The sequence below is a fragment of the Pelmatolapia mariae genome, linkage group LG12 (assembly GCF_036321145.2).
Source record: "Pelmatolapia mariae isolate MD_Pm_ZW linkage group LG12, Pm_UMD_F_2, whole genome shotgun sequence".
Classification (NCBI taxonomy): domain Eukaryota; kingdom Metazoa; phylum Chordata; class Actinopteri; order Cichliformes; family Cichlidae; genus Pelmatolapia; species Pelmatolapia mariae.
Window position 1 is genome coordinate 14,978,684 of NC_086237.1, and position 138,045 is coordinate 15,116,728.

General features: G+C 42.2%; 2 protein-coding genes across 5 annotated transcripts; one reads left to right on the forward strand and one right to left on the reverse strand.

Moving 5' to 3' along the window:
• The first annotated feature begins 7,174 nt into the window (after positions 1-7,174).
• rflna (refilin A) lies at positions 7,175-15,420 on the forward strand. The gene is made up of 4 exons (XM_063489604.1): positions 7,175-7,418; positions 7,531-7,876; positions 12,073-12,182; positions 12,313-15,420. The coding sequence occupies exons 2-4, from the start codon at positions 7,658-7,660 to the stop codon at positions 12,644-12,646; spliced, it is 663 nt and encodes a 220-aa protein (XP_063345674.1). The 5' UTR covers positions 7,175-7,418; positions 7,531-7,657; the 3' UTR covers positions 12,647-15,420.
• A 1,834-nt stretch (positions 15,421-17,254) lies between these two features.
• Positions 17,255-109,870, reverse strand: ncor2 (nuclear receptor corepressor 2). Of its 4 annotated transcripts, none has more exons than XM_063490280.1 (46): positions 109,638-109,870; positions 90,902-91,097; positions 90,083-90,198; positions 77,376-77,553; positions 73,168-73,350; positions 68,473-68,586; positions 62,543-62,599; positions 60,748-60,800; positions 56,889-56,955; positions 55,683-55,855; positions 55,390-55,483; positions 52,847-53,025; positions 52,123-52,177; positions 51,935-52,033; positions 50,160-50,293; positions 48,292-48,452; positions 47,008-47,070; positions 41,778-41,920; positions 41,506-41,644; positions 40,525-40,951; positions 38,405-38,525; positions 37,560-37,824; positions 36,339-36,503; positions 36,070-36,197; positions 35,839-35,938; positions 35,546-35,653; positions 34,998-35,101; positions 32,552-32,702; positions 32,263-32,412; positions 32,072-32,164; positions 31,332-31,537; positions 30,906-31,242; positions 30,534-30,725; positions 30,137-30,382; positions 29,332-29,466; positions 28,957-29,229; positions 28,689-28,866; positions 28,188-28,570; positions 26,154-26,272; positions 25,755-25,924; positions 25,474-25,608; positions 24,457-24,599; positions 24,301-24,354; positions 21,478-21,666; positions 20,379-20,558; positions 17,255-20,288 (listed from the first exon to the last, which is right to left on the reverse strand). In XM_063490280.1, exons 2-46 carry the CDS (start codon positions 91,004-91,006, stop codon positions 20,086-20,088), a joined length of 7,068 nt encoding a protein of 2,355 aa, XP_063346350.1. In that variant the 5' UTR covers positions 91,007-91,097; positions 109,638-109,870; the 3' UTR covers positions 17,255-20,085. The 4 variants fall into 4 exon arrangements, with proteins under 4 accessions (XP_063346350.1, XP_063346348.1, XP_063346349.1 ...); XM_063490278.1 differs by having other exon boundaries at positions 30,137-30,385; XM_063490279.1 differs by having other exon boundaries at positions 35,546-35,656.
• Between the last annotated feature and the right edge of the window lie 28,175 nt (positions 109,871-138,045).

The following is a 138,045-nucleotide window of genomic DNA, read 5'->3' on the forward strand; positions in this document are numbered from 1 at the left end:
AGATATCTGAATATAAGGAAAAGAAGTGCAATTTCAACAGTAAGTCTGTAGTACATGAGAGACATCTGTCAGCACGACTCTTTGTGCTTCAATAGTAAGAAAAGGGAGCTGATTGGCCACACTGTCCTGGAATTATACACAAGAAAGCTTTTGTTAGCTCACAAAAAGCCTACAGTGGAAAAACAAGCATTTTTATAGTAACTACTCTGGTGTCGTATGATTGACCATGGGGGAGGTCATTATCAATAGGGAAAATGGTAAAACCTATAAAACATACAGTAAAAAGTCCAAAATGTATGCACGTCTTTACATTTACCAAAGCCACCCAGTGGGCTGAACTGAAGTTTTTGCCAGGCCGATTCTGGCCCCACTGGCCTTATGTTTGACACCCATGCTTTAGCTCAGGGGTGAGCAACTCCAGGCCTCAAGGGCCGGTGAACTCCAGGTTTTAGATGTGTCCTTGATCTGACATGGCTAATTCAAATGGCTAAATTACCTCCTCAATATGTCTTGAAGTTGTCCAGAGACCTGGTAATGAACTAATCATTTGACCCAGGGTGAGATCTAAAACCTGGAGGACACCGGACTTTGAGGCCTGGAGTTCCCCACCTCTGCTCTAGCTGTTAATACAGTGACTCATAACTGCGGAACTGATAGGTTGCTTCTACATATTGAGCCATTGTGTTGAACTTTTGCTTCCTCCTTTGACAGGAATTTTACACTAAATGCTTTTTACTTTAGACTTGTTCTCCAAGTCTTCCTCGTTGTCCTTTTCACATTTGCTGTCTTCCTCATCTCTGGCACAAAATAATAAAATCGCTACATTCAAGTGTGAGGAAGAGGACTCCCTTACATTTATTTATATTATCTGTATAGCACTTTAGAGCACACCCTTCACTTTATCAAAAGCACCTTATCAAGCACTTTATTCAGCATTGCACTTTAAGCATGGATTTGCACAGTAAAACAGTTGCACACAAGAAGTTTTATTATTTATTGGGAATTTATTGGGAATTTTAAAATCATTTGGTAGCTTTGTTTCAGATCCTGCACAGCTGCTCCTCATCAAGGAATGTGGTGGTTGTCTGTGAGGAGAAAGGAATGGTGATTGAGATTGTGATTAAGGTTTACCAGTAAGGAAAACTAACGCAAGTGTGTGTGTGTGTGGGAAATCTAGGAATGAAAGAGGTGCAAATAAGTGTTTGTAAGATGTGATTACTCACCTTTCTTCCCTGTGTTCTCTCCAAGGTGTTTGGGCAAATGTTTCCCTGGGGGTCCAGACACCATTTAAAGGTTCCGGGAGAGACCATGGGTTAAGAGAGTGTGGTGAATCTTTTTGTGCTTGGGTTTTTGGGTTTTTATAATATTGGGTTTGGTGTAAAATTAAAGTGTGAAATATTTATTAAATGTGAAATGTATTTATGTATTTATTTATTCAAATTGGTATATTGTATACTGTGGTGGAAGGTTGGGATTTAAGAATTTACCTGAGAGTGGAATAATGGTTTAGTGTGTGACAGCTGAACATATTTAAGGCTGCAGGTTGTCATTAGAGAGGGTTGATTGTGCTGTGAAGAAGCTCGACGAGTGAATTGTTTGTAAGGAGAGCTGTATGGCAAATAAATGCTTTCTGTTCCACTACACTTGCCTTGGTCCATCTCACTGTGTTTCCAGCCACTAAGGGCCGCCCTGTTACATCAAGTCAACATGAAATTGTGGGGGAAAAATCCACACAGAGCTAGACTGACGCTCCAGATTTAAACCTCTTGTTTACATTTTTCTGTAGCTTTATGAGGTATCTTTGAGTTGACCTCTAGTTAAGAAATATTCCAATTTCAGACCGTCTATATAGAAAAAGAGTTTAGAAAGAATGGAAGGAGAAGAGATTTAGTGGAGATAGAGGAAGTCTCTGTACATTAATAAAACCAGATGCAGCCAGGCTCCTGAGAAGCGCATTTCACATTGAACTCTGTGGTTTGGATGGCACACTGAAAGTCAGCCAGGCTCATCAATCATCATGTCAAAAGCTGTTTCTTTTCAAACGGGCGGGGGTAAGGCTATCAGAGGAGAGGTGCAGCGGGGCCACATGAGTCTGCTGAACGAGCAGCCGCCGTTTACGTCTATACTGTGTGAAAGGCAAACTGGAGAAATGGTCACCTATCTGCAACATGGAGAAGATTCACAGCTGAGTCTGTGTGTGGAAACAACTCTGACGTCCCCGTCAGCTCAAAATAGACGTCCTGCTGGGAACGGCCCCTCTGTGCCTTGTTTACGTCGCCGAAGCAGGCACACACCCCGACACGAACAGTGAGCTGCACACCTTCGAGACAATATGCGTCTCAAAGGTGTCACAGTGAAAACATGAAAAATTGGTCACGGGGGCTAAATGCCTGTTGTTCTGTTGTTGCATGCAAACAAACTCGCACAGACACACCTGCACCAACCCCCCCTCCTCCTCCTGCTGTTACTCTGGTGCAGTTCGTACAGCTGGCTTGGCAGGGTTGTGTGACTGCGGAGAGAATGCCAGAGATTTCTGCAGATCAGGAATGTGTAAGAGAGCGAGCCTCTGAATCTATGCAAACATGTTTGTGTTCTCACATTTGTGTGTGTGTGTGTGTGTGTGTGTGTGTGTGTGTGTGTGTGTGTGTGTGTGTGTGTGTGTGTGTGTGTGTGTGTGTGTGTGTGTGTGTGTGTGTGGCAGGATGTGAGGAATGATTGCCCTGTGAGGGGGAAGGATGATGGAGTACTTAAAAAAATGAATCATCAGCCGACAGCTTGACTTTCCTCCCCCACTGTGTCTGTCTCAACGCCTCCTGGGATCTCCAAGCGCTCAGAAACTCAGGAAGAATATTGATTGCAGAACTCTTCAATCAGCTCCAACAGAATTGGGTCAAAATGGTAAAGGTGCCTGTTAAATAACAGTTACTGAATAAATGGAAAGGATAAAACAGGTATGCAAATGGCCGTCCCCAAACATAATAATGGAGTTAATCATCTCCCTGAACATGTGATGAAGGACATGGAAAATACATTCAGTTTGGTCATAAAGTAACCTCCTTCTTGTCAGCTGAACTGACTTCCTCTTTGCAAAACCTGTAAAACTAAACAATGGGCACTGAAATATGCCGGGGAAATGAGCTCTGATGTTGTGTTTGCGTGTTAGAAATGAAGCTAAACTGTGTCAAACTGTCTCAGATTTATTTGTAACCTAGATATACAAAACAACATTAATGTAATAGTCATAAAAGTCTATAAGAACCTAATCAATATGTTTCTAAAGAGGATGTTTAATAACTTTGCGATCAGTTCATCCAAATAACAATCAAGGTTTTCTGGTTGCTATTTAGTTATACTATTATTATCTCACAGTTTATGCCTTTGCAACGACTTACAAACTTGAATTTGAACAAACCACAAGACTTCTGTCTGACCATAAAACACCTTGCTATATTTATACCATGAACAGCAAATTAGCACAAACACTTTATATCAACTGTCAAGCACGGTGGAGGGATGATGATTTGGGCTTGTTTGCAGCCACAGAACCTGGACACCTTGTAGTTATTGACTTTACAATGAATTCCTCTGAATACAAAAGTATTATAATCAAAGATAAGGTCATCTGTCTGACAGCTAAGATTTGCTAAGACTGTCATGCAACCGGCACTGCAGCAAATCTACAGCATTGGCCCAAAGTCCATACCTCAACCTGAGAACCCAGTTCTCATGAAACCAATCGATTCCACATTTCTATATGTAAGATGGCTTCAGATATTCACTTGCAGACTAGAATTAGATAGGCTGATTGCAGGTTTGAACTGATCTATCAATGCATCCTCATGCAGCATGAAGAACCGACCCATGTGTAAAATACCAAGATAAAATTCCACCATGCTCACTCCTGTTATTTTCACAGCTCTCTGGATTATCCTTCGCTGAGGTTGCAATTGAGCAACTCCTCCTTTCGGCATGCTCACAGACATGCCTGCACCCACGAAAGTGCTCATCATCTGGGTCCCAGTGTCTTACGGCTAATCTGTACCAGATCTCCACACTAATCCTTGGAATGTCTGAGGATCAGCATCACTGGGCTCTTAAGGATGGACACGATGATACAAAAACACACCTGATGCGGGGAATGCTAGTAAAAACCTCTCTCCACGGTTTCCTGCTGCGGCTTCCAAACAGAATACATGGAGGAGGGAAAACAGTTCTCAGCAAACAAGATTACAGCTGTGCAGGCTTAACAGGCATACCATTAAATATATCTTCCAGACAACAAAGGCAAACACAGAGTTATCTCAGTTTTTATGAGAACTGAAAAAACAAACAAGGAGGAAAAAAAACCCATCATGCATGATTTCCTGGAAATCTGTGGTAATCACCATGAAGAGCTGCTGGACCATCAAAGATACAATCAGCCACTTAAGAGTCTGTGCAGTTCTGCACTGGCTGTTATTTATGCTCTGATTTCCCTTTTGGCAGAGCTGCTGTTTGTAAGAGTATGAACAGAGAGCGCAGACGTTATGCGAGGGAATGATCAACAAGGATTCAATTCAGTCTCCTCTGTCTGACACAGTGACTGCTGCCTGTTCACTCAGGTCTGCTTTGTTTGTGTCTGTGTGTGTGTGAGAGAGAGCAACTCATTTGGTTGCTGCTGGATGGAGAGTTACCACCCGTCTCCACCCAGTCCTGAAATATACCAGGCAGGATAGCTACAGACACGCAGACACACAGATCTCCTGAAAAATAATGAATCGCTCTTTTCCTCACTAAATGCTTTCCAAACAAAAGCAAACTGCTTAAACAAAGCAGCTGACTGAGCATTTCTTCACTTAACTAAACACGACTGGCACAAGGATGCTTCTTTACGGGACAGGATTATCTTTGAATATATCTGGGGAACTTTTGAATAGCTTTGTGTGAAAAGCTTTCCATATTTGGAGGTTTCAGGTCTTATCAGAGCATGTTTTCAAAACAGACTGTGTCAAAAACGATGGTAGATAACAGTTTTGTTTAGCTGTCGGACTTCTTTCTTCTTCCTTTTTGCAAATGCATGCCCACACATGTCTACATCCACAAAATGCTTTGTTAGATACACCGCTTGGACCCCCTGTTGATTTCAGAACTGCTGAAATTCTTCATGGCATAGATGTAGTAAAGTGCTGGAAACATACCTCAGAGATTTTGGTCCATAGTGACATGGTAAAGTCTCACAGTTGATGCAGATTTGTCAGCTGCACACCCACAACACAACTCTCGTATTCCACCTCGTCTCAAAGGTGCTCTATTGGCCGTTTGAGTACAGGGAGCTCATTTTTATGTTCAAGAAACCAGTTTGAGAGGATCTGAGTTTTGTGACATGGACTGTCATCCTGCAGTAAGCAGGTATCAGAAGATGGGTACACTATCCTCATAAAGAGATAGACACGGTCAGCAACAATACTCAGGTAGAGTGTGGCTTTTAAATGGTCCTCAGTTGTTAGTAAGGTTCCAAAGAGTTGCAAAAAAATATCCCCGAACTTTGTCCTGAATATCCTGAAGGCGGGATGGATCCATGCTTTTTGGTGTTTATGCCACATTCTGACCCCACCATCATTCCTCTCTCCAAGGTTGTCTTTAAGATTGCACTGATGTGTTTCACATGAAGAGGGTTTTATTCATCTTCACCCTTACTGGGACTTAAAATTCAGAGAGGTCTTTCTTTTCTAAAGCTATAAAGGATACTAAACATTACATGCAAGTCTCAAAGGCTAAAAGTCGGCGTTGTGGTTGGTTTAAAAAGTTTATAAAGCTTTAGCATGAAGGTATTTAGAAAGTTTCACAGTGAAAAAGAAGATTATGGGAAAAAAATATTGTAACAATACCGACATTGTGTGTTTGAAAAGGGTTGGGGTATAAAAAAAAAAGACTTTTGAAGTTATCTAAAATACACTTGGAAAAATATATTTTCATGTTGGTGAAACTGCAAGAAAATGTCAGCAATACAAGTTTCAACCTGATGAATCACAGTAGTAACACAAAAAATGGATAACACCCGCTATACTAACATTGCTAACAGCAAACTAAACTACAGTGCTGACTGCTCAGTGCACAGACAGGACTAACACCAGTTACTGTTTATGTATGAATGGCTACTGGGCCCTGCAGAGGCCTGTGACAAAATAAGCTGGCAATGGTGCAGATGATGAAGGAGAATTTCTAAACGCATTTTTATTTAACTTCAGTCATAAACCAATGAGGGATTTATTGATTTGCAAAATATGAGTAGCATGTATTAATTGTAAATGACCAATTCATAAGTACATGTTATGCAAATGCAACTTAATCTCCAAAAAATGATCTAAAATAGTGTGAAATTGTATATATTTATTCGTTTTTAATGACACTTTTGAACTTTTTTCATGACATGAAAGCCCAGAGACAGTAAGCGAGGCCTCGTGGGGAAATGAATGGGAAAGAATTTATTGTCAAAAATTCTTCCATTTTATTTTTATGCTTACATTTTTTTCACTCTCTCTTTGGTTAGGGTGAGGCAACAAAACTATTTGGGTGCAGTCTCCAAAAAATACAAACATGCTTCCAACCGAAACAGTCCTGCTGAATATCCATGCATCCGCACAGACGCACAAAATCGCATTTTGTGACTACTTCATGAATTGCCACGAAACGGTGCTAATAATTAATAAAAGGGTTGCTTTGCTGAAGTCGTATATCATTAACTTACAATTAATTATTAGCTATAACCAAGTGCAAACGCTGAACAAGTGCCAGAACAATTTGCTTATTATACTTATTTGTTTTTAATTTTTTCTTCTTCGCCAACATTATAAAACGACTCCATCACAGCATCTGTTCTCGTTACTAGCGGATGATTAATTACTTGTCCCTACCTGCTAATTATAATATATCTAAGCAGATCGGCGACTACAGCAGTCAGGAAATTAGATAATTTGCTTAAATGCGCGTCAGCAGGTTCGCAAAACACACCAGCCAAACTGTACGGGAGGAGCAGGGAGGATGTGCTCGCCCCTGTCGGTTGTACATGGAAGTGATCCAGATCATGAGGGCTGGACTAGCTCCAGGTACGGAGGGGGGGGGCGAAAAAAGCCTGGCAGGATCATTAAGAGGGAGCTCTCCAGTGAAGAGCGCGCACACACAGGGCGCACACATACTGGAACACACGGTCAGAGCAGAGGAGCTCTCATGCAGCTCGGTGCCAGACGCGCTGTCGACTCTTTGTTTTTTGCGCGAGTTTTACTACGTAGTTGTTTTTGTTTATTTGGTTGTTTTTTAAAATTATAAATCACATAATATTTCACTTTGGAGCTGAGTCCGTGGCTACCGTGTGTTTGTTTCTTCTTCGCGCATATTTGGAATATCTTTCCTGATTAAAGTGGATACTTGACACCGCGCAGGTACAGTAAAGTTTGAAGCTGAGCTGATATCAGTCTGAGGGTTTTGTCCAAAGCCTGTGGCCAGTGGTTAAATGTCATTCCCTGATTTTTTTTTTCTTTGCCTCACTTGCAGAAGTCTTCTTGAGAGAGTTCGCACAGGATTGTTTCTGCTCGACTCAGGAGCGCTTCAAGGAAAGAAAAAAGTATTGTGAGTGCGACTGGGCTTCCTTTTTTTTTTAAATAACTGAGCCGTCCCAGAAATGGTGGGGCACCTACATTTACAAGCGATGGATGACAGTCTCAAAGGAAAGAACCGGGAAGGTCTGCTCGACAGTCCAGATTCGGGTTTGCCCCCGAGTCCAAGTCCGCCCTTCTGCTCACTTTCTCCGGCTCTGATCGAGTCGCGCTCGGGCAGCTGCACGACGCCCGTCGAAAGCCATCATGGATATTATAAGAAGGAAAGCAGAGAAGGGAAACTGGTAAGAAACAAACTGTTGCACTTTATTGTTTTAATACCGCCGTGTGAGCGGAGAGCGGACACTTATTCCTGCTCTTTGTGCCCAATTTTGCACTCAGACGCTTCAGTGACACAATGAATTAAAGGACAAAGGAGTTCATCCTCAGTAATGACGCTGAAGGAAGAGAAACTGAAAACCTGAAAGTATTTTAGCTTTTGGCCAGAAACAGATTTCACATCAGTCCCCCTCACACAACATCTGGAAGCTCTCTCTCTCTCTCGCTTTCTCTATGAGTGTGTGTGTGTGTTTCTGGAATTCAGTTGCAAACTTATGAATTTGCACTCTTGCTACTGGGCCCTCCACAATACAGTAAAACGTTTTTATTTTTTCAGCCTCGTTCATCAGCTGGGCCCTGAGTCTAACCGTGTTACGAAATTAGGGCCCAGGGACTCCCAGGGGTCCTTTCCAGAATTCCCTCAGAACCATGACACTTATTAACACCGTTACTTCATCAGCATGAATGAAGGTGGCAGGCTGATCAGATCAGTAAATAGTCAAATGTGATAAAAATGATAATGGTATTTGAGGATTTGCATATGAAAAACCTTGGATCAGGCTTTTACTCAGAGTCTGCTGTTGCTACAGGATCGCGACTGTGAACTTGTAGACAGAAAACCAGACTTTTAATCCTGTAAATTAACCATCAGCAGCAGGTCTGTGCCCTCTTTTTGAAACCTGCTGGTTCAAATTAGTTGATTTTTAGGGCGGTACTTCAACCTGTTTTGCTTGTTATCCTAAAGCTATGTGCAGTATTAGCCTTCACAGTCTGTCATGTTGAATTCTCATGGGGGGTGGGGGATTTAGAAAAGTCAGTAGCACAAATATGTACAGACAGTCCCCTGCAGGTGCAAAACTGTCCATTTCAAACACTCAGTTATTTGGCTATTTTACTCTGACTTTGATCTCTCGCTTAATATTAATATTTTTGTCCATAGCTTGCTAGTCCTGCTCAATCTCTGAACACTCACAAGCCCAGCTCCTTTAAAAGAATAGAATTAGAAGCATCAAAATGAAGTTGCAGGGTATCCAAGAACCTCAAAAATCACCAAAAAGATCACTGAAGTCTAAAAAAAAACATCTGGACATCTGGAAGCCAGCATCTTTCTGCATTAAATGCTGTTCACAATGAGTTTAAATGTGGAAGTAATAAAAACTCTGTCTTTATATACCCTTTTTGATCTTTGCTGTTTCTTGTCTTATCTGAAAATCCTAAATGGCTTCCTGTATTAGCAGCAGTCTTCCTGCCTATATGGTAAACAAATGTGCAAAATGAGTCAGACAGTCCAGTGTAAGACAGTGTTGCTACTTTGTTTTTTGTTGGGGTTTTTTGCTGGGGAATCAACATAACATGAGGCATTGTCTCTTCTTTCAAGGCAAACGCTTTTCATTGGCACGTCCTGCAGTGAATCACATGACGAGGCTGATTTGATTGAAAATCATTTCCAGGTCACTCCCAGTTCCAAAAGTCTTAAGAACATGTCTGCACAGGCTGAGGTGGCTTTTAAAGTGTGTGAAAGAGGCCTCAGAAATGCAGCGCTGCATCCTGCGAGGTGCACGACACTGGTGTGTGCTGGGACGTGAAGCAAAAAAAACGATCATCTAATCCTCTGGAGGTTCGGATTAGAGTGACTCGTCCGCTTTGTGGTTTTTCCTCTTCTTTTTCTTTTTTTAAAGAAAGGAGCTGCTCCTGCTTCTGTCTGTGGGCCTGTTTGAATTAAAAGAGTCAAATATTTCTATCTAAAAACAGTTTCCCCAAGTTTACCGAGTATAAATCTGCTGGCAGAATGAAGGGAGGTGTACCTATGCGCCGATTTTTGTTTGTTTGTTGTCTTTTTACTCCTTCCAAATCTATTTCTGTGTTGTTTTTGTATGCTACCTAAGAATAATCCTCTGGTTCTATTTCGGAGGTGCAGGGGGGGCTCGTTAGAGCGACCTCAGGCCATTGCATAAGTGTTTGATGACCTCTCACTTCTCAAATTAAACACAGATAAATGCTCAGCCAGCTTCGTCCGTTTTCAAACGTGGTTCAAATTCATGCAGATGCAGGATAATTATTCTTATATCTGCATCTTTTTATGTGTGAAGAGATTTACAGGAGCAACAGGATGCATGAAAAGCACATGCGTGGTGGTGTAATCGTGTGTATTTCAGAGGCTGTGGACGTGTCCAGTTCAAGGAGGTGGCTCCAGCTGCTGGTGGATTAGACAGGAAGGACAGGAAGGAGACAGATGACTTTTTCTTACATTTGGCTTGCTGTGGGATACTGATGAGCCTGGCTCTGCTCTAATGCCTCTACTGCTGTGCAATTCAGCAAATTTTGGTATCGATCAGATAGCAAGTGAATAGAGGGTCAGTGTCGATACTAATACCAATACTTCAAATCTATAAAGGCAGCGTGTCATGATTTTAGGACAATGCAGTTATTTACTTTTCATAATAATTAGTTGAGACAACATGCATTTTGAAACTGGATGTTTTTGGAGACTACTCGGCTGTCAGCTCTCCAGCTGTCCGTGTCTGTGTCTGCAGCCAAGTAGAATCTGGGCTTCAGAAGGTAGAAACAAAGTATCGATCCTACCGGGCTAGAATCAATCCGATACCGATACCAGCACTGGTATCAATGCTATTGATATTTGGATAACATCCACACAAACACAGACTTTGCTGCAACAAACAGCCCCCAGTTGGAAGTCTGTGTTTGGGTTGGCGTTTCTCTCCGTAGCTCTGCATTGTGTGGGCTGCTCAGCTGCACACTATTTCTTCTTACGTGGAAATGTGCTTCCAGTGGGGTGGTGGGGGGGGGGGGGGGGGGGTGCTGTGCTGTGCTGTGCTGTGTGTACATGCTCGGGGATACGGCGCCTGGAGGAGGCCTCCCCTCCATTCACGACTGTTTGCTTTGCAGACATTGCCAGAGCGCACCGTCTGCGGCGAAATACCTGGAATGCTCTCCACGCGGGAGCAGCGGTGGAAAGACAATCAGACCCTCACACGCTGTTTCCAGGTCACAGAGCAGAAAAACGAACCAGGCTGAAATTCAGCTTTTTGTTCGCTGCTGCGTGGCAGCTGTTGAAGCGCGGCGCCGTCGTACAGATGGCCCCGCGTGGCGATGATGGTAGGCTGTAGGTAAGACGAGCTTCTCGCAGTGATCTGCAGCGCCCTTGGCCTTCTTTCGCTCGTCCCCTGTAGCGGCATGTGCAGTCCAAACCGCAGCATGTGACGGCTTCTCCTGTGTAATGTGAGAGGGAGCAGAGCTGCGGTTGTGGAGTGGTTTGATTCGGACGGGGTTAGAGTTTTAATTGCGTGTGTACAGAAAAGGGTCCGTTGCATTGTTGCTGTACCAGCTTTTGTGTCCACTGAAGGCTCCAGAGGGGGTCAGTCTTGTAGGTCAGAGGTCAAGTCACAATCAGAGCTTCAACAGACAGATTATACAACAAAACCAAATAATCCCCAAATTTTAGCCCTAGGGTGTGCTTAAAACAAACTATCACTTTAAATTTGTATTTATCATATTGCGTGATATTTGGAAGAGAAGTGTTGATAGAGCATCTGTAATCCAAATGTCATAACAACGTGAACAACCCTGTGTAGTAACATATAGCTAATAAACCAAGCTGTACAGGTATTGATTGGAGCGTTTTTGACTTCAGTAAGAAGTCAGCTTTAGCTTCAGGAGGATATGGGGACAAATTTGTTCATGGATTAAAAGAAAATGTCTTCAATCAACATAATTAATGCATGTGAGGTAGTGCAGCTAACCTTTTGTAATCTAAACTCATTTTTTAAAAAGCACATTGAGTAACACGCTGCATCTCTACCAGCAGTGGTGTGGGTGTGTCAACCTCCTTAGTGCTGGGATGTTGGAACATAAGGGCAGGGGTTCAGAATTGGTCTGGAAAAGGAGTGCTACGTTTTTGAACTTTTAAATGTATTTTAACAAGTTTTACAGCTTTTCCTGTTGATAAAGACAGGCTGGAGAGTTGTCTTTCTGGTCTAATTGTTGTAGTACTGGCTTGTACCCTCAAAAAGGTGAGTTGTTGCGAGGTTGAGAAGAAAGAGGGTGGGGACTCCAGTGATTTGAACTGGCTCTGTTGGGATTTCTTAACTGGGATGATTGTTTGCTTATATGTGAGATTGTAACCCGTGTTTTCTCTGCACAGCTGCCCTACCTGCTGCTGAACTCCACGGGAACCGACCCAAAGACTCGCATGCACCCCGTGTTCTTTGGAGAAAGCATCGAGGTCAACCCCAAACCAGAGAAGGAAATCAAGTAAGGGCGCATGTAAAGATGTGGCACTGTTTTTGCATCCTCTTCCATCTGAGCGCTGTTCTCTTGTCAGCACTCCCACCTATTGAATCACTTCACGTGAGTTTCTTAACAGCCACTTTGTCGTTTTCAGGTGTAACTCTGAGGTCAAGTACGACTCCGACAAGCACTACCGCGACCGGGTGTTTTGCACCCCCGTTCCCACGGCTACATCCTTCAGCGAGACGGTGGTGGCGGTGCGGAACTGCACCTGGAGGAGCTACAAAACCCAGGTGTATCTGGAGCCCCGGCAGAGGCCCGTCAGCTACCAGAGCACCACCATAATCTACCCGAAACATGCCAAGAACACTTACCGCACCACGCTCAACTACAACGCCACAGGCTCCCGCCGTTGGTATGTCTCCACAGTGAAACTGGAGTCAAGTGAGGATACTAGTCCCTGCATCATCTACACAGAGGACCTGTAGGGTCTGGACTGCATCAGCCTACACAGGAACAAAAGCTATTTGGTGATCGTCCTGGTTCTTTTCTCTTTTTTTCTTCTTTTTTTTTATTTCAAGGACAAAAAAAAACTCACAAAGACCCACACTGAGAGGGAAATACTTCAAGCAATATCTGGACTCCATGAAAACCCTGCTCTGCTCACCTTTACTGGCCATGGAAGAAACTGCAGTGGCATTTAATAACCTGATTATATTTAGATTTTCTACTGTTGCAGTCTCTAAAAAGAACGGCGCTGGTTTTCTGGCAGCTCAAAGCTGCGCTTCGGTGGTTAATGTCTTATTTAAATATAACGCTGACAAGTGGCCTTCGCACTACTTCGGGTTCCTTTGCAACCTCAGTGATGGCAATGATCAGAATGTAGATATCTGTGTATATAGAGAAAAATCAAGAATGACTCGTGTTTTGGAGCTTTTGAAAAATCAGTCACACACAATGTAAAGCTTTCTAAATAATGGCTTTATTGCACTTGTTTTCTATATATCACAGTTCTCTCCGAGGGCTTTTGGCACGGCACGGGGGAATTTCAGGACCGCGTATGAAAATTTGGACCAAAGAGCGTTTTGAGTGAGACTGCACACTGAGGTAGCGCGCTCGCTTATCATTGGACACTTTCAATTCAAGCTTGTGCAGTTTGATCGAGAGAGCTAAGGCTAGAGTCTTTTATCAAAACAACACAGTTAGAGAGAGTATATGAGGAGACATGGGATCTCCGTAAAAACTCTCTGTAGCATTATATTTAACTGTGTCGGACCATGACAGCTGTTCAGTTAAAACGAACACGTTGGTGAGCGCAGTCAACGATGCAGTTTTGGTAACTGGTCCTTGTTTGCTCTCTAGGAGGTGCTGAAGGGCTCCAAAACAAAAATGAATAAATAAATTAGCAATATATTAAGAGTTTAATGCTTAAAAAGTGAATTAAAGTGTGGGTAAAGGACCACATCACCTGTAGGTCCAGTATAACTGAGAACAGGACCTTCAACAGTGATTTCCTTTTTTTCCCTGTCTTTTTCAAACAGTTCACTTTTAACAATCAGAGGGAAGTATGTAACACTCCCCCGTCATAATTCTCGGTACAGAACAAACTGTACAGTGGCGCTCACTCGTCTGCTTCTCTGTTACGCCTACAAAACAAACACAAAACAAGAAGCTTTTCCAAATTCACTCTGTGCGGCGATCGTACATCTGTTTTAACTGTTCCTCGTGTTATTGCCAACACTGCTCCACATTCAGTGGCAGCGGACACTATGAAAGACAACTCCTTAAGTGATTTCATTTAAAGATTGAGGAATACGTTAGCGAGTAAAACCGTCCATACTTTTAAGTAATAACAAGAATAATAATCGATGTAATCTTTGATGTTGAATCACAACTTGTAGCATAACTTCCAAAACGCCAGTCTTACACAACAAGCTAAACTAGAGTCCTGCCAATACTGTCAGCTGATATTAGCAGACCTATCTGTGATAAACACATTTGAAAAGCAAGGAAGAAACGGGAGAAACACCCTTAAGTTTAACTCATGTTGTGGGTGTTGTTGCACAGTTTATCCACCAGAGGGCAAACTATGTCTGCAGCTTCCCTCCAGCCACTGGATCAAACTCCACAAGCAGCTGATGTGAGCAGTCAGCAGACAAGTAAATAAATAACTACACGGGAACAATGTGAAAAGTTGTTGGAAAAGGAAATCTGCAAATTTTCAGAAAGTTCTGTCTGACAAAAAAAATATTGGCCAATGTATCGGGATATCTGATATTTAAATCACCCGATTTTGGTATCAGTCTTAAAAATCCGGTATCAGTTGGGCTCTAAACTAAAGTAACATTTAATTAAGAAAACAGAGCACTGTTTCTGTTTATCAGATATTTAGTAAAAACTAGCCTATGTAATCCAACCTCTGTTAAGTCACCGATGTGCAGACTTTATTTATAAAATCTACTTAACTAGGCGAGTTTAGAATAAACTGAGTAGCACAGTAGCACAAAAACTCACAAAAGTGAAGCAGTGAACCCACGCCACATTTCTCCATTGAGGGTTTCATCTATTTCTTTATGTGTGTCTAATATAAATATATGTAAATGTTTTAATTATTGAACATGGCAAATATTGAAACTTCAGACTTTACCTCAAATTTTCTTAGGTATCAATTTTTAGTCATTGCCAGTGTGTGTTGTTGATTGTCAGTTGAGGTTTTCTTGTATTTTCACAGTTTGAAATAGCCTCCGGGTTAAGTGTCAAACGGAAAAGTAAGGCGTGCACGAAGCCGAGGCAGTGCATCAGTACTGTAAGATGGGGTTTTTTAGAGAGGAAGAAACAAATATAAAGAGCGAGAAGAGACGAGACAAGCAGATCTGCGCTTTTCAAAGAAAAATAGAGAGCGGCTGAGGAAATTGTTCAGGAGACGGTTTTTTTTCTACAAAACAAAGCTCCTCGGGAAGATGTTGCGAGTTTTGCAACGTGCAGATGGTGCGAGAAATGTCAGAGACGGCCTGTGAAATGTCAGAGGATGATGAGAGACAGTCGACCAGTGTCGAGTGTAATACTGTGGTGGCTTTATGTGAGATCCTTTGTGTGTTTTCTAACACTTGATTTTGTTACTGTAAAATATTTTCCTGTTGTATATGTGGTATCGAGGCACTTCGCAATTCTCTTTCTATTTTTGTACGCCAATCATTGTTGTTATTCTGATCGAAGAAAGTAATTTAAAACAAAAGATGATTATCCTGATGGAATAAAAGACAAGCAGTTCCCAAACCTTACTTCTGTTGTTTTTGTCGCTCATCTGTGATCACGGGAAACAGAAACAGGTGCTTCTATTTGACAGACTGTACCGCATTAAAATAGAGTCGAGGCCTGTCCATCAAGCAGAATGTAATGTTAATGTTTTTAAAGCGTTGTCCAAGAACAGAGGCTGTAAATCAAGGTGGCGATCGTTCCGCATGTTCATCCTCGGCTGGTTTTAAATATCAGACTGCAGCAAAAATAACATTAGCTGCTGCTGCCAGTGTTGGTGCGGGTTTTTGGATGGGAGTCTGCTGCAGCTCACATCATCATTCGGCGCCTCATCCGTCTCTCCCACGGCGAGGCAGCAAACGGGGCCTGACCGCACTTTCACATTTAGGACCTCATCTATAAAAAGCTTTTTCTTTTAGTGTGTTAATCCAAACTGTACATTTATTATTTTTAAACAAACCACCAAAAGGGAAGGCTCACCCCAAAATTAATGTTAGAATACAGCTTTTCCTCTATTTGTTTCTAGTGTGTGTTCTACTTTTGTAGACATCAATAGTTGTAGAAATGTCTGCTTCCTCTTGAATACAGTGTAATTATTATCAGCTCGCCTCATGGTGCTCAAAACGTCAGAGACGTGGAATAAAAGGCTTAGATAACCTTTTAGTGTCAGCTTCCTGTAGGAACTACTTTGTAGCTGCACCTCAGTAAAAGAAAAACTATCATTGTGACTAGAGGCTTGTTCTAGTGAGAGCATGACCATAGCATTGCCCCACCATATCTGAGCCATTTTGGACGGCTGACAAAATAGGAAAACCACAAGCAGGTAAATATACTCTCACTTTATTGTGAAACTTCAAACTTTACCTCAAATTTGATATGTTATCAATTTTAAGTCCCCCAACGAGGTGCTGGAAACATTCCTCAGAGATTTAGTTCATTTTGACGTGACGGCATCACACAGTTGTCGGCTGCACATCCACGATGAGAATCTCCTGCCCCACCCACATCCCAAAGGTGGATTGAAATCTGATTGGAGAGGCCATTTCAGTAAAGTGAGCTTGTTTTCACATTCAAGAAACCAGTTTGAGATGATGTGAGCTTTGACAAAAGAAGATGGGCACACTGTGGTCATAAAAGGATGGGAACGGTCAGCAATGTTCAGGATGGCTGTGCTGTGTGCTGTAAAAGAAGTGATTTACCGCATCCTAACAGCACCAGGAGCAGCACCAGCCTGAGCTGCAGATGCAAGGCAGAACGGATCCAGCCTTCAGAGATGCTCTTCTGCATACGCTGGGTCTAACAGTGGTTATCTGAGTTACCGGTGCCTTTCTATCAGCTCAAAGCAGCCTGCCAGTTCTAACCTCAGACACCAACGATGTATTTGTGACCACAGTCTCTTCTGTCAGTCCTAATAATTATATGGCAGATTGAACTGGAACTGTGCTGCTGATGCTTACCGACTCTCAAATCTTATATATCATATGATTACAAAGTGAAAATGCATTCTACTGATCGGTTGATTTTAGGTTTTATCGGGGTTTGTTGAATTCTGCAAAATCTCCGCAGAGCACATGAAGCAGCTTTACTTTGTAGCTGCAACATTAAAATAATTTAAAATGCAGCTCGACCTATTTTCTTCAATTCTTCTGTTTAAGAAAGAAGGAAAAAAAAATCTCTCTTCCACAACAACACATTCAACATGCCACTGAAATATTTGCTTGCACCGCCCCCTGCTGTAAATCAACCGCCATTACTTTAGGCTCCAATAATAAGAACAAATGGAAAACGGCAGCCCCTCAATCAAAGCCACTGCCAATAAATAACAAGACTGAGACCATGAATGGCAATAAGCTTTTTATTTAAACATTAAGGCAGTGTCTCTTTTGTTTTTCATTTTTACACTGCTATCCACAAAGCTTGCTGGTGGGCATGTAGAATTTAACCATGTGAATATTTCTTCTTTCTTTTTTTTGTAATACCAACCTCGAAGCAAGCCACATAAATATTTACATCTCTTCAGTTGTATATACAATCCTTGCTATTATACAGTGGGTTATAATAAAAAAAAATGCACAAAATGGTTGAACAATGTGTTGTTTGTCAATCCCCCACCCCTCCCTCTCCCACCCCCCCACCACTGGACAGTCCAGGGAACACCATCAGCAATCACCTTTGTCCTTTCAGGTTTGAATGATTAATCTGGTTTCAAATGAAACAGGCGTGCACTGAACAAACAGTGAGAACAAAAAACAAAATGGATACATGTTAAAATTCATTTTTAGTATACTTAAAAAAACCAAAATGTATTAGTCAGGGAACAGCTGGATATGGCTTAGTCTGTTTAGCGTCACATTCTTAAATTTCATCAGTGGATAAGTGATATACACGCAGAGACCAATGCACCAAGCCTGGCTGTGTTTCTGCCGTGCCTGATGAAATAAACCATCCATCAGTCTTGACAGAAAAAAAACTTTAAAATAAAAACTTAAAGAAAAGAAAGAGACCTCAAACACAGCTGAGATGAGCTTTTTGCAGGTAAGGCCAGCTAGATGCTTCACCGTCAACAGGTAGGATGAAGGAGGGAGAGGAGGTAGTCCTATAACAGTCATGTTTGTGTTGCGAGTATCACGAGCTTACTGCGGCTGCTTCCCAGTCCCAGGCAGGGAAGGAAAAACAGAAGCTTTTCACATCAATTTACAGAGTTAGGGTGACCTTTAAAACGCTGCACGAAAATGTGCTAAAATTGTGAGATATCGTCGTGCAAAAACTACCAGGATGCTTCTGAACGCCTCGCCCCTCCACCTCCTCTGACTCGTACAAACTCAGGAGCTGCAATGAAGTACACTTGAATTAATTTGTCATAGGTCTCTGTTGTTTAAGAAAACGTCTGATGGAGGCCCAGGTAAGCCGTCCTTTGACACAGTTTTGTCTTGTTTAGTGTATAAATCTAATGAGTGAAACATTTCAAAGCTAAGGCAGTGATGGATTGGGAAGGGAGGAAAAAAAGATGTTTCATTTGTTTATTTTTTTGTTTGTTTGTTTCTGGTTTTACATTTCCCTGTGTGGACAGTATAAATCCCGGCATGTGGGGGCTAAAAAGAAAAATTGTGCGTCACTTGATAACTTCAGTACTGTATATTGTAAAATAAATGGCACTTAACACTAAGAATATCTCATAACTGTACAAAATCTGCCTGGATGAGGAGTCGAGTCTCAGCGCCTCTTTTGGGCAGCAAAAGGTCAGAGGTCAGATCGTCACGACAGCTTCGAGACGGGATTCTAGCAGGCCAGATGAACCCGACGCTGCCACGGACCAAAAGTCGTAGAAGGATGGCTTCTTTTTTAATTCTTTAAAGTCACCTTTTTTAATGCAAGGAAACTCGAGTGATGCTGTGGAATTCGCCTTTAAGCAGCTTTAAGTTTGGTCTTCAAACTGGCTCGAAGCGGCTTAAGTCATCGATCACCGAAATGCGATTGTCGCTTTGAGTGCGGGGGAGCTACACAACAGAGGTGGCAAGACCAAAGAACAAAATGAGCAGATGTTGAAGGAGACCTCCACAGTGGGATTTTCTACGCAGTTCTTGGGTCCATTATTTTTTTCCCACCTGACACAGGAAACAATTTCTTAAATGCCATTGTGAACAGATTGACAACTAAGTGCTTAATATCCAAAAAACTGTTTCAACAAACACAGACATGGTTAATATATAAAAAAAAAAAAAACAGTGAGAGTGTCACTTGTCTCAGTGCCATCCATCTGGCAAATCATCTCTCCGCACATGGATTCCTGAAGTCAAACTAGGGCTTTGCCTTTTCTCCAGGGCCCTCCCCACTATGTGACGACATCAGCAATGAACAGCATGTTTACCCTGTAAACCAATGATATGACCCACCCACATAACAATCTCTGCCTGCCCCCCCGCAAAAAAGATACATCCTTACAACAAAATGACACCATCAAAAGTTCACCATCAAAATGTACTAAAGGTCTCAGCTCACCAAACACAGGACTGGACTGACAGAATTTAAAGTAAAAAAAAAACAAAACCAACAAAAAAGAAAAAAACCCAAGGAAAAAACAAACACGTCGATTCTCCTCCTGTCCACCCTCGCCTGTGTTCTTGTAGTGGTAGCAGTGCTCAAGCCACGTGCACCTGGAGTTCACCATGAAGAAATACAAGAGGGTCCTCCGTGTACATGCCGCTGCTCTCAGGGCAAATCATCTGTCACTAGAGCAGCAGTCATCGGCCTCCTGACCGGACCAACAACACAATCTCAGTCCCTTCCACACAAGTGTAAAAACATTAGACCAGGATACCCGCAAAGGGTGGAGGTCCATGTGTGTGTATATCGATAAGGCCAGTGAGGAAAAGTAGTAAATTAAGAAGAAAAAACAAAAAGTGATTTGTCCTTTGGAGCAGTCCTGGAGTGAATGCATAACATGTAAGCACAAACATACATACACGTGCCTGCACACATGCATGCACGGGGGGTGCAGCAGTGCTCCACTTCGTCGCTGTTTGGCGTATCAGGTGCATGAGAGGAGGACGCGATCCATTCTCGATGACCGATGGAGGAAATGCGTGTTGGAATGGTGTGGGAAGGTCTGCGGATGCCGTGTTTGTGGAGGTGAGTGACCGTACGCAGGTCCTGTTAAATCTGGCGTTTCCAGTCACTCGCTGTCGGACAGGGTCTCGTATTGAGACACAAGCAGAGGTTTGTGCTCCTCCTCCCCCCAGGAGGGGCGACCCTGTCCGGGTCCGGACCCTGGTCCCTGGCTCCCTTGTTGGCCAGAGGAGGGTGAATGAGCAGGCATCGGTCCGCTGGGGTAACGCATGATCAGCGGGTTGCATGGAAACGGAGTTGGTGTTGAACCTGCAGAGAGCAAAACCAAGGAGTTGTTATCAAGTGTTCACACTGCTCCTACAGGATCTCATATGAAATCAGTGTCACAAAGGTTTATACCTGCAGACAAAGGCCGGTCCTCCCAGACACGGTTGGTGAGCGGGGTTCGCCTGTTGCAGTCTCCCTCTGAGTGGACCGAGGACACAGAGGAAGGTCTCTCACCTCCTGAAAGCCCTGGTCCTGGAGACTTTGCCTTGCGCCCATTAGAGCGTCCACTACCCTTCGAGGACTTTGCGCCTCCTGCAAACAAAGGAGATCAAGCGCCGATGTGAGTCTACAGTATACTCCGTTTAAAGATGCTTATTCTGAGCCACCTTTGGCCACATAAACTATAGCTTCCAACATTAATGTTTACGTGTATGGTTCTGTTTGTCACAGCAACACATCAGTAACGCCTAACGTACTCAGGAGCAGGTTTAATCAATGTAAACAAGATTACAGACAGAGCTAAACTGTGTCATTTCAGGAAAATTAGGACAAGCACCGCTGCTCTATTCTTGGGTGAGGAACAGGTTGCAATCAGTGTACTGATAATGACAAGAGCATCGACATGTGTGAAGTGTATGCAGCCCACATTAGGAGACAAATGTGATTATACTTCCAGCCACTTTCCACCAAACAACTATGAATTGTGTTATTTTATCCTGTCCAATCTAGTCCAGTCCAATCTCATGCAATGAATTAGTATGAAGAACCAAACAAACCAGGTGAGCACACCGGCGATCAACTGATCCTGAATCAGCCAGTTGATTTTGTAACTTGTAGGCAACAAATAGAGAACAGGACTCCATAGTGCTTCCTTTATGACTTAAATCTTGCTTTAACCCCAAAATACACTTCGGCACAGTTGCACAACAGATCATATAATTCAGCTAACTGATAATATTTATTACTACAGATGAGAAGCACGTCAGACAAACTGTTAAAATGGAGACATCTGTTTAAGTAGAAACACCACTCCATAAATAGAAATGCTGGCCACAGAGATTTCCATATATATGCCAAACATTAGGTAACATGATACAAGGACAGTGCAAGGTGCCATTGATCAGATGGCACGGATGCAAATTCTATAAAAATATAGTGTAGGTGTAAAATTTGAACCTTTGGATTCAAATCCAAACCAGATTACGTATGAAGGTATCTTAAGTGTTGGCACCTTGTGACAAAGAGTCTTCCACCCGCCCCTCTGCAGACAAACCGGAGCTCAGCGGGGTAGCAGCGTTGGATGGAGAGCGCTCCTCAGACTGATCATAATTGCCCATCAAAGCCTTTCTTATAATGGCCTCCAGGCCTATTGAGTTTCCAGGCGTTTCTGGGGCTGGGTTATGGCGGATGTTTACAGGTCCTGTGAAAGAAGAGAACATTATAAAGGTTAATAGTTGGCCGAAAATCACAACAGTGAGATGCAAAATGGTCAGAAAAGTAAAAAATATGTAAAAACGCTGTTAGGGAGGACGAGGAGCATCAGCAGTGAATAGAGTCGGATATCAAAAAAAAATATACAGGATTTCTACTTGTTGGTTTACACCAGCCTGAGTGTTTCACACTTGTACTTAAATTCAGTTACAGATGTAACGTTGAATGAATACATTTTAAAAAATGGTTGAGCTGCAGCCTCTTCTCCACACACACACACACACACACACACACACACACACACAAAGAGACAGCACATCAGCAGCGGCAGTGAAACCAGGTTAAGTTAAAAATAAATGTTCTGGCAACAAGAACCTTCGTTACTGAAAGAGCAATCAAAGCCTTGGTGTAGGCCACTATGCAAAACACCTGTTAAATTTAAAACCACTGAGCAGCTTCAGTTCACACTTATTAGCACCTGCATTAGAGCGCAGAGGACTGTGGAGAAACCAGAAAACTCCACTCAGTGTTTACTAAAGCCAATTTCCAACTCTGTCCTGGCTTTAGATTTCTAATGGACTTACTAAAACTTGTTCTTTATCTTCAAGATTAAAAGACAAAAAAAAAACCCTTAAAAATGTATTTAGGAAATGGCAGGAGATACATTGTTTGGGGACCAAACTGACAAAGAGAACAAAATTAGTGCAAAAAATTACTCCAGAATCAAAGCATCATTTTAAATTTGTGATAGATTTGCAAAATCTAGAAGACTGGCTGAGAGAGCGAGGAATGCACACAGAGTATAAGCGCAGATTTCAAGCATGTGTTCCTCTTCAGTAACAGCACAGCAATTTAGATCAGAGATCGACAGCCAAAGAAATATTTGCTCTGATATAAAAGCGTGCTCTTCGTACTGTTTGGAGTTCAGGACAATCTGAATATGCTATGACTGATTCCTAGAGAGAAGTATATATACACATGAAGGTGTGCTGACTAAAAGTTTTCTTTATGCACTGAATTCTGTAGAAATATGACAAAACCTGAACTCTGTTACTGCTAAAAGTACCTTTGCTGCCTGTAATACATCTCTGTCATGTATACTTCTTGTATCAGGTAATGTTTTCCTCCTAACAGCTCACTTCGAGCTTGGCTCAGTTACATTAAGATACCAGCCTTTTTACACAGCAGAAATGTGTGAGGATCAGGTCTAAACGTTCTGCAGGACCGAGCCAAAGCAAAGGCAACACACTCTTGAACAATCCACCTGTGCCTACAACACTGCCAACATCTCCCACTTGCATCCCAAATAAATTAACACTCCTAGTGTCATATATCACAGCTATGTCAGGCACAAACTAAGACATGCTTTCCTCCCCTGGCATTAAAGATTGATGCAGTAAAGTGCTTTGTGTGGTTAGTTTAAATCACCTCCTTCCTAAATATTGTGCTCTGAAAGGGAAACTACCACAAATTCATATTCATTCAGTCCACTACTGTTTCAATTGCAAACTGCAGCTATGGCAAAAACAAGCAAACAAAAAAAAAACTCAGGATTTTTTTTGTTTGTTTTGTTAAACACTTTCAGAAACAGTAAACAGAGTCATAATTGTCAGCCCTGTTATATGCAAACTATGTGTTTAAATTCAAATTTAAGCAACAGAGGAATTCACAGGGTAGCATAAAACTGCAGAAGATGATCGTCTCACAGAGAAATGGAGCCCACCACCCACAATGCTCTCAGACATGTACCCATTCCAACCACACCCATCTTTGACTGATTCTAGCGGTGCATTAAACTGCACGTCTTCAAGCTTTCGTGGCTGCCTCTTGCACGGTTGTGATGTGCCAAAGTACACAAAACTGACTTTGCGTAACAGTACAAGTCTCCAAGAGCACAGTTTGCTGATACAGTCTTAAGTACTGTGGTTGGCAATTAGCCAAAGCGAGCCTTCAAATCAGAGCTTTGTGTCTGCACACAGAAATGGACTGTTAGCTAACGCTTCCTCACCGATGGTGAGACTGTAGGAGGAATTTAAACTGTAAAGGTAACATGTATAGATGCTCTCATGTATTTTCTCAAATCTAACAAGTAGGAGACCAAGTCAAGCCTACACTGCGCCTGCAGCACACTTGAGCAGAACTTGAAAACATGCAGCTAGCGCTGTTCCCCAGTGAGCAGCTGATAGATGTGATCCATAACAGATTAAAGTCTGCCAAGGTGGTGGACATCAATCATCTTAAACCTAAATCAAATGTGGTGTAGTTGCGTAAGTACAAAGGCCGTTTTTTTTAAACAAAACGGAGCAAAATGAAATTTCTGCACTTGGTCAACAATATCAACATGACTGATTTCTTTCTACATTTATTTTACTTCACACTCATGTAGCATCTGCCTCTTGCAGACCCTTTATTAACCACACAAAGGAAGATCAAGCGCAAGTTGCATTTTGAATGTTTGACTTTATGAAAATGCAAAGTTATTTTTGTTTGGAGATGATGCCAGTTATGCAATTCTTTGATAAAGCTGCCGATCCATTATTATCAAGAAGGCACGGGTATCTCGGCCTAAACGTTCGCTCATTGTTCTGCTGTTTATTAATAGCAATGTGGCTTAAATGATTACCTGCAGTTGTAGATGCTGGCATATTGAAGATTTCTGTTCCAGGCTGACCAGCATCTGAAAGTGTAAAAAGGGTTTCTTATTTATGCTCCATTTAAATTAAAATAACATTGTTTACTACGGAGCACTCGGTAAGACCAGTCCTGAGGTCAGACTTACTGAAATCAGTTTCACTTCCCACTACTGTCATCTTCTTGATGATTTCCTGTTTCTTTGATTTCACAATAGCCGAGTTGCTCTCAGTCAGTTTGCTGAAGAAGGCAGGAGGCTGGGAGGCATTTGGAGGAGAGTGGGAACCCATCCTGTAGAAGAGAAAGTACTATGATGTCAACATGCGCACAGACACAAACTAACCCGACTCCTGTGACAAGACAATTTAATAAGCACACATGTAAATGTAAGGGCTTCATCATTTTAAAATTGCAAAAAAACCCAAAACAACAACAACAAAAAAACAACCCACTCATTTATCCAACTATCTACTGGTGTGCACTGCTGTGACGACAAGGCAAGCCAACATTTTTTGTACTCAGCTGTGGTACCTGCCTTCTATACTGAGAATTTCCTAAACAGTTAAGGTGCTACATTCAAGGCATCAGGTCATGCCACCTTATCAAGGAGCGGATGCTCTTTATTGACGTTAAAGCTCCTCCTTTCTCCTACCTCAGAGATGAAACAGCACAATCAGTTGTTAATAAATGGTGAAACCTGGCAATCACAATTTATGGCCCAGAGGATTACGTGACAATCATGCCACCCACTTCGGTTGTAAAAACCTTTCCAGTGCAACAAGGCTACCAAACAGATACGCAATCATTAAAGTTTCCTATTTCTCTGACTGAAGAAAATAAAAAGTAGGTCTATTAACCCAGAAGCAACTCGGTTATCTGGAGCAGAAACTCCGGAAACCACAATCCAATGTCAGAGTCTGTCACTGTCCTTTAAACATGACTAAACTACACATACACATGTGACAGGTACAGTATATATGCAAGCATAAAACAGTGGGCTAGTATTTCATGACCAGGACCCAAATTTTGACATTGTGTTACAGAATTTGCTCAGTGAAATAATCTAATTAGTGGTGCTAAATGTAAATAAACTGTGCTCATAATGGACTTTTTGGAGCGGACTCTTGACTTTCATGCTGCTGCTCCAACCCAAGTCCAAACTTACCCTTGCTCTCCCTGCTCGCTGGGGTAGGAGGCTCCTCTCTGGATTTCAGGTTCAGAGTTGGCTCCAGCAGGAGACACCGGTTCGATGCCGTCAATAGAAACACTGACAGGTGATGTTTTAGGCTGAGGTGGAGATCTGGAAAACAGGATGAATATCATAACTCTGATTATCCATTACATATATTCTATGACATAAAAATCTTTTTATCACTTATTTAAGATATTTTTAACATGAGTGACAAAAGGTTAGATGCACTAATTGTACCCAACAGAGATTCCTACCGGTCTCTGTTGCGTTCTCCACCAGGTCCCTCAGCATAGCGGGTCCCCTGAGCAGACTCCTGTGAAGTGGGAGGGAGCTGGGAGGCACTGGGTGGACGGGTCAAGTCCAGGACAGGAGAACCGTGGTAGCTTTGCTGCTGGCTCTGCCTGTAGTCTTTAGTTATCACCTCCTGTTTGGGTGAAGATTATCAACATCAGACATTACACAACACTGTCTGAGATAAACTCTATCAGGAGACCTGTGTGTAAGGATTTTATTTTACTCTAAAGAAAACTAAACACATTCGACATGCATGCATTTGCTTTAATACAAACGCCAACTTCTTTTATAAAGCACTTCTAATTATTATCGTTTGATATTAGATTATTTTGCTGTTTGCAGTAGTTGAGAGGGCTTACGCTGATGTGCTGTGCCAGAGTGACCACCCTTTGGCTGCCTTTGACACAAGGGGACTGGGGCTGCTGGCCTGGAGACAGTCTCTCTTCAGATGGAGAACGGTAAAGACTGTGTGTCATAGCTAAGAGTTGAATCCAGAAAACAAGCAGGCACACACACACCCACCCACACACACACAGACAGGCAAAAAGCACACCCACACGTTTTAAAAATTAGTTTGGATTTTCAGGTTAAGGTGACATAATTCCAAACCTTTGGAATGTCCTAATGAAAACATGCATTTTTTTTCCCCGAAATGTCTCTACACTCATCCAGACTTCTGTAGGCTCAAGGTGCAAGCTTTGAAAAAAATAAAAGAAGAAGAAAAAGAAAATATATCTAAATATGAGTAAGTGTGAAGAGCTGCTCAAGATATTTTCAGTGCACACTTTGCATACACCCTTGGCAAACTCATCTTTGACCAGAAATGGTGCTAAAATTGACAGGTTTTGCATCAGTAACTGAAATGAAGAAGTTCAAAAAGACACTTTTACATCCTCCTTTATATCACTTATTGAGGGACTTAAAAAGTGTGTACTGCATGTTATGAATAGAAATAGGCTATTACTATCATACTAGAGTACAAAACGTAACTCCAGAAACTTCATTCAGTTGAGGGTCTAAAACATTCTTCCTGTAAGCTCTCGAGAGCACTACAGCACATGGATTTCAAGACTTTGTGTCCCTTGTGTGTCATATCTCGCTACGTGTTTTTCTTACACAACTCTTACACTACATTATTCATTTCAGAGGATGATGTAAGTTGAAAGAGGGGACCAGGATTGACTCTGTGAATCCCAGAGAGGGAACGAGTGATCCTGTGGGGACAGCAAGCTCTGCCTTTTGTTGTTAGCTAGAAAACACATGAGAGACTCTGGGTTCATTTCAGCAGCAGCTTTATAAGCACCTGTATTTCTCTCTGTGGATCCATCTACTGTTTTGTGAACAACATCATCTTGGTGTTGCCATCTAGCTCAACCATCTCATCAGCTTTGAGAAGCATGCTTCTCGAGTACATTAGCTCGCAACATCCAAAAAAAAAAAAAAACCTAAATAAATCAGCATAGATTACAGTGAGCAGTAAAACAGGAACATGCACAGATTTGGAAAGCCAGAAGCTGTAGTACCCCCTCCCCCTGATTCGCTGAAAGTGTCTCCGGTCTTTGCCGTGTTACTTCCCCTTCCCACCTGCCTTCTCTGCAACACTGGTGCACTCTGGGACCCCAGGGAGTGAGTTTGGTGGATGGTAATGCTTTTCCTGTTTAATGAAACTATCAGACCTATTTTCTATTTCAATGTTCTTTTTCATCTGAATTACATATGTTTGAATTACAGCAGTCTTACTGAACAGAGGGTATAAAAATACTACTCTGACGACCTAACTGTCTGTGGTGAAATATTTTCTTAATGTAAGCAGCCGAATGGCAGGGAGGAGGGTGCCACATGTTAAATTCAAGTCACATCCTCTTAGGAAATAAAAATGAACATAAGCAGCAAAGGATGCTCAACCTAAATGTCCCACCAGCTTTAGCTACCTTAAAGGACACCTAGGATCTTCTTGGAAAAATCAAGTTTTCACAAAAACACTATCAAAACTCATTCAAGCTCGCCAAATTCTTTTTAAAATTTAATCTAAACAAGTAATGTCCAATTTGGAAAAGCTAGAAGTAAGGCTTTCCAGAGGGCACCCTTGGAGGACTTTAAGTCTATAAAAGGGAGAAACTGGGAAAAAAGGCAAAAAAACTACAGCATTGAAACAAAAAATGTAAATGAATTGGGCTGATCTGATAATGCCAACCACCACAGCGTGCAATAGGCCACAGACTGACGGGGGAGTGGGTCTGGGTGATGAGGGGGGACCCCTGGGATCCAGAGCGTCTTACCATCAGTGGCGCTGCTGGCAACAAGCGAGCCCATCTCTGGCATCCCCGTTTCACAAGAAATTTGACGCATAATAATCGCGTTTATGAAGTTGGCCGCAGTCATGGTGGTCTTACCGAGTGATCGGAGATCTTGTTCCTGAATGGACATCGGTTTGTTTTGAGTCTTTTCCCTACTAGGTGTACCGCTTTCTCCACGGCCAGGAGGGTTGTCTGACTGCAGAGGCAGTAGGTGCTGGGGACGGCCTGAAGCAGAGGTATAAGACCCGGGGTATATTCCACCTGGGCTGGGGCTGGACAGTTTGGGGTCAGATTTACTGGATGGGCCATGCTGGTCCTGAAAATGTTTGGGTAGCCCTCCCCTGTTTTTGCCTGCATCGCGACTCTGCTCTTTGGGTGCATTTAAATCCATGGCAGTTGGGTAGGCCTCAGAAAGCACACCTGTCCTTTGGAGATGGCTAGGGTAACCTTGGTAGTGGGATGACCCTGAGGGCATGGACCTAACAAAGCAAACACACATTTAAAAAAGCGAATTGTATTTATAAAAACAAACAAACAAAAACAGCGTACAACTTTTTATCTGTTTATTCAAATTTTCTGTGTTAAAGTTCAGTTTACCGTAACACAGATGAGCCGGAGTGTTCGTTGACAGAAAGACTTTTCCCCCCAGTGTGCAGGACACTTGGCCTCTGCTGGACGTTTTCCTGGGTACGAGGAGACACTGGGGAGTGCTGGTGGCTGTGCGGCTGGGACGCAGGTCTTACGCTGCTGCTGCTTGACAAGCTGTGCTCTGTACCTAAGTAGCAGAAACAGACTCGTATAACTTTGCAAATTCCAAACTACATTCGTAACTTAAATAAAATGAAGAACACCATATTCTCCACACCTGGTCGCCAGATGGGGGCATGCTCCACATTTCCAATAGAGCCGCCCTTGTCTCTCTCACGCTCTCGATCCCGGTCCCTTTGCCTTTCGCGGTCCCTCTCGCGCTCCCTTTCCTTTTCCCGATCTCTCTGACGGTCCCGTTCACGCTCCCTCTCCTTTTCCCGTTCCCGCTCCCTCTCACTTTCACGCTCCCTCTCCCTGTCACGTTCACGGTCTCTTTCACGCTCTAAAGATGAGGCCGTGCCTTGCATTTTGCTCATGTGTGAGGAGCCAACTGCACATGCAAAAAAAAAAAAGGGAGAGAAAGAGAACTTTAGAAATAAAAAGAGTGCAACATATTTATTGTGTGAGTCTGCTTGAGTGAAATGAACTGTACCGGGTGAGATGGGAGAGGTGGTGTAAGGTCTGCCAGGGAAGCCGGTGCTGGTCCCAGGGATGTAAGGGATGCGATCCACTGTCCCTGGAGAGGGAGGGACCAGTATGTGTGATACCTGAGAAAGATCAATGATCCCTAGAGGACAGAGAAGGGTCAGCTGATTACAGGGCATAAAAGATAATGAGAGGCTGTCAACAGTGATGCAAATGTTTTATGAGGGAATGTGATATTTATATTTATTAAATCTGAAATGATGAACTGACTGTGAAATTCTATATTTCTGACAGATAAATGGGAAAGCAGAAGCAAATTACTAAAACATAAACCCTTTAACTGAATAGATTCTGCTCTAGTGTTCTAAGACAAAGTAATAAATGAGTCAAGATGTGTTTCTTCAATGTGTTATATTGGAAAATAATCTGACTGGCAGCTCCCTCAATCATCCTACATGACAAATTTTCAGCAACCACTAATGCAGTTCAGTTTTTTTCTATTATATTTATTTGTTTTTGTAGGAAAATTGTGGAAAATGCCATAATAAAGGAAAATAAGACTCTCCCACAGAGTGTGATGACAAAATTAAATGCTGCTTTATTACTGCACACCAGCTGACTATAAATAAACTGTCCACCAAATTGATTTAAGTAACTCAGAGCATGAACAGCACTAACATTAAATTTTGGCTTGCAGGTGCTTCTATTAATAACAACCACCCTGCTGTTGTTTCATACTCCTATTTGTATTCGTAGTGCAGGTGCAGCACATTTGACTGCACTTTCAGTTAGTGACTGGGTATTAGCCTTACCCCGAGGAGGGTAGGGCAGGGGGACAGCCTGGTCACGTGAAGGAATGCCCCTCATGATGTCAGATGAGCGCTGTGCAGCCATGGCAGCAGCTGCGGGCCACTGATGCATCTGCTGAGAAGTGATATAGTCGTTGAGCAGCGTCTGCCGGTTCTCCAGGGCGGCGGTGTCAGGAAAGCCACGGATGATGTAGGGGTAGTGGGGAGAGTATGGAGCGCCGGAAGCGAGGGGCCTATGCAAGTAGTATGCTGCTGTGTATAAACAAGAAGATGATCTGTCAGGAAGTCACTCAACTTGGAGTAAAACTCTGATCACATTATCACACAAATGCCTTGCAGATGATTAAACTGTTCTCTAATGAGGATGGGGGCAACATACACACTATAATGGACACAGTACCTGAGTCGATTGGGATACTACGACCCAGCGCAGCAGGATCAAAAGCTAAGGAAATGTGACGGTACATTTCAGGTCCCAGACCCGGAAACAGGGTCTGCTGATCTGGAAGAGTGGAAAGTGGTGATTTGGTGGTAGTCATCTCTCTGGGGGTTGGTGTGGCTTTACGCTCCTGAGTCAGATTCTTACTGGAAACTGGTGGGAAAAAAAAAAAAAAAAAAAAAAAATACAAGGAAATAGAATAATTTTTAGTATATAGTACTCTTTTACATGCTTGTCACACATATACGAGATTTATGCATTTTCATATACTTCTTGGTTCTTTTTTCGTTTAAATTACAAACTCTCAATCTTTTTAGCATGTGATATACTTACCCTCATGCTGCCTTTGACCTGCCTCCCTGGACAGTGGGGAGCTACGAAGTGAGGATCCAGGGTAAGGTGTCCTTAAGGCTCCTTTATCATCGTAGCCCACTGGGCTGTGATGGGCTTTGCCACCCTGCTCTGACCCCAGCGTTAGTGGAGAAGAGCGCGATATGGGGTTAGCTGTACTGACCACTGCACTGGGGCGCCCTTTAGGTGCGTCTTCATATCGGCTTCTCTCAGTACGCATCTCCAGGTGTGGCTGTGTACCGTGGTAGGGACTGCCCATGATGGAACGGACATCATGACGTTTCCCTGAACTAGCCACCTCCTGCTTCATGGATGCTCCCTTCAGAGACCACAATGGGAATTAACTCAGCAAGCATGAAGTGTTTGATTGTCTCTACATGTGTCATTAGCATTATGTTTAGTGTGTACCTGTACAATGATGCCCTCCTTGGCAGACTGTCGGAGCTCTTCCCTGGGAATGAGGTGGATAGAGCGCCCAGCCTCCTTCACTATGGTCTCTCGGCCTTTCATAGAATCAGACAAAGAGCCAGGCCCACGAGGTGGGGGGCTCTCTCTTTTCATCTGTTTAGGTTCCCTCCTCATGTAGCTATCCTGATCTAGATGACGAGGTATACCTGAAATTTTAATATATGAATATTATTAATATTCAAACAAGAGCAGGAAGCCTAGTGTTCTCATTTCTTTTCATAATTTAGCCAGAAGTGAGCCGAAGGATAAAGAAACACGAGCGACAGATACAAAGGTTTTATAAGCTTAGCTGAACAATCTGGGGTTCAAGATCTGCTTAATGTGGTCCTCTTTAGGCAAATAACTTCAGGTCAGCTAGCACTATCCATTTCTTGTAAAGGAAGAAACAACACAAAAATTTGGCTTTCAGTTCACTGGAGGAAGCTCTGAGAGTGGAGTCACATGAAATGAGAACACAGGCTACATCAATCAATAACCTGTTACACCTTTAACCATGCACCATCACAAAACCAATGGTGACTGGTAAAGCAACATCAGTCTTTTCTGGGGTCGCCAAAAACACAGGCTGCATTAACATTCTCCTTTAATGTATGTTCTGCTTGAGGACATTTTTTAAGTACTTCACCAGGATGAAATGAGAATTCAAAATAAAATCTTGTTGGAAGTAAACCGCTTGCTACCTTGTGAGATGGAACCACGGATGTGATGAGAGTCCTTGTAAGAGGCATGGTGGGGACTGTCACTATCATGAGGCATGGCTCGTCCAATCAGTCCTGAGGTGGAGGTACCAAGGAGGGAATGGTAAGGTGTAAGACTATGGTGAGTTATTTCATAAATAATCAAAGTCAAACCTCTATATGTCATCTGTTACCTTCACAGTTGGCAGCAGACAACGATTCCCTCATAGGCACTCCCCTCGAGATGCCTCCTTCCATTACATCATAAGGACGCTTGAGGCCCAGGATTTCCCCAGACTGCCCTCCACCTCGGCCCTCATCTTTAGGAGTCTGAGATGCTGAGCCTATAAATTACAAAGATCTCAGTAAATATACTGACAGTATTTCTTAAGGTATGTGCAATTTGAATCAATATTATTTCTAAGGTTAATTAAAAGCAACATAGCAAAAAGTAGGACAATACGGCCAAGTCCTTCTACTTACGATCATATGTAAGAATGTGCCCACTAATGCCCTCATAGAGCACATGTCCTTTAGACAGGGCCTCATCGCGCTCCCTCTCAACTCGGCTGGCACTGTCCTCGGTCATTAGTCGTGCTATGGTTCCCTTATACAGCGAATCAGCCGGCGTCCCCTGTGGAGAACAAAAAGAAGAAATGAGACCTGTACTTTGCACCATCAGTGTTGCTGTAGCAGCTGTTCTTGTGAGAATCAAAAAACAAAAAAAAGTCTGATTAGGATTTTGATATGCAAATGACAGTGAAGCCTGACAGCAGACAACCTTGACTACAAGCAGACTTGGTTAACAATCCTCATTTCGGTAAAACTAAACAGTGCCAACGTCATAACAAAAAATGTTACGGAAATTACAGACTTTATATCACGAGTGTTAAACTTATTTACAATTACTCCACTAATTAAAAACAAACAAGAAAAACAAGTGAACAAACATCTATGGAAATTTAAGCTGACTGTTCTTGAGTCTAATCAGACTCAACTATGTCAAAGAAGGAAAACACTGAGTTAAAAATAAGTACAGCTTGAGGTTAAACATTTCAGAGGAATCATCAAGTGAACCCACTCACACAACTTGAGTCGCGTCACTAAAGTGGACATGAAAAGTAGGAGCTTAGGGAACATTGTTACTGTGTTGCTTGCAGCTTTTCCAAGAAGACACTGAGGAAGGACGAGGCCAGACTAGCATGGTTTCTTATTATAGGATCAGATGGCGCTGACTTAAGTTACCCGCACCTACCCTTTAAGAAGAGGCTTTAATGCTATATGGATTCGTGCACTGAATGGTAGCCTGCACACATAAAGGTATCCCTCTAACAATGGAGATGTTACACTTTCAGTTATCTCTCCTTTGACTAATCCACAACAGCAGATAGAAGCCAGTATGGCAGCTGGATATGATATTACAGTGGGCATATCAATGACTGGTTTTGCCTGCGTCTAGAGTAAATAGATAAAGTAAAGAGGGAACAGACGCGGTACATTGTGTACCTGTTGCTAAGGTGATGGGGCCACCCAGAGCTGCAGTTATGTCACAGCACCATGGAAATCCACCAGCCTTATGACCTCTAACCAGCTCTGCTGCTCTCGTTTCCATCAAAAGGACAAAGCTCAGACGCATGAAGGCTGCTAAAATTGACTGTGGCAATTTTAAACAGGTATAAAGACATAAAGCCTTCAACTTTATGAGCAGAAACCAGTGACGGCATCAAAATGAACCAATGAAGTACTGCTAACAATGCATGGCCCGTCAGTGTATGAGCTGTACATGCTGCTGTCACTGTGAACCTTGACTTAATTTAACAGTGTTAGTTTCAGTTCAGTATTACAAGGGGAAATGGTGAGCTAGGGCTGGGCAATAAAACAATAAAGATAATTATTGCAAAAAAATTCTCCCCAACAGAAATATGAGACATGGTCAATATTAAAGTCAATAAAAGCCAATTCATGTTTTGAGATATAACACGAAAGGGTCAATGACATCAATCATGTGGTTGGAATAGAGTTAGAGCCAGCAAGCGCCTTGCTAGATGGAGGCAGTGTCAAAAATGTGTGATATAACAAGACCGTGGGCTGTTGGCCCATCAGTCAGAAGGAAGAGCAAAGTTTTAACATACAAAGACTCCTGCACAAGCCGTCTTTGCTTTTCATGTTGTATTTTTTCCTATCTATGATTTTCTCGAGATCTCTGCTGTCACTCCTTTCCCTTTCCCAGCCTGTTTATTAACAAATCGGCATTCAACCAATGCACAGTGTCATCTATGTCGAGCAATGTGCAGTTGAGATTTTGGAGGACTGCACAGGAGTAGTGCTGCTTGAAAAGAACTCTCCTTATATCTTCACTTAGGAACAAAAATGAACTTTTAAGCTTGACTTAAGAAACTGATTTGATTTAGATCCTAGCCGTACGTGCTAGTTATGATGTCAAACATAAGAGCAGGTCACTTCTAAACCTGCATACTGGGGAATTATTTACAAGCGTGTTCAGTGAATTTGAAAGGTTGCTCGGAGGTTCCTCGAAAAGGGGAAGAGAACTGTTTTCCAGTTGTGTTGTAATGCACAACTCAAACTAGAACAGAGTCAGCAGAATATTATTAACAAACACGAGGATTGCCCCACCCAACAAACTGTACATATGGGAGACTGTTGCAACGAGAGTTGTAACAGTGGTCAGGGATTATCTGTAGGTTACATCATCAAACCAACAGCCTATGAGTATTTTCAGTGGAAACAACAAGGACCTTCATATGAGTAAAATTCTTTGGAAAATACGAATAAGCCTGTTGTTATTTTCTGAATAGAGTTTGTCTCTCTACTTTTGTACCAATTTTGAACTTTAAACTGGAGCATTTTTAACTCCAGTATAGCAGCTTTATGAAAAGGACCAAGGTCTACTTCAGCAGTCAGCACTCACCTGAGTAATGGAGCCGCCTCGATAGGGAATTGGGGAATCAGGATGCAGTCTGGTCCCTGGGATGCCTTTAGTAATACTACCCCCCTGAACAGCTGAAATAGACGCTTTAAGGACAGTAAGAGAGAGACCGCTGTCACTATAATCCAACATGTAAAGTCACATTAAGAGTAAAAAAGTGGAATGCATTTAACTGGAAATAAATATTTGAAAATGTTTTGCAAGACCACCTGAAAAGAAAAAGTTGAGGCATCACCCAGTACAATCACTTCTGCACATACAGATTTGGGCAGTTTCTCCCAATCTTCACATTTTCCCAACATCAGTGAACTCAACTACCCACTGACTTTATAATAAACAGATAGATGAATGGCCAGACAGAGAGAGATTTAAAGTCTAGCCTAGGTTACATTCAGTACATTTAGAAAAGTCACTTCAATTTGGTGTGTTGGAATAAAAAGCAAGTCATGATTTGACTTTGTTCAGAATCTATGGCTTATTGCTTGTACTCAGTGTGGCAATAAAACAGTGGGAAAAGACAGAGCACCCACCACGTCCAGCAGCACTATCATGAGATGGCCCTTGGGCTGACAGGTTATCAGCTTGGGAGGACGAGCTGTGAGGGGACAGCTGTTCCTGCTTTACTATTGGAAAACCACCTGCTATATATTAGATTACAGAGAGAAAAGAGAACGAAATGAATAGAGACAATTTTATTATCCTTTATTTATCCAGGTAAAAGTCTCATTGAAAGTAAAATCTCATTTTGAAGACAGACCTGGCTGAGAGGGGCAGGGCACAATAATGAGAAAGAGTATTAATCCCCTCAGCCAGATTTACTCACCCCCTTTCCTCTGATCCATCCAAGGCACCCCCATCGGTGCGGAGGGCATCTTCCCATGGTCCAACCCATGAGCTGGGCTGTGCAGCTGTACTGGTGTGCCCTGTTTATTTAATTTAAAAAAAAAAAATGTACATGGTCATAAGAACAATATGTAGGATCACTGATCAAAACAATGACGTGATTTCTACTCTCAAACTATGTCTACTTAATGTTATTGGTGTGGTGCTGTACCTGTGTGATAGAGCCTCCTGGCTTGGAGGAGGAAATGAGAGGTGGAGGCTCAGGCATTGTGAGCGGTCTCACTGCTGCTAGCCTTCCGCTGTCCTGCGGCAGTGAGGGGTGGCCTGATGGCTGGAACGCTGGCAGATGGATGAGATTGTGAGAATGAGATTTGAGCAACTGATCTTTAGAAAAAGGCTTAAAAAAGCAAGTTAAGTAGACACGGATTTGCTAAATGTTCCCACAGTACAGATAAAAGATAATGTAATGAGAATGCTCACAGTTGAAGTGGAGCAGGTGCTGGTCATGAGTGCTCTTGGCCATGTCTCGTGGGGACACAGGGTAAGGGGATAGAACTGAGCGCCCCAAGTTAGAGGTCCTCGGGTCATCAGGGCCCAGGGCCTGCTTCTTAGCTTCACTGTGTGGAGAGAACGCTGGGGGCTTTTCTGCAACAGTGACACACAAGGAGAGTCAGGACCAGGTAACAACACACAAATGGTTATCCACTAATCCAAGAAGTTGTCCTTTGGCCATTACCAACACACTACTGTCCACACCTTAATCACTGTCGTCATAAGAATTACAAAGAATATCTCATGCTACTTCCCAGACAGAGTGACACGCCACTGAATTAATACCCTTACTTAATACAATCACACCATCCCAGTGCTAATATTTAAAGTGAAATCCAGCTGAGGAGAAGTTAAAAGGCAATGGATGAACCTACTTAATCCCTGCAGGAGGAGCAGCAACTGCTTCTCATTGCTCTGAACGGACATAAGCACACCACAGATCATTAAATCCTCACAGCATTTTTACAATCATCAAATCCTCAATTTTTTAAATCCCCACAAGCGCTTACTTGTAACTATTACTTCCCCCACACGGTGATTAAATGCTGAAAAATATCAATAAATATAAGCTGGAATACATGTTTATATCTGTCCTTATGTTAGCATAAATGAATGAAAAAGGACTTTGGAGTTCACAGCTGCCGTGCACATGCTGGTTATAAAAGACCTCTCTTTGTGTGGACCTTTAAAAGTCCATTCAACAAGCTTACAGTAACTGCACTGAACCAGACTGTATTCCCTTTTGGGTCAATAGCAATACCAGATCATTTATCAGTTCCCTCTCCATGAGTGTCCCAGAAACACTTCAATGCCCTAAACACTAGAGTACACAGACTCAAGGTTACAGGATGTAGCAAGGACCAACAAAGTAAAACTAGATCAAATGCAACTAGAACAGCATGTTGTGCTGCATTTTCATTAACCTCATTTAAAAAAAAATAATTTCATTAATCCTCTAATCTTGTTTTCATAAAACACCAAGCTGTACACCCTGCAGTGGAGTGACACTAAGGTCATGCAGAACAATAATAAAAAGGATCCAAGCTGAAAACCTAAAACTGTGAAGAACTTCTGTGTTTGCAACTTTAGCAGGTAAATATAGTTTCTAGGCAATAAGAGAAGTTTCTGGTGTGATGGAGGTGTGCATACCATCCTTTTCGCCGGCAGAGGGGCTGCGCGGACGAACACGTGGGCTGTTGCTGTGCAGAGCCTCCCTGTCTCTGTCTGCTTGTGGGGTATAAGGCTGCTGTTTGCCTGGCTGGCCTGGAAACTGCTGCTGCTGTTGTTGCTGCTTGACCTCCTGAGAGGACTCCCCATGAGCCATGGTGATCTGTTGTTGGTACAGTGCCAAAGCGTGGGGAGGCAGTAATGCCTTCCCACTCTGCTGACCCCCCTGCACCGAGGCTTCTTGCATCTGCACAAAGGGCGACAGGAAAATAACAGAGTTACATATATGCCACACATATAACACAAGCCCACTCCTATCCAGGAGCTGACATATGGTTAGCCACATAAAATATCTGATAAGCATGTCAGCTAAGACGCATCTCTTATTTCTTGACAAGCTAAAGTTTCCCTAATGGTCATTATCTCATTTCTCGTTATCCTCCATCTGGTTGGCTTATCTTATACGGTTATGACTTAACAATTTCACCTACTATGGTGTTAGCCTTGTAAGCAGAGAGACTTTGATAGGATTCACAACTGCAATGAAAGATTGTGAGTGTGTGAGTACATCAGTTTTATGTGGCTAAGACACTTTCAAAGGCTGGAAAAGCCAAGATGCTCTTCACTTAAAAAGGGACATAAAGGTTTATAGGGACACAATAACAATGCTCATTATCAAGTCCATATGTGTATTCTTGGATTCTAGCAAAGTAGTTCTGCATGAGTCATATTAAATAAAAAATAAATAAATAAATAAATACATAAAAAAGATCTGTAACTGTTTAAAACCAGAACTAAAGCTAGCAACTTTAAAATTAGCAACTCACAATAGGTGGTATAGCAGCTGCTCTCTGTTTCAGCTGTTTCAGATCCATGGGCTTCTGTAGTGGGGATGATATGACCCCATCATGAGTGTAGTTCAGTAGGCTTGGCCGTGGAGACATCATTCTACACAGACGGACAGAAATAAGTTAGTGGGAGTAAAGAAGAGGTTGAAAAGAAGAGCATACAAAATCACTTGTTTAGTTTTTCCACCCACTAATGTAGTAGGATGTGTGCTGACATAGCCTGAGACCATGGAAAAAAGTAAAGATTCATATTGATGTATTACACATCTGTCAAAAAACACAACAGACTCTGAATTACAGTTAAACACACAAATTGATGCACAGAACCACACATGCACGCCCCCCACACACACACTCCCCCCCCAACCCTCCCCCATTTGTTTGCCTTGGCAGAGGGCAGAATTTCCCTGAGCTCTGCCAGTACATGCAGTCTGCTGTCATGGAAAAAACTGAACAAATACCGTGCAAACACGACTAATCAGTTCTCCTACGCACTTTGACACCAATTTCTATCGGACTCATTCACAGACACATACGACATGTTTTGTTTTTAATATATTAATTAATATATATATATATATATATATATATATACCTATTTTCATACTGATGTGCAAATAAAATCCTTGGCTAATACAAAAGTGCAACCTGTGGTACATGAACACACAAACACAGCTTGCCAAATATGGCTTCAATGCTGTACAGTGTAGCTAGGCAACTACTACCACTTCAAAGCCTTCACTGCTTTGTGTTCTTATGTCTGCTGTGTCAGAACAGAGACGTAAGATACCCAAGAAAAAGATTTTTTACAACAAAGCTCTCAAACTGGTATAACGATGTAAACAGGGGAAATAAAGCAGGGAAGGGATACACTGATCAGCACTCAATCTGCCTAATACTGTGTAGGTCCCTATTATGCCTCCAGAACAGCTCTGAGGCCTTTGGAGCTTGAACATGGCATCATTGTGGGTATCTTATTAACTGCATGACATTGGTGATATTGAAGTGTTTGGGTGCTGCTGTGGTATAGGCCACTGTGCTTCATACTTTCATATGAAACAGATGTTTGATAGCATCATTGTCTGTAGAGTTTGGAGACAGGCTCACTGTCCAGAGGTATTTCTTAGGTATTTCTAAGGTAGACAGTGATGGAGGTTTAGTTGGCAGTGAGGGAGTTGGAAATTATAGTTAGAAGACAGGAGTTCTAAATCAGCTGACTCATCTCCATCATTGTTAGCTTCCCAGGATAGCTCTAATAGAGAAAAGCCCTCACATCGTCAGTCTGCCACCAGTGATAGGAAAGAATTAGCTACTGACTCAGAGTGTGCTTCTGCATAAAAGTCCTTAGGTATTAGCACTTTTCCCTGTGGCAAAGCTGCCTCACACACCAAAGGGACACTGCCCTGCAGGTTAGCCTGGTGAGCGAGCCTGCAGTGGCACAGTTTGTGTCATAAAGGAATACAATGGATACAGACTTGGGTGGAGGTCAAGGCAGCCTCAGCAGTCTACACATGCCACACAAACTGGGTGTGTATCCCAGAGAGAGCTCTTGTTGCTGCAGAGAGACAGATTTCCAACTTCACTCAGGTTGTTAGCCATAGCCATGCTGGTGGGCCTGACAATCGGCTAAACAGCCACCAAACTAATGTGCAGGGAAGAATACTGCTGTTCTTTGGGTAGCGCGGACTAAAAAGTAGTGCTACTTTTTTTATACAGTATTGCTACCTAATTGGGTACGGCTAGAGCCGTTAGCTTAGTACCCAAAGGACAGCTGCCAACAGGCTTCCGTGAGAAGAGTGAAGAGGTTTTTGAATGACATCTCACGCTATGTCACACCCCATTATGTGGGTGTCACTGAGAAAGCCTATAGCAGGTGGCGTAATAGTATTTCAGCTTCTGATGAGGTCAGGGAGGAGGCATTACCCTATAGTCATGAAACAAATGCGATGAAAGAGAATAGTGCATTGTAGAGAGAGGATCCATCATATTCACTTCACGGGTCACAGTTTTAATGTTGTGCCTGTATAAAATTGTTGTTTTAATTTACAACAAATGGGAAATTACCATTATCCACTATATCCATTGCTACGAATCCTCACCTGTTCTTATCTGTGTTGTCCGTCTCCTCCACCTCATCAGCACTGCAAGTGGCACTAGAGTCACTGTCTCCATGGGAGCAAGTTTTGGCCGCATGGTCCTTCTTGGAGTTCTTGTTGGAGCTCTTGACTTCCTCCGTGCCTGCAGTGGGAGGTTTTGTATCTGTGGCATCACTGGGCGGTGTTGGCTGCAGCTGGTCTTTGTTGGGCTCCCCTGTTTCAGTCTTAATCTCCTGTTTAATGGAATCTGCATCTTCCTTGACTGGAGGTTTCTCATCCCCTGCCTGACTCATGTCTGCGAGGTCCTCCTTCTTGTCGCCAGTGTTTGAGCTGCCCTTTGCCTTGCTTGAGGCTTCCTCCTTAGCCTTGCTGTCCTCAGACGAGTGCGGCGAGGGCAGGCTCTCCGTGTCAGAGCTGTTATTGGCTCCACCTGGCAGGGACACAGGGTTCGAAAGGAAACAAATTAGAGGTTTGTACTATAAATGTTTTATCTCCTTCACCTTTTTTCTTCCATTTTTCCTCTTATCTCTTTCTGCTAAAGAAGATTCTTCGCAGTGCCAGTCTTCTGCCTAATCAGCTTTCACTGTACAATAAGGGGAAAACAAAACCAATTGGAATGATGGATGAAAGCCCCCAGGACTTCAGTGCTCTATTGAGGAAGTACAGTCTACGCAGTACACTTCTGTCAACAAACTACAGCAACGTTTCATGATAATTTTCCCATTTGTAGACCATGATTCTTTAAGCCAACGTGAGCTGCTCAAACATTTTTTTCTGTCATATGAAACGATGCCACTTTATAAAGTTTGTGTAGAATAAAATGCAATTTTTAAAAAAAAACCAACTCTGGCATAAATTCTACATTTACAACCATTAATAACTAAACTGTAAGAGAGTTATTAAGTCTATGTATGCAATCTAGTTTGTAGTTAGGTTGTAGTTGTCCTGAACATTCAATGCAATACAAAATAAGGATTGATATACCCTCTCCATCCTCGGGGGCTTCTTCTTCATTGCAGCTGGCTCCTGAACCCTCCATCTCCTCCTCCTCTGCTGGATATGGGGCATTAGTTTCCTCATTCTGTGAGGCTTTGCCTCTACGACGGGCCTTTCGTTCCTTCTCCTGGGTGAAAATAAGCAAAAAATAAAAAAGAGCCTCAACAGAAGCAATCTTACAGTATAACATTACACAAAAAGTATAGAATTCAATTTTTTTTTAAGGCAAAATACAGGCTTGCGGATGTCATTTTGATTACCGATTTCATTTTATGCTGCTGCAGAATTTCATCCAGTTTCTGCCTCTTCTTGTAGTTGAAGTAGAAGTTCTTGCACTGTGACACGGTCTTTGATCCCACCATCTTGGCGATGGCGGACCAATTCCTACCATACTGGAGAAGGCCTAGAATTAACAGATGGACAGGCAGAGGGATTAGGATAGACATACAGAGACAGACGTGTGGATGTGGCCTTGATGACCTGCTATTCTCTCTGCAGTTGTAAAAGATGTAAGCTGTGCAAAGTGCACTGCTTGTGACGATTGTAAATTTAATGGTTATTTTGGCTTATATACTATCAACGCCATCTCTAATCTCTTCAAGTGTACAGCTTTGCCATTGTAAATCAATAGCCAGGAACATCTGTCTCTATACAGCTGTCTAAACTGCGGCACAGTCTGGGAGTTTTACCCACAGTGTAACAGAGACACTGTCCCACTCTGCCAGGAGCACCATGGCTTGTTAACATAGATTTCCAAAGTACAGACAGAGAGTGAAAGAAAGAGAGAGACTGATAAAGCAAAAAGGAGAGGGAAGTGCTAGTGGTAGGTAAACCGCCAGTCAAACCAATGACATCACTAACTCACTCCACTGGGGTCACTGTGTGTCATATTCTAACTGACTTTGATGTGACCCACTTCCAAGAAACCCAAGTCCTTTACTCAGTCAAGCACATGATTGGGCCTTACACAAGAGTCTACAGGCACCCGCTGGGCCAGAGCTGTGATAGATCAACCTGTCATGAAACACACAAGAATGTAGGGACGCACACACAAAGTGTGTATATGTGCTATAGTAAGATATGCAGAGAGCATTCAGTGCATAAAGACAAGTGAATGAGAAATACAGATAGCACAGAATCTGCTCCAGCGCCCCCCTCCCAGAGTCTGCTGTTAGCTAAAAGGCAGCTCATTAACAGTGTGTTGTAAGAGGCTTAGCTTACACCACCCACTTGTTTCCTGTGCCAGCCTGACAGGTCCTGGCAACAGGACAGCTCTCAAAAGGTTGCTGGGGGCTGGTGGGTGGGAGGGGTGTTATTAACAGGCACAGAGCCAACACGTCTTGGGATAACCTTGGCCATGGGTTCAGAGGTCTCTGCATCTCATCGCTTAATGGAGGTAGTAGGACGACATGCAGAGCTGCGAGCCAAAGGAGAGGAAAGGACAGCTGTTTACAGCCCCGTCAGTTCAGCTCTCATAATAATCTGAAAGCCTGAATCTGATACCAACACTTGATTGAGTAGTTAGTGATAAGACTATTACTAAGTAATATCTGCAATAAAAACTGGTCTATTAGTTGTTTACAAGTCTCATTTCCTGGAAATGTTTCATAAGACTTTGTGTACAGAGATACTTATAACACTGATATTACGACACAAAATGCCACCTAAATATGAAAAAGTATTTTTTTTAAACTGCGCAGTAGTGTTTCACTCGCACAATAGTTGCAATTGTGCGAGTGAATAGTTGCAATTATATTAACATTAGCACCTACATAAGTCCTGTGTCACACATACAGTGTGCAAATGTAATTTTTTTAAAAAGATCTCTAGCTAAAAGGGCTAGTAAAGCTATGAATCATGCAGAAAAAGTGCAAAGACCTATAATATTCACTGTCCAGCTGAGAATTTATTAATACTATTATAAAAAGAGCTGCCATAACAAGCTTGGGTGATCTTCATGTCTGAGCTTCTGGAGTCTAAAAGTGGCAGCGCACCTTGAAACTGTTAAAGTGGAAGAGGTTTTTCAGCTGAAATATTCATTGCTGCCACAAAAGGTATTGCTAGAAAAGCTTCTCCCAGGAAGAAAAGACTGGTTGGCCTGACTCGCTCCATGAGGACTGAGACACGTGACCGCTGATACCTAATAACCTTTTAAAGTCGGTGGGTGGGTGGGGGTGGACTGCCCTACAAGTCATACACCCTCGAAACTGATAAGAGTACACACAAAAATATATGCCTTCACACCAACCATGAAACAACGGTGGCATAAGAATAAGCACATTTATAGAAGTTAGATTAACTCTTCGCAGCATGCAGTGAAGCTGAAGTGCTAAAGAGTTCAATTTATTTACTGAAGGTCAAAGGTCACTTTGTGATGACCTCTAGCTATATCCAGTTTGATCCGCCGCACGCAAACACACAAAGCACAATCCCAAGAAGTTATAGTTGGCTCAGGGCCTCAGTTGCTCAGAGCAACACACATGTAGCATACATCCAATCAGCTGTAAGAATACTGAAACAGGTGGTAGCCTCACACCCAATCAGGACATCGTATTTTCTTTAGCTCCTCCCAGATAAAGTCCAATCAACACCTGGTGCGGCCAGAAAGTGGTTATTCCTGTCTGTCACATGCCTGTCGCTCTGGTCGTCGTCTCGTGCCCCTGCTCTGGATAACGCTATCAGACGGTCTGATCTCTCGAGGGCCAGCAGGGAAGCTCTTCAGGGCTGGGCCTTCCGGATCCAGAGCAGAGGAGATGAAAACAGCTCAGTCTCGGTGTTCTTCTTGCCAGCTGGCTCGATACATGAGCCGGTGTCAGGTTGACATACTCTAAACCAGCACATGTTCCTGGCCTCTCCCCTCCTTTTCCCTCTCCCTCTGTCCTCCCTGTGCTTCGGTGAGTGCTGCTCTGTTCTTCTCAGTCGCTCCTCTCCCCAATGGCGGTCGTCTGGGAAGACTTCCACAGGAAAGTGGGACTGTGGGGCGGTTCTATGTGCTCAGCCTCTCTCTCCTCATCTGATCTCTCCTCTATCTCTCTTTTTTTCCCTCCCTCCCTCTTTCCGTCGGTCTGTCCCTCCCCCTACCTCACTCTGCCAGCAGGCACCGCGGCATGCACATACACACACACATGCACACACGCACACACAACCGCATGAGTGAGTACAAACTCTCTCTCTCTCTCTCTCTCGTTAATACTCTAGCACACAGACACAAACATACACTCGGGCAGTCCAAGAGTAAACAGAGAGCAGAGAGAGAGAGAGAGAGAGCAGCCTGGAGAAAGCGAGGAAACACAGAGAAAGCAGAGCCACTGAGCCAGAGAGACAATGGAGAAAGGGAAAGGATACAGAAGTGGAGAGTAAGCACAGAGAGAAGAGTGGGGGCAGCAGGGGTGAGAGAGGGAGTTGATGTTGATACCATGAGAAAGCATAAAGGCTTTCACATTTTTCCTGACTGACCTGCTTTTCATCTTGAATGTGACCTCTCCAGTTTATAACAACACACAGTGAGAGGAGAGAGAAAGTGAGTGGGGGAAAGAGGCGCTTGCCAAATCTTCCACAGCTCTTGCAAATCTGGGCTGTTGCCATCTTCCCAACCGAGAGACAGAACGAGAGACAGAGTTGGAGCAACGGCGGATGAGAAAGGGAGAAAAGATAATATGGCATTCTCTACCTGCTGCTCCTTTAAATGGGTTCTTCCAGCATGCAGAGCTGGGCCTATTATCCAGCTGCCTGGCTGCCTGCACCCAAGCGAAGCCTGGCAGATTAGCACACTTACATAAATGCTGGCCAAGACTGGTACACACTCCAGCACACACAGGCATAGCCTTTGCTACACATTACTTGCATGTGCCCACATTCACGTAGGCGTAGGGTGGTGGGTTTAAGACAGAGTTACAAAGCCTGCTCATCCCTTGTTTGAGGTGCCAATCTTTGACTGGGGAAGACAAGGGCGATCCATCTCCAAGTGTGGCCATGCCATCCTCGAAGGCACTGCTGGCTGGCACTGCCACGCAGGAATGGTGAGGCCCAGCCAGACACTATAAATGCCATTATTCAGATCTGGTTAGCTCAAAGGGATAAACACATTAGCATCGGGACACCTAAGCCTATTTAAAACATATACATGTCAAGCACCTGCTGCGGAAAGCACCTTGACAAGCTTATTCAAAACTAAAGCGTAACTGAGGAAATGGGAGGACGGAGGTTGTGATCTTGGAATGTCTGAATTCTTGGAAAGGGAATCCCTTTTGACAGGTGTGGGGGTTGTTGCTAGAACTGATGATAAAACGACCTCCTCCTCCTCCTCCTCCTCCTCAGCCCTTGGTACTGTAGCTGGGGTTCTGTGGTTGTGGTTACATAAGCCCTTCATAGAAGCCCCGCTCCCACAGAGCTGCCAGGCTAATCCTCTTGGATGGAGTGCCCCACTAATCCTACAGCAGGAGAATGGAACTGAAGACATTAACCAGGATTACTACACAGGACCGTGTTCGAGCCAGGCTAGTGCCAGTTATCACAAAATAACCTCTTAACACACAAACCTGCACAAACACACAAGTACCAATTTGCAGGAGACGGGACACAAAGCACAAAGCAGGTGCAGACTAAATGGGATTTTAATATCACACTGGAGCTTCTGATAGTTGTTTGCAAGGCACCTCATCTGCTGTTCAAAACATTCAAAAACAGGCCTGCCAGTCGCACAAAGCACAATGACACATCACCTATAAATTACCACAAAGCAGCCGCCTTGTGAAACCCAGTGAATCATGTGCAGAAGACCTAGCACTACAAAGAGGTAGTTGATCAACTTTGCCCACTATTTTAGAAGTTATCAAAAAAGGACACATTTATTGTGAAGAGTAAAGAGAGATCTTTATATGCAATGTCACTGCCAACACACACACACACTCACCTTTTCTTGCAATATGTAAACGTGTCTTTAAAGCATAGTAAACATTACTGCAGGTAAAGAGCTCACTGAATCAGCAAATGAGGGTAATGTACTGCATATTAAAAAAAAACAAACACAAAAAAAAAAAACTTTAAAAGCATACTCAGAGAGTGCAGGTGCAAGGAAAACTGACAGAATGTCAGTGACCTTTATGAATCAGCCATAAGCTAAGTAATCTTCAGTGAGAGACAATAAACAGCCCAAGTTAATGACTGCCGCATTCGCAGGGGTTGGTTGATAAGGGGCAGACTTTACAGCCTCCTTGATAAAAGACAGGCTTGCCTTGACCCAGAGACACAGGGAAACGGCTCCAAAAAGCAGCAGACTCCGTCCAGGCAGACTGACATACACATGCATAGACATAACCTAGCAGCACGTGGTGGTTGCTACCACACCAACAGGAAGTCACAGCCACATCACTTGTCTATGCTTTCGAACAGTGCTTGAAGCTGATAAGTATTCTTTGCGTTGACGAGTTTATTATAATACATAAAACCTGCAATAAAGCTACTTCACATGAGAAAAGAAAGGTGTCTTACCTTTTTTGGCAGTTTCCATCTCTTCTTCAGTCCAGCGAGAGCTCTCATTCATTTCAAGATTGGCTGTTAGAAAAAAAAAAAAAAAAAAGACAAAAAAAGGAGAACCACCAAGTTAGAGAAGGCGGGAGGAGGTGGAGGGGGGAGTGGGCAGTTGTCACTATGTCTGTTAGGGAGTGACTGACGAGAAGAAAGACAGAGAGAAATTAAAGAAGAAAAAAAAAAGAATAAGAGGGGGAGGGTGGCTTGAACTGCTTGCTAGTGAAGCACTGCAGCATGGGTCGCTGGGGACTGTTTGTTTTAGATGGTGGAAGCAGGAAATCCAAGGAGAGAAGTCAGTTAATGATTATAGACATAACAACTGGCTTCTTTCGCTGCACAGACCATAAGCCAGGCTGTCCCTGGCCTTCCATGACAGGACAGCGCAGCAGGAGTCTGTGCTCACGTGTCCTCTATATGGACCTGTGAAGGGCACATTGGGCCAGCTAGCACTTCTGCTAGCAGGGGAGCAAACAGTGGCAGGGGTGTGGCCGCTGACTGAGAGCCCCTACAGCCCGAGTCACCAGGGGATTCTTTGTGACTACACCTGCAGCATGTATGCACAAATGCTGAAACATCAAAAATGCCATCCTAGCCTGAAGCTAGTTTGTCTGTGTGTGCACAGCTTACACACCATCTGTTAGAACATGAAACAGAGCTAAGCAGGGGGACAGTGCTGACACACAGTCCTTTATTAATAGTTCATCTTTTGCCAATAGGATTTTGTGTGCGTACCTAATGCTGCCACATTTTAAACCCATTACGATTTCTTTTTATGCTGTTTGAGTGACAGTGAGGCAAAAGTAATGAGTTTAAGACTGAATAAGACAACACGAATAACAGACAAAGGATCAACAGTGCACTCTTGTGGTACGGGACCAAAGGCCACAACTAGATCAAAGGTGACCAAACTCTGTGCTGAGTGATGATGGCAAATATTTATCTGTAAAGATTCTCTCTTGTTCAATTGCTGTTAACAAATGCACACAATTTATTCCTGCATGCCATCTTAATCTTTTACATCCAGTTAAAAATTATAGGGTTAATTTAGAATGATTTTGTAATAAAGTATGTCATTACATCTGTATATAAGTTCAATAGCAATTTTATCATGCCGTTTACCTACACTGTTTTCTAAGGCTACAGAGTTCAGCGTGGCTTAAGTCATATGATAATTTGTTTTTTTAACACTGAAAGAAGAGAGAGGAGAAATCTGCACCAATTTGCTGCAATGCAAGAGATACTAACCGAGCTCATTGTTGAGTGGCGGTGCTGAGGTCTCCTCTGCTTCGCTGGTCATAGAGCGGGTTATACGGCCCTTGCGGCGTCCCTGGCTATTGGCTGTTCGTCGACCCTTGATAGCCACGGGAGGCTCTTTGTCCTCTGCATCTTCTCCAGAGGTGTCGTCCCTGTATTTGGAAAATGTCAACAAAGTCAGCAAGAGAATGCACCGGGTTGCTGAATGTTCAGGTCTATTAAACGGGACATTAATTTCTGGGCAGCACTGTGAGGCACTGATAATAGTCTTTTAAAGAAAAAAAACAAAACAAAACAAAGGTAGGGTGGGGGTATGATTCAACAGCATAATGGCTTCAGTCTAACTGAAATCAAGTGTTTTATTGCAGAAGATCAGACTACAAGCAAGATCTGTGGTGAGTTTTGTGCAGGCAAAGTTCTGCATCACAAAATGATGACTCAAGATTAAAAAAAAAAGTGGTTCCAAATATTCATCAGGGATATAGATTTTATTTAATATTTATTGGGACTATAATAATTTCTGAAAAAACAAAAAATAATGCAAATGATAGGATGCAAATATCGAACAAACAGGAGCTGTGACACATTTCAATACTACAACGCTAAAAAACAGCAGGACCAAGAAAAAGCATCTCACTGAAGTAACACTGGGAAATTGTGGTACATTATTCAATATGTGGACAGAGAAGCAGGTAAATGAAACTAATGCACTGTTTTCTGATATGCAAAAATAATGACCTTATATGTCTGATGCAATTACTTGCGTGGGTATACTGTCCCAATCCTGGACACGGACATGTTTGTCCAAATGAGGATGGGCAATAATACCTCAGAATGAAACAAACTTAAAATCAAAAATTTGAACGTGTATGCAGACGCTGCTTTTTCCATTCTTTTTATTTCCAGGATAATTTATCGAGTGTCTGCACAATGGCATGCCAGGAGACAGCCACTGAATTTGAACCTTCTGCTCCTCCATTCATCTTCCCCCAGCTCCATTAATCTTGCTGAGGGGAGCTGGTGGCACACTAAATATAGGCAAGCCAGCTGTGCCAGGGGTGACAGGCAGGCAGCGGGGTGTGCTGGGAGTCACGGAGTCCCCTGGCCTCGCCTCAGAGCAGGCAGGCACCCGGCAACGCTTCATCATCATCATCCTCCTGCAGTCTGACACATCTGCAAATATGACCTACCATTGCTTGAAACTGCTAGAGTGTACACTCTCAGCTGACAACATAATATAGTGCCTAAATACACACGCAGAGGGCTGGATTTATCTAATAATTTTCAGGCAACAGAATGCAATGAAATTCCTACTGTTTCTGCCTCATTCAGTGGCACCGTGCCTAAAAACACCCCCTCCTTCAACACTGCACCCAGCTAGGTTAATTACACTGCTTATTTTCCTCACCAAAAACAACTCAGACTAACAAAATAAGCACAGAGTTTTAAAAATGAGACTTGGCGCTATTTGCAAAGGGATGAACGTAAACAGGAAAACAGCTGCTCTACTAGGGAGAGCAAATGGAAGCTCAAAATTGCTGTAGGTGGAAAGTCTGGCTGGAGGTGAGGGAGAAAGAGCTCAAGGGTTACATAATGATTGCATTTCCAGATCAACTCCCAATAGCCAAAAATTACCCCTACTCCATTTCCTGCATCCTGACATGGAACAATTCGAAAAATTGTGACTTGGAGAAAAAGATCAAGTAAGAAAAATTACTCCAGCTGTATGGGTTCACCCACTCAACTCCATCTTTTCTTTGAGCTGTCAGTGTGCTCTCAAATTTAAAGCTCACAGTGCTAAAGCTTGCTTGGATAGTTTTGACTTGTTTTTTTTTTTTAAATTATTAATGGCAACTCACTTCATTCCATCTTCCTTGTCTTCAGTGTCATTTTTCTCTTCATCCCGCTCTGCCTCCTTCTCTTTCTCCTCCTTCTCCTTGTCTTCCTGGCTGTTCCGGTTCACTTGTTGCTGCTGCTGCTGCTGCTGACCGTGCTGTGAGGAAAAAAAACACAACAATGAGGTGCCGTATTACAAAGATAATCCCAAGTAGTTTGGCAAAGACAAACAACCCAAAAATCTCCTGCAATTTGCACATCTTTGACGCACACGCTTCAGTGTGCAAATGCAGAGGCATTCAGATTTTGTCAAAATCCTGTGCATCCTGCCCATCAGATTAATATAAAAAGAAGCAGTCGGTGGTTAACAGCTTTACTTGAGTAGATTACTCCAGTATCTTTCTAGCATTACAAACCACAATTTATCTTCTCCGATTTCATGCATGTTCTGCTTGCTTCCAAACAGCGAATGACTTAGCAATTTTGGTGGCAGAACTCAAGTCTGAGACTTTCCAGCCGACGGTGTCAGGCTGGCTTTTGTGGTGGTGGTGTTTTTTTATTGTTTTTTTAAACACAGAATATGAAACCAAAAAAAAGAAATTCCACTCTTCCTCATTTCTAAAACCTTGCTTTCTTTTATTGTTTTTTCAAATGCATCTCACTTTACCTAAATGAAGATTTAAGCAGCTTCAATTTTAGCATAGGCAAAACCAAAGAGGATGCGAAAGTTCCGAAATTACAGCAGCACATTTCTTGCTCCTGAAGCACCCAGAACCACTTCCTCAGCAGTTTCCTGCCTGTCTGGGCTTTTATGGTTAGAGTTCACAGCACTGACACGCAGCTCGACCTAAAACCATAAATACTGCTTAACAATGATCAGTCGGCTCTTCATCAAGAATTAAGATCTCATATTCTCTTTCTGAGGTATTTGCAGTATCATTCTGAGCAAATGCTCACCCAAACCATGTAAACAATGTGTATCTCTGTAATATAGACATATTTTCAGTAGCTCCTGACAACCAAACAACGATTGGCAAAATCTTACTTAGCATTTGTTGTTAGGGAGGGACAAGAGCAAATTTAAAAATGCACCTTTCACACAGAGAAGCTAATTCTTTTTTCTCCATTTGCACAGCATCCCTAATGTCCTCTCCCGCTCTGTGAAATTAATAATGATCTCAACACAACACTACAATACTTAGAAAAAGATTGGACTCTGTGAAGCTGGAAAGACATTAACATTTATATTAAGTCTTTTCCTATTATATTTTCTCCTCTCCCCAAAAATAATCTGTTACCATTTGGAGCCATCCTGATGTATAGCAATGCACTTTCTGTTCCTCCTCTGCAGATACCTCCCTCTGTGACTGTGAGCTGTAAATGCTAGCTGCTAATCAAGAGATATGGCGCAAAGTGCCTGGTAATAAGCAGTTTCTTCAGGAAAGATGACATGGTTTGCTCATAAACATACGAAAAGGTCGCCCTACATGTGCCATTTCATTAGTGTCACCATGAAGTTAGCACCTGAGGTTAGATACATTATAACAGAGTTCATTAGGAGCAGAAATAACGTCACCCTACTACAGAAAAATGGTTTAAAACGGTGAGATGATGATTGTGTTTACAACGGACATATTATCAGCCTCATTCTGAGTTGATTTTAAAGGGACTGAAGTCTTTCAGTGTGCCATATTTACACATAAAGTGCCCCATGTGCTCTACACAAAAACAATCTTATCTCAACTCAATCACAATGCAGAGAATCTATCAGAAGTGTAAGCCTCAAAGATGAAAATACCTGGCTTCTTCCTCTGCGTCGGTAGTTCCTTCGCACAATGTTCTTGTAGTTCTCATTCTTTTTGGTCAAGTAGTAAAAGAGCACACACTCTGCCACCGTCTGAAACATGAAACAAATGTCATTTCTTATGCCTTGAAAAAAGGGAATGAAACAAAAACAAAGGAGAGGAGAGGGAGAAAAAAGTATACCTTTCTCTCTAGAAAAGATGCAATCAGACTAAAGTTTTTGGGGTGCTGGATGAACCTGTGGAAGCACAACAAAGGCAACAGAATGAATCCAAAATAATGGTAATTTCTGGAAAGTCACAAAATACCACGAAGAGAGTGCCTGGGGGTGGGATGACGTCAGCGATCACACAGAAAGAAAATGAGAATTTATGACTCAGCTTACCTAAAAAAAATAAAACAAAAAGAACAGAAAAAAGGAGAAAAACAAAAACACTGCTTTAAATCTAAAATCTATTACATAAATAAATATTTCAATAAATAAATAATACCGGTTACTTAGTATTTCTTTTAGATCAGTATTGTTAGAAGAAGAAGCTGAAGTTTGTGTGGGGCCAAACTTTAAAGTTGACGATTTTACAGCACGGGTTTGATTTGGCTGCCTGAACCGCCTCTTCTCAATTCTCACGAAAGAGGAAGATTCACTTCCTTACCAACAACTCCCTGACCCTTTCTCGGTCACACATGTTTCACAGGGAGTAAAAGACGCAGTTCACCATGTTATATAAAAAGCAAGTCTCAGGAAATTTTATGAAAGTAAGAGCTGAACTGAAAGTTAATACAGCATCTGAAAACAGAATAAACCTGTAAAGATGAAGGAAAACCTACAGTCTGGTCATATGCTGTGCTGTGGGTGTCCAACAGCTTCTGTTTCTAGATGTGTTATTATCAAAGGAAAGGAGCTTACTTCTCTCTGAACGTGTCCTTCTCTTGATCGCTCCACATATTCATAACCTGCCGGTCCTTGTACACCTTCATGGGGTCGCCCATCAACCCATTCATGTTGATGAACTTGATGCGTTGCTGCTCAGCGTCAAACAGCATAGGAGGGATGACTGCCAGCTGTCGCATTTGCTTCTCTGTGTTCTAGTGTCCAAGCGTGCCACAAACCCACACAAGACAGAGAAATTAACATCCTGGAGTGAGTGGGCTGGTCTCCAGAGAGAGACATACAGCCAAGTGCTAATGCAGACATGCACTCTCTTAAAAAGTTGTGTGGTAGCACATGATGTTTGAAGCATTTGGAAAACAAGCACAGAATTTCAGTGTGATTTGGTGACTCAGCAGGCTCTGTTATGCTAGGTCTAATAGCAGCTCTCCTTCACAGACTTATTTCCCATCTCTCAATTATTTGCAACGTAACAAAGAACCAAAACCTCAGGACTGGTTTGTAAATGAAAAGCACTGTCTTGTCATCAGCTTTCCAAAGACTGAAGGGTTGCAGTCTAATCGACTGACAATAAGTAATCATGACACTGTCAGGAATAAGTACGAGTTTTTGTGCATATTTTTGTGTGTTAGAGTCCCGACTTCAGTTTAGTAGATGAAGCTTGTGGTGAGAAGGAGGAGGATGACGTTTTATCTATATGCCAGTCACGTTGTGTCTTTCCTTTGTGCTTTCACTTCTTTGGTGAGGGGGACCCTGTCTCAGATGATAAAACATAGGTGTGATCCTTCATATCTCGAGTCTGAAGGTACAGACATGAATTAAAATTTGCATTCATGGCACTTTTCTCCTCTACCTTTGGTGTACTTTGTATGTGACTGGTCTGTGATATTTTCAGTGACTATATTTTCAATTTGAAAATACACTTTGAGAACTGAATTTCATTTCAATTGGAGTAATTATTAGCTTTTGTACTTTAAATGCCCCACGACACTTGGTTTAGTAGATCTGATGTCTAGTCTTTTTTTTTTTTGTCTTTTTTTTTTCTTAAATGTCAAAATATTTTTAATGCTCAAACTCTTTCCAAAACCTGCAAATCTCCAGGCAGTTACTCAACTGTGATTTTGAAGACCAAGCTAAAGTTCCCCATTTTCTACCTGAAGGTTTAGATTCATCACAGAACAATTACACAGAGTGTAACGGGCAAGAACTATGATTACTGTAGCTAAAGCTATGGCTCAACTGTGCAGATTACACAGTACATAAAGCAAAGAGAAACGAGGGAAGACTACAAGTGAGAGAGCCAGTAGAAACTGCCAGAAACTCCTAAAGCCTTTGAGAGCATTCCAGCTGAAAGCAGCTGTGCTAGCTTCTGGGTTGTGGTGGCCTCAAAGGTATAGTTGGTCGTTTTTTTAAAAATACACAGGAGCGGGTGCTGGTTTGTGGAATCTGACATGTTACCCTGCTATCTCGAATACGGTGGCTGTGATGAACATTGTCGTTCTGCCTAACTGCATTTATCCATGTGGCTAGAGACTGGTCACATACAAAGTGCACCAAAGGTAGAGGAGAAAAGTGCCACGAAGGCAAATTTTAATTTATGCCTGCCAAAAAAGTGAAAACACAAAGAAAGACAGCATGCCTGGCATCTAGATAAAACGTCATCCTCTTCCTCACCACAAGCTTCATCTCCTGAACCGAAGTCAGGACTCTAAAGACGTGTTTATTCCTGACAATGTCGCGATTATTTATTGTCAGTCAATTAGACATGCAACCCTCCAATCACTGGAAAGCTGATGACAAGACAATCATAGCCGAAGCAAACCAAACATTTCCCACTGTAGCGTTTTCACATTTAAAGCGTTTTCACATTTAAATTCACCTAACAAAACACAAGTTGACTTATATTGAAGTCAGAGCAAATGCATCATTTATGTCAGCATCTCTGGCACTGCTCTGTCAGTGAATCAGTTTGAATTATGACAGAGAGTAAGGAAACAAGGAGGAACTGCTAGTGATCTGCTCAGATGAAATGCTGCAGGCAACAGCACACCCCTGACTTCTCAGCAAGGTAACCAGCTTTCACTTTACAGCAAGTTTCTGTTCAAAGACTCACGTCGTGTGTTTCAAAAAACAAACAAAACAAAAAGATGATTGTTCAGCATGATGATAGGAAAGGCCAATTACTGACAGATTTTCTGGTCCTTTTTTCTCTTTGTACACCTATAACTGTGTGAGGTGCAGCATTAAACTGGTATCAGTACTGCCACCAGTAACTGCAGGTGTCACCAAAAAAAGAGCAATAAAAAACATCCAAAGTGCAGTGAACCTAAAATGCTACACATCAATATTTGGCCTGAGCTGCACTTGCCTTTAAACCAGCGGCAATTAACATATAGACAATTTTTAAGCTCACAAACTTCACATATTTAATATGAAATAGGTGAACGCTCACATATACAGATTTACATATTAAGGCATATCACATTTCTCCCAACTTACAAATACAAGATACACATGAAGACCAAGTCTAGGGGCTAAGCCACTTTAAGAGAAGAGCTTACCTCATGCTCTGATATTCCATCAATGATTTCAGAGACTTCATGTTCACTGCGAGCTGCAGATGAGGTCAGCCCACTCCCTCGCTGCCCAACACGGCTACAAAAAGGAAAAAAGAAGACCCGTTCATTCAAATCTACCCACACATTGCTGTCAGTGAGCTACCTACATCACATGATGAAACAAATCCACGTTAACGCTTTACAAGGGCAGCAGTAATAAGGCAACAAATCAAACTGATTGAGTCTGTTACATTAACAGTGTCTGTTGTGCCGGTGGGGAAAACAAATCATCCCACCTCTGCATTCGCTCCTGCAGCTCTCTTTGCTTGCGGATCTCTGGGAACTGTTTCTCGTAGTACTCCCGCACCTTGCTCTCCTTGGCTCTGCGCCGTGGGTTGTTTTCAATGCGCTCCACCTTCTTCTCCCAAGCTTCCATTAGCTGGTCATAGCGCTGGCAAAACTTCTGTTCCTGAAGGATCACAGAAACAAAACGAGCTCAGTCTAATGTGGATCTATTTAAATATGATCCTTATGCCATATTGGATTTGAACTAGGAGGAGTATTACATTTGAGAAGATGCATTTCCTGAAGATTTGACAGGAAACCTTAAAACACACGGCAACCCTCAAAGAACAAAATGATTTTTCACATTACGTCTCCTGGGTGTATCCTACCATGCAACCCTGTGTGTTCAGAGGGGGCAAAGTGACGTGTTGGTATTCTATGAGGAGTCTAGCCTCGAGTCAAATCTCCGGCAGACGGCAGCCAACTGTTTTTCCCAGCATCCTCACAGGCAGGCTGTAAAGCAGGCCATTAACCCTGGTGGAGACACGACCCTCGGCGGGCTCATAAATTACAATGTAACGTCTCCCTTCACTTTGCCCACAAGGAGCTCCTCACTTTGAGAAGAGTGGACACTGTGACACTGATGAGGTGCTGCACTTGAACCTTTTTTTTCCTTACATCAACTTACAATACAGAATATGCTGTGACAGAGTTCCTCTGGCACTGACAGAGATTAGATGCTACTTTCTCATCATATATTTTTTACTTTTGGATACACGCAAATGTCAGTAAAAAATAATGATTTCCTGTCAAGTCAGTTGATTTTACAATGGCTGCCTGGCTCTAGCATCAGAACTCACCCCATTGATCTCAGCTTTATTTATAGTCGTGCTCTTTAGCTCAGTCTTACTCAGGCCCTGGCAGGCTGGAGCATGGAGTAACTCTGTACACTGCTCATTACAGTGATTGGCTGACAGTGAATTCAAAATTATACTTTCAGATGACAACATAGTTTTATTTTTTTTGGTTGGTTTTGAAAGCAATTGTTTCCCAAGAGCACAGTGCAAGTACCAACAGCAGATCATACCCACAGCCCTTTTCTTTGGTATGCCTAAAATGGCCACGCACTTCAAGGAGCAGCTGGCCCACTTTCACACTAGTCATCCGTCACGGGCTAAGACCAGCAGAGAGTCAAAAATGTGAAGTTCTATACTTACCCACTGCTTACGAGCATGATTTCTCCTTTTGAAGTATAAGATGAGCTTCTTCCTCATCGCCTGGTTTCTAAGAGGAGAAAACAGAGGGCAGAAGGACGGGAATAAAAGAATAAGGTGAGAACATGTGAGGGGGATCCAATCATTATCAGACACTGCTCTGGCTTTCATCATATTTCTCTCACATAATAGAGCCAAGTCTATGATGTCCTCAAGATCCTCAGGTACATTTTCTATTATTTCAGGAGCTTCTGTGCAGCACTTTTCTCAATACATCAATAACCACATACACACACTCTCTCTCAGACTCTCACATAAACACAAACAATGCCTGTCCTTGTATGCCACCGCTCGATAAACTCAAACTTGCTTCTGGGTGGAAAGGACAGCGAGGGGAGCCAAACTTATAAAACTTGTCTGTGCTGGGAACAGCCAGCCACAGAGCTTCAAATAAAGGTCAGGGCCAGTAATCTCCTTAGGCAGCCACTCAGTTTGTCTCTTTCTTTGCTGCAAGACAGAGTTTTATTCCTGACACTTAATCTGTCACTTGTAAGGTCACGTTCCCCACTGATTAATGTAATCTTATTCTACATTAGTCACTTCAGCTGAGCCGCAGGGTCCTTCAGGTCATGGACAAGGACGGAAAACTAGGAAGTGGGCTAACAGGGGTGTATGACTCTTGTGAAAATTTAAAGATAGCACGATAGCATTCAGTAAGCAGAGATAAATGCTGACGATGGCCCTGCTCGCATTCCCAACTTTTTATCTGCAGTACCAAAACCAAGTCAGATCTACAGAGCCTCAACCCCCAACCTACAAAAACACTCCCACGCACACACACATACAAACACAGACACATGTTGAGCTGTGGCATTGCAGCAGGGTTGAGGAAAGATAAAAGCTGCCAAATCCAGCTAGATAGTGTAGATGTCCACACAGTGTGGCCTATAATGGATGAGAACTAACTCACTATGGCAAAAACAGGACTGATAGATTAAGCTCTTTAAGGACAGAGATGGCTTTGTCCTCTAGACACCAGATGGCAAAGGGAAAGATTAGCAGCCCTGAACACTTACAAAAGGTTTCCTTTGTCCTGCTGTAAGCCGGTGCCATTTCTGAGATATTGGAGAACACTGTAATTTGGCATTATACCTCTAAAACATGACGGCTGAAAGACGCATTATATGCAAAATTGTGACAGATGTTCTACAGTGGTGCCACCACACTAAGAAAAAAAAAACTTTTCAAACCTCATAATTAGAATTTGCCGTTACAGTAAACTGCATACACAAAGGATATCTGTAAATGTCCTTTGGACACTACTACTACTGTGTGATGATACACTGAGATGATGAACTAGGATGGAGACAGAGCTCCACAGAGATACTGCTAGTCGCCTATCCCAACATGAATACCAAGGTTATCAAACCAGTTAACAAAACAAAGGAGTCAATTGTGCAGGCTCAAAGCGACACACTGGTATTTAATAACATAAACACGAAGAGAGTGAAGACAGTTTTCAGTTAATTGCTTTGAGGCAATAATACTGATCAAACGATGAAGGGATCAAAAGGGGTGAAGACAGCAGTGTGCGGGTAAGAGGTCAGACACATCTTGTGGTGCGCCACTGCCCAAACTACAGTGCCAACGGTGCAGGCGAGCCACTACACCCTCCCAGAGTCGTTTGATGTCCCTCACTGTGAATTACAGTCCTTAAAAGATTACAGATGGACATAAGCTATATTGACAGACATGGCAGTGCCACACAGGATTGTATACTTTCTGCTCCTCTCTTATTCCAGTAGGCATTTTTTTGTGTTTGCTTGTGTTTTTAACCCCTTAGCCTCCCCATTGTTACACACATTAATTCCATCAAGTCTCACTACTTAGCTTATCTCACATCCCCCTCTGAAATGTCATTGTTTGTGGTCTGCCAATGGGTAAAGGATAGTTGAAATATGGGATGTGGTGGAAAGCAGCTAGTTTCTCACACTGCAATATAAAACCAATGCAGGGATTAATGGCTGCTAAGGTTACCAAGTATCAATCGCTGGAATTATAATAAAAACAAAAACAAAGGCTGAGTTAACAGAATATAACAGGAATTGCCTTGTGTAGACCTGATTTACATTATGTAGGTGTTGTTGCTCTTAACGTTTTACTATCATGGTTTCAAATTCCTTGTATACACTGACTACACATCAATCAGTCGCAACATTAAAACTAGCTCCTGAGTCTTCTGCACCTCTTCCTTGTGCTGCTGAAGCAGTTCTGACCTGCCAAGGGGGGTGACTCCCCAGGACTTTAGCAGCAGATCCTTAATATCCAATAAGTTGCAAAGGAGACCTTTTGCAGTGAGATCAGCAGGGTGAAATGTTAACCAGTTAGCAGCTGGTAAGGCAACAACTACAACAACAAGACCGAGGACACTATGATTGGAGTTGTGTGTTACGTTTCATAATAATATATCTGGAAAGGAGAAGTATGAATTGACACTACGTCCATGGTTTAAAGAACTCAATTTGAACATAATTTGAACAAAAAACTATTTTCTTTATATGTTACCAAGTATAAAGGGAGTCATTAACCCTTAACAGATGTCTCTACCAGCAAACTGCAGGTCCTGGTGCCACTGATGATGGTTTCCAAAAGCTTGAATAACAAATCCTTTGTGCCTACATTACCAGTATATGCCAGTCGACACCAAAAGACAGGAACCAGTCAACCATAGAAACTTATATTCCTCCGCTTTGGTCTCTGTGGCCTTTTGACTTTCTTGTAATCCGGATTCAGCTTCATAATTTTTCTCAGTACATTGTGTCGCTGTGTGTGGTTACCACAGGCTGCAAGCTGACAGGAAATGCAAGCAAATGTTTTTACATCTCTCTTGACAAGTGAATTTGCACTCCATTTCCTCCATACCATAAAACTGACTTTTGTTCTTTGTTTTTTTTAAACACAGGTTTCTGCCAGAGGGCTGTGTATGGTTAGTTTTGATTCAAGAAGATAAACTTCTTCTTGAATCAAAACCCAACCATACACTTAGGTAGGTCAAAGGTTTGTGCTGTGCTAGAAGCAAGACTATCGTCCCTATTTCTTAAAGTGCCGACACACACAGACACAAAAAAGGGATATTAGGTAATTAGAACAATGTATACGTTTTTCTGGTCTGAAAGCATCTAATGTTTTGGTAGGTCAAAGCAAAATCCAGTTTTCCCAGATGAACACTGTTTTCACCAGGTCTTCTCCTTCCAATCTCTTTGCTAATTTGGGAAAAAGTGGCCCTAAACATCCACATGATGTAAAAGAAATCATTATTTAGAAGAGAACACCCTGCACTGTTGAAGGATCCAGTTCTGACACCGATGTTCACCATTTAGGACAGAGGTCAACAGCAGCAGTTCTTCAATCCCATGTGCATCAACACACACTGACTACCGATGACCTTATCGCTAATTCACCAGTTGTTGACCCACTTTCAGTGGGCGGTCTTTGCCAAAATCACTTGGATCTTTAAAGCTGCCTTTTTCTCCTTCCTCTTTGTGTTCACTCACAGCTTAATTTATTCTATTGCTTGACAGGTGCAGTTGTAACAAAAAGACACAAAAAACACAACACTGACACAAAAAAATTAATCTGTCAGTGGGTTTAGCGCTTTGGCTAATCGGTGTACATCTTTAAATACATCCGTTTGTAATTAATTTATATAAAAACATGTCCATCAAGAGCTCTACAGTGACATTTATCCCACAGGAGGTCCCATGTCAGTTAACTTATTCAATACGTTACACTTGTACTTTAGTGTTTGTGTATAAAAGACTTGGTGATGAGAGTGTGCAGGCATATATAATGACAGACTCACATTTTGATGTTTTCATGGTACTGCTTGGTATCAGATGGCTGGTTGTACAGAGGCTGGATTGGAGGGAAAAAAAGCTGATGAACAGAAAGCCATTTTTTTCCAACTGTATAACAGATAAAACAAAGGTCATATGTCACTTTTCCTTCCAACATGTCATGAATATGACTCTCACATTACAGCAAAAAAAAAATAAAAAATAAAAATAAAATATGACCAAGAGTTAACCTCTTAAACCCCAGGGTTTTTCCTGAGGTTACTGCTCGAAAATAAAATGTCCAAAATAAATATAGTATGTCTCTGCATACACTCTGGATAAACAATCTTAGTATCAAAACAAAGCTAAAACTTGTGAGACCTTATCAGAGGTGTAAATATAGGTGTCAAAGTAACTGAGGATGGAAGAAAAAAATATATATATATTTTTAAGAAAATATGAAAAAAAAGACCTTTGAAAATATGCTGCAGTATACAAAACTCCAGAAAATCATGAATCACCATATGGATATTATATGTGTAATAGTTGCAATGCTGCGGAAGTGAAACTGAGAAAAGTTGCCGAGGTTTTAGTGAAGACATAGCCAGGCGTTTTGCAATTTGGCACAGTGAGTGAAAATTGAAATTTCTTAGGTATTAACAGCATTAACTTTCTTTACATGCCTAAAGATTTCTTGTATTTGAATATTTTCTGAAGAATTACCCACATACACGTGCATAATGGGCCTTCAATGAATGTAATGGATAGTCCTTGGGCCTGAAAATTCTGAGGGGCAGTAACTTTGGCTTCTATTGGCCGATTTGCATGACTGAGCCCTCCTTTTAATCATTTGAGCCAATAGGATCACAGTAACATCACAATCTTTACATCAACCCCACCAATCAGAAATTGCAGGGCGAGAAATACAAGTGAACGCAAAAAGCACAACACTTACCATTGTTAAATTCAATCTCTGTAACTGTCGGAAAATGGCAACGTTTTGGCAGGAAACGGTCTGAGGCATTGTGGGAGATTTTCAGGAAATGAGACATATCCACGATTTTTAAAGTTTTAGTATAAAAAAAGCAAAGGTAAGGCTGAATTCATGTTACAGTTTTCAAAAGTGAAATATGATTTCGGTCTTCTTTTGTTGCTGGTTCAGTGAATTTTGCTTAGCGCGTGATGAAAGTTGCAGTTTTGGGATCTATGCGATATCAGCTTTTAGAAATTTATTATTTAAGGGTTTCAAGAGGTTAGCAAGACTGACACAAAGCTGTGACTGACAGAAGACCGATAACATGATATAATTCAATCCAGCGAACTCACTCATAAAACAAATAACCTAGGGATAGTATTTTGCGTGGGCTCTTGAATAGGCTCATATAAAAAAAAAAAAAACTTAAAAAGCCAAGTGGACACACTCAGTGTGCTACTATGCATGTGGGAGTAAGATGTATGGACAGCCAGATGGACACACATAGTATATTAGGATGTAGAAGAAAAAAAACATAGTAGTCTGGAAATGTATAAAGGAGCAGAAGTACTCATTTCAATACGACTGCTAGAACAAGCAACATGCGAGTCATTTTATTTAAAATTAAATATTTAACATACCACCTAATGGAGCTTTAAGGTAGCAAACAAATGTTTTCACTTCATTATTTTTAACCTAAGAACTGAGGCCATGATGTGATCAGACTTGTTCCTCTCCCCTAAGCATCCTTTATCCCTCTAATGTGACCTTGTGAAAAAACACAGGGGAGGAGGAGGGAAGGGAAATGCAAAAACTGACTTGTGAGATAAAATAAAGTCTCTACTCACCAGCTCTACCCTGGGTCCCAGTCCCTCCAGTATCCTGTGAGCTTCTTCTGCCTTTTTCTAGTGAGCAAAGATAAACACAAGTAGAACATTAGCCGGCCGCCTGCACCTCTGCCATCACCACGGCAACGCAATGAACATGTTAACTTGATCACTAAGGCTACACCACTGCTTGCCGGCTGGATGGAGAGATGGATGCGTTGACTATTATTAGAGCTTTTAACTGAAGCTGGGCCACAGCTCCTTGCCTCAGCACCCTCTCCCCTTTCTCTCTCTCTCGCTCAGATAAAAAAAATAAAAGATTACTCACCACCCCTGAGCAGAGAGGTAAGAGAGGAAGAGCAGGCGGGCAGGAAAGCAAGTGGGAGTGGAACAAAAAGTGAGTGGGAGAGAAAGAGCAGAAAAAAAACAGAAGAGAAAAAAAACACAAGGAACAAGGAGGGGTGGGGGCTACAAGGCTTTGGTACTTATCTAATAAGAGACATCTGATGAAAGACAGAGAAAGCTCTCACCCCAAGCTACCTACAGCCATCAACCCCTTAAAAAACAAAATTCCTGGTCCAGGGACCATAAAACAAGAGAGGAGGGGTGTTGGGGCATGAAGCTGGGCAGTTAAAAAAAGGAAAAAAAGAAAAAAAGGAGGGGGGGAACAAAAAACAAACAAACAAACAAACAAACAAACAAAAAAGAAAACACACACACACACACACCCATCTCGGGGTGACCTCTCTGCTGCTCTGCTCCTCCATACATTTATATTTAGCTCCCTCCACTAGACAAATGTTGCAAGCAGTGGCCCAGACTGCTCCTCTCAGTGCTTTTTCATGCTTTCCGTCATTCCACTATGTAAGCTTAATCAAACAGACCCTCCTTGGTGGCACGCTGCACGCTCCGTTTCACATCTCAGTTCATTTTCCTCAATGATCAATCTAAACTGCCTGGGCTTCAGCTCTTTTTCCATTAGTACTACCTCGACGCGACTTGAGGTGGTACGACACGTCTCGACTTGTTTTCCATTACAATCGACTACCGCCTAAGGTGGCGTGGGGTCTTTATAGCAACGCGTCTGAACGTCCCGTGACGTCATTTGTATGCGACAAGAACACGACAACTAGGGCGGCCTGCGGCATATTTCAGACTCGTGTCCACCGTGTTGTTTCCGTGTAGCCATTTCCCTTGTCGCCTGGTTTTAAAAATGGCGGTTTCAATTGTCGTGAAGCAGAAGCTCTAATGACTCATCACGTGATGCCTCTGACTAGCCAATTGGTGGCACACAGTTTTTTGATGTCATATTTTCCAGTCGCCCTGGATCACTTGGAACCGCGGTCGAGTAGGTACCCAAAAAAAGCATATATGGTATCAGGTGTTATCACGTAATGGAAAACCCTAAAACCCCAAGTAGGTACTAATGGGAAAGGGCTATTACAGGCAGGATGGCAGTATAAAACAAAGAAGGGTGGTGGATGGAGAGGAGCATGTGGGAGAAGTGGGTGGGTGTGTGATGAAGCCTACACGCTTCACCTCCCACCATGTTTTTTCACTGTAGAGGTAACAAAGGAGGTGTTTGGGGACCTTCTCCTAAGTTTATACAAGACTCATGCAAACAGACTTGAAAGTGAGACCCCAGAGAAGCTCAGCACAGCTCAGCTTCAGTCAACACAGGCTGACAAGTAGGTCACCTGAGAGGGAATCCAAATGACACAGCTCCTACCTTTAAAACTACCGTGCATTTCCTCCTACTATGAATGCAAGCAGAAGCACTGATGCTTTACATATGCACAGCATACATATCTTTCAAATGCAAATACTGTATCGGGATGTTATTATTCTTCCTTCAGTCTGATTAGAGTTTTTCCTCATTCCTGTTGCTCGTCACCAGTGAGTAGGTGTAACAGGCTGCAGAGTGTTGCCTCAGAGAGCTTGCTCACTACAGAAGCAGTTAATGAGCAGCAATTATTAAAAGCAGCCTTTCATCCTCGGGGGAATAGGGAGACTCAAGGATTTATATTCATTTCCTGGCTGTGACACTTTAAGCGAATTTGAGAACAAGACTGCGTGATTTCTGACCTCAAACCGCTTGAAACACACATTCAGATGAAAATACTTGAAATGGCATGTTCAGAGATAAAGAGTGAGGAGGGGGAGCAGACAAGACTATTCTGCTTATTTCATGAGGGAGGGACGATGCTTTTAATAACTGCTCTCTCGATCCATGACTACCACACATAGCCCATCACACAACCGAAGCGGAGAAGCTGGCTCCATTATTTCAATCACACTCCCCTGTGGTAGCACACTGGACTTAAGGTCTGCGCAGTTGTAAATCAACTATTTTCTCCAGCAGGTCATAAGCTCAAACTAAAACTACAACAGTGTGTTTTTTTGTTTTGGGGGTTTTTTTGTAATGTGACTACAATCACAGACCTGTGAAACTCCCATTAGGGGGAAAAAAGAAAAACAAAAAACAGGTACGAAAAGACAGCAAAGCCTAGAGGGCAAACTTAACACAGAATAATGAAAGAATTTAGCATAGCTCAATGCAATTTTGATAAGCCAGTGTAACACAGGATCTTTTTTCCTGTTGTGTTTTGTGTCCGTGTCCTAAATATGAGAAGAGTGAAGCTGAGCTGAGCCTTCCCCAGAGTTTGATAAAGGGCTGTCAGCAGAAATGAGGCTGTAACCCTGCATGAGAAAGCTGGTGATGCAGAGCGTAGAAGGAACAAATGACAACACAAAGACATGAGCTCAAAAGGGTACACGGAGGCTGAAGTAATAATAGACAGATGCTTAAATACACACACCTGTGTGTGGCGACATGTTAAAATACATACTCAAGGTGGTGTTCAGCACACACCTATCAGTGATTATTTTTGTTTGAAATTGGGTATAGCACCAAAGCTGAGGGACATAAAGGATGCAAGTTATTTTGCAACCTCTATAAAAAAAAAAATAAATAAAAAAAAATAAAAAAAAAAAAAAAAGCAAACATTTGAGGCTATATCATTTGCTTTAAAAAATTAGGGTGCACAAGCTCTAACTTATAGTGATGCTGTGACTGACCACTAATACATGTCGAGCTTATCCTGTAAGGACAGACAGAACAGTCAACCACACAACAATAGGTCTCCACAGCTCGGTGTGCTTTGAGAAGTTTGAGTGCATTAAAAAAAATAAAATATACGCTCCAGGAGCCGTTGAGTCAGATGTTGCCAGGCGTAAAAGATTTCTATCTAGAACAGGCCATTTACTGTTAACGGTTGTCTGCAAAAAAAGATGGGGCTGTACAAGTTATTCTAAGATTTCCTGGCGTTTCTAGAAGCTACCGTACACCTTGAAGTGTATTATCACCTCTGGGCTGAGTAGAGTTTACACTCATTCACATGTAGTATTTAAAACCAAGCTAGAAAAAACTGTTTTCTCTGAGCATGATATCTTTACTGCCTCAGATCACAATACCTGGATTCATTTTATATCTTACTGTATTATGTTAAATTTCAGTTTTCTAAGACCATCATCTTTATATTTTAATTATTATCTTGAATAAAGGTGAAATTCTCTTTTGAGAAAAAAGTTGAAATGTGGAGATTCCAGTTGTTGTTTCAAGACAAACTGCCACGGCTCCTATACCCTCTAAACAATGCCTTGTGTAGTTGAGTTAGTGAAATCTTACATCATTTTCCGTTTTAGTTACAAGGAAATTTCTCTTTTAGCACATAAAGACAGTATAAAGACACTGAAAAGATGGTGCAGAAAGTTGCATCTGGCCAGAAGGGAAATAAGCCAGACTTAAAAATTTGGCTTGATTTGTAAAATATGAAATAGCAAGGATATCGATGGTCACACCCTTGTGCAATAAAAAGGATGCATGTTGTATCACAAGATAAGACAGCTGTCCAATCTGTTTTACTGTTTTACTAAATCATCATGACCAGGCATTTTGTAGAAGGTATAGAAGCTGTCTGGAATCTCTACATTTCCACTTTTTAGCTAAAATAGTATTTTGACTTCAATTTTGACTTTATTCTCAAAACATAGAATAATTTCTTAATATGACCCTAAGAATCCTGCATAGAGAGGAAGAACAAATGTAAAACTAGAAAAAAAAATTTAAAAAAAAGCTCTTTTTTAGAAAGTGAGGGTGGAGCAAAAGCAAGTTGGAGGGTCGGCAGTAGGCCAAAGTACATCAAGTCAGTGAGAGGGAAGTGGGAAGTGTTACAGAGGTAACGCTACAAGTGAGCCATTTGTACACATCCAGATAACTCTTAAGCAATGTCCTGCTATTTCGCAGAAATGCTTTGAGTCGGCTGTGCCTGATGACAGTAAGAGTTGTGAAGGACAAGCCCAGCTCTCCTAAAAGGGCTTTTAATGCCATTTGTGGCCATGAACTAGCAGAAAATGATTGTTCTCTAAAAACCAAGCTTCTGCATAAAAACAAAACCTGAAGGCAAAAAGATGACGCAAAAATGTTCTGCTCTGCAGTCAGATCCAGGACACACAATACCAAGATTTGTCGGTTTGTTTTTTGTGTAACGGTCCGACATACTGCCTTTAGCCAAAGGCAAGGACATAAAACGTAGCTGTAAAAGACGTAGGCTATGACCAACACGTCACTTTGTGCTACTGGAGCCTCCATACACGGACTCTGAATAACACAGAATGGATGACCCTACACTGACATGCCCATGATGATTCAAAACAAGCACAGATAGAAAAAGTGTCCCTGAACTGGTGATCTTTTTTTTTTTTTTTGGAATGACATTTAGTCAGGGTTAAAACTTTACACCTTTCCAATCGATTCTTCATTTTTGGTGCCTTGAATGTGCCAGAAATGTTGACAATATTGAAATTTGCTTTGTTAGCAAGCAAGTAGTTGTTTACCTGTTCCTAAACCCAGCTTCTTTGCCTGAATCTGGGGGCACAGTGAAATGAAAGGAGGACTTCCCTTCTTAAAAGGCCACTTTATTAAAAATAAATAAATAAATAATAAAAATAAAAATGGAGGTGCAAACCTCCTTCCAACCACTAGAGGGACCGAGAGCACAGAGAATCACTTCAAATATAGACTTGTGTACACAACATATAATTCTCTGCAGCACATAATTATTGCCTTGATTTGGGCTTTTCAAATAAATAAATAAATAAATAAATAAATAAATAAATAAGACTGGCCACATTTTCTAATGAATTTTTTATTTTTGCTTTATTTTTCTTTTTGGAAAAAATTGAGAATTTGCATAAACAGACCTGCATAAAAGACACAAGTGCATTTGTATCATTTCCTGATATGTGTATGTTTTTTGTTTGTTTGGGTTTTTTTGCATGCGTACACCTGTGATTCATCATACTTCATATGCTGACCTTTAGGAACTCGTTCTGCCTTGCCTGACATTAAAGACTAGAGAACAGGTATGAGATGCATCTGTGACACTCACCGTCTCTGTTACACAATTTAGGGTTGGGCTTTTTTTCAAGAATTTAATCAAATAAGGTATTTAAAAATGACAGATCACAATGAAAAGAAAAAAAAACATTCTTGCAGACTGTATAAACCCACCATGAGCAACACACACTTGATTATGGTGTAAGTGTATTAATGAAAATCACAAAAGTACTATGCACTACTTGTATGTTATGCGGTTTCTTCAAAGCTACACCTGCTGTGCAATTTAGATTAGCTTACAGAAACTATTTTCAAACTCTGAGCAGCTTCTCATCTCTGACATTAGAACAAAATTAGCATACATCACGCATCAGAGAATGTTCAAAGGGCAGCACAACTTAATTTAGGGGCTTATTGTGCACCAGCCAAAAACCACCCAAACATGAGGAAATGTGTGCCCTCCTCCACTATTATTTACTTGTGCTGATAAATATAGTCAAAATGAAGTGAAACTATTTCAAATGCAAGGTGTGCGTGCGTGAATTCCACTGACCCTGTTCTCATCGTAGATGATCTGCACCAGGCTGCGGTGCTTGGCCTCACTTGGTGGTGGCGAGATGGGTCGCTCTGGCTCATGGGGCTTTGCGGCCTCCTCCTCCAGCTGTTGCTGTAACGTGCGTGTAAACAAAGATGACAGTTAATGCTTAAAATAGGGCCCTGGACTTCAAGGAAGACCTGTGGCTCACAGGTTTCTGCTGTGAGGTTAGACAGTGTGCATTAGATCAGCTGTCCTTCTCTAGCTCTCCAACAGGGACAGCATTAACTGGCCTATTTACTGTAATAGCTATTAGCTCCCCAGGGTCTAGTTAATCAAAGAGTTACCAAAACAGCTTGTAAACAGAGCCAATGCCTGGTGTGTAGCTTGAACATCCATTGACTAAAAAAAAAGAAAAAAAAAAAAAAAAAGAGAGAGAGACAGACAGAAAAGAGAGAAATAATGACATGAACATGTGGAAAAACAACACCAGACAAATACTGGAACAGAGGAAGTTCTTTAACCTACTAGTCATCTTGGCAGATGACCAAGCTTTACTTGTGATTACACTACAGAACCAGAGGACTTAAGGAAACTACTGTGGAGCATTTTGGCATTCAGAAAGAAGCTAAACAGTTTATAGAAAGAAAAGCAGAAATCATAAATGGAAAAAGCAAAGTGTAAATGCAACCAAAGGCTTTAGACTGGGACTGGGGGACTGTGCATTCTACCCATATGTGGAAGAGGCTAAATGGACCAGTCAGGATAATTAATCCGCCCACACTTTATGACACCAATATGCAGCATGTGGACACAGCCACTTCCTTCTGACTTTGAAAACGGAAGGCGACGATGAGCTTAAACCTATTAAAACACTTTTGGACACTTAAAACGTGACACAGAAAGCTGGAGCTTAACACATTCACTTTTAAATAGGACATGCTGCATATGTAGAATCTACCTATGAACAACCGTTAACCTTCTTATTATTCAGCAGTGCCAGTCATCAAAGTGTGTCTAACAGGGATTTGCTAGTTAGCAAGAAATTAACCGTTAGCCTGTTCTTAATCTCCAAATACTTAAAATTACCTAATTAAATTATCCAATCACAATTTAGTTTTCTGTCCTCCTTGTGAGATATGTTAGGTAGTGCTTAAACTCTGAACTACTAAACCATAAGAACAGGTATCCAAATTAAACTTGTATCAACAGATGAGAAGCAAGGTGGAGAAAAATCTGATTACAAGGACTGTTGCATTTAATTTACTGCTTCTTTTCAATCGCTACATTGAAAGAGTCAGACCCAAGGACAGACTTTCAGTAAAAGCTTGACAAAAATCTAATTCAGCGGCAAGTATATTCTGATATTTATAAGAAACTCAACTTAAAAAGCATCAAAAGTCTTAATCAGGTAAATGTAAGACCCAACTATCCCCCCCCCCGTTTACAGTAATAACAGAGCTATTCACCTCTAGCTAAAAAGGAAATGTGCATTTCAAACACTGCGCATGAAATACATTGACAAATATCACAAAACTATCAGCACAAATCTAACAGAATTAAGTACGTACTAAAAGGAAAAACATGTTTCTCTCTTATTACAGCAGGCAGGAAACTAACATTTCTGACACCCTCTCAAAGAGGTGACAAGTCTATAAAAGACACAAAAGAGAGCTGAGATCTCACTTCCTGTTTACCTTATTTCAATAAGATTCAGTCTATGGGTCTGAAAGCTGGAGACAGAAACTGGAGAAGAGTACTCAGCTATAACTAACTATCTGGAAGAATAGACCAAGTGCTGCTGAGCAAACAACGTGTCTATCAGTTAAGTCAGCCACATTCCCCTCCCCACCCACCCCACTCCTCCTTCTGATCTCCTGACAGGGGCTTCAGAAAGGGGGAAAGGCAGCCTCCAGAGGATCTACTTGAGAGGAGTATAAGATGGATCATCTTTTGCCATTATAGCCCTGGATAAGAATCTGGTGAGGCAAACAGACATCCCCACAGAGAGCCCCCTTCCCTGTTCAAACCCACCATGAAGTAAAATAAAATAAAACATCCATCCTGAGCTTGGCTGACATGAATCATGCTGGCTGTAACCTAAACCTTAACAACCACCCATTCACCAACTCTGCCAAAACCTTTTAATAAAGTTTTAGCATGCCACCTAATTAGTCCAGATGTTTTAATGCTCGAAGAGAGCCGGACTGTAAAAATATCCATAAAAAATACTGTGTGTATTAAGCGACGATGATGAGGGGAGGGATCCTGATTTATGCTGGTGAGCAGCAGAGTTTAGATTCTCCATCATTTAAAAAGGTTCAACACCAAGGTTGAAATCCAATAGCTGGCTTCATTTTGGTTCTTGTGGTAATTTGAAAAAAAAAGGGAGAAAGGGGGCAGTTCTCAGTTTCAGCAGTCGTGTTGTTCATGCCAGCAAATTTTACGGCAATAGTTGATTTATGTTAGTGTGGCAAAAACAGGACAAACTAAAGGACATGTTGTGATGAGATTACATCAGCTGTGACACCAATGAGGTCTCAGACCACCCTCATCTCTGATGTCAGAGCCATCATTTTACTGTCAGCTTGACTGCGTTACTTACAGCGCTGTGCAAAAGTTTTGAGCCACTCTCATTTCTGTATTTCTTCCTTCCAACCCAGACTTTCTTGTATTTCTTTTTATTGAAGTACTGTTGAGCAATAGCTCTCCAGGCTTTCTAAGGGTCTTTCAATTTGCTGCTTTTTCACTCCTGCTACTTAGCACAGACCTATGAATCACTCAAGCAGAAACAAGGAACTTAACTCAATGGATGAACCAGGATTGTGTCACACCTACAACTTTGCAAAGAACCAATTTTAAGAACATATTTAGTCAGTTTGTTACCAGCAGCCAGTTTGTCAAACATAAAATTGTATTTTCTGCACAAAAAACTATTAAGTAAAAGTTCGACATTACCCAGCAGTGTGCCTTTTAAAAACTGGAGGAAACCAGACAGCAATGCAAAATCATTTTAACACAACAGAAGAGCTTTTAATGTCCTTCAAGAAGCCTAGAGAACTATTGCTGAAGACTACTTAAAGTAGAAAGCCTGCCTAAAAGAGTTCAGACTGTGTTGAAGAATAAATGTGGTCAAGCTTGTTTGAGTTGTACAAACTCTCTTTGCGTCATATACTTTCCATGCATGTTTTCATGTTTCAATAAATCCTACACATCTTTCCTATTTTCATAACAAAATATGAAAAAGTGAGCGGTGAATAAAGGCGTTTACACACTACTATAAACAGAAACCACAGACACGTAAACATATAAACATCTGGCAAAGTACTCTAACCTATTTTGTGGTAGCTCTCGTTACAGCAGGTGTCTCCGGGAGTACATGTGACACACTTTCACAGGGTGAAAACCGTACCCTACACAAACTATCACATGTATGTTGAAGGAACAATTTCAGTAAAAAGAACAAGCTTGGCCATACAATTTCATCACTGATCATGGAAGGAGGCCAAAGGGGAAGTGGTGTGGTCAGCATACAAGTGGTGCAGACAAACACAAAACCTCACCATAGTCTCACTCCTTCCCGTATACATTTTCAACTTACTTTTGTCCCAAATTAAATAGTGAAGAGAACTACGCCTGGCGTAGTTTGTGTACATAATCACTGCACACCAAGCAAAAAACAGCTACAAGCTCAAACGTGGTGATTACAACACAGCAAAGACTATTTAAGACTTTATTGCTTTGATGCCAACTGAAGCCTGGCAGGGAAAGTCACACTGGAAAACCAATTATTTCAAACAAACACGACAGTACACTAAGAAAACTCAACACAGGCGTATGCAAGTGCTGGCAACGTCTTCTACAAGCACGACAAACAGTTCAGTACTACTTTTTTTTTTTTTTTCCTTTTTTTTTCCCCTTACCCAATTTCAGTGTGATTTATTAGCATGAATGCAGGATGACTGGACATGAATGACATCACAGCAGTTTCTACTGAACTTCTACGCACAAAATATCTCACGCACACAACTGATTATGTGTAGAATGTTTAACTTAACTCACATGGATATTGAAAAAATTTAAAGACTCAAAATGAGTTTTCCCAAAATCTTTAAATGGTTATAGAATTTTCTTTAAATGAAAGCAGAAATGTCTGCCCCCTGTGATTATCATGCCAACTAATGTGCTTAAAATATTTCCAGGGTTGCTGTGACAGCAGAAGCAGCAAAAGAAAGAGATAGCTAATGAAGAAAGAAGTAGGTTATGAGGAGGAGGAAAAGGAAGAGGACAGCAGCCAATATGCTGTTTTGGGAGCTAGAAGAGCAGGTAAGAGCGACATGCACACGGCAACCCACCACGCAGTTACCATCACAAACAGAATCCATTTTTGTGGGAAACCCTGCATAATTATTTACAGTCTAATTTTATGTTTAATGAAACTATATTTTGTAATCTAGGAAGGTAACAATGATTGCAATATGAGACGTAAATGAGTCATACTGACTGAAAAAGGAAGAATGTGCAGCTTTTTCTTCATTGCTGTACAAGATAAACTATTTTGCAACCAGCTGGCAAAGACATTCTTGGAACACGTGTTCCCACTGATTAAAATCAGCTTACAACACTTTTGTGACGCTAGTACATTCATAAGATGGCAACATTCTGCAACCAGTATATCCTCAAAGTTAAGAGCAGAACTGTACGTACACACACCTGTTTTTTGCGAAGCTTGCAAATCTGCTGCTCCACCATGCTGATCTCCCTGTCCACACGGTCCATGTTCTGAATCAGCTCTTCCTTGGAGAAGCGAGCTGGAACCAGCTCCAAGTCAGGATCCATATGGACAGGGCTTACAGGGGAGATGGGCTCCAGCTTCCCAATGGCGCTTCCACGATCCTACAGAAGCACAACAGAGAGCACAGTGTCATGATTAGATGTAAAACATAAAAGATGTAAGAATGAAGCAAATGGGTTTTTTGTAGTGTGACACGTGTATACAATGTTATAGCCAGAAGGTCAGAAAAAAGAGCCCTCACAAACAACAAGCATAAAAGCTGTTGCTAGAAGCTCTTTATAGAGAACGACCTTGTAGGTTTCCTCCCATGCCTTCCATTTCTCAAGGCCACTCTATAAGAAAAATCATCCAAACAGTGCGTGTACCCTTCAATCAATAGCACATGCCAGTGAATAAATGCCAGCACATGTGTGCCAGCACATTGGCTCTGTGAACACACAGATTCTCTCACCAGATTTAGGCACAATAGTGACTGTTCAAAAATACAAAAGCACTCCATTTTTGTTGCTGTGACGACACTTTGGAAGATATCAAATTGGTAGTGGTTGTGCAGGAGGTTTAAATTCTGGTGATACTCATTAACCAGCAAAGTAGAAATGATGCGAGTCAGTCAAAAAAAATACAGAGGTATCTCCATTAACGGAGCAGCGTTTGTGGCACTGCATTGGTATCCATTTCTGTAGCTCTTTGGCTACACAAAGAGAGGGACTGCGGGAATTCAACTCAGCAGCAGCTACAGAATTGCAACAGTGTGTAGCCGCCCACCAGCACTTAAGAAGAAAATAATCAAAAATAAAAAGCATGGATGACAAGCGGAGAAAAAAATAACAATAATGCCACACATTTTATACCGGTATCCAAAATCGTTTTTATGAATTCAACATATGAGGAAAAATTCACTTTTACTATTTTATGCATTCGTATTTTCTTTAAAAGCTGGCCTGCTGTTTCCAGATCTGCTAACACCGTCTTACATTTTCGACAATGCCCCCGCACAACTTTGTTTATATTAGACTAACGGCTGAAGCTACAGTGGGAGGTTTACATGATCACTCATGGTCTCACTGTTTTCTTTTTTTAGATCACAGATTGGCTTTCAAACAGCACAAGCAGCTAATATTAGCACCCCACAGCGCTGAGTGCAACGAGCTACTGTGAAAGCTCCTCTGAAGTCACTGCACTAGAAAACCACTTGACACTGAACTGACAGAGTTAAGTGTGTTACGTTAATGATATTAGTTTATTGCTATATAGAGAGACAGTATGTCAAGCCTCCGTACTGTTACTCCTCTGGCTTTCTGCCGTAATGGAAATACCAGTTCTTAATGCGTGCCTCTTGGAACTGTATACGAGTATTCACGGCATTTTTTGCAGCCAAAGGAAAAGAGAGAAGCAGGAAGGGAAAAAAATCTCTACAGTACTTTTATTCTCTGTCCACACAAACACAAAAAAAAAATCATGTGATCTCTACACCAAAGTTTTGGCTATGTGGACAAACACCCTTGTACACTCAAACTATTATAACTGCCTGAACAAGAGTAATGCATTTTTTACTGTCTAAAATACATCAACAATTATTAGAGGAAGAAAATTAAAAAAAAAACAGCTGGCTGTCATTTCGCAATAAGAATTGGGCCAAAGATCTGGGTGCTTGTGAATGTTCCTACTTTCTGAATATATGCACACATTTTAGTGTTTATCCAGCTTGGGTTTTGTATTGTGTTATTTTTAAACGTTTGAAATAAAGGTTACGTAAGTAGGCTAATCTGGACCAGGCAGGTGGCATTACAGCCCTGCAGATCTGCTGTGACTGAAAATGTCAGTGCCAGAGGATGCTGAGGCGCTGTCCTTAATGATGAAATCCTAGGATAGCCCTAACAAAGCACTCACCATATATAGCAGTAAACTACAGGACATATTCATGTTGTCCAAAATACATCCCTCAACTATAATAACTTTCAACAGCTGCAAACTAAATAGTTGACTTAGAGACCTTGTTTATCCAGATGGGATTTGATGATATGACAAAACTATGAAGTTTAAACCACTACACATTTTTCAAATCAACTTCTCCCTCTGACTTTGCTCCCTACGCTATCCTTTGTTTGGTTAAGCGGTACGTCAAGAGTTCCTTAGATCTTTGACATTGTGTGAAAAGGTCACAGTTCAATCGCTAAGCCCAGCCCAGTATAGCTTAACCATTTCACACTCTTCTGCATGATGTGACGCCTTAGACATCCTGTTCTCGTGCTAAGTTCAGGGCACTTTCTCAATTCTAGATTGAGAAAGTGCTAGAGTCAACCTACTGAAACCGATGTGACTGAAACATGACTTTCACATATGTCAAAGGTGAATGTCAATATAATACTTTGCACCTAATATAACACCAATGCCAAACAGCACTTGGTTTAATTGGATGCCCTAACAACTAACCACTCTATTCATTCACAGATGCTAGCAAGGCTTAGAGTATGGTACAGCCCACAAACACAATCCTACTAATGCCACCACGTGTGCAAAAGCCAAATCATATCATTCCCTCCTCCTTCAAAGCAATCCCGGTTATCAAAGGTGGGTCGAGCTAACCAACATATTACTGCTTTCTGTGATAAACCTCAGAATAAAAGGATTGCACACATGCAACAGCAGCAGAAACCTTATAAGAAATTTTTCCAATACCCAGTATGCCTTTGAAAAATATCATGTGGAGCAATGACACTGTTTTTCCTTCCCATGTACTGTCGAGACCTCAAGTAAAGTCACTGAATGCTCTCAATGGGAAAACCACAGCACACGCAGTGCACTTCTGTATTATACACAACCTTGGCACCAATGGGAGACCGGCGTTAATCTGCCAGGAGAGAATGGCTGTCATTCAGATTTTTTTTAAAGACGGGGGAGGGAGGGGGAGAGAGAGAGAGAGAGAGAGAGAGAGAGAGAGAGAGAGAGAGAGGGGGGAAAGTGCATTAGTCAGCTTTGTCACACGTGGATTCCTACAGTGCCATAAATATTTCATAACATCAACAGCAATGCTCATTTTTAAGCCATATAAGGCCAGCTAACTCTGAGATCACCCCTGTAAAGATGATTTCTCCTAGTGTCTCACTCTTATGCTCATTTCATTTTCTTTCCAAAACCACAAATTCAGGATGATTGAACAATGGTTTACTGTAACATGCTGCCTTTGTCCCTCTGATTCCCAGTCCATGTGAGTCATGCTGCAAGCATCAGCTTTGTCTGATACTACTGGCCTACTCCCTTTTTACTGTTAGTCTTTTACTCTTATTTTCTTCTATTACCCTTTATCTGCACCTCCCTACATTTGCCCTTTGCCTCATTTCAGCCGCATCTCCCTTTCTAACTCAGTATCATTAGGTGCACTTGTTCCACACAGTGACTGCATCTGACATCACTTACATAATGGGTTTCCAGCCCTTGCCGCTCTAAGGGGGAATTGCTGGCATTCCTGAATGTTTCCCTGCTAGCCTAAGAGTCTATGTCTTTTTTCCCCTGCGCCGTCTGTTATTGTTGTATCTATTTACCATTCCTTGGCTGGCTGCCTCCCCTGGCAGTTCGAAGCACTCTGTGTAAAATCAGGAACACCTCCTCATCAACAGCTCTACACACAAGCAAGTCGTTTTGATCTGTAGTTCACACAGTTTCGTGCTCAGTCTTTTGAAATCTAGGTCAGCTCTATTATTTATTAATTGCTGTTTCACAACTCCCTTAGTCTTCCTACTGCTGCTCACAGAGAGCCAGCTTAGCTCCAATGCTGAATCTCTCTCTACAACCTCGGCTATGTGTCTAATAACATCCTCTGGGGCTCTGAAGGAGGCAAATAAAAAACAGATTTCTAGGATGATTTTTGTGTGTGTGTGTTATTTTTCAAGGAAAACTTACCATTTTTACATGATGAATCATAATTGTTGAATATCATTTTGGTAATACAGCAACCTCCCAAAATACTGATTGTGTTAATTGAAAAACTTTGTGGTACATCTAGCCCTGTACTTTGCATTTAGCATAGCTTTCTTCTATTGCTGTTAGCAGCAAAGTCAAGGACGAATGTTTTTTTGTTTTCATTCGCTTGCTGGCACTTTTACTGTACTTCATACCAACTACTGACCTTTGTCATGTCCTCAGGCCCTCCCAGAGGCAATGGCGGGCGGTGGGATGAAGGCCTCATCACAGACTCTGGTCCCATCTCTAAACGAGGCCTTTTGATTTCTGCATACTCCACCTCTGATTGGCCAGTGGGCTCTGTTAGGTAGATGTGCTCATAGCGGATATGCTGCTCCTGTCCTCTGCAAAAGAAAAAAAAAAAAATACAAATGCAGCAGATAAGAAAAAGTACAAAATGTTATAGAAGGAAAAAAACAGATACTGATGAAAAGCAACATTTTCCTTGATATCTTGTTCTTCCACAGACATGGTGACTCCGTCTTGAAACGCATAGGACCAAAGATACTGCTAAAGTCCAGGTGCCACATACGAAAGGGCAGTTAAAGATGTCTTGGTGATTTAGTGCCTTGTTGGTTTTATGTTAAGTGAGTACAGTTTATTTATAAAGGTAATTTGCACAGACATGAAGTCAAAGTGCTCTACAACAAAACAGTATAAAAATAAATACAACTACTGGAGAGAGACACAATAAAACCTGCTCTATACCAGATAATTAAAAAATAGTTAGTAGCAAGACAAAACTGCAGAATAAAATAGAACTACAGTAAACAATTAAAGGCAGTTAATATCAAACACAATCTCTTGCTCTCCTTTTAAAAAAAACTTACAAAGTTGGCGGTCATATAACCAGAGTGAAAGACTACTCCATTACTGCCACTGAGTGAAGGCTCTGTCCCGCTACTCTTCAGTTTTAAAGCTTCATTATAATTCCCACGTCCACTTGGGTTCAACTGATGTAAACTTCATAAATAGACTGTGAGTGTGAGGGTCCATGTTGAACAATCCAGAAGCTTGCCCATGTTTTGTGATCATGCAGACTCCACAGAGAATTTACATTAAATAGCACCAACTACACATGGGCCCAAAGCGGTAGGCTTGACTGGAGCTAGACCATTTAGTGGTCGGTATACAAGCGTTTTGAAATAAATTCTAAAATCCACTGAGACCAATGTAAAGTATGTATAAAATAAGGGTAATATGAGCTTGCTCCCTAGAACATGTTAGTCTGCCTGCGCCATTTTCTCTTGAATATGAGAAAGATGGGTCATCTAACCCAGTAAACAATGTCCACAATCTGTGCAACAATAATCATGATACCCACAAAAGAAGAAAATAAAGAACATTCAATTCAATTTAATTTTTAAGACACCAAATCCTAACAACTGTTGCCTTAAGGCACTTTATATTGCAATGTAAAGCGCCCACAATAATACATAACACAAGAAAACAGAAAACAAAACGAAATAACAGACCCAGCACTGAACCCCGCATGTTAGTAAGCCATGGAAGAAGAGAACTTCAAGCTTCAGTTACAGTCCAAACTGGACTGACTGAAACTCTCTGAGAGTAACTGCAAAGGTATGAAAATAATTGCCATCTAATTTCTAAATGCAGAATGCAAACATGTTACCATCAGTCTGAATGAGTCTTTATCAATAAGCACAACTTGTGGGGACTCGACTCCACTGGCTGCCAGCTGGTTGTGTTCTGTATTCAAGTTCTTATAGAAAAGCAAGGTTGCGAACCGCAAATGTAATAGTTCATGTGACAAGTGATTTTCACTTATTTGTCACAGTTAATTGCTGTATTATCAAAAATAGATTGCATGGAAATGCCAGTTTGACCCCATATAACTGCAGAATGAAAGCAGACCATCTTATGGCAACATTATAGGCAGGTTTTAGAGCCAGTGTTGGAATGCTTAATCTTATTTTGCAGTGTTACAACTGTTGTCTTTGTTTTAGTTTCCGAACAACGCACTGCATTATGGAAACTGTTAACATTGCAGATGTATGGCAATTCGACTGTGCAGGTGCTCATCTGTGATTGGTGTGCTGATGGGTGACCGGTTCCAGCCTGTGAACCCACCCTATACACAGAGCCCACAGAACCAATGGCGAGAGAGGCTCACTTGCTTCCCCGAATGCCTAAGTATGAGTATTGAGAATGAAGTGATGTTGTCTTTTCTTTTTCTGTGAGTTAATGTACACGGGTATTGGAGCTTAGCTTAGTTTTTGTTTATTATTTTCGCCTCGGCTCACCCTGAAGTGTTCACACTCCTGTTTTGTTGTTTTCCCCTTCACGTTTTTGGAAATAAAAATGACATTTAACCTCCTAAGACCCGAACTCTTCCACGGCATGCATTTTTAATTTCTCTTTGATATTTGGGCTGATTGGGGCCGGATGAATGTAAAAACAAAGAATTACCAGATTTTTTTTTACCTTATTTTTGTTTTTAAGAAAAATAAGAGCCACATATGAGGATATTCATTTAAAATTTTGATAGAACAGTAGCAGTATAATGTCCTCGTAAGTGGATATCAGGCCCATGTAGAGCAAAATTGAGTATTTTAGTCTAAATAACACAAAATGTGATGTCCACATATGTGGACGCCAGGTCCTAGGAGGTTAAGAGAGATATGGTCCGTGGTCAAAAAATGATGCCATCACTTAACAAATCTGAGAGGACAACACTAATCCTGTGGGCTAGAGACAAGACTCAGAGCAGGCTTGTTTTATCATGATGACCTAATTAAATCCCATTTATACAGACCACATGTAACAAAAAAGACATGTGTAAACAAGTTGACAGTTACAGCCTGAGATCAGGCTGTCCTAAATCCTTACTGTTGTGTTCAAGGCTGACACAAGCGTCAGCAGGCTTGGCTTGGTTCAAACCGAATCATCATCAAATAATCACTGACTGCCTTTTTTGTTGTTGTAATATGGCAGCATGCAATTGGTTACCCAGGACTGGAAAGTGGAAAAAAAAAGGAAGGAAGAAAATTGGAAATGGTGACTCACTGTAACACTAACATTTACAGCAGCATATACCGAAGGTCTTTTGTGGGGTTTTGTATGCAGTGGCCACACACATAAGTCATAAAAGGCTTTGTTTAAAGCTTCCGAGGAAACTATGACACTCCCTATACTGCAAAAAACAGTACAATGGCTCTGGATGTTTGAGCCTTACTTACACTAAGAGACAATGTGGCGTGATCTAATCATGATATGCTGCATGTGCAGTGCCAGTATAAATCACACTTTTCGCATTCATTAAATTCATTAGTACACTGGGGAAACCAGTAAAAAGGGGGTCTTGGTGTGCAGTCAAATGACAGTTTCCACATGTTAACTGCACTCGCTACTTAGATCTGAGAAATTTTATTAGCCTGGTTGTAAATGGATCTCTGTTCTTACTAGGGGAGCAGTTTTCTCAAATCTGCCCTGAAGGCAGATGCCAGAATGTCAGTGACTTTGCTGCCAGTGTCAAAATGGAAGTGGATTCTGAAGAGAAGAGGGAAAACACAACCATAATTGCTGGTCCAGACCCACAATGGCCTAGTGTGAGGTTTCTTTATGTGCCAAAGAACATGTAGCCCATCACTGTCTGGAGGGGTGGTGTAACAATCAAGACATTAACATAATCAAAAAATGTGGTCATGCATGTTGGACTGAAATGTGTTATGCTTTTAAAAAAAAAAAAAGAAAAAAAAGAAAAGAAAAGAAATATATATATAAAAATAAAAAAATAAATAAAGGAAAGCAATGGATTGCAGAAGATTGATTAAAAATGCAGAAAATTAACAATCTGAACACAATACTCCACAATGACAAGGCAAATGGATTTGTGAAGTGCTAATATTTAACGTCTCTGATGAATAACAAAAACATGACCTGATTCCATTTAAAGACAAGTCTCAAAGATTATGGACTGCAAACGGTAAAAGATAGAGATATAGATATAACAAAAACAATCGCAGGGCAAAAATATTACCCAGATGGTGTGCGATTTCTCCCCCGGACACAATTTTCTCACTCATTCAGTCGAATACTTCCTCATCTCCATAGAGGACTGGCACTTACATAATCACATCATCAAACTCTCCAGCCCACCCCCTTCTCTCTCCATCTCTCCCCCTGTCCTTTTCTTCTCTTTCTTTCTCCCTCTCTCCCATGTGAGCGTGCAGAATAATCTGTTCACTAGGGAGGATTTGTCTGGAGGATAGGAGAAAGATGTGCATGGAGGTGAGGGCTGAGACTGTATGGCAGAGAGAGGGAAGGGGCAACACAACACCCCACAACAGCTCCATTACTTTCTTACTGGCTTGGGCCCCATTATGCCAAGAACAGAGATCGTGTATGCTGAGCACTGCCTGTTGTTGTGAAAGCACTACAGCGTTTGTGTGGCTGCCAATCTCTTCGTTGCTCCCCAGAGGAGCAGCTACGCAGCTGTGCACGGTGCAGGGAAGGCTAACAGAGACAGAGAGAGAAAGCGAGAGCGAGAGCAAGAGCGAGAGAGAGCGAGAGCGACTCCTGGCTAAATGCACCACAGCTGGGATGAATGAAAGTGAGATAATGCACAGTAGAGTGGGGACAGCGGGTGGAGCTCAAAAACTTCATGCAAAATGTGCAAGCCATCTACTTTTCTGTACACATTACGGAATAAAGTTGCCCAGTGGCCAAAAATACTGGAGAATATTTACAAAATATCGTAGCAACCACATTTATTCAAATACTTTAAAGATCTGTTTTTTTGGAAATCGATGTGTGAAATGCAGGTAGAGGCAGAACAATCAAATGAAATAATGTATGTAAAGTAATTCAGCACATTAAAGGCCTTAATCAAAAAAGACTGCATTGCAATTACAAATGCAACACATTTGAATGAAAGAAAGACTGGGATGTCTAGGCATTCAAAGAGCAGCAATACAAAGGATTCATTTAAAAAGACTACGAACACTGCAAAACTGCACCAACCCATATCCCCAAAAGACTCTGATTACTTTCACAGAATAATTCAACAATAATGCAGGCTATGGTGCAAACTAATTTTGCATTCTTGCACCAGACACGTTTAGACACTCTGTTCTGTCCAGAAAATAAAGTGTTAAGTGTATCTTGTTATGCTTGCTAGAAAATGTATTCGCTCCCTTTTTTCAAGAAGCTGGGATGATCTCACACAGACGGGAAGAGGGGGAGTGAGTGAGATACTGCAAGGAGTAAAAAAGGAAGGTGAAACAAACAACTACCATAGTGGTTCACAAGTGATTACACTGCAACGGTTTTCTGACCTGTAATTAGGTTAAAATAGCACATTTCCTCCTGCCTTCAGTCCAGATTATTAAAGAGAATACATTGATCTGTCAAACTGTTTCTCAGTATGACAGATCTCTGCAGAATGGCACAGTTTCTAAAGGCCATATTAGTGCTCACATTTTCTCCCCGAGCTTGCTACAAATGGAAACATGGTGTGCAGAATTACCGAGACTTGTGAAAAGACAAGCACACAGAAGAGAATAGACTGAAGGACTCCAAAGGCCAGAATTACACTATTCACACTCTGAATGAGCTTCAGTCTGAATTCTGAGATCTCTAAAGGAATGCTGAAGCCCTGAAATATTCAGCTGAAAGCTTCCCCACCCCCAGACGCCTGCCAGCAAGACCACCGGTTTATTTCAGCTTCTACAAAGAAATGTGGGCTACCTGTCTGTAATCTCTCCTTCTCATATGAAGGTTATTTTTATGTGCTTAAAAACATAATTCATTGCCACTGTAAAAGCTGCACAAGGCACAAGTGAGTCAACTCAGAGAGACTGCCAAGTGATTGAATGAAGAGTCAGAAAATCAGAAGCTAGTGGGAAGCATTCAAACTGTGCAGTGTTTATCTGTTTATCAAACCATGACCCAATGTTCCCGCACTGCGGGCTAAGCTAATAACTGTTAAATGGGGCCAGTGCACAGCTCTCTGTTTTACAGTGAAGACCATAATGCTAGCAGACTGACATTTAAATAAGCCCAAAATAAAAATAAAAAATATGCCACAGCCCCACAGTGCTACAGAATCATTTTGCCATCTGCTGTCTGCCATGTCAGACACACAAGATGATTTATATACTGAAAGACAGACCCCAGCCTACTCCTGACTTACTGTGCATGTAATATCTGTCAGCTGATTTCTAGTAAAGTCTGCCTACATTTTGTATTCCATGCATGTTTTAATACATGCAAGAAAATCTGCCAAACAACTGAGGAGGAAAAAAATTCTTGTGACTTATCCTCTGTGCGTCATGCAAAATTCATATCATGCACATAAATTATTTATAAGTACTCATCAAGTTTCATCCTCAAAAAGAGATTGGGTATATAAATAAAGACCATTAGCAGGTACAAGACCTGCATCTCCTGAGACAAGGTACCACTCATACAATTCTTTGGCCGATTTACTGTTTGGTCGATTGGGGGAAAAAAAAAAAAAAAAAAAAACACCTCTGCAAGCTGCATTGCCCAGCAGAGCAGTTTAACACAACATTACAGAAGAACGGCTGCAGATGCCAATTACACAAGGATTAAACAGGGGGAGGGTTAACAGGCACAGGCTTTAACAGAATAATACTGCATAAAAAATGCTGTCTGCAAGAAGCCTCTATCGAGCATGCTGTGGCTAGCAATCAACAAGAACAAATTCATCAAATTTGGCAATGCCACATAAGCATTATCCATCCAATATCCAGAGCTGGCAGCCCAAAAGGCCGCTCCCTTGATGTGTGACATCTCTGACTTTCATCTACTACTACAGCTCAAAGTCCCACATTTCTAAAATTGCACTATTAAGGATGAATTACTTTTTTCTTCTTTTTTTTTTTTAATTGAAATGTGCATCTAGTATAAAAATATGGTGTCACCAATAAAACTAAAGCAGTGGCAGATGCTGAAATGATCTGTAACAATACATCAATAGCATTTTTTTGTTCAGCAAAAGCTATAATTATGTTAACCTAAAATATTTTTTGTAGTAGACATTTTTGGGCATTCACTGACACCAATTTTATATCTACACATACATTCAATTGCAATCAGTGACCTCACGCAATTTAAAAAAAAAAAAAGATCAAGAGAAATCGAATAGTTATGTCTATAACTTCTGTTCCCTGAAGGAGAGGAACGAGGTACAACACATAAGTATGGGATATCACGCCCTCGCGTGTCCTGGCTGAAGAAACCTTTATTCACGCCTTTAAGGCAGATGACGTGTGATGACACGCGCACGGCCCCGCCCGCACATATAGCCGCTGTCATCACAGTCATTCCTCAGTTCGATAGCCGCTCTTCACCGAGCCAACTGCTCAGTGGGGCCACCCTGTGTTGTACCTCGTTCCTCTCCTTCAGGGAACAGAAGTTATAGACATAACTATTCGTTCCCTTTCAGTCGATTCACTCGGTACAACACATAAGTATGGGACATATATACACGCCCCGCAGAGCAGCCACCGAACCGGAATGGGACCACCACATCCTTAGTGAGTGGTAGACCCAGCAGAAAGGACAGCATGAGCCACCGAAGGGGCTGTAACGTCCAACCGATAAAACCGCACAAAAGTGTGCGGCGATGCCCAACTAGCTGCTGCACAAATATCAGCTACAGGCACCCCTCTAAAAAGAGCCCATGAGGTCGCCATCCCCCTGGTGGAATGAGCTCCCACCCCGTGGGGCAACGCAAGACCTCTGGTGCCGTATGCCAGTGAGATAGCTTCTATAATCCAGTGGGACAGCCTCTGTTTGGACAGAGCTCTACCTCTATTTGGATTAGCGAAGCAGACAAACAGCTGGTCACATAAACGCACATCCTGAGTGCGCTCAATGTAGGTGCGTAGCACACGCACTGGACAAAGAGAATGCATCCTCCTCTGCTCCTCAGATTCAAAAGGAGGGGAGCAAAAGCTCAGCAACTCAAACTCCATTGAGCTATAAGATACAGGCATGATCTTGGGAAAATAGGCAGCATTTGGACGCAATACGACCTTGTGGCCATCAGGAGAAAACTGTGTGCAGGCGGGATGCACAGACAGCGCATGAAGGTCACCCACTCGCTTCGCTGAAGCCAAAGCGAGAAGTAATGCGGTCTTATATGAAAGAAATTTCATATCCACAGACTCAATGGGTTCAAACGGGGGGCTACAAAGGGCCTCCAGCACCAAAGACAAGTCCCAAGCAGGGACACTGGACTTAAGCATGGGCCTCAGCCGGCGAACCCCTTTCAGAAAACGTATGGCGAGGGGATGAGCACCTGGTGTCACCCCGTCAAAGCCAATATGACAAGCAGATATAGCTGCTAAATAAACCTTGATTGTCGAAAACGAAAGGCCTTTATCCAGCAGCTCCTGCAGGAATGTCAAAACATCCACAATAGAGCACTGAAATGGGAGAGTATGGCGGTCCTGGCACCATTGCTCGAAGGCTCGCCATTTGTAAGCGTACAAGCCTCTAGTAGATGAGGCTCTAGCGCTCTGAATTGTCGCTATCACACTAGGTGGCAAACCCTTAGCAACCAAGTTTAACCTCTCAGCAGGTAAGCATGAAGGCGCCACAGATCCGGGCGCAGATGAAACACTTCTCCTCCCGCCTGAGAGAGGAGATCCCTGCGGAGAGGAAGCTGCCAAGGACTCGCTGCTAGCAGGCTGATTATCTCTGCATACCACGACCTCGCGGGCCACCAAGGGGCCACCAGGATCAGAGAGAGGGAATGCCGACGCACCCTCTCTAGAACTGGAGATATCATTTCCACTGGGGGAAATGCATACAGGAGCACGTCTGGCCATTGGTGCGCTAGCGCGTCCAAGCCCAAGGGTGCATCGTGGTCGATTATGGAGAAGTACAGGGGGCAGTGAGTATTTACCCTGGAAGCAAAAAGATCTATTTGCGCCTCGCCAAATAGATCCCAAATCTGAGCCACTATTGAAGGGTGTAACCTCCATTCTCTCACCAGAGGACCCCCCCTGGAGAGAAGGTCCGGCCCCAGGTTCAGGTGGCCCGGGACCTGGGTGGCTCTTAGAGTCAGAAAATGAACACTGCACCATAACAGCAGAGAGCGAGACAGCTGCAACAGGGGAAGAGAGCGTGTTCCTCCCTGCCTGTTTATGTAAGACACCACTGTTGAATTGTCCGTCCTGACTAAGACATGCTGGCCCTGCAGGACTGGACGGAAATGCTTTAGAGCTAAGAACACTGCTAACAGCTCTAAGTGGTTGATGTGCAGCTGGCGCTGAGCTGCGGACCAGATCCCTCTCACTGACGCACCCTCGCACAGCGCTCCCCACCCTCTTAGGGAAGCATCTGTGGACACCACCTTGCGAAACAACACCCTCCCAATCCGAGAGCCCTGATGCAGCAGCCTGGGCTCCCTCCAAGGACGGAGAGCTAGCATGCAAGACGCGGTTACCGGCAGCCTCCTCCGGAGGTGACGCGAAGCACACAAACGGTGAGAGAGAGTCCAGCGTTGAAACGCCCTCATTTTTAACAGTCCAAGTGGCACTACGGCGATCATAGATGCCATCATGCCCAACAAGCGCAATATCGTCTGGAAACGCAGTCTGCGTCCCAGCTGAAACTGAGCGAGGCAGCGAAGAAACGCGGCCACTCTGTGCTCCGACAAACGTGCGCGGCTGGAAAGAGAGCATATTTCCAGACCGAGAAAAGTAATCTGTTGACTCGGGATTAGCGAGCTCTTTTGAAAGTTCACAGAGAACCCCAGTGTCTGAATGTGTGACAGCACCAGTGACAGCTGTGTCTCCGCCTGCTCTCTGGAGCAAGCTACGAGAGCCCAGTCGTCTAGGTAGGCTAAGATGCGGATGCCTCTCTCTCTGAGGGGCGCTAGCGCTGCCTCGGCACATTTCGTAAAGGTCCGGGGAGCGAGCGACAGCCCGAACGGCAGCACTAGGTATTCGTAGGCTACGCCCTCGAATGCAAACCTCAGAAACTGCCTGTGTTTCGGGTGTATAGCCACATGAAAATAAGCATCTGTTAGATCGATTGTCGCAAACCAATCTCTCGGGCCGACTGCATTCAAGAGCTGTCTGAGTGTTAGCATCTTGAACCTGTACGTTCGTAGATACGTGTTCAAGACTCGCAGGTCGAGGATGGGACGAAGCCCTCCCCTTTTTTTCGGAACGACAAAATAACGGCTGTACCAACCTTTGTCTGTCTCCGAAGCGGGGACCACTCGTATTGCTCTTTTCTGCAATAGCGCCTGTATTTCCTCTCTGAGTATCATGGCCGCCTCGGTGTTGACAGTCGTGTTTACGACTCTTTGGAAACGAGGCGGCTTGACCCGGAACTGCAACCGGTAACCCATGGCAACGGTTTGCAGCACCCACGGAGAGGGGGCGCAAGCGCGCCACTGAGGGAAGTGAGCAGCCAGCCGGCTGACCTGCAGCGCCGTCGGCGGGGCGTCGTCGCCCCCCAGTGTGTCTGCAGGGAACTGCATCACCTGCCTGACCTGGCTCATTTTGCCTGCAGGCTGAGCATTTGTGATTGTTTGAGAATAAACAACACTCTTTATTGATTGTAACATGGAAACATGTACATTCATACATTTTGTTGGATGCACCTTTTCTGGGGCACAACAATGAAAAACAGCGGGAACACTCGATGTGGTCACTTGAACATTTAACACACCTGAACAGGGAGTTACCTGAGGCAATTTGTGTGCAGGGGTTTTGTGCTTGGGAGACGGTGATAGGAAAGTGCAGCGCCTTCTGGGGCTGACAACCTGAACAGAACTTAAGCGGCACCTCTTGTGCGGCAACAGAGGGGTAAAAACAGCGTCTCCCTGCTGCTGGACCCCTTCTCGACTCGAAACCACAGCTAGGAGGGCTGAGGCTTCTTCCTCCTTGGCGTCGGGTCCCGTTGGGGGCCCGAGGGTGGGCCTTTGCTCCAGGCCGACTGGCGTGGAGCTCGGGCCGGAGGACGTGCTCTCGCCGGCGGCACACCCACTCCAGCAGTGGGCGCCGGTCTCTTGCCAGTCGTCAGAGGAGCGGCGGGCCTGTGAGAGCTAGCTGCGGGCTTGGGCTGGAGCTGACGTCTGGGGATGATGTCGCGCAGAGCTTCCGTCTGCTTCTTCCTCAGATCGAATCTAGCCTGAATGGCTTCAAGTGAATGTCCGAATAACCCAGCCGCAGACACTGGTGCGTCCAGATACACAGCTCTGTCCCTATCCGGGACGTCGGAGAGGGTCAGCCACAGGTGCCTCTGCGCCACTACTGTCGAAGCCATCCCTCTGCCCAGGGAGAGCGCTGCACAGCGAGACGCACGGAGGATGTAATCCGTGGTGACTCTGACCTCGTTAAGAAGAGGTGCCAGCGGGCTGTCATCAGGAACCAGCGATCCAAGCTCCGCCAGGCACATTGCCTGGTACGTCTGGAGCATGGTGACGGAGCTCATGGCGCGAGCAGTGCCGGCCTGAGCCCGATAAATCTTCTCCAGCTGCGAGGCAGAGAATCTGCAGTGCTTGGACGGCAGAGTTGCGGGGCCACCGACACCATGGTTATGGGACGGGGCCAGATAAGCAGCCAGAGACGGCTCCATAGGGGGTGGGTTAGCTAAGCCAGCCCCCTCGGCGCCGTCCAATTCCATGTACTGTCCATAGCCGGGCACAGTGACGCGGGTAGACAGAGGTTTGTCCCATGACGCTGTTAGCTCGCAGAGAAAGTCTGGGAACATGGGAAGGCAGTTTTTGGCCGTTGCGGGCTCCGGTGGGAGGAAAAAACCCGCGAACCGCGACGGCTTCCGAGCTGGTGGAGGAGAGGGCCAGTCCACCTGCAGCTTCTCAGCAGCACGGCGAAACAGGGAGAAAAGAGAGGTGTCATCGTGGCCGACCGGCGCAGCAGCGGCGGCACATTGGGCCGACAATGAGCTCTCCTGCTCATCCTCCGACAAACCATGGATGTCCAGGCCGATGTCCAGCACGTCATCGTCTTCCTGGGGAGCGCTGGCGGGCTTCAACCCAGGCTGAAGCCCGTCAGCGCTCCTGCATGGTTCCGGCTCGTCATCGGCTAACCCGTCAACATATTCCATGTGGTCAGCCCAGCTAATCGCGGGGACATCGACCGGAAAATCCTCGTCTTCGGACTCGGACGAAGCCGGGGCTCCAGACTCGGAAAGGAGAGGGTCATGCCGTGCGACAGCCGAGCGTCCCAGCACTCTTTCCACAAACGTCACCCGTCTTTCCAGGGTCGAGCGCCGGAGCTGGCGGCAAAACGCACAGGCTTCGGGCTCCGTCAACGCTCTCCTAGCGTGGACGATCCCCAGGCAGACAGGGCAGGCATCGTGCTGGTCGCTGTCGTGCAAAGAGAAACCGCATCCCTGAGGACAGGGGCGAACAGAAGATTTCTGCTTTGCTCGCTTCGGTTTGGAGTCCATTCCAAAACGCAAAGCGAAACGCTGCACAAGAAAAACTTGAAAATAGCGCTCCGCGGGCAGCCTACGCACCAACTGGGCGGTGGAGGCTAACACCAACAGGGGCAGTTAAGCTAAGTTCAAGTTGGCAGACAACGGAGCTAACTAGCAGCAGCTAGCTAGCCCAACTCAGCAGAGGTGTTCTCAGCGAGGTGAAGAGCGTAAGAACTGAGGGATGACTGTGATGACAGCGGCTATATGTGCGGGCGGGGCCGTGCGCGTGTCATCACACGTCATCTGCCTTAAAGGCGTGAATAAAGGTTTCTTCAGCCAGGACACGCGAGGGCGTGATATCCCATACTTATGTGTTGTACCGAGTGAATCGACTGAAAGGGAACTTCTCTGGTAGGTTTCAAAATTAGAGAAATGTGTTCCTCGTGAGGGCATCGACTATATTCATGAAGAAGGCACCCTTACCTTTCACTCCCAGGCTGGAACTCTGAAAGCAAAGAAGGTCGACGACGATGGGGCTGGGTGAGGTGGGGACTGTATTCCCTGCTATGATGAGAGGGGTAGTCAACCAGTCCGACGTCCTACAACAGAGACAACAAATCTTGCAGAAACTCCATCCTCATTAGAACACCACGTAGTGTTAGAAAACCACAAATATTTCCCCCCAAAAAATCTCCTGCCTTGGTTCTCCTGTAATGTCTTATCGTTTATCTTAAGCTCTCGGTCAGTTGGCGATATGTCACACATTCCATCAACTTTCATCGTCCAATGAATATGATGACATAAAGGAGCAGCAGGGTTAAACTAATGGTGGCCTAAAGTCTTGGATCTTCCTGTCATTCAAGTGAAAAAAAAAAAAAAGCCTTGCAAACACTAAAGGTCAGTGAATGAACTTTTACGTCAGCCAGAGGCCTCTTCTTTCAAGCATAGACAGCTTTGTCCCTGATGCGTGGAAGAACATAATCTTGATAATTAGGAGATGTGGGTGGAAATCATGCGGAAGGCCTTGATACCGAATCCACAACAAAAACATGAACTTTCAACTCAAACATCTAATGAGGGGACCATTTTCAGTTTACGCCAGTGTAATCTGGAAAAACACCTATGGGGGTCTTTGGGGTTAAGCCCTTTCCAGTAGATCTGACTAAAATCCTGTTTACCAAATATCCAAGTAGGAACAGCCAAGCCACAACTACAGTTTTCATCTTTCAAATGTTTTTCCCTACAAAACAAAAAGGCAACACAAGTGATTCCATTAAAATCATTGTGTGTAAGGCCCCTTACCGTGTGTGCCCGTTGCAGCTGCAGCGGTAGAGTGGCGGGGTTTGGCAGGTGCCGTGTGTCCACAGTCCTCCGGCCCGGCGGCACAGTCTGGGGATGAGAGGACATACTGGCACAGCCGCTTCCTCTACAGGCAGGAAGTGGGTGTTGCTGTAGAGCAGATGCCGCACATTATCGGCCGTTTCTTTTAGCCTGCAACCTACGAGAAAAGAAAAGAAAAAAGATTAGATGTTTTGAAAGTTAGGCCAGTGGAATTGCTCTCAACAACAGAATAATCACAAAGCTGGCTGTAAAGCACAGCTCTTTGATGCTTTCTGGCTAGTACATCCAGAAAAGCTAGAGATCTTAGAATGTCATCACCTCCCTACCACAGCTGCTCCACCCTTAGTAAAGAAGTGAGAATCCTTGCACCTGCTAGACCCAACCTCTCATTCACAGCCTACTGAATGGCCCACTGTCCACGCACGGAGGACTTGCAGACAGACACCGGCCAAGACAAGCAACCAGCCAGTAAAAATACTCCAAGTGCGATGGGGTTTTAGGACCAACATAAATAACTCATTTCCAGACAGAGATGTAGGTCTCAGGAGTCAGGCCACTAGATTTTAACTGCAGATGACATTATGTAAACCAGAGTGGTCACATCCACAAGGAGTATGGCATATATGGACCAGAAAAGTGGACATACAAGTAAAAACAGCCCTGAGTGTAACACATCTCTACCTACAGAATGAGGTATAGGTAGGCCTGTCACATAGGCCTGAGACAACTTTAATTATTAATATATTATATATGTTATCATTATGAACATATATGTGGACCTCAGGCACCTCCTGCAACAAGGAAGGAAGTGAAGAGAATTTGTTACTTAAAAGGTAACAGATGTTAATCACAAGGACAGACATACCGAAGAATAAGTTAAAATTACCTTGCAAGGTAAAACAAAATGACATGCTAACTGCAATGCAAATGCTCAGAAATGGTGGCAGCACGCAGTACCTGCAATACACTGGCCGCAACCCTGTAATTGGGTTTAAAGCCCCATGAAAAAGAGGGAATAACTGCCATGTCCTCATTACAGCGACCATGCAAATTATAGCAGATGTTGGAAAACATATTTGCAATATAAAAATTAAAGAAAAAGTATATATATGAATATATGAAATTTGTTTCTCAATGGGATGGATGGATGGATGGATACATTTATAGTCTTATTTGTGAGATTTCACTCTCCACATGATGTTCACCGCCATTCTCAGGCACACTTACAAGCCTGCTTTGCTAGTAGTAGTAGTGGATGGACTAGTGCCTGCGACATGTGTCCCTGTGACTTCTGCCAGCAGAGAAATTAGGCCTCCTGCCATTTCTGCAGGGCTTTGGCTAATGACGCCTCCCTCTCATAGCTCATGTTTCAGTGCTGTGTGTGGCACACAACAAGAGGCATGGTGAAATATGGGCACTCAACAGGGGCACTGATCGAAATCTTGACAAGATAGCAAAGTGCTTTAAGTGCACTGCAATTTTGTAAACTGAATGGGAAAGCCACTGTCACTGAGCCAAACGCTCAAAACAAGTCCAAATGCATTTCACTGCTCGACGACAAGATAGGACACGGAGTAGTTTCTTACTTTAGTCTAAAAAACACTATGCAAAAACACTTAACAAACATAAGTAGTTATTAAACATATGAAATAAGTAATACCAACTACGTATTCATACTTTAATATGCAACAATGTTTAGTGATTTGATAAATTAATGAATATTAGAACAGAAACTACAAACACATTCTCTTGTTTCATTTGGTTACTTCCCAATTTTATTGATGACACACATATGAAAGACATGCCCTATATCCTATGTAGAGTCCCTCTATTTCCAATACTATATACACAGATCTAGCCTTAACTACTGCTACTGGCTGTTAACTGAGCAGCACTACTTAATTTCTTTAGTGCTGGAATATTAATTTGAGTAATAGAAAGAGAAGCACTTTGCCTACACTGAGATCAGACTAATTTTAGATTTAAATTATTAAAGAATAGATAATAAGGAAAATTAATATGCTGTTTAGCTCTACAACGAAAAATTAATGTTCACTATTTTACAGAAAGTGGCAACGTTATTGTGCTGGGCTGCTCCAGAAAAGCTGGCAGGTTAGCAAGTAATGGCAGACAAACATTAAAAAACTACAGTCAACCACTGTAATCTCCAAGCAACCAAATGAATCACTTGGTGCAGCAATAGGTTTAATCCAGCAACATCCAGAAGCCTTCAGTAACCACTGCCAACCAGTCGGGGAATACATGTTTTTCCCTAGGAGCCGGTGGTTGTATCACATCCAATATGGCGAACAACTGTTGAGTATTGTGGCCATGACATCACATGACAAACCGCAACTACTGGCTTCAGTTCCTCATAGTGAGCTCCTTTTAAGTCTCTCAGCTGGGACAGGCTGAGTAATAATCTTTGCAACTGGTAATAAAGTAGAACTTTTTATAGCACAATGAACCAGAGACCAAATAACAGCACTACTTTGGGCAGAGTACTATTGTGCCAGTCTCCATTGTCTGACTATGATTTTGAGTCTTTTTTTTCCCCAGCACAAAGAGGGGCATTATCTACCCTTCCTTCCTGTTCAACTGTCACAAACACAAAGTGTCACTTGATTTCAGTTACGCAAAGGGCTCTATTACGAAAGGCTGAACATGGCTCTGACTGTAAGAAACAGAGGAGCTCTGTAAACATAGGCTCATAGAGGCCACAAGATGGGAAAACACTGCTCAGAGTCTCACACCAACTAGAGACTGTGCCTTTGTGTCTTGCAGTCTAAACTGTGGCTTCAAATATTTTCACAAAACTAGTGCACACTCATTGTTTGGTCAGACAGACTTGAGTAAACAGACCACAGAGGGAAAGTCCTTTAGCAGAAACCCTTAAATAATATGAGAAACTATTGCTGTATTGACATAATGTGTACTATTCTAAATAAAAGGTCAAAAAAAAAAAAAAAAAGAGGCCAGAAAGACTTAAACGGGGTGAGATGAGCCTACCCACGCAGAAACCTCTCTTTGATGACTGTCGTGTTCAGAGAGATTCCCCTGAGAAGTGAGAAAACAAGTCTGCAGGCAGTCACAAGATCGGCAGAGAACAAAAAACCTCAATCAAGATGAGAGAACCAACACAATGAGTGATCTTTGACATCCACTCTGAAGCGAAAGGGGCCTTCCAGGCGACGGGCTAAACACATGCACTGGCACTGCTACAGACACCCACAGGCAAGTCGTTGGCTTGCTTCCAACGCTGCAAATGAACTCAGTCACCTCACTCTCTCGCTCTAGCGTGCCTTCCTTCCCCACTCTCTTTTTACTCTCGTCTTTTCCACATAGTAGAGTGGGCCTCAACCTTCAGCAGTGCAAGCCAATATTTCATCCTCTTACCCCCACACACCCCACCCTCCCTCTCCATTTTAGGAATGGCTGTGGAAATACTAGCACAGAGCACACAGACGGCTTGCAGCCTTCAAGTGGAGCAGAAGGCAGACTTCAAACAACAGTTTCATTCTACTGATATAAACAGTTATTCAAATCTCTGTGTGCTCAGACTTTCTAGCTTGAGCACAATTGATTGTCCTCATTCCTGAGAAAATTAAAGGATTTTTTTATATACATGATTGTGAATACTAAAATAGAAGCAAACAACTGTCATGTAAAGATACAGCGCTGTAATTGTATCCTTAGCAGGGACCTAGTAAGCTCACTACCAGCTCCATATGTTTATTCTGAACTGAAGTAGCTTTGCATGATTTACAGTTCAAGGTAATCTGTGTTTATCCTAAACTGGGTCTTAGTGTATCCCCTCAGTTCATCCACCATCTCAAACAGGCCATTTTAGCTCCCTTACCCCTTCCTTTATGCCAACTTTCTTGTAATTGGCTGCCACTTGTAAACAACAAGTAGGCGAGCCTGCTATACTCACTACCTGGCTCAGACACCCAGAGAGTGACTCTCTGGGACCTTCCTGTATTTTAAAGAGATGCGAGTGAAAGCAGCATTCAGCTAAGTGACAGGAAAAATGTGGCCACTAGGGCTGTGCGATATGACCAAAATCTCATATCCCGATATAAGACATCTATCGTCCCGATAACTAAATAAATCACAAAAATTTTACGTTTTCTGTCAATTCTGTGAATCTCGGGCAGCTCGACTTGCGTGAAGTGTTTCCAGCTGGGCGTCGTGCACCTGGAGTCGAGTGTTTTAACCGATGCATGAAACTATACAATTTTAAACATAAGTTGTAACGGCCGCCGTTTTCTTTGTGAGTATTTATTAGACGGCGTGCTGCGGGGAAAAGCCTGTTCTAACGTTTGAGTCTAAGGTTTATTTTTTAGCACCTGACGGCTCTTTTTTGCTTCTCATCCGTAAACACTCTGCCTACTCTTTCACATGGTTCAGTTTATTTTGAAAAGTCTCAACAGGATCTTGAGCTTTATTGTGAAAGGTTTATGTGGAAAATAAACAAGCGGACAGGCGATGGTTTTACCGTTGTTATTGCTAACGACATTGCATAAAAACAGGCGCTTGTCCGTCCGTAGTGTGGTTATATTAAATATAAGAGAAAAAGAGAACTTTAAGAAATGAATATAACCTCTACAGTGACCATAAAAACGGTGAAAAAAAATATTGCTGTAAACAGTTTATTTTGTGACACCACAAAACAAACGATAGCGTAAAATGAAACGATAGACGTTTTTATATCGTCATCCGATATATATCGTTATATCGAACAGCCCTAGTGGCCACTGCATCAATTTGTTTTTGTCTTTGATTCTGGTGATGTCATCCAACATCCAGAGGTTCCAAATGTTGCTTGTTGCCCCTTGAAGAAAAAAAAAAAAAAAAAAAAGATGCTTGGTCTTCCAAATTAGATAATGTACTGTTATTTTTGTTCATTTTAAACCAAGTACAATTACGTGTAAGCTTGTGTTTCAACAGGGCTTTAACCTAAGTGTGTCCATGTATTTTTTTCGGTCTTTACCAGTCTGCAGCTGATCCAGTGAGAGCAGGAAAACCAGTCTGTTCACACATCTTTGCACTTCCTGTGCAACTTTCTGTTTGTTTATATAGCACCAAATGGTTATGGGCAAAATACATTTCAGATGTACAAACTGCCCAGACATATCAGGTGATCTGAGACAGGTCTGCTTAATGTCACTGGACACCCTAAACATCTTTGTGGTAGTCATAACATGATTTCATATTTTTCAACTCAGGCGCTCCTATTTTTTTTTCTTTTTTTTCTTTTTTTTTGGGGGGGGGGTGGGGGGAGAGCAACCTGCAGTCTTATAGCTAAATCTGGAGAAACTTTAGAGGTTCTACTCCGTCCGTAGTGTGCTCTACTCCAACATTTTTCCTCGTTCCCCATCCACTGAAATTTAACACAGAAACAGAGCCCTTGCAATTAATCCACTGAAGTCTAACAATTAGGCCCAAATAGATCTTTTAATGTCAAAAGACATAAAGAAGGTCAATGCCCATCCTAAGATGATACAGTGGAAATCATTACACTATTTCCAAGCGAGCTCACCAACTTGGTTTTATATTTAAAGACAAAAAAGGTTTCTCTTGACACTGATGTTTCCCAGACATGACTTTGCCTTGTTTCACTGTTTAAATAATTCATTCTGATCAGCCCGTGTCATGAACAGAAACGCCAAGAAGAGGACATACTACAAACCGTAAAATGAAAAAAAAGAAGAAAAAGAGAGAAGGTGATTGCAAATACCTTTCAGTTAATCCCAGAACAAAAACACTTAAAGATCCAAACCAAAGTGCGCCGGCATTTCTACTGCTATGCTGAAATATCCAAAACAATGACGACAAGGCAGACTGCTCTGCCATTAAAAAGTAGGATGATGACATAAAAATCAATGCTGTAAAGAGGTCATGATGTAAGATATCCTATTGTGAGTACATATTTAATCTAAGACACAGCCATAAAAAAAAAGAAAAAGAACACAGGCACGATTTGTGCCAACAGACAACCCGTGTGATATGCGATGATCAGCGGCATCTGGCCAATGAAGAGGGTATTTGCCTGGTGTGCTAATGCATTAATTAAATATTAGAGCTGGAGACTCAGGCTGATGCAGTTCTCATTAGTTAGACAATCACTGGTGTTGCTTTCATAAGGTGACAAGTGCTACATCAGTAGCCTTTCAATTATTTTTAGGCAGCACGAGGAACAGCACGCCTATGAAACATATTCCCTTTTTTCCGCAACAGTGGACTCACCCAAACTTACTAATAACTGCTAGGTTTTTATTAGGAATTTTACATTTACTTAACTACTGCTCCAAACCATTAGACACCACGTCAAAGCAGTCACCAGTGTGGCTTAAATTCTCAAAAACAGATTTCCTGTGTGTTCAGCATTTAGGTTTTGAAATGTGCATCAGAATTGGCAAATCTTAATATGTTTGGACTAGTAATGAATATGGGGATATGAAGATATATCCATCTATCACTAGCATCTGCTCTACCCAGACCAACAGGTATGTGAAGCCCTCCTATGTCATCAAAACTGCTCAGAGTTTTCAGCTTGAAATAAGGTTAAACTTACACTAATGTTAGCTTTCTGTGTCTATTTTAAAAAGCACTGGGACCAAAAAGGCTAAGGCTGTGGCAAATTCGGTTAATCCAGAGATAACATACAAAGATGTCAACATTCAAATATCTGAAAATGAGGCCAGAATCTGTGTTTTATTTTTGAATGTACTCGATCTTAATCTGGCAATAGCTGCAAGGATGCTAGAAGCTTTCCTAATGATAACACTGCTAGCTGCCACATAGGAAAGCAGTTACCCTAGTTACCCAAACACTGCAGCCTACCCCTGCTTGACTTTCACAAAGGAAATCTGCGGTCACAACACACAGTCAGCAACTGAAGACATTGTGCAAAAAGTGTGAACACCCACAGTCAACTTTGACACAGCTGTAATTTGCCTGATAGAAAGAGGTACAATGACCCTTAACCACAGCCTGTCAGACCTTTCATTTTAAATCTGACTGAACAGTACTGCCTATCACACTAACAGCAGCATGATTAGAAACAAAGACACCTGCAGCCATGAGACACGAGTAAAAAAGAAAAAAAAAACAACAACAACAAAGCTATTTCAGACGCTGTGACTGAAAATGAAAGTGGAAGTATTCAAGTATAAACAGCACAGGAAGCTTCACTGATATGACTCTTATTAGGTAAAATAACCAATGTAATGCTACCCAAATAAGGTCCTTTAAAACAAACCTACTGTGCCATTTAGTTTGACAAGAAAAGTAGAAAAATAATGCTTGCCATACAATGCAATACGATGCTTAAAAGCCTTTATATTCTGTGCACTGAAAAGCAATGTGTCAAAAGTAGGTCACCTAATTTGTTGCATATGCATCACATATATTTTACACTTATTAACATTAATGCTGCTTAGATGTCTATTTCAGGCTGTAGTGCCAAGATGTGAACCAGTACTGTGTTCTCATAAGAAAAGCCAATTACAGAACTCTCATAAATCTTAAAACTTTTAGATTTGGTGGGTATTGGGGTTCAGTACTGCTGCCAATTTAGGGTTGGACCCTACACAAGGCCACAGCCCAAAAGCTAAGTGAAGCACTAGATTTGCTAGGTTTGCTACAGAGAACCATCAGGGAAGTCATCCCTGAGAGCTGTTTGGAAAAGGGGTACGTACTTTCAAAAATATCTTGGCCATGTCTACCAAAGGCTTTAGCCAATCAGATCAACAGACCGCAGGCCACAGAAGAAAAACAAGGCAGTTTCAGAAGCTCTAAAAGATAGACAGCAGAAATTAAATTAATGTCACATCACAGTTTATCTACCTTTGTAAGATGAGTCAGCTGACTGCATGACTCATCTGTTAACTTTTTTACCTTACACGCAGATAAAACTTAGGTTTGAAACCATTATAGTAGTTTAGCATTGGGATATGCTCTGCTGCACACCTTTAAGGGAAATCTCTATGAGACTGGTATGCTGAAGCTATTAGTATAAATATGTAGTTTAAAAAAAAAAACAAAAAAAAAAATAAAACACTATGATTCACCTACTGTTATACCCACAGGAAACAACCAAAAGAAAAATATATAACTAGTCTGAACAATCCACTAGGATAGCTGTATCAGACATAAGGTAAAAAGAATGTGAAGAAGAAGAAGAAAAAAAAATGCATTTGTATTTTGCAATAGACTGCACGATACATTGTCACCGTTTCAACACAGACTTTAAAATGGACTAATCTGACAGGAAAGGACTAGCCAGGAGGAGGTGAGAGACTAACAGAACCAGCGATTGGCTGTCCTGAACCTCCAGATGTGGTCATCCAGCTGTGTCTATGGTGTACAGTAGAGCCATTATTGGATTTCCTGCCTGTTCCCTCGCTACTGGCCGCTTCAGCGACATTGTGTGAAATTACATAAGGCTCGCCCTGCCCCCTCCCTGCTGCCCAGTGTAGAACACAGGCCTTCACACACTGCCAACTATGACTCCCTGTAATCATGCAAGCAAAGCCACTCAACCAAAACACTCTTGAGGATCTAAAAGATACTCCTCCAGCTCACTCACACATGCTGACGCCAGGGAAGCAAAATTTACGTAATTTCTCTGGTAAATCCATTATGAAGAATCAACAAAAATCTTAATAAGCGCCTAAGAGTGAGTTTACGGGAATACGCCTACATACAAAACAAAGTGAGAATGCAAAGTATTGAGGAAACTGGTTAGAAAGTAAACATTGATACACACTGAACTCAATATAGTCTAAAGAATTTACAGAACATTTTTCAAGCTTCTAATCCAACATATACGCAGTGTGACCCGTTTGTGGAAGCTGTTCCTAAAACCTGTAACACCATATACGCGACCAACAAACTAATCAAATCCTTCGCTCCATATGTCAAGAAAAAAAACAGGCTGACAGTCAAATGAATAAAAATGGTGGCCACAATCATGCCCCTATGGCGGTGATTCAGACATCCTGTACCAATAAATACTGTGCTGAGGCTTGAGACTGGCTGCAAAAGAGTCCACTGAAAACTCGCATGTTAAAATGCACAACTGAATAGCATGTTTAGAGTCCAGTACAAAAGCAACTTAGGTCTCTATGACTATTTCTCCCCTTGTAAAGCAACTGAATACATGGCAACTGGATATCTGTATGGCTTCTTTGACTGACAGGTGTGCTAGGAAAGGCCACGAAAACCAATGTCTGTCCCAAGGCCTCACCTCTGACAATTCAAGCTACTGAACTGGACCGCTCCCCTGCATTTGTTAAATTTGTAGCATTTTAATAGTCTGGTAGCACTAATGAGCAGCTTTTGTGTCTTTAAAAGTGCAGCTCACTAACCAAGCTAAAGTCTAGTTTTGAACCCTCAAGATTGGCATTTCTGCTGTCGCCATCTTGGTTTCAAAATTCAAATGTGACAGGCAGGGGAGGGTTTGATTGTGAAACCACTTGCTGGTTGGTTGAGGGCTTGTGAAGCAGAAGTCACGACCCAATAAGTATACCACAAATAATTCTACTCTTCAAAACAGTGTGACCAAGATTTACAAAATAAACCTAATTTTTAGTACGCCCCCAAATGAGAGACTGAGACCATAAACTCAGCAGGAAATTGTTTACTAAGTCAAATAAGAAAGCTTTTCCTCATATACTTCCATAGAAACACACGTCTTTTTGCAACCACAGCTATCACCATCTGGTGGCATTCAGATAGAAAATAGGCCGAAGGCACTTCAAATTTGGCTTGACGTTTCCTACCTGGAAGCTATGTAAAGCCACGTTTTAGTTTGTATATTGACAAAGCTAAATGATTACATCTTCTGCTAAGTGTTTGCATTATGTCCGAGATATAAAGGTACTTTCTTTCGCTTCCGACTGTTGTATTATCACATACATTCTGGATTTTATTAGCCAAAACTGGCCTATCGAGGATATTCAATGGTAAGTAGGTAAGTAAAACCACTGGAAACAACTCAAGTTCTCTATGACAATGCTAAATTATATTGTTCATTTATTCTTTGAGTATAGTAAAATTAACAGTTATGCAAATGCACTACAAGTCAGGCAAATACAAAAATCTGAACTAAATAATATAAATTCAAGTTGTCTAGATAAACCTTATTCATTCAGGTCAGAAATGTCAGAAAATGCACAACAATACTCCAACTCCGCCTTCATAACTTGTCTGGTAAAGTTCACAAAGTAAAGATAAGGAATTGTTCGTGTAACAGTTTACATTTTATGCAGAAATTGTTGTATGACCATTACTGTTAGAGTACAAAATATCATTTATCTGTTACTGACACACTAAGTTATTTCCCAGCTGTGTGGGACATGATAACATGAAGCCTTAACTTATGAATCTCCCTTTATTCTCCATTGGCTCTTTAAAGTCCACCTGACATTCAGCTCTCAATTCTAAGCAGCAGGAAATAAAACTGAGGAGTGCACTTGTCTGCTGAGCTGACCTACGTCCCCCGCACTGCTGCTTAATTATTCAAGAACTTTGAAATGTTCTTCAGTATGGCAGCATGCAACCCGAGTGCCTTTTTGCCCCTCATGATAGCAGCTTCATAGAACTTCCAGTTATGCATGACAAGGTGTCTATGCGTGTACACTGACAGCGTGCATGTATTGCCAAATACTAAAGTCCATACATGCCTCCAGTATTGACACAGATGGCATAAACAATACACCGCTCCCAAATATGACACACAAGCTTGAATTAATTACAGTCAGGGAACCATTTAAGCAGGGAATAAATCCAAACATTACAAAGCAAAGACCAGATGTCATATCAACAGCTTGATGTACAGGCACATTCAAAAGGACTAATTTGTTCCAAACTGCACTGTCATGGATCCAAGGTACATGTCAAGACATGAGTTCAGTCCTCTCACACAAGCACACGCAACCAGTAATTACACTTTCATACCTCTCACTTCTACAGTGGAAATACAGCTGATATGTGTTCATCAACTCTCAGCTTGGCTAACTAACATCCTTTAATGGGGGGGGAGAAACAAATAATGCTGTAACACACTCCTAGTAGAAAACTTGGGCTAATCAGAGAGGCAAATGCAACACTACCCACACTGGTAGCCTACACACAAACAAGAGTAATGCCCTTTACCATGCTGTCATCTGTGTTGCGTAACTGAGTCAAGTGAATCACTTACCACAGAGCCATTTCTAATCTTTGCTAATCCGCTGTCTGGCTCGCTTTTATAGCGTTTAAATATGGGTGACTGGTTTTAATAGCAAGAATATTTCATAGCTAGGGAAATCAAAACAGAACACCTTATGAATAATAAATGACTACCTTCTAATAACAGCATCCAAACGCAGGTGTATCACAAGAGGTTTTGAGATGGTGTTTTACAACACAATAAGAAGTGCTAAGTATCTTTTCTGACCATTTAATTATCTTCGTAATTGTATCGATGAAACAAAAAAAAAAAAAAAAAAAAAAAAAGAGTAAATTAAGTAGCTCAACATTAAACATTTGATCATATTCTCTCATATTTAAAACGCAGTCACATCTAATCTTCAAAGACACCGACTAAAAGAGAAACTCATGACATTTCTTAAAAAGGAGCAAGCTAACCAAAAAAGGAAAAGATACCACGATTCCTGTAATAGATAATTGTAACAAAAGGAAGTGAAGTTTGGTGCTCAAAAAAAAAAAAAAAAAAAAAAAGCAAATTCTTGTTACAAACCTAAGATTCAAGTGTTTTATGATAAAGCGTGGGCTTATAAAACATGTTCTTCCACATACCAAAAAACCCCACTAGAAATGCATACTGCCACAACATGAATACAAACAATAGTAGCAGTTTAGACTGCTGTTTATGAAGTTTTTGTAATTGGCAGGAACAGGTAGCGCATTAACGCAGTGATAGAGCGCCGTACCAACTGTCAACATCGTCTACAACCTATTTACCACAAAATTATTCTGGAAGTACTTTGTATGCAACACAAACACACAAAAGCCAAACAGCCAAAAAATAAGGTATTGTTTAAAAACCTGATATACTACTTTACAATAAAGGTCAACATGAACACCCTAAAGAGTGTAAAAAAAATGTCTACTATAACAAGATAGGCAATCAGTTTTCAATGTTTATACATATGAGGAATTTTACAGGTTATTTCTTAAGCAACAAATTCCTGATTGAAGAATAGATCTCCCGTTTTTAAACTTTGCAAGGTGATGGACACAGAATATGTCTGACCTCCATACCCTTTTAACCCCTAGGCCAGCAGACCGAACATGCCCAACCTCCTCCTCTCTATAACTGCCTAAAATGTTAAAATTAGATTACTTAGATGATTAGGGCAGAAATCTGAGGCTGCAGGATAACCAATATCAGAGACATTTTCTTTGAAAAACACGTCACAACAAGTTTTTCCATTTGCAATCACAAAAAAATAAATAAATAAAAAATAGCACAGCTGCCTAACTTCGGCCCCCCCATGTAGCCACTAGAGCTGGGGTGGTACCATTGTCCAGTTCAATGGCACTTAGATTGTAATCTGAAGCAGAGCAACAGACCAGCTGTGCTTGATCATAATATTCTATCACACCGAGTCATGCATAACATTCTCCACACACAAAACCTACCAGGTGCAGTCCACTAGTGAGCAAGAAATGCTAGACAGCTGCACTTACTCATCCAGTGAGAAGGAAACTGGGTTGGAGAAGGGAAAGAGCCTGTGAGGCAGTTTTACAGAGACTGCCTCATATTTCTCTCTTAGGTTTCCACATGTAAACTTGAGGGTTCATGAAGTGCACCACGTACTAAACTGGTGTCGTTTCCCTATAATCACTCTGTTTGTGCAGCAGTTAGAGTAAATAAACATTTAATTTGCTGTGTCAAGTGCTAAGTGTTGGAAAAGTCACATCTGCTTGGATTTGCTGCATTATGAGGGTAAGAAACCATGTGAACTTGTGATTTAATTCCCCATCCAACTGGCCTGTCAACAGCCAAGATTCAGGTAGAGATTTGAACCAAGGCTTTATCTGATATAAAACAATGGCTTACAGCCCTGACACACCAAGCAGACAGATGAGTTGGATTGCATGTGGACAAATGTCACCAGATCTAGTAAGCTGTTAACATCTGATTAAGAATGTATATGCATGGTTTGACACTGGCCTACAAAAAGCAAGTACAAAGCAAGTGTTGTTCCCATACCACAAATACCATTTCTAAAATCCAAATAAAATCCTTATAGATCACTAAGGATACTCAACTGAGTTCGAATTAGAGCTGGGCGATAAAACGATAACGATATGTATTGCGAAATAACTTTTTCTCGATAGAAAAATTAAACTATTGCGATAGACCTCATCTCTCTCTTGCTCTCTTAAAAAAAAAAAAGAAAAGAAGAACAGCCAATCCAAATTAAGAAGTGCAGAGCCGAACCAATCACAGCCGCAGCGTCACGTCACGTGACTTGTTACGTACAGCACAAGTGCCAAGCCGCACATTATTATTATTATTAGTAGTAGTAGTAGTAGTAGTAGTAGTATTTCGTAGTGATGTGTCGGTCGCGAACGAAATGGCTCTTAGAGCCGGATCTTTGACGTGAACGACGCGAGCCGGCTCCTTATCCCGACCCGTGTGGTTTTTTTTTTTTTTTTTTTTTTTTTTTTTTTTTTTTTTTTTTCTTTCTTTCTTTCTCTCACCCTCTCTCTCGCACTTTTTTCCGCTTCACTCCGCACACAAGCCTTGCGCTTTGCGCTGGGAAGAGGGAGGAGGGGCGGTAGTTACACTCGCAGTAGCACAGGAACAGAGCGGGAGGGAGAGAGAGAGAGAAAGAGAGCCAGGGACAACAACGTCACATTAGAAAGGTATAGTAATCATCCACAACTATTTTCAGTTGCGGATGATAAAGGATTCAGAAAGTTCAGAAAGCTATACAACAAGGAGAGATTGAAAATTTCCTTTTAGTTCTCAGTTTATTTGATATTGACAAAAGTTAGTCAATTTTGTCTGTTCTTCTGTAAAACAAACTAAGATTTATTTTTAGAATTAATATTTTGTTTCTAAGTGGAATTGACAATTTAGTAGTCTGTTTTGTTTGTTCTATTTTGAAACTTAAACGCTTTAGCGGCTGCCTTTTGTGTAGTTTGCAATATTTGCCTTTATTTATCTGAAAAAGTCTGATGTTCCTTAAGTACATCTACCCTGTTGAACTTATTATGGGAAATAAATAGTAAAATCAAGACAAGCTGCTGATTATTTCACATTTTACTTGTGAGCAACGGCACATTTAAATCTTACAAATATAGTTATTTGGTTTATATCGTGATATATATCGTTATCGTCTGAAATGAAAAAAAAACATATCGTGATATGAAAAAATCTTATATCGCCCAGCTCTAGTTTGAATCAAGAAAAATTACATTTGCCTACCTACATACATTCATACATGTGCATGAATACATATCTGTACATTTCTTCATTCCCCACCTGCTGCTCAGCATGATCAAGCTGAAGGTAACACTGCTAGAGAGCGGAGGGGTGAGTCTTCCATCATCTTATAGCTAGTTTTTTACAAGAATTGGTCAAGTCTGAAGACATACAGCATATAAAGCTAGCAGTTAGGATGTATATAGACAGACATTGTTTGGCCTAATATGCATGCTGTGCTAAATCCATTATCAGAATGTGAAGAAACAACCGCTATGACTTCAGTTCAAAACTTGTGTGCACTGTGCTGAAGAAATATAAACTAAAATTGGACTATAACCAGGCCGTACTTTCCTGTAATTCAAATATGTACCACAAGAAGGAACAGTGAGCCAGTGTAGCATATATTTAACCAGCAAGTCATTAAAAACATTCTTATTTATGATGATAGCATAGGAAAAGGCAAAGCCTTGTAATGAAACGTGGTTAGGGCTGTAACCGTTTTAAACATGCGTCGTGATTTGAGTTACAAAAAGGTATTCTGTATCGCTTCACTTGGGTTCACCATCTCCACCATGGTGTTGCCTATTTGCCAAAACACCCAGTTGAGGTGTTTTGGCAAATATTTAATATTTCTTTCCCCCAAATTAAAAACATGCTTAGTCACTACACCCAAGTCTCAAGCATTCATTATATACTTTCTACATCCACAAGTCCACTAGGATCAACTCAGGTTTAGAATTTGATTGCAAATATCCATGTGGATGTTCATGTTTTTTGTTTGTTTATTTGGGGGGGGTAACCATGCAAAATCTATAGAAAATTTACAGTACAACATCTACGCATGAACAAGTTGACTTCAAGGTAGTATAACAGAATTGATTAGTCTGTTATCGGGTGTCCAGCTGACCATGTATGTGTCTGGAGTATATTCAAGACTGATCTGACAGTTCAAATGTAACAAATGCAAAAAAAGAAAAAAAATGTAATCACATTTGAGGCAGTCTTTTACTATGCATGTACTGCAAATGCTCACATTACTCTGACTATAACACCATTTAGAATATGTTTTTAGTTATAAGAGTTAGATGTGTTGCACATGCAACACATCTAACTAAATAAAAAATAAAGAACTTGTGACATTTATTATTATGAAAGAAAGACATTTGGAATTTTAATGGAAATCTTTGATTTATGACGATGCAATGCGCTTTGTCTTCCCACAAGAATTTACTGTAAGGATTCATCTTTCACAATGAAATAAAATGAAATGAGCAAGAACTTCCCCTTTCCGGTTTCATAACTCTGTTGTGTTTCTTAATAAGAGAAGAAATTGAACTAGCGGTGTAACGGTCTCCCTGAGGCTCCATGCAGAGCACGGGATTATCTCCTGCCCCCATTACCCTTCTGGAAAAGGGGGAGATATCGCCTCACTCAGATTTAACTCTTTACAATCCTGACACTATACAGACAATACGCAATACAGACTCCAATTTTGAGGATTCACATCAGAATTTGATTTTTGATTTTGAGTGCATTGTGGATTATTAGGAGGTTTAAAAGCTTTTCAGCCTGCCTCATCACACACACCAAGTGTGTACAAGTACTATAACTGCTTGTAATACCGAGTGATTTTACATTAATGTACTAAATAAGCTAAACAACCTGCGCAATCAAACATCACACAGAATTTGTACTAGAGACATTTAATGTCCAGTCCAACCGATTTTAATATGCAGCTGTCCAGAAAAATTGAGGGCTGAAGCTTAGGAAAATGATATTTGTTTCTAATAATACTTAGCTTTAAGCCCCCGGAATAACATATTACGGTGTCATGACGCAGTACCGGCGCAATATTCCCCCCACCCGACCTGCTGCCACAGCCATTACTGTCATTACTTTACCAACAGCGTGGGCTTCAATCCAATACATGAATGTAACTGCAGACAAACAAGGATGACTACATGAATGAGACAATCACAAGATTACATAAAAGCTATGGCGGAGAAACTGAGGGATTGCTTCATCATTGTTGGTAACTGCAGGAACATTATTTGTACATTAGCCAACGTTAGTGGTGAAAATGGCATTAAACTAAACAGCTGATTAGCCATTTTCAGTAACAAAACACCCTCCTTGTTGCTATAAAGAGCATGTGTATAAAAATAGCTTCAGTAACACACACATACATCATAATATCCTAACTACCCATGTGCTCATATTGCTTATGCTAATTAGCAATGTGGAGCAGTAGGTGGTTAATGGGTGGTTAAACCATGCTAGTGTTGGGGGAGGGGTGGGATCTGATGTATAAATATCAGAGTGAAAAGGAAATAAACCAGAGGGTTTTTCCCTTTATCTTCCAACTATCTTTGGATATTATGGAAATTTGTCCCAATTTGACTTGTGCACTGTACCAGATGTTTAACGGGAAAGCTTCCTGCTGATAAAGTTAGATGTTTCAGCTGATAGGAAGTAATCTAAAGCAATCAGTTGTTTAGCATAACCTATCACACAAGTGTTATAAAGCACTGGAATAGCTATACGCAAAGACATGCAAAATAAATACATGAATTGCATTTAATACTGATTGATTTTGAGTGAAAAACATTTCATTCATTTGTGATAAGGCATTGCCTGCTTTACACAAACACACCCAACATATTGCTGTCCAACTCCTTTTTCTTTTCTTTTTTTTTAGCTCTGCTACAAACCTGTGGTCTTACAAACCACAGATCACTATTTTTATCATTGGTGACGTGCATAATCTATGTACTAATGGAAACAGGAAAATGCATTGACTCTTTGGTCATCCGTGATAAAGTGCATCAAAGTGGCTTACCAACTTGGTCAAACTATATCCTGGGGAAAACCCTGTTTTATAACCAGAGAGGACAGATCAGTAAATACATCATTTAATCCCAGATATCCAGACAGTTACAGTTTAAGGTTTGCAAGTTTTTAAATATACATTACCATACCACTATGTATGTTCGCAATTGTGTGTTCGCACACGTTTCAAACGTGGGCACATAAAAGTAAGATATGAGACAAAATATGAGTTTGCGTTTCTTAGGTAACAATCACAGCAACAAAAATTTCACAAGACAAATGACTATTATTTGATTGCTGATAATCGGCTTTTATCTACAGTACGTGTTACAAGAATTGAAGATATACAATATAGAACAAATAACTTTAGACAACAAGGACACCATCAAGCTGAACGTCCTTCCTCGCATTCAATATTAGGAAAACGTCTTTTAAACTATTTGTAACTCACTACCTTAGGTATCCAACCAAAGTGTTTTCAGCCTTTACAGAATTAACAGATGTGTCTCAATAGCGATTAACTACTTAGAACCACCAAAATTAGAATGTTTTTATGACGGACTATCATTGCACAGACTGACTGTAGAGACAGGAATGCAGTTTACCGGAAAATACACAGAGGTCCAAAACCCCCAGTCCAACTCCAGCAAGTATACTCACTCAGCAGCAATGTTGAGAAGCCAAACACTAACGCAAACTCCCTACAGTCCCCCTTTACTTTTGTTTTTAGAGACTTGACATCAAGCTGCTTGCAAAACTACTGCACGCCAAATATAGCTTATCAGCCATCTGACAACAAACCAATGCGTCCCCGCTAAAGCCGACACAGCGCATTAAGTTCACTTCATGTAAAACCAGTGTTTACAAACGCAAACCAGGCGCTATTGTGCATAGCCAAGTTAGCAGGCTAAATGACTTAGCTTGAACCCATTTTCTGGTACCGTATAGTAAAAAGTTGACAATCACTAATATTGTCAGATATTGGTCGTATTGTGTGTGGAATAGCGTCAGTAACGAGTCACCACCAGTGTCTGATTAATTCAGCTGAATAAAACTGGCGCTGGCTACTCGGTCATTCTGACAGCTAGCTTGGGAAGCTAGCCCTGGTTAGCCATTAGCCAGCCTAGCCTAGCCTAGCCATGTAGCACGTGTTCCGGATTTATAAAATAATTAACTACCTGGGAATAACCAGCCAACTAGAACTACTGTGGCAAGATGTGTAACCAGCTAGTCGAACACCGCTAAAACATTCAATTTCATAGAGGTCTGGCGGACCGTGTAACTATAGCACAGCATAGAGACTCGAAAAGGTCAATACTGCTGTTTCTCCTCCAAAGAATAGCCGGACCCCGTCATCCAACAGCAGAACAGACCCCCCCCAAACCAATGGACAGCGAGCAATGAAAGCTAACTAACCTTAGCGGCGGGCAAAAGAAATCATTCGGTGGTGTTATCGCACTGTGACTAACGTCCCAATCCTCGTCACTCGGTCCAATTTCGCTTAAAGGTCTTCTCGCTTCGACTGAACGTCTCTCCCCGGGATTAATCCACATGAAAGAGTAGTTTTCGTTTTCATTTAATCCGCTAGCGGTTTTCGGATACGTCGTGCCTGTTCCTGCACAACACAGTGGTCTAGTACTACTCCCAGAGCTGCTGCTGCTGAGACCATAGCAGGGCTGAACCGCCTCTCTCTTTCTCAATAGGTCCATAAGCTCTCTCGCTCCTCCTCTTTACTCAGAGCACTGCACATTTCCCATGCCCACAGCATATTCAAAATTATAGTAATTTGGCATGAGTCATTTTCATTGGTAAATAAAATGTTATGATTAATTTTCCATATAGATTTGTAGGTGTGCTATTTAGGTGATTAACAAATATATATGTATAAAGCATACACAGTGCAGCTGCTTAAATTTCCATCATAATCTAACACACTCCACAAACAGTCCACAAGAATTTCCATCTTATCCTGGACTTATTGGTACACATTAGACTCAAACGCACTGGCCCTCTCCAGCTACACCCCTCCCTGCTCCTTTATGAACCCAGAGACTCCAAAAAAGGGGGGTCAACCCAAGCATTAAAACTCCAGGAAGTCTACATCTGTGCTGCTTGATTCCCATGGAGAAGTACAAGCTGTGAATACACTGACTTAACATTGAAGGATAGTATTCGGGAGATCACAACATGCCATGCTGTGAACTGAGTTGATGACTCTGTTGAAGCCGGTGCCTTGCAAATGATCTGAAACTGCTTTCTCTACTTCACACGGGCTTCTAAAGTCACCACCCATGCTGCATCTACTTGAGTCACAGAGAGGATTTTGTGGAAAATGTCTGGCTGCCTTGTGTTTTTTTGTTGTTGTTTTTTTTTTCACTCAGCGGGGCTCATTAAAGAGAAAAAAAATCTGCTGAAACGTAATCCTGGTTTTTACAGTCTATGGTAGTAAGTTTCAGTTAATTTTATGATTATTTATTGTGTTATTCCACTTGGACAAGTCCTTGGCAACCTGTATTTGCCATATAACTATCTGGCACACTCCAGGCAGGCTTTATCTCGCCCTAAATTTAAGCAGCAGCCTTTCCTATGATGTCAGTTGGGATTGTTTTTTTTTCCTTTCTTCTTTCTTCCCTGTGTTTTTCTTTCTGCTCTGCGGTTTGGGAGACCCCCTCTAACCATCAGTATAACCACCATCTCTTCATTCAGCCATCACAGAGCAGGAGAGATAACTGTTTATTTCAGCTGGGTTTTCTGGACCCAGCCGTTTGTCTGAACAATCTCTCCCAGATCTGCAATGCCCAATTTATCAGCTTGTTGATAAAGTGCAAATGTTTCTCACTTGCCAGTTTTGATGTCAACAGCTGTGTTTTATCTGCAGCCAGACTCCTCATAATGTTAAACAAAGCTCCAGACAAAGGCCAAATGGACACAACACTCTCTTTGCCTTTCTCTCCAAATTCTCACAACTGATAAATCTGGACAGGGCGCGCTTTTTCCTGAATGCAAAGCAAATTCGGCAGCTCACTTTTGGATCCTCTGGGGTATCTTTTCTACAAGTTATTCATGCAACTAAAGGATTGCTTCAGTAGATCCAGAGCCCACATGAAAGGCACCACCAGGGGTGAGAGCATGAACTAAGCAGACTTTGGAGATTTTAAAGGCAATCAGCTGGCAGATGCACTGCAGACATCCATAATGGCTACGAAATAAAACATCAACTAGACACCATCCTGTGATGGCATTACAACAGCCACAACTCCATTGAGTTCTCAGCCCACATCTTTCTATCACCAGATAAATTTCTGCAAATAAGGAGTTACACATATAACAAATTAATGGAGCAGAAGCTGGGGGTGTAATGTGCAGTTCTTTCTTTTAGATCAGACCATCAGCGGTATGAGCTGATCTGCTTTTTAATCTCAACCGCACACCTGTAAAGCTGTGTATCTTGCACTTGTGTGACATTGTCACGGTGACATCATTTGTACACAGACTGCTACAGTTGGTGTATCCAGAAGCACATTTTGCATCGCTGGCACGCAGAGACACACAAGGTGAAAACAGCAGCAGCATAGAAAGCCTTTTAGAAGTGAGAGGAGGCTGGAGGGAAAATCCTCATCAAAAACAGCACTTCTTAAAAGATGGGCCGCCATCCGTAGTCTGCCAGATTAATGGAGCTCCCCTCTCTGAATGATCAGCTTTGATTACAAATTCAAATACTCTCATGCCGCATGGTGCGATCCTTCAAAAACCCGTGGCCGATTAGAAACACATTATTAGACTCTGGCATTTGTATTTTTTTTTAGTACATTCATGGGTAGTATTTAAGGAATGTTCACTTAGGCTTAAACTAATTGGATTCAAATACAGTTAATCCGGGAAATGTGCCTGTTCTAATAAATAGAAATTAAAAAAAAAACAAAAACCCCCATCTCTAATTGAAATCCAGTGTGCCATTTCTAATGTGATTTCTAGATGAAGGTGATGGATACTTTGAGGCATGTGTCTCTATTTATATCTCCGGTGTAATTACATGCCAGCTTCTTCCTATTGCTGTGATGTACATTTTTAGCTGAGGCATAATTCATCCTGTCACTGCCGGCATTTATTATTGTCACGACTGGGCTCGAGTCAAACAGCCTGGGAAAATTATCTTTCCCCCTTGGACGCAGGCGCGAGAGAGGAGCCTGATTTTGATGCCACTGTTTGCTTTGTATCATTCACACGTCACTCGCGGTTTTTACAATTCAGAGCGAGGGCTGAAATGCATTCACAGCCACAGCATTTCACCTAACTGCCTCCTCGCCGCCACAACAAAGACAGCACTGAGAGCAGAAATGGCAGCACCTTTGCTGAAGACTCTAACGACTGCCTGCATTGTTGGAATTCCGGCTTAACTTCCTGAGTCTGTCCACACCTGGCCGACAGCCAGCAAACGCTTTTTTTTCTCTCTCTCTTTTTTTTTTCTTTTCCTGCCTTTTATCAAGATCATGTGTAGACTAAATCTTACTGCGGAGACATAATATGAGTCTTTCCAGCCTCGCCCACATGTAATACAAAGTTGGATGGTGCTCTGTGTCTTTGTTACATCATGCATCCATGTAATTTAGCAGCTTTAAAAAAATGAAATCACAGATATTGGTTTGGAGTACAAGTTTAAATCTGTGCAAGGCAGAAATGTGATTTCAACCCCTGACTGAAATAACCAGTACACTCTCTCTCTCTCTCTCTCTCTCTCTCTCTCTAGATAGATAGATAGATAGATAGATAGATAGATAGATAGAGATATATGTAAAAACACATCTATATGATGCACACTCTGCTTTCATGTGACAAATCATGCTTGAATTTCCTCTGGCTGGTGTGGGCGTGACAGGCATATTCACACTTGTCCAATGTCCAAGTCAACCGATGGAACTGGGCTCGAGTCAAACATTGCAGGAGCTTAGCTCAGTCAACCATCTGTCAGGTTGCATGGATTCATGTGGAGTACACTAAAGTGGACCTTGTATGGACATGTTCCAGCAGGACTGTCATTAGATCAGTCCTCACCATGAAAGGAAGTTAAAAAATATATATATTTTCAATGGAAAACTGATGTGAGGAGGATGTGTGATGATTCACTGCATTTACCACTTTCAGTACATAGGTAGATAGACACATGGTTCAGCATATATTATACATTTGCATATGGATGGAGGTTTGGCATTTGTAGAGCTTGTCAGAATATCAGTCAGCATAGATAGCTGCTCTCTGATTGGATGCTATACAATCAACAGATAGGACGAACAGCGATAACACTAATGCTTTGTACAGATGCAATCGGCTCCCAATGCTGTGGACTTTCCTAAGCGTGCTGTCAAAGTTGTGATATAAACCTTGGCAGTTAAGAAGCAATAGTGATGAAAAAGCTACAAAGAATCAGTGTCATATTCTGCTGGCATGGGTGTAGAAGTGAGCTTGTTCAGCTCGAGCAGTGAATTGTGCCTGCTTTCCAATTTTGGACACATTTTCTGACAGAAAAAAAAATAATATTACATTTGATCTGTGATGATGATATGAGTTCAACTAGTCCTTTCCAGCAAGGTCCAAAAAAGAATTTCTTTTCTTACTCAAGTGGCTGCTTTTTTTTTTGTTGTTGTTGTTGTTACACGGAGAGCTGTAAGCCCAGAGGTGAATTGCTGCTGATCAGCCAACTCAAATACAGCTCTGCAGGAAATGCTGAGCTCTACAGACTTGGATCTAATGTAAAAAACCCAGGATGTCCTTCACTTTCCATTCCAGCCCTTTGTCCACTGTGAGATAACAGGCTGTAGGCTGACTTTTACATAAACTAAACTGAGGCTAGCACTAGTTCCAGGAAAAATGTGTGGGAGGTCGAATACTACCATTTCGATGGAAAAAAAAAAAGAAGAAGAGGAAGAATGGGGTGGGGGTGTATATAGGTTGCCATAGCACTAAAGGACGAAGAGAAATAGCAGCATTTTCAGTGGGAGGACAGAGAGGGGAGGGCTTCAGAAGAGTGCAAAACCCCCATAAATAAAGCTAATGAAATGGCAGTTCAGTGTGGAGATAGGTGGAATGGCTGGTTGGGTCTTACCCACTGTCTGATTTATCTTCAGTGGCCCTGTGAGCACAGCAGGGGGATCCATTACCTTACCTCATCAATAACATCCCATGGACAGGGAAAAAGGTCTGCTTTCCACACTGACACCCACCCCAGGGACCTGCTCAGAAAAGCTCACTTAGCGGGGGGATGGGACGTTGCTGTAATGTAGTCACATAAATGTCTCAGCTGGGGGATGGGTTACTTCAGTGAGCTGTGCGGGTGGGGGGTGGGGGGGTTGCTCAATATACAGCACAGAACACCACTCAGCACATTGCTCCAACTCATGATCGTATGCATGCTGGAAATGCACTCTTTTGGCATTTCCCACATGGACACACGGAGCAGCTTGGATCTTTTCTTGCACGTCGACAGTGAGGTGCAAACGTACACTCTTTGAGCGAGACGACGCTGGGAGCTATGATCTAAGAAAATGACAACACAGAGAGGCTCGTAAATGATTGATAAGGTTCACCTAATTCATAAGCAATGCCGGTGATAAACTGGAAGAGTACAGGTTCATTCATGCCCGAGATCGTGATGTACCATAAACAGTGCTGGGATTTTGAAAGTGATCCCAAAAGGTTGGACTGAAAATGTGAAGCCACAGCAAACCGTTCTTTAGTCTAACAGAGAGTTTTTGGAATTAAAACACGCCGTGTGACAACGATAATAAGGCTTGGAAGTCTTTTACACTAGAAATGAGGTGAAATGTTAACAGGGCTTACGGTCTAGAGGGAGTTGATAACAGCGGAGAGATAAGAATAGAGTGCAATAGTAGATACTGTGACTGAAGTAATCTCTGACACACATCCCTCACCCTGTGCATGTGAGTGTGTGTGTCTGTGTGCGTGTCTGTATATCTTTCATGTGCTTTTTGCAAGGAGATCACAAGATAGTGGCGGTGTCTGTGCAGGCTGAGTAAGTCACCCTGAGGGAGTAGCTTTTCAGCAGTGTGGCTGAAAAGGAGGAAGCTCGACACTCAAACCACAGAAAGACACAGAATGAAATCCTTGTGAAGTCCCCCTTTTTTTCCCTCTCTCTCTCTCTCTCTTTCGCTCTCTCTCAGCTGCTCCAGTGTCAGCTAAGTAAACGTTGGACTTTGATCACAAAATTGAGGATTTCACTCCTTGTGTCAAGTCAAGAATTCACAATTGCCCTAAGAGAACTTCTCCAGGGTCGCGTCCCGTCGGCCCGACGTATTTGCAGTGGGAAAGCAACTCTAACTTTTCAGAGAATGAAGCTGACTGAATTTCACCCCTGAACACTTTTATCTGTCGTATTACTCTACGACCTCTGTGTTGTAATATACAGTGAGCCTTAGGGGGCATTTCTTTTAACAGACACCGTCTCCAGACATGCAGATGTAGCTCCTCTGGGAAATGCAGCAGGACTCAGGCCCTGACAGGCTAGTGGAAGACTGAGCTAGCTGCTCCACACAGCTACACAGATTTAACAGTTCCACTCCCATCTGTAGGTGCCTATAACGTGCCTCCCTGCATCTTTGTTTCTTTTCTTCTTTTAAGTTTTCATCTTTTACTTTTGGCTTGTCTGCAAACACAACAAAAGAGATAAAGACATATTCGCCTCTAATTCCTCAACCCTCAGATCTTACCGGACTGTCAGACATGCTGAAAACTGAATGTTTTTTTTGCTTTCAAACTGATTGAAAAACAGACATCTGTGAGGTGTTCTCAGCAGCTAGCTGAGATTTTGTCCTGTGGCTGTGCAAACAAACAGTAAACACAGCTTTGATGCAGAGTATGTTAACCTCAGTCTGTAACTTAATATCGCTGTTAATGTCTCAGCAAACAGTCTACTATTTACACCAGTCATATTAGCAACAGTAGCATTCACAGAGCTAATGTAGAAAAAGGGTAATACTCAGTACTTACTCTTTTTGTTTCCCCTCAGGTTTTAGTACCTGCCAGCCTTTAGCCCTTCTGTTACATTAGCTTGTTGGTCATTCAGGGTAGGTAGTGTACAATGTTTTAGCAAAGTTTTATTTTATAGCTTCACGAACTCTAAGAGGAACTTTGAGTAGTGAAACTGGAAAGAAAACAACAACAATGCGTTAACTAATGCTCAACATATGAAAATATATAAAAAGTGTTCTATATTTAGCAGCGAGGAACTGCATGGTTAGGTGGCAGTTCACTTTTTTAATAGTACAGTGGAAACAAATGCATGCAGCGCTATTATCAGTCTATAACCACGCTAGTGGCACTGAGAGGTTATGCTAATGCACAATGGTGCTTTAAACTAAATGTTAATACTGGCAAACAAAACTTCCGTTAATGTTATGGAGTCATGTTTGCCATCTTGTGTGTTAGGATGCTAATATGTGCTAATTAGCAAAAACCCCAAAGCATACATTTTACAGATATCTGGTCATAAACTAAAGTGGAAATGGGAAGCTTAACCTGATGGTGGCACCATGGGTATAAAGAACCATAAAGGTTTGTAAGATTTCTCTTCAGTGAGATTTATGACATTTTGGTAAAAAAAAAAAAAAAAAATCAGTTTGGCTCAAAAAAGCTAAAGCAAAAAAGCTTAACTGCTGCATATTAATGTAATGCTCCTTATATAACGCTTTTGAGCATTCCCATGTCTCATTAACTCATACAAGCGCTTTCTATCTAACATTCACAACTTGAAGTTCAATATCCATATGCATATCCAAACACATGCATCTGTATCTGTGTGTAAACAGATGTGTGTCCCTATATAAGCAGGCACATATGTATGTATGTAAATCTGTTATATATATCTCGGTATGTTTGCAGCTTTGCATTTTTATATTTGTGGGTATATATGTGTAGATAAACATATGTATCAGGATAATGATTATTGTTGCTCTTGATACTGTTTTCTTATGTCATTTGATTTCACTTAAATCTTACTACCCCCCCACCACCACCATTTATCCTCCTTCCAATGTGTCATGTCCATGTCCTGTGCTGTTGTATGTATTTAAAATAAGACAAACATGCTCACATATGATATAAGAATAAAAAAACTCCATCTGAGCAGTACTTTGCAAAGAACAATGTGCACAGAATAGATGCATACACACACACAAAGGAGGATGTTGCTATATGTGTCCTTGAGGAAGAGGGTGAAATCCTATTCAGCAGCTTCTGTTTGGTTGTGCTGACATCAAGGTCAAAATGTACACAGCCCTGCTTAGGAAGGAGGGAAAATAGTCCATCAAACGAGCAATGAACCAAGCCTTGCATCGTGGAAAGCGTTGATGCAGGAATACCGGGTCCTCTGAGAATAGCTGCTGCTCTGTAAGCATCTACGTCGCTCCCTGAGCATCCACAGCGAGTATTCCTTTTTCCACATGACCTGAATTTTTGTCCTTTAGCAAAGACCCTCAAGTGTCTGTCTGCCAAAACGCCTTTTGTCATCTTCTGGTGAATGAAAAGGGATTTAATAGATTTAGGGATTTGATGATATAATTAAATACACCACAGCTTCTTTGAATGGCATTCATACAAATATAGTGAAGGCCTCACTTTGACTATGTGTAAATTCCTGTAAAACTATGCGAAAGTCTGCTGTGGGTGACTACAAGAGGGAAAAAAAATAAAATAAAGGCAGTGGAAAGAGCTGAGTGGACATTATAGGAGAGAGTAACAGAAGAAGAATTTAGTCTTACACTGCCAGAGCTAGTGAGTCACATCCGATCTGAGAGATTCGTGTCAGATGTGGGAGAGTGGGAGGTGTGCGTGTGTGTGTGGGCTGCAGAAATATGATATAGAAGAGCCAATCCAGCCTGCTGGCGTTCTCTCTTGAACACCCAGAAATTAATCCATCCACCTTGGAAAGTCCTCAAGGCTTTTTCACACTGAGGATGCAATGTGTAAGTAGCAGACTTGAACAGGGTCTTTGTGTGTTTGTGTCCATAGAGACTGTAAAGGAGTGGGGAAAAAATTACGCCATATACACCAAAGATTATGTGTAAGATGCACACTGATTCTTTTGTTTGGAGAAAAGAAAACCAAAACTCTGTGATAGTGATATCCTAAACTTGAACTCATGCCTCAGTGCAGCTGTGTAACTTCACAACACTAGTTCTACTTGCTGCCTGGCAGCAGCATTGCACTCTGTGACCTTTGCTCTACATAAAGGATTGACTCAAACACTGCAAGTGCAACATTTCAACCATAATCTCACACTTGCAGATTTGTATCTCTCCTGTCATTATTAGGCAAAGGGCCTAATAATGACAAAGCCTTTCTTTTGCACCTCTGCATCCCATCCATTCACTGTCTGTGTCTGCCCAGAGCAACGGCCCCCATTTTGATCCCGGTAATGATTGGTGCCCAGCCAGGTGGCAATAATGTGCCCATTCTACTGTGTTTCCTTCCAGGGGTCAGGGGTGCTGGCTGATTAACATACAGGATGTGACCTTTAATCCACTAGCAGCTCCTTTCAGCATTAATCTCCCCCAGCCAGCATTCAGCTCTGATAATGGCATGTTAATTAATGACGCTCTTTTGAGGTAGTGTCAGCCGCCGCTGGATGATCCAAGAACTGGTTAACACCTTGCACATGTTCAAGTCATCCCAAGAATATCACGCACAAGACTCGTCGTGCGACGGGCAAATTAGATAGTTTCCCAAGCGCAAACATTTTCTTCAGTGAGAATCAGCGGGCTCAGTGACTAAATGTTGACTGACGTTTTATACTCAGTCTCAAAGGCTGTAAAATGTAAATATGCTATCTCGCGCATATCGCCCCATCAGTGTTTGCTCTAGCAGGAGAAATGTCAATCCGTTCTCTCTCCTTTCTCATCATATCGCTCTGATCAAGCTGCTCGCTTGAATGCATTCACAGATGCACAGAATCTACCCAAAGGACTGTCATCGCCCCAGTTTATACATATTTAATCAAATATTTACATTCTCTTGCACACGTTCCCCACTGACATTAGGAGAAGACAGAGCTGCCGAAGTCCGGGCTCCCCAGTTTTGTGTACACTGGATGAGTCAGAGTGACAGAGAAGACAGGCAAAGGCCAGACTTGTCTGGGAACTGTGACAGGATTTATGGCTCTGTGCGCCTTGGAGGGGAGGCCGCAGAATTGTGTGTGCATCTGTGTGTGTGTGCATTTGTGTGTGTGTGCGTTTTTGTTCAGCCCTTCAATAGACTGGCAACCTGTCCAGGGTGTGGCCCTCCTTTCACCCTACAAAAACTGCTATAGGCTCTAGCACACAGTAAGCCTGAATTGGATAAATGGTTAAGAAAATGAGTGGATGGATGGAAAGTCAAGAGGGTTACCAAACATATCATATTCAGGTTAAGGGAGAGCAGCGGGTTATTTTCTGCAGTTCCAAATTGCAAAGGTTGGATAATCATGCTTTCCCCAATTAAGAAATGTTGCAAAAGTTTAAATTTTCTTCAAGCAGACGTTTAAAAAAAGCCATCCATGCCTTCATGTTGTCACATTTGGACTATTTCCTCAATACTTTGGTCTCAATCAAGAGTGAATCTCTCACCTTCAGCTCTTTCAAAACTCCACATCACTCCCATCCTCGCTACACTATGCCGACTACCTGATAGAAAACAGATCTAGGTGTCATCAGCAAAACAATGAAAAGATCTAAATTTCTAAAAAATTGACATCCTGGGCAATATATAAAAAAGAAAACCTAAAAGGGCCCAAAATAGAACCCTGAGGTACGCCACAGGAGAGAGAAGCCACAGAAGAAGAAAACTCACCACTTTTAACAGAGAAACGTCTGTCAGTCAGAGAGGATTTAAACCAGTCAAGAGCTACACCTCTAATGCCCACACACTGTTCAAGACAGATAAAGAATAGAATGATTGACAGTATCAAAAGCTACTGTTAGCTCTTAAAGTACTACTAGGAGAGGTTTTTTTAGACATTGAGATGAAGAATGTGCTTCAAAGAGTCCGAATGGATCGCTATTCACACGCAAGATGTTTTTTGTTTTGTTTTTTGATTTTTTACTGCTTTTCAGGAGACACCCAGATGGCTTTTAGAGACGAATCATGTTTTTCATGGTTTTTGCTCAGTTACAGTGAAAGACATCCACTTTGGGTCATTTTTCATCATCCGTTTTCGTCTGCATTTCTAGTCATTCTCATTTAACCACCCACTGCAACCAAGAAAATGTGTTTAAACATTCACTCAAACCAAAACATTCTAACAACAAATTCTTCAATCTTGTAATAAAACCTAGTTTATTTTATTTCATTGTGTTTCCTTTTGAAACCTAAAAAAAAAAAGAGAAAAAAAAAAAGAAACCTAACTCGTTGCTTTCCTGGGGAATACATGTAGACTGAGATTGTGTTGGATGTGTGCGTCAGATTTTAAGTTAATATACGCCAATTTTGAATAATTCTTCCGTTTTGTGTGTTTGGGGTTTTCTTAACCATAGTTTTCTTATGCATGCGATGGTACGTGTTTCAAAGATCCGTGGTCTACAGACTAATTCTGAATTAATTCCACAATCTATGGAATTATTCTTCATATTGTGAAAGCCCCCCACACATCACAGGCCTTCATATGTAGCTCCAACTGACCCCCTTTCCTGTTTTTGTCAACACTAACGCATACATTTCTTCATAAAATGAAGGCAAATGGTTAAAGTGAAACTTTATTTACGTTCAATTGTCCAACTAAGGTGAATTATTCTGAAGCTTTTTCCTGTTATCCAACTCAAACCTGTCGATTCATCTTAATACAGTGTTAAATAAAGCTCAATAAGCGCCATCAGTGCCATCAGCAATGTTTCTAAACAAAATTAACATTCACTGAAGCACATTGAATTTTATTTGTGGCATTTATTGTATCATTTGGAACAACATGGGGGTACTCTTGTCCAGGCTGAAGTGAAGAAGCAGCAGAGTCCTTCTTTCGGAAAAACCTGAAGTGCTTTTTCTTCTTTTTCAGGCGCAGTTCTTGCAGATCTTTGTTCTGCACTATGAGGTTTGTCATGTAACTTAAAAGCTCTTTTTGCTGCAGCTCAAGGTTACACCTTTTCTCCAGTTCTTCTAATTTTTCTTGCTTTTCTTCAGGCTTTTCTTGGGTTTTTTTATATTTTTCTTCTTGAACTTTCTTTTTCTCATGCATTTAGTTGTTTTTTTGTTGTACTTTGTCATGGATGGCCAGTAACGCTTGATGTCTGCAGTTCGTGAAGCGTACACCTTTGAGGTCTTTGTGTTTTTTCTTTTGTCGTTGCTTCTCCTCTTCCATTTCAATATTTATGTGCTGTACTTGGTTATACAGTCTTTGCAAAGTCTTTTGCTCACCATTGTTTGGATTTTGCTCTGCTATTTTGTTGATATATTTTCATCCTCAATTTCAGTGTTTCTGTCTTTTGTTTTGTTGTAAAATACTCGTAATTCTGTATTTTTCTTCTCAAAGTCTTGGAGAACATGTTTCCAGTTGTTGCTTGTCTTTCAGCAGTGATGCATTTCTTTGGAGCACATCATCAAAAATCCCTCGCAGGCCTTCATTTTTCTTCTCCATGTGATGAGCTTGCACTGCATCCCTTGGTATTTTTCCTTAAGCTTTCACTACAGTTCTGTGTTTGTTGCCTCCTGTTGTTCCTTTTCTTTTTGCAGTTGTGTATTTCTTGGGCGCGCTTCATTAAACATAACTTGCAGCCCTTTGTTTTTCTTCTCCATGTTGAGGAGCTTGCACTGCGTCTCTTGATGTATTTCTTGCATGTTTTGGAGTTTGCACTGCATTTCTCTGGGCTTCTCTGTCACTTGAGTTTCCTCAGCTTGCTTTTGTTCAACCATGTTCTCCAGATGTTGTTTTTCCTTGATAAAATGCTTAAATGCTCTTTTGAGAGCTTCAAAATAATCGCACTGAGGAGTGCTGGGGTGATCTTTTTGTCTCAGTCTGTGTCTTTTCTCTGACATTTTGGTATCATTTATACAATGCCTCTGTAAAGGAGCGAAATGTTTTAAAATTCTTCTTAGTCCATGCCGAAGGTTTAAAGGCTGCAAACAAACTGAGGTGTGGCAAATGGTTGATTTGAAGTTTTCTTGCCTCCTTGGGAGTTATGACAACCGATATGTATCCCCACATGAATGGAGATTCGTCTGCACGCACTAAGGTTAATTATGGAGTTCCACAGGGTTCCCTGCTAGGACCAGTACTGCTTACATTATACATAATGCATACATTTTTGCATACTTCTAGGCTGGACTACTGTAATTCATTATTATCAGGATGTCCTAAAAACTCCCCAAAAAACCTTCAGTTTATCCAAAATGCTGCAGCAAGAGTACTGACAGGGACTAGGCAGAGCCTTCAGTTTTGAGGTCCCTCTTCTATGGAACCAGCTTCCAGTTTGGATTTGGGAGACAGATTAGGCTTAAAACTTTCCTTTTCACTAAAGCATATAATTAAGGCTGGAACAGGTGACCCTGAATCCTCCCTTAGTTATGCTGCAATAGGTGTAGGCTGCTGGGGGATTCCCATGATTCCCATGATTAGTGTTTCTTCTTTAGTCACCTTTCTCACTCACTATGTGTTAATAAACCTCTCTGCACTGAATCATATTGTTTTTTTTGTTTTGTTTTTTATCTCTTTCACAGCATGTCTTTATCCTGTTTTCCTTCTCTAACCCCAACCAGTCACAGCAGATGGCCGCCCCTCCCTGAGCCTGGTTCTGTTGGAGGTTTCTTCCTGTTAAAAGGGAGTTTTTCCTTCCCACTGTCACCCAAGTGCTTGCTCATAAGGATCATATGATTGTTGGGTTTTTTCTCTGTATGTATTATTTTAGGACCTACCTTAGTTTAGCTCAGTGGTTGAGCATCTGCTCCTATGCCTTATAACAGCAGCCTGGGTTCAAGTCTGACCTGTGGCTCCCTGCTGCTTGTCTCCTTCCTCTTCATCCTTCACGCTGCTCTCCACTGTTCTAATAAAAGCAAAAATACTCTTAAAAACATAATAGTTTTAAAGTCTTACATGGGCTCCCACATTATGCATTTGGTCAGACCTTATGAACTGAACCATTGCTTCCATTCCCCAGTTCTGACCCTTTTAGAAAATCTAGTATCTAGTGTTTTTGTTTGTAAAACTTGAAGTTTGCTGTCAACTGATTAGTATTAATCCATCCAACAGTTGTTGAAAGAAAGAGAAAAAACATTCAAAAGAGTAAATTCACTGGCGGGATTCCTCCTCTGGACACCACTGATGCCTGTGCCACATATGCCAAAGCTCTGAACAGTATCAGTTTAAGTTTAAATGCTGAAACGAGCTGAAGTATCTGTTCAGCACAGCACTGAAAGGAGCTAACGATTCAGCTGAGGCTCCAGCACTGTGAGCAAACAACAATTAACAATTGTGTAAGTGTGATAAACCGGGCTGGAAGTGAGCAGATGAATGTTTTGGTTACGCAGTTACAAATGAGTCCGCTGGTGTGCAAACACTGAACGGCAATTGATGAAATCATTTGGATTGTGTTTACTTCACCCCATGAAGTTATTTCATGTGATATTTAATCCAGTAAACCGAATAATGGAATAACTAACATCCTGTTTCGGCAACTGCAGAGTGATATTAGTAATAAATGTGAAGGGTGGACTGCTATGAGAATACTAGAGGCAGGAAGAAACCAGCCCAATCAGAATAAATCCCCCCATTCGCCGAGAGTAAATCTGAATAAGTTATGAAAAAAGATTGAATAAACAGATCAAAGCTTAACATATAAACATCAGTGATTTATACCCGTCTAGAGTCAGCTACTGCAGCTAAGACCAAATATGTTCTTTCTCCTCCTCACCTCCCCCACAATAGTCGCTTCACTTTTCCCCTCCAGTGTTTCTTCTCAGCGGTTTCAGAGGGCTGGTCTGTTGACTTGTGGCTGATGCTTCATTTATGGTACTGTGATTGTGTGTGTTTGCAGAGGTATCTGCCTACGGACAGCTTACAGAAAGCGTTTTTCAACCAACTGCCATGCAGTCCTCCAAAGTCCCAACTGCACATTGCTCGATGTGGATGACGCCGTGCGTCGGTTGAATGCTGATTGGTTGACAAGTGGGCCAGGGTTGTGCCAAAAATCTATCAACTGCCAAAGAGGGATTTCTGATGTTTCTGTGTTTTTATCAGTGCAATAGTTTTTCTTATAATAAGAACTAGGCTATAGTCAACAGAATTTATGAAGTGATTAGATATAAAATGAAAAATGACTTGTTTTGCAGCATCTTTATGACTCTGTGTCATTGTACCTACTTTAGAATCAAATCAGTCTTTTCTGGCCCATTAAAAATATCTTTATAGAACACTGATGTTACTATTGTTGCAATTTCTGCTGCCATCTTGGCTGCATCGCTCTTGAAAAATTCATTTTTAATGTCAGTGACACGTTTTACCCAGATAAATAAGGGAAATATAATAGTCACTTTTGCCTAAAATGACTCAAAAAGGGATTGACCCAATGCGATCAATTTTTGAAAAGCACCTTTCCGCAGCTGTGATTGGATCAACAACATCAAATAAATATTTACCACATATGGTTTCTTTTTCTCATCTGAATAGGTGTGAGTCTCTTGAGGTGACATCTTCCAGGATTGAAATGTAGTGTCTGTATTAAAAAAAGAAAGAAGAAATTAGTTTTCTCCGATATTAAACCAATCCATTACACCAGTGTGATGGTCAAGGTTTCTTTCCCACACGTGGGGGAAGCGCAAGAAAAGTTCAATATTAGGCCAAACCACTAACTCTGAGCAGCCACATCTATTATAATATGGAGCTCAAGGATGCATAAAGGATTCCCCTGGGCTACGCAGCGAGCATGCAAGGAAGATCAAACCTGTGGGCAAAGGGAAAGCGAAGAGGAGGATAATTCAAATTATATAGGCGAGTGACTGAATGTCTCTAAGACCCCCCTCGTCACAGATGTTAGAGTCTGGCTACATTTTTTGCTCCACTAAAGAAAAGTGAAAGTAAAAGGAACTCCTCCAGCGATGAGCGCCCTATTATGAAAAGTAGGACTGTGGGTGTGCCGTGTTAACTGAGAACGAGCAGCTTTTTCCACAGCGTGCCAAACCGATAAAACATCATGAGGCCCAGTTAAGATTTATATATGAATATTTGAGCAGACACTAGATTGTTTAAACAACGAGGAGAGGCCAAGTGGGCCCCTATTGCCTTCTAGACGTTTGGAAAAACCTCAAGCTTGTTCTCGGTATCACACTGGAATTAGACATCACCCTCAAATATCCTTTAAAAAAAAAATAATGGACCTGCACACTTGTGTGGCCTTGAGGTATTTAACTACTGTTGTGTACTTCAAGAGGCATATTATTTATTCCATCGCCGTTTGTCCTTTTTAAGCTTTTTAAGATTTGGAGGTTTGGACACAGGTCCTCACTTCTAGTGAAAAATGTAGCTGTGCCTCTATAAAGGGAACAAAGTTCAATTTAGTGTTATTCCTAATGCAGTGCATGCAAACCACACCAGATTACACAGCGGTTATCCACAGTAGCAGGATTTTTAAGATATAAACTTAGTTCACCCCTTAAATAGTTTAAGGAGCAGTAGTGGCACTTTTTTTTTTAAATGAAGCCTTCGAGCATGACACAGAAAGAATAATTTATCATAGCCACATTTCATGTCATGCTATGATTTGGCAGCTCAGAACGAGACTACAGGAGCATTTCTCTCCTGTTATAGCCATCACAGCATAATAAGCCTCCCTAACACTGCCAAACAAAGCTGGTGTCGAGACATATATTACTAAATCAGCACAATTATCACCCTTACTAACATAACGTCCTGAACAGACACATTACAAACACTAATGACAGGTGTCTGTGTGTGCATTTTTCCTGTCTGGCCCGCAGTCCTGTGCTAGCTCCCCGGCACTTAAATCATTGAAACTTCGGGATACCCTGCTTGTAATAATCAGTATTTCTCAGCAAAGTGATGCTGAAACGCCCGCACGGTGGTTGTGTAGGTGCACTTAGTAATGCAAGGCTGACAGTTATGACAGAGTGTCGAGACAAGAGGGGCGCTGCGCAGCGCAGAAATGGCTGTGGGAGAGAAATAGGTGGTGTGTGTGTAAATAGCTTCTGTGTCTGCTGGAGAAGAAGCTCAACTATCTCGCTGAAGGGTAAACACTCTAAAAGCATCTGTTAGGTCAGAGTCAGAGCTAATACAGTCAGTTCTATACCTGATTTAGGTTATGGATTTAGTGCTGCATGCATATAATTATATAGGACCAAAACATTACCCTCTTATTCTCAGATAGGTGTAATGAAGACGCTTCATCACTCATTTACAGCAATTTGTATTTTTGTCTCGGGTATGACGAGGTCTTTGCACGTTTGGAAATACATTTGCACATTTAGAAACTCTTAAATATTTATTGCTTATTTGCTGTAAAGTTTAACAATTTGTGTGATTCTGTCTCTGCTTAGTGCATGGTGAGCAGATGCTGTAATACAACGAGACAGTATTAGCCACAACTATAACTGATTATCACGTAGTTTGGAAAAATGAGGGCAATTTATTTGTGCAATGATTGCAAAAATGGGTGCTGATTTATTGCAAGTGGGTTTGTGGTGTCACAACCGCTCACCTGTTTTCTCCTTTGTTCTCTCCAGGGTGTTCAGGCAAATGTGTCCCTGGGGGTCTGAACACTATTTAAAGGCTCTGGGAGAGACTGAGGAGGAGGCTGGGTGGGAAACATGATTGAGGTTTTTAGGTATCCTTTGAGATTTGTAGCGTTACATGTTTTAATGTAAATACAGGGTTTATAGACACTTTTGGGTAATAGTTTTAATTCTGAAGAATAATACCATGCTTACATGCTCTAGTGTCTTTTTGCAAAGTGTGGGAACAACTCTGGCAGGTTATGAGCAAAGTGTGGCTCATCGGCAGCAGGGCATAAAAGGCTGCCAATTACCCGATTAGTGTTGGTTTTGCTTTGCTGCTGGTATAGGTCACGGGTCCTCCACAGAGCTGCTGTCTTCAGCTTTGTAAATTGAAGCTTTGATAAATTAAAAAAACAAAACTTGGACTGTACTAAATGAACATCTGAGATTCCTGACTAAAATCTATAGGCAGGGAATCAAAGCAGGGTGGATGTTGGGAAACAGCTAACTGTATAAAAGTCACGAGAAAACCAAGTTAAAGTTGAGCTTTAAAAAAACAGAAGAAGAAGAAAAGGAGCGACCAAAATATACCCCCCTCTCTGCATGATTGAGATAAATACATAAGCATAGTAATCACCGTGTCCTTGTAATTATACACACAGGAAAAACTGTAACCCAGTCCTGGAAACCACAACACCCAGTAACAGCACCCAGAAGATGACAAGATGTCTTGCTCTTCTCTCCATTCCCTCTTTTTCTTCTTCTTCTTTTTCTTTTTTCTTTTGCTTTCCGCCCCTTTGCAACATTTCAGGCAAGGAACGAGGCCCCTGACCAAGATATTGGACTCCATCTCCTCATGAAGCAGCATGACTCGTGCACGTACGCGTGTCTGTGCGTGTGTGATTTATGTCTTCTCCAGACTCAGCTCAGTGAGAGCTGGAAGTACACTGCCCCCCTCCCCCACCCACCACCACCAACACCACCTCCATTCTCCCTCCTCCAATTGCCCAACAAAGCTCTTTAAAAATGTGTGTCAGAGGTTTGGGGGGAGGTTCCCCTGAGAGGCAAATAGAATTAAGGAGCTGAAACTATGCTATAGCTCCTCAGCTGACAGCAGGAGTACACGCCCTGGACGGACAGCATTCCCCCTCCCTGTTTCTATTTCTTTCTCATACCTGCACACTTTTTTGTTTTACATAACAGCCATCCGTATATGTGGAGAGAGGAACCGCACACAGCTTTTGGCCCGCGCGGTGCACTGAATACCCCTGAAATATGATACACTCGCTAAATATTATCCTTGTACACTTACATGCTGACACAAGCAAAGAAAAAGGCAAACACACACACACACAGCCATGCACACCAACCGCATCAGTGCTTCCTCTGGCATTAATCTCACACATTTATTCTGGTCAGTCTACTTGCAGGGAGGAATTCACCAGGAGATCTCATGTTGCATATCAACACTTCCATTTGTGCAGTGAGAGGCTTTAAGTAGGTTAGAGGCAGGCATGCACACTCCACTTTCGTCTCCAACCCCTCCGGGCAGTAAACGATTCTGTCAGCGAGGCACACCGCTCGTTATCGACGTGCTCGCAGGCTGGAAGTTGCGGGCGCCGCAGCAGTTCCTGCTGAAGCAGTGCAGCCTCTGCCTCACAACAACAGCAATGGGTGATGATCGAGTGCATTATGGATCAGCTATAATACTGGAACACAGCAGCAGCACGTTTCAACTCAAAAAGGACCTCTGCAGTGAGGTGATGTGCAATGATTCAAGCAGAGTGCGTGCAGCTGGAGAAGTGAGGATGTGGTGGCCATTATTGCTTTTAATGAATTCTCATCAGTGATTATTAGCTCCGAAATCACCAGGATGCACCATCTGATAACCATGAATGGATTTAGAACACATCCATCTGGTACTTTGAGATATTTCATTGATCTTGAGCTGGATCTGCTAATGGTGTCCCAGAAAAAAAAATCCAGGGATCACCAGGGAATTTATCCTCAGCGGAAGAGAAATGATATAAATAGAAACAGGGAAGGAAAAAAATGTGGTACTCTATGCGAGACTCGCTGAGATATTTCAGTCTGGACCAAAGCTGACTGGAATAGCCATCACTAGAGTCCCTGCATCTGTGTGGCTTAAAAAAAATGCTGCTGGTTGTTAATCTGTTGCAGCTTAAAGCCAAACCCCACCTAGCCTGAAGCACTTTGGCTGCATGTGCAAGGCTTACAGCTATTTTGAAACAGGAATGTTATAAGATATAGTTTGTCTGAATTCCCGAATCCTCAGTATGGTAGCTGTCCAGGAGGTTGAGGGTGGGGGCAGTGGAAGGGGGGATTGTGGATCCTGCCAGACCAGAATAACAATCCTCGGATTAATGGCTCCTGTTCCTCTGCATTGCTCAAACTAGCTGTGTTAAGTTTCACAAGTGTTTGCGACTGGAATGTGTGTTTTTGGATCATGCATCCGTAATCCACTGTACTGTACGCTCCACGTGACTGTGAATCCCATTATCTCATTATCTCCCAACAACCAAAATCAACCAACTGCTTCATCTAACACACGTGTTTCCTATCATGCTGGGGGCATTCCAAACATTCCACGAAAAAAATTCCACTAAAAGAAAAGATCTGTCATGTACCGAGCACAGGAACTGGAAAGGAATGGCTAATTTTATTTGTTCAGTTTAATTAATGTAGAAATGAATACAGGTAGTGCAGGTTATATGAAAGAGCAGTCTATGAAGAAAGCAGACGTGACGCTCAGGGCGTTACCTGGCTGTAATAGCAACCCGAATAAATAAAACGGGTAATTTTTATCAAATATCTGGAATATTTGCAGGAAATATTCCATAAATATGATGCTTTGTTTTAGGACACCCCACAGTCCTACAGTGGGTTATTGGTCACATTCACACCAGCACACTGACGCTGTGTGCTGTGGTTTTCAGCTTGTGGCGTGGCTTTTTTCAGTGGGTGTATTGATCGGTTGGTCTGTTGCTCTGTTGAGTGTAGATTGATTACCACATTTTTGCACAGACACTCATTGTGATTTCCTGATTTTTATCCTGCACCATCAGTCGGTCTACAGGTTTTCCCTCATACGTCTGATGGTGCAAGATTTTGTGCAGACGCAGAAAATGTGCGGCAGGATTGTATCGGAAAACATCAGCAAAAGTAACGCAGTAACCACCTGCCCATCCCTAATACTACCCCCATCCAACACAGATAGACAGACAAGCACAGACTCTTTATCCACACCTAAAGTCAATTTAGAATCACCGGTTGACCTGGAGAGCGTGTCTTTGGATTGTGGGAGGAAGCCAGAGCAGCTGGAGAAAACCCACACAGGCTGAAAGCAGAACACGCAGACTCCACACAGTAAGAAGAGAGCTGACCAGGAGGTTTGAACCTTCTGTGCTGTGAAGCGACTGCGCTAACAGTCACCTCCCGCGATGAAGAGCCACAGGAGGCAAACAAATTGCGTGGGATCGTTTCTGCCACATTGCAGTTTCCTGTGCCAGCATCTTGGGCACGTCTGTGTGGGAGAAGATTATTTTTGTAGCTTCTGGGATCCCTCTAATATACATTCACTGCCTCCAACAGAGAGGAAGAAAGAAAAGCTAAAGCACAGTTAGGGTTATTTTTTCTAAAACAAAAGCTGCCATGTCTGATCTCTTGTTTGTGACTTGTGGTACTTTGCACTTTGGTTGTTCAGATAACAGGTCAAACATACAAATGGGTGTATATAGGGGCGTTTTATGCATTTAACAGAGAGGCTGGTTCATGATCAGAGCCCTAACCTCTGCAGAGCACCTCATATTTATAAGTTTTAGCTGATAACTTAATTTTACTGGGTTTTTAACATGGGAACAAAACACAGAAATAAGAAGTTCTTGATGATTATTTCCTTTCACGTGGTCTCGTATTTTCCTCAAAGTAAAGATCAAATGGAGGGGTCATACAAGGTGCGTAAACACAGCTGGAGTTCATAGCACTTTGCCCAGTCACTCTGGAGAATTGGAGAGCAGAAAAAAGATTTTTAAACTTGAAAAAAATCTTCAGGGAAAAATGGAACAAATAAATCATACAAACACAAACCGAGCCATCGGCGGTAAAATGAAACGCATAAGGTTTCCCAAAAAGTAAAGGAATTGATTAAATTACTCAATCTTTTTTTTTCCTTTATATTCAAAAAGTCCCTGTGACTCACATTTGTAGATAGATTACACATTCACAGATGTGAATCTATTGCTTCCTCCACAGAAAAAGAATATGTAAATAAATAAACGGTTTGTGCTACGACAGTGTCGCAATCTTTCCAGGAATGCAGGTCCCAGCAAACTGACCCCGAGGTCAGACCGTGCAATGCTCGCAGAAAATGCAAAAAAAAAACCAAAACCCAAGAGCTACATCACAGACTCCACAGGCCTCGGTTAGCATGTTAAATGTTAAAGTTATTGACAGTGCAATTAGAAAGAGGCTGAACAAGTGTGGCTTGTTTGGAAGGGTTGCCAGGAGGAAGCTTCTTCTTTCTAAGAGGAACGTTGCAGCTCAGCTACGAACAAAAAACAAAGCAGCGCAAACACCTCATACCAGCTGTCAGCACGGCGGTGGACGGGTGAGGATTTGGGCTTGTTTTGCCGGAGCACCGTGCAGTCATTGAGTCGACTCCTCTGTACACCAAAATAATGTAGGGTCAAATGTGAGGACAGCTGTCTCACAGATAAAGCTTGGCCTAAATTGGGTCACACAACAGGACAATGATCCCAAGCACAGCAGCAAGTCTACAGCGTCAAGATGTTTCACTGACGTCAGCCGGACTGAAATGCTGTAGCGGGACCTTAAGAGAGCTGTGCATAAACAAATGCCTGCAAACGTCAATGAACTGAAGAAACAAGCCACTGAATCATGGGAGGTACTTAGTTCTTCACAGCAGTGCATATTACTCTGTCTTTGGAGTTACGACAAACCTTAAAGTGTTTTTTTCCTGGGAGTAATCTCCCCGTAGGTCTGAGCTTAAGGCGGGTGCATTGTGTTCTACATTTCTCTGTGGTTTTGACGGTTTATTTCAAAATGCCATCTTTAATGGCATTTCTCCGGATGATAGGTTTCTGTCAGTTGCTGAAAAGTATCTAAACTTTCACCTGAGGATATTACACGGTAAGAGGTGATGCTCTTTATACATCCATCTTCATCGCTGGTGGCTGGTACTCGATCTCAGCTGCTGTGGAGGTGGAATTATGTTCATATAAGGTAGATAACTCTTGATTCCTTGGTATTCAGCAGATGGCTTTCGAACAATATACTTCATGTGGGGAAGAGAGGTAGAGAACGACCTACAGGACCATCCATGGTGGGGGTGGGACAAGATCAGTGGGTGTGACAGAGAATGCAGGCGGCAGCAGGAGATTCAAAGTAAGCCAATAAATAACATCCTAGTGAGACAGCGACTGCCCCCACCTCAGCAGCAATCACCCCGTTCCACCCATAACCCCCTTGGCCCCGCCGACTGGGCCCCCTTGATTACTGGCCTCTCAGACAGGGGGCCAAGGGGGGGGGGGGGGCTGCACAATACGCCTCTCATACGGCCCTCACTCACCTCTTGCCTCCATTTGTTGGACATTCATCTTTCAGCATGTGTGTGAGTTTGTTTAGGGGGTTCATGCAGAGCGGATGAGAGGGGGTGCAGACGCAGGGATGGAGAGATGGAAGGGTGTGTGAGTGAGTTTGTGTGTGTGTGTGTGTGTGTGTGTGTGTGGGGTGGATGTTCTTCACATCATCTCCCTTTCCAATGCACCCATCCCCCTCCCAAACACTGCTCTATCTCTCTCCCTATCCCAGACCACCACGAGGCTCTGCGCTGTGGTTCCACTAAGACAGTTGGGTGGTTTAAACATTAGCCGCTCCACAGAGGCCGGGAAGAAGAGAAGGAGCTCATCGTCTCCCCTCAGACTGGATACGGTCCTCCCCGTTCCCCTCGAAGCCAGTTACATTTCTGGCTTCGCAGCCGTCGTACGAGCATTCGCCAGTTTCACTCACATGTTAGCGGAAATAGTCTTTTAAACATTATTTTAAGCACGCCAAGGCTAAAACTAAAAATACTCGGCCTGTCTTTCTTCTAAATATAAAATTCTTAATATCTGGGGTACAATCTGTTACAATCTGTGATCAAAAATGGGCCAATATGACACATTGTATTTCTCAGTATGAGTGGCTGTAGGCTAAATCCTCCACATTGCTCGTAAAATTCAGAAACTATATCACGATATGGAAGAACTGACAGCGTACGGTTCTGCACATGAATACTGACAGGGGACATTATGTTTTGTGCTCTGATCGAGGATGTGGATATTGCCAGCGTGCCTGGAAATGAGTGACTCCAAAGTAAAAGTGCAAATGAGACTGGAAGACTTTCCTCTTATTTTTAGGAGCACAAATGCAGTTGTACAGTCAGAAATTAGGTGTTTTATTTCAAACTTGGTCAGGACATCAGCAGAGAATGGGTTTCCACCTTTCAGATCGTGGGCCTTTCTGCATTTAGTTTTGCCTTAAGAAGCTGAAGTGTAAATCAGTTGGACTGAGATCAGTTGATTGACTCATAAGCTTTTACTAAATGTGGATATCTATAAACTGCAGAATTGATCCAGCTGCTGCTGTCTTCTGTCACATCATCTATAAACACCAGTGACCCGGTGTCACTCCACATGCTAATGCATCACATTGCCTCTAATGTTTTTTTACACGTCTTTTACTTTTCCTACAATTTTTTTTGTCTTCCATCATTCTGGTACATCTTACATTTTAGTTTTATCTGTCCAAAGAGTCGGAGCCCCACTCCAGGAAAAAGCTTTTCAGTAAATTGCTCAATTACGTTCGAGCTCTTGAAAAAGACGGGGCCACATATTAAAGAGTTGTAATTCCAAAACCCTTCCTGCAATTTGGATGCGAATAACCTCAAATTAAAGCCGAGAGTCTGTACTTTAACTGTCACTTGCAAATGCTATGTGTCTCGGGTCTACTTGAAAAATAAAACAACAATAATCGTATCAGCGTTCGAAGTGTACGGGCCTAGGTGTGGCACGCGCAGGAACGGCAGGCAGACGACAGACTGGAGAGTGGCTCGCGTGTTAAAGGCCGGAGCTGGAAAGGAAGGGCAGGGGCCACACTTCAGCCAAGGTTATCGCCGAGGCTCAGAGAGAAGACAGAGATCCTCTTTGTGGTTCACAGCCACTCGCTTACATGACTGTCATGCCACAAGACATTTGCGTGGAAGATGAGAGCAGCCGAGCGTAGTGGGCTGACAGGAGCAGACAGAGAGAAAGAGGCGAGAGGCACGGAGGTAAGAAAGAGAAGCCCAGGGAGACAGAGAGGGAGAGATTCAGAGGAAATGAGTGGGAGGTGGGAGCAGAGAGTGGCAGACTTATATTGTGGATCTACGTGGTATGTTTTCAAAGTGCTGAATGACACTTCCTATCACTGTGGTGAGGGAAGTGGAGCGTGTCAGCTCCGGTGAGCTCTCTCTCGCTGCATCTTACATGCAGAGCAATTACCACCGGCACATACACACGCCCCACCCCCACCTCCACCACCACCATCACCCCCTCTACCGCCTCGCTGCAATTCAGTGAAATCAGCCAGCAGACCTGTGACTCATCAGTTAGAGTAATAGGCCTGTCCTGCTTTGGCCTCAGGAGTCTCACGGGTTGTAGGAGGCTTAAGGAGCACGGGGAGATGACTAAACTGAGTGAAGCTGTCTCGTTACAGAGGGGAGGACTTCACAGAAATCACCTCTGATACCAGCTTTAATGTTTATTAGTACGGATCGAAAAGGCTGGCTTTCAATGCTATTCATGAGACGCTAAAAGGCTTTCTTTTTTTTTAAACCTGCGAAGTGTCGACGTTCCACCGTTTGTCGAAAAGCTCCACAGCAGCAGCGACAAAAGGTCAAATACCATGCTCAAGGGCACATGAGCAGCATTTGGACAGCACGGTCTGACATGTTCCTAATGTGATGCATCTATTTAAAGGAAAAGCATAAATAAAATAAAAGCCCGAAGCGAGACGTGTCTGAGAAGCTTAGAGGGCTGCGTTGCCAGTGTGTGCTACATAAACCATTGTTCCACCAGCCCTGTGATTTGCACTAAAGGGGGTCACAGTTGGTTGCCATGGCAACCTTTCAGTATAGATGGCCTGCTTCTTTTCCAGCGGCGGTGACCATCAGCATCATTGAAGGAGCATCATTAGCGCCGAGCCCCCGGGGCTGTGTGATCAGCGGCTGGCCAGAACATTAGAGAGAGAGAGAGAGAGGATTTGGACTTTTATCATCTGCAGGGTGAGGCAGAGCTCGCTCCCAAGGACTCCCTAATACCTGATCTCTTTCTTTTTTATCCCCACACTCATTCACACAGAAACTGCCATACTCTCTCTATTTATCTGTCACTCTGTGCACTCATAACGAATAAACGAGTCAGCTCTGTCTTCATTTTCTTGAATATTTATTTATTGGCTTTTGTGAAAATTCCCCTATTCGCTTACATTTCCGTTCCACTGTACTGATTGACGGCGTTATTTTCAGTTGGGCTGTTTAACCTCGCTTCTTTAGCAACTTCCCGCAATGAGGCAACCGCTTGTGCTGTGATCCTGTTTTGATCAACCAACAGGTGCAAAGCTGAACCCATGACCCAGTTTGACTGACAGTTCTCAGCTGCGTACCGGAAGAACTGTAAAAAGAATACGAGTGTGTGTCTGTGTGTGCGCGCGTGTGTGTCTGTGTGAGGGAGGGAGGGGAAGGGAAACTAGTATATAAATAAATACACCAACTCATCAAACCAATAACATCGGAAAGTAAATGTGAAAGTAACTCAATCGTAGGCAAAAGCAAACAAGAACATCATTTGAAGATGGGTTGTTTCACGCTCACGCAGCTTTGTAATGTCTCCTTATATTTTAAGCGTTTGGCCATTTATTTAGGCAGTCTTGGCCCTCCGTACAGGCCTGCTGAGCTTGCTTGTGCATGCGTTGCCTTCAGCTCTGCTTGTTTCTTAGGCAACAACAAAGCCGTTTGCCATGTTGATCTCTCCACTGGAGCTGTGTCAACACATGTAATCGTTGTATCATCCCGGTTTTCCAGAGGCTGTCACTCAAATGGGCTCCTCTGCTTTTCCACATGCTTCAGGGGCATTTGTTCACGGCTCTGTGCAAATGCGGGGGGGGGGGGGGAGCCACACACAATAGTGAAAGAGCAGCCCTCATTTCTCCCTCGCGTATTTGACACTCTTCAGAGGCTTTAAAGACCAGGCTGAGGTAAACACTCACTTGGTGGGCGGCTAGTGTCTGAGCAGGAAGATAAAAGCGACTGACAGCACTCAGCAGCCTTTACGCCACACTGCTTATACCGCACCCTCCTCCTCCTAAATGCATGACTTTCTCATTGGGAATGAAAATATCAAAATAACAACCTGCTGCTGTGAGGGCTCTCTGGAAGCACAGCCTGCTGCTGGAAATGTGTCACTCTCAGTGCCCGGATCACAAAGCGCCTGTTGTTTCTTTGGTTTAAAATCACAGTAGAAATGCTCTCCTTTTTTTTTTTTTTTTTTTTTTGTATGAAGTTTCACTTCATCCTGCCTCTGTCTGCTGTAAACGGCCATTTAAATAACAGGTGCGGGCAGATCTTTTTCTGCATTTATCTGTTTAAACACCGCAGATATACGAGAAAAAGGACGCATTTTACTAGTATCAATGACAGAGGTTGGGCTCAGGGATGGAATGGCGTCCTGGCCAAAAGAAACCAGCTCTGTCCATCTGTTCATCTCTGAGTCCTCTCTTCCACCTCACCTCTCTTGTCTCACTCGTTTAGCGGTGAATGCGGGCCGGCCACCGAGCGCCAGTGGAAGAGGCAGGGCGTGCACTGAGGAGCAGATGGGAAATATCACTGAGCTGGAAAATCTGGAGTAGTAGTGGGGCCTCCTTCGGAAAGCAGACAAGGCGATACTGATACACCAGCGACCCCTTCTGGACAATCACAAATCTGCATTTGCACCACTTTTGGAAGCAAATTTGCAGCAACCCTCCAATTTTCTTAATTCAGAAAGTCAGCGTGCAAACAGGCAGGAAGTCCAACACTGATTGCTCACAACTTCATGCCAAGAAGCAAAACTTTTATCCATCTCTTTGTACTCAGGGGGGTTTAGTGTAACATATATTTTTTTGTTAACAGATGCGTGACAAAAGAGTTTGTTACAGTAACCATTTCAACTTAAAGTTCAGCCCAGTTCAGTCAGTGCATGTACACAAGGTTAAGACCACCTGCTGAAGTTTAAACTGAGCATCAGGAAGGGGGAGAATGCTCTGAGTATTTCACACACTGCTCATCTGCTGGGAGCACTCCACAGTGCGCAGGAGTTCTCTGGGTGAAAATGCTTTGTTGATCTCAGAGTTCACGGCTAGACCGCTTCAAGCTAAGAGGAAAGCAACAGGAAGTCACACACGTTACAACTGAGGTGTGCAGAAGAGCACATCAAACCTTGAAGCAGCAGAAGACCACACCCGGTGCCACAGCTGTCAGCTAAGAACAAGAAACTGAAGCTACCATTCAAAATCGTACAAAAGAAGATTGGAAAAATGTTTCCTGGTCTGATAAGATTTGGATGGCAGGGTCAGAATTTGGCATGAAAGCATGGATCAACAGTTCAAGCTGCTGGTGGTGTAATGGTGTAGAGTATATTTTGTTTTGCACACTAAAGTGTAACAGCCTACCCGAGTATTGTTGCTGACCATGTCCATCCCTTTATGACCAGTGTACTCATCGTCTGTTAACTGGTTCCAGCGGGATAATGCGCCTGGTCACAAAACTAATCTCAAACTGGTTTCTTGAACATGACAATAACTTCTTTGTACTTGAATGGCTTCCACAGTCACCTTATCTCAGTTCAATGGAGCACATTGGGATGTGGTGAAACAGGTGATTCACATCATGGATGTGCAGCTGGGAAATTTGCAGCAACTGTGTGATGCATTCATGTCAATATGGACCAAAATGAGGCGGCGTAACGGTGGTTTAACTTGAAGCTGATGCACATCAGGGGGTCAGCTGTGGTTTCAGTGGCTTGATGTCAGACTC

Excerpts from the sequence above, each read along its gene's own strand:
- rflna (XM_063489604.1), top strand. The coding sequence starts at position 7,658 with ATGGTGGGGCACCTACATTTACAAGCGATGGATGACAGTCTCAAAGGA. Across the intron at positions 7,877-12,072 it reads AAAGCAGAGAAGGGAAACTG|CTGCCCTACCTGCTGCTGAA; the intron begins GTAAGAAACAAA and ends TTCTCTGCACAG. Across the intron at positions 12,183-12,312 it reads AAACCAGAGAAGGAAATCAA|GTGTAACTCTGAGGTCAAGT; the intron begins GTAAGGGCGCAT and ends TGTCGTTTTCAG.
- ncor2 (XM_063490277.1), bottom strand. The coding sequence starts at position 91,006 with ATGTCCTCTCATCCCCAGACTGTGCCGCCGGGCCGGAGGACTGTGGAC. Across the intron at positions 36,198-36,338 it reads GCACCTGCTCCACTTCAACT|CGTTCCAGCCATCAGGCCAC; the intron begins GTGAGCATTCTC and ends TCCATCTGCCAG. Across the intron at positions 21,667-24,300 it reads GCCAGCATCTACAACTGCAG|GACCTGTAAACATCCGCCAT; the intron begins GTAATCATTTAA and ends CTTCTTTCACAG.